Here is a 144179-nt window from a genome sequence, read left to right as displayed (position 1 = left end):
TGTCCCAGATGGCTACAGCATCCAACACAGAGACCAGCCGAACAAGACAGGCGGCGGTCTCACAGTCATGCAACAAGATCTCATGGACCTGCACCAGACTTGGTCTCAACAGCATTGTCTCCTTTGAAGTCCTCTCCTGCCACTTCCCGCTCTTCCCGATGAACACAGTCACCTTCCATCTCCTCTACAGACCACCCAAACCCAACACCACCTTCATCAGAGACTTAACTGACCTGGTCACCACCATGTCCCTCAGGCACACCAATATCTTCCTAGGCGACTTCAACCTCCCAGGCAACAAGGCCACCAACCTGATGAAGGAAGCTCTGCTCAGCCTTCTCAACACCCTCAGCCTTACACACCACATGAAAGACCCAACGCATGAGAGAGAAAGGTAACATCCTTGACCTAATCATCACTGCAATGCCTTCCCTAGGCTACAACACTCCTCTACCGTTTGACTGGTCTGACCACCTGGCTGTGCCTTTCAACATCCTGCACACCACCCCAGTCAAGCACTCCCAGTCGAAACCCATCAGACAATCATCAGGTCCTTCAAGAACTTCCCGATGGAAGGCTTTGCCAACCTCCACCTCACATGGACCGAACACCCCCCAACTGAACTGCGGCTCTCTACTGGAAGCACTGAACACCACCCTCTCAGCCTCCATTGCCCGACGCCCGACTCTGAAACAACACACCTGCAAAAGAAAACCATCATCACCCTGGTACACGCAAGAACTCAAACTGAGCAAAAGAGTCATCCGGAAACAAGAGAAAACCTGGCACCACTCCAGGACTGCATCTGACCTGGTGCACTTCAAGGAACTCCGAGCAACCTGCTGACAACTAATGAACACAGCCAAGGCATCCTACTATCAGAACACCATAGCAGAAACCGACAACAAAAGAAGAGCCCATAGAGGTCAAGCACTGCATCAACCCTCTACCCGATCCTGCCATACCACACTCCATCGAAAATAAACACTGCCATCAACTCCTTTTTCATCAACAAAATTAGCAATATTCACTAGCATGTAGACACCAGCTCTGCATCCACAGACACACCTCTCGTCCCTCCTCGCAAAATCTTCTCACCCTGGACAACATTCAAGACACTGTCTACAGAGGACCTGATAGAAGTCCTGGTCGCCGTGAAAGCCATATCGTATACAGCATCCATCCTCAAGACCCTCCCTGCAGAAGCTCTCCTTTCCTACCTGGAGATCAACAGCTCCCTAACTCAAGGCACCTGCCCATTGAGCCTAAAGACATGACAAATCCTCCCTCTACTAAAGAAACCCACTCTGAATACGACAACCTATGTAACTAACAGCCCATCACCCATCTTCCCTTCCTAGGTAAGAACATCGAGAAAGTGGGAGCCACGCAACTGCAGCAACACATCGACACCAACAATCTCCTCCAAACCTACCAATCCGGGTTCAGACCCAGATGCAGCATGGAGACGGCAACCATACAGGCTGTCGATGCCCTCACATCCTTGATGACGGCCAACCCTGCCTCCTGGTTTTACTTGACCTTTCGGCCGCTTTCGACACAGTAAACCACCAGGTTCCCACAGACACCCTACATCAGCAGATGAGGATCAGCAACCTTTTCCCACGCTGGTTCAAGTCCTACCTCAACAACCACCAGCAGTTTGTTCAAATGGACTCCTCTATATCGCCAAGGCTACCTGTCACCTGTCGAGTCCCACAGTGTTCCACCCTCTCCCCAGTGATCTTCAATGTATACATGGAGCCACTGGGAGCCCCCCTAAACACACACAATATCCACATCCACCAATACGCCAAAGACACACAGCTGTACCCCAAGAACAACTTCGTCAAGGACATCCACAGGCTCAAAACCTGCCTTTCTATGCTCCAGTCTTGATTGTCCAGTGCATACTTGCAGCTCAATCCTTCTAAGACCAAATTCCTACTCCTCATCAAACAGTGAACACCCAGACAGACAGACAGACCTGGCTATCAGCCATCAACCCTGAGGGCTTCCCACCTGAGTCATCTTCTGTGTCAAGTCCTTCGGGTTCCACATCGACAAACACCTCTCTTTCAAACTCAGACAGCTTGCTATCAGCTCTCACTCCTGCAGAAAATCAAGCCCTTCCTCCTTCGGGACAGTTTTAGATCCACCGTTCAAGCACTGGCCTATCCCACCTGGATGGGGGCAATGCCCTCCTCTAAGGCCTCCTGTCATCCTCCCTTGTGCCCCTGAGCAGTGTCCTACATGCAGCCACCCACCTCATCAAGGGTCTATGTAGATACGACCACATCACCCCGGCCCTCATCGACCTTCACTGGCTTCCACTGCATGCAAGAATCACCTTCAAGTCCTGCTGCATCATCTATAAAGCAGTCGCTCTTAAGTCACCCAGCTACCTCGCGGAGAAACTCAGCATCTCCAGCGCACCAACAGAAGCCAGAACACGTGCAGGCTAGAAATCCACTACTTTCAAAAGGTACGAACCCGAAAACAAGCCTTCTCTGCCTACACCCCAAGACTATGGAACCTCCTCCCATCAGCACCAGACTCACCCCGACGATCCTACAATTCAAAGTAGAACTCAAGACCCACCTCTTCCAGGAGTCTGTCCTCGACAGCTAGGCCATCACTTCACCCCCTGCCCCCCGTGCCCTCTGACTCACTAGACGCCCTCGGCCCGTCTCCACCCTGCATAGATTTATCCCTTTGTATCCTACCCCCCGCCCTCACTGTATAGCTGTACTGTTACCTCTGAATAGCATTCTGTTATGCATCTGTACTGTTGTATACCTCTGTTAAGTACTCTGTTGTGCATCTGTATTTTTGTATACCTCTGTAAAATGCCCCGTTGATTCGCAAAACGAGGTCCACACACAATGAATACCATAATAATACAAACCGCTTTGTTTTCCACATGAAAGCAGCATTTTGCAATGGAACAATTGCATTTTGTCATGGTCTGCTGGCAGAAGAAAAGCTGACAGGTCTTCCACTGAAACCTCATTAGGTTTGGCTATCAGGTGGTGTTAAAGTACCATCTTTAGTTGAAACTAATGCATTGGAGAGCAGATAGGGAGATGGTGCAGGTGGTGTTTATTTACTCACCCATTGACAGCCTCTGACAACACTAATCCCTGTGACCAATCCCACACACTTCTTGACCATCCATGCACAAAATACACTCTCCTTGGATCTCTTTGAGCTTGCTTTATTAAGCCTTACAATCAAACTTGGCACTCAAAGTGCCTGGCAGGATTTTTTCAAAGCCGTCTTCTGAAAGCGAATGGTTTATTTGGTGCTGTAAACACACCAGTGCTGTAATAAAAATTTCTCAACCAGGCCTGCATTCAGCCACTATATTTATAAGTACTATGTGTGTCCTTCACTGAAGTCCCGTTAAAAGAAGCATTGGTAAAGCCAACTGTTTTGGCAAGTGGATAGGTTTTAGAAAGGCATTTGACAGGCAGTGCTATCAAATGTTCTGGTGCATCCACCATTTCCCAACTGCTACCATTAATAGCCAGTTAGTACCATTAATGCAATGCCCATGTCTGCACATGTAGCCAGAGAAGGCCTGTCTTCTGGTTCTTTCCTTCATGCACCAGCGGATTTCAAGTCTACACATGTCTTTACTTCTGGTGTATGGCAGGCCTCCAGGGATGTTGAGTTTCTAGATAATGCAACAGGATTTGAAGATGATACGGGCTTGCATTGGGAGCAAGTTCATTTCAATAAGGGTCGGTGTCATGAGTCGTGCTGCTGCATGCAGAACACATCCCCGGGGTGCCAGAGTACTCACTGACAGGCCTCCCAAAAGGGCATTGCCACCATCCAGGTGAGGGAGGACCAAGGCTTAGACAGTGAATCTGAAGTTGTTTTCTGGGATGAAGGGCTTGATTTTCCACAGGAGAGAAAGTTGGTACCAAGCAGTTTGTATCTTCCTTGCTATCTGCTGTTTGAAGGTGAGATGTCTGTTGAACCCAAGGGACTTGGCGCAGGTTGCCAGCTGGGGTGTGAAGCCCTTGAGGTTCATAGCAGAGAGCCAAAGCTGGATATAGGGGTGTTCAGTGTTGTTGGTCAGCAGTAGGAATTCAGTCCTGGAGGGTATAGCTTCAGGTAAGCTGGACTAGACATCCAGGACTGTATCAATATGAGGCTCATGTAGCAACACTACAGACTAAGCTATGATTTAGACTTTCTTGAATAGCATTAGGACTCCCAAATTCGTAATGTAAGGCACAGCGAGATTAAAAATAAAGTGTCCATTATTTCACACAATTCAGTTTGCCATTGCTGGTAGCGCAGGGAACTGAAACAGCGAGACCCTCCGGAATCAGTGCCGGAAATAAGACAGCATTATAAGAGCGGTTTCCCCGGAAACACTGGCAAAACATTCTGGTGACACCGGGCAAACCGCGCTGGAACCACTGGCACAGCGGACCAGACCGTAATCAGGCCCAGGTCACAGGTGCACCCAATTGACCCAGCTGCACACAATGAGCACAGGGACTGCTGAAAAGGACCACAACCACACCACACACACCTTCCACACAGCCATGCTGCCTCTCATAGCAGTATCCATGCACCTGGAGGTGCTGCATGCAGGAGTGCAGCTCTATGAGCAGGAGGTGCAACAGGCCACCCGGCAGGGGAACAAGATAATGCAGATGAAACTGTCTCCCAGAGAAGTACACCTATACCCTGTACAAGGGCCACACCCTAGTCCCTGACTGACAGGCAGATCCACACACTATACTGCCTGAACAGGGCGACCATCCTGGAAGTTGTGGAGCTCATCCAGGATGACATCCAGAGCATCATTGGCAGGCCTCCAGATAAGGTGCGTACAAGGCCTTTTTACGCCTGATAATCTTGTAAATACGACATCTTTATTATTTTCCTGTGTACATTTAAACACAAGTTTAGAGCAGACGGCAGTGCAAAGGTCAGGTTACTTGACAGAAACCAGAACGCTTCTTTTGATTTATATCTACATGAATATAATTGCATTGCATGGACAAAAGACTGAAGCAGAATGTACTTCTCTGAAGCCTTTCAAAAAAGAAACTGCACACTGTGATAAAGGGAATGGTTTCTTTCCATTCAGCTTTGCTCTGTTGGTCGTAGATGCTCATGGAGCAAACAGAAGCACTGTGCACATTTATTTTCCTAACATTTTAGGATTGTATAATTAATAAGATGGTAAACTAAGTTGCAACTGAGAATTAATCTTTTGTAACAAATTATGCTTTTTTTCCCCAGTGAAAGCAAACCAGTATTGCACAATTGTATTTTTCAGAGTTCCCCCGCTGTGCGCAAAATCATGCAGAGGCAGATCCTTTTTACACCGATAATGTGATTTACACTTTAATTATAAAAACAGTGTGTAAAATGATGAGTATGCACGGTCTAGTTTACATCCATTCAACCTGAGTCTGACAGCATTCAGTCGTTTACGTCAAATGACAAATTACTAAATCTATCCACTTACTCGATCAATGACGACGATTGGTCTAGTCCGGAAGTACATCATTCTAACGATGTCGATTCAAGAATTACTCCTGACGTAAAAGCTTCAAGGCAATCAGAAAGGCCACAAGGGGTCTGCTCTACATTGCCCTAAATGGCAGCACCTACTGTGAAACAAATATTCAGCACCAAAAATTCTCCATCTAAATGAAGGAAAGTAGTGGATGAAGGTGTAGAAAAACCTACTTCCTTGAAACCAGCTGTGATGATGCCCAGTGCAAAAACACTTAACAAAGTGCCGTCCTCTCCAACATTGAAAAGGAAGGTTAATATACCATGCTCTAGTCATATTTCAGCCATCAGACGGGACATATATTGGCTACCAGTGCATGACAGAATCACACTACGTACCCTGGTCATCACACATAAATGCCTCTCAAACACGAACCCAACCTACCTTTCAGACAAATTCTCAAGGTACCATTTGGACAGACCTACCAGATCATTCTATCTCAATCACTTCAATATTCTGAAATACAAACTGAAAACCGCAGGTGGCTCCAGCTTCCCGGTGTTAGCTGCCAAATGCTGGAACGCACTCCCCCAATCCATCAGAACAGAACCCTCCTTCTGGTCGTTTAGATCCAGAGTGAAAGCCTGGCTATTCGCTCAACATCCACTTTAACATGAGGAGAAAAATGAGGTCCTGGTGTTTGGCTCAGAGACAGGGAAAGCCGACTGGAGCACTGAGTACTGGCCAGACTCCTTGGGTCCCTGTTCATGTTAGGCAGAATTATATGCAGTACCCTTTGGGAACAGCACACACAATTAAGACTACAAGTGACAGTACAAATTCACCTTTGGTACAAGCCTGTACTACACAGTAAAGTGGTAGTGATGGCTGAGCAGCCAGACTTATCTCAAGAGTAAAGTGAGCAGTATCAGAAGTTACACAAAGGACAGCAATTACTATGGTTCAAACAAACACTGACTCAAGGTTTCTGAGTAAAAGAATATACATTTATTTACACCATCATTTGTAAAACAGTTCACTAAGTAAAGCAGCAGAACATCACAATCTTAATACATTGCACAACACCCAATCAATACTGGACAAGTTAAGCTCAAAATGAAGTGTGAGCAAAATGGCACTCCAGCAATTTAAAAAGGGAGGGTAAGACAAGGTTATACAAAAATAAGCAGCACCAACAAGTAAGTAGACAGGGAAATCTAGAAAAGGCTTACTACAATGAGGATTCAAATCAATAGGCGTGGGCCAATGTTAATGTTCAGAGTCTTTTCAGAGGATCACACAGTTCAGAGTAGTTCGCGGATAAGTCTTTGCCAAGAGTTCAAAACAAAGTTGGTCGGAAGAAAAGTTACTTAAAAGAGTAGAGAAGGACAAGCCCTCGGATTTTCGAAAGATTTAAAACACTTTCACCGCGGACGGAACGAACAACCGGGTTTGAACAGTACCTTAGAAGAAGAAGAATGTTGTAGCTGAGGCAAAAGTTCCTGGCAGATCCTGCAGGCTCATGGTTCCTCAAGTGACTGTCGGACTGACACGAAGTAGGAAGACTGGAAGGACCTGCACTGCCCAGGGAAGAAACCAGCAGCAGAGCAAAGCAACGAATTAAAGGTGCGCTCCTTAAAACCCAAACAGGGTCTGGTCCTCCTGTTTATCCGATTCACTGCAGCGATGCACAGCAAATTCGACAGGGAAGGGAGGCCTTACTTGGTGTTTGGCGAGCTGGTTGGTCCCACCAGCTCAAGGGAAGAAGATTCCTTGCAGATCTTCTCTGTCGTCGAAGTGTAGAAGATTCGGACCCGCAGCAGGGCTTCACCAGGAGGTTCAGTCGTGGTAGTAGTCCTCTTCCTTCAGCTTCTGTTCGGTTCTCTCAATCCAGTGGCAACTCTGCCTTCTAAGTCCCAGAGACCTGCTTTTTATGCAGTTTTCCCCCATTCACACAGCCTGGTTGTCAATCACACAGCAGGGTGGCTGTCCTGGCAGGACAGTCACCTAGCCAATCAAACAAGAGTGCAAACTGGGTCTCCAAGGAGACCCTGTGCAGGGGGCCTAAAACCCCTCCCTCACATTCTGTCTACCTAGACTCTCAGGTGCCTAAGGAGAGCTTCTGTGCAGAAGCCCGTCAAAGGATGGTGAACAAAGGAACCAAACCTGGTTTGGTGCGCAGATTAAAACACAAGAAAGACCTTTACAAAAAGAAAAGGCGAATAAACCCAGCCGGAACCAAATAAAAGTAAATGGGGTCCAGCGGATTTAAGTTTGAGGCTACTAACTTAGCCTAAAACAGTACCAAGGCTATTTTCATAGACCGCAGTAGGAAAAATATGGTAGATACCACTGCCACCAGCCAAATCTTAAAGAAAGTGAACAAAATAATGTTCCATGAGAGACAGACAAAAAGGGATAACTATTAACCCTTTCCAGTACTCTATGGAAGATAGTTTGTACTGGGTCTGTGAATTTAAAAAGACTAATAAAGTCAATGTCAACTTTACATGTTCTGGAAGACAGTAGTCAGTCCCAGAAAATGGAGTTTAAAGTGGGAAGTCTGAAAAAGACAACCCTGTGTCACTGCACTAAAGGTGCTGTGTGACACACAGTAAAAAGATGATGCCTATGGAGTAGGTGAGGCTCCACAGTCTATGAACACAAACATGTTAAAAACACAGAAAAACACATGTAAGAGTGGGAAAAAAAGGCTCACACTCTTACCAGGTGAACAAAATAAATCCTAGAAATCCAGAAAAGTTGCTGAGGGACTCAGTAGGTAAGGGAAATTAGCCATTTTGGAGAATTCTCCCTAACAGTCCATCCTCTGGTGTTTCAGTAAAAAGCTTGGTTGTGAGGCCTCTGCCTTCTAGCTCGAGAGAGGCTCAGATCACAGCTGTTTGTAACACTGGCTTTGCAAAACTAAAGTTCGTAGGAAGATTCCCCCTCTTCTGCCTGTGGACTGCCAGGCTTTTTGCTGGAGGTAAAGATTTCCCCTTACCTCCCGTTTTCGGGGTAGGGGGAAGGGATAATGCTAGGGTGGGAGAGAGGTGATGGGCAAGAGGCGCTATACAATGCAGGGGGGGTGAAGAGGGGGAGAAAGATGGCCGCTGGGGATAGGCAAGTGCTAAAGGGGGGCCAGGTGACCAAGGTCCAGGTGAAGCAGGGAAGGCAGGTAGGGGATAACCCCATGCTACGTGCAAGGATGGGGTTAGACCAGGCTTGGTAGGATTGCACACCCCGCCAGGCTAGTTAATGGAAAGGGGCCCAGATTGTCAAGTGCATGTTGGGGGGGGGGACAGGAGGAAGGGTGCTTGGGTAGAATGGGCGAGGAGGGTCTGGTGCCATGAGGAGCTCAGAAGGAGCCAGGCAGCCAGTCAATGTGGCAGAGGGGGGCATTAGTAGGGAAGTGGGAGAGGGAAGGAAGAAGACAAAAGGAGGGTCCTGAGAAGTTTCCGGAACTTAAGGAGATCTGGCTCAAGCCTGAGAGGGGCAGGGAGGCCATTTCAAAAGGAGGCTCCTGCCAAGGAGAGAGATCTACCCCCCACTCTCTGCTTGGAAAACCATCTGATCTCCAGAGAGCTGGAGCTAGAAGACCATAGGGCTCTAGCAGGGAGGTATTTAGGGAGAGAGATTTGAATGCAGTGGGGTCCCTGGTCCCATAAAGCCTTATGGATGATGCAGAGGGTCTTGAACTTGATCCTCGCAGTCACCGGGAGCCAGTGGAGAGATTTTAGGGCTGGAGAGATGTGCTCCCTGGGCTTGAGGCCAAGGATAAGTCTGGCAGCCTTGTTCTGGATTAGTTGAAGGGGGCGAAGGAAGGATAAAGACAGATTGAGGAAGAGGCTGTTGCAGTAGTCCTGCCTCGAGAGGACCGGATCTCTGGAGACATTGGGCCTCATTATGGGTTCAGCGGTAACCCTGCCGAAGCTACCGGCGGGTTTCCGCTGTACCCCTAATAATTTACCTGTGCCTCACTTCCCATTGCCTCTGGGCTATTACAAGTCCGGCGGCCGGGAAGTCAGGCACGGGTACATTTGTTAATCCCCATTCCCATAGAGTCCAGTAGGACTCTATGGGAGCGGGGACACGGGAGCACCGTCCCTGTTAACAATGGTGCCGGTGCTCTTGTGACAAGTGTGCCTACCATGGTCGCTGCACCCGGCAGGGTCAGACCTGTCAGGTACAGCGGCCTCTGTCAGACAGACTTGTAGTTTGCCGGTCCGGAAACAAAGGTGTCGGTGAGCTTACCGGCACCTTTGTTTCCAGACCGGAAAACTTGTCATGAGGCCCAGTGAGTTTCTTGGGGAAGGTGAGGAATGGGAGAATGCCTCTGAGGAGATGCAACTGAAAGTGGGCCTTATCGGCAAGGTCTGCGATGTGAAGAGAGAAGGAGAGAGAGGAGCCGAAGATGACGCCAAGATATTTAGCCTCACAAGAGAGTGAGGGGGCAGACACATGGAGGGGAGCCAGAGAGTAGGAGGGAAGGAGGGAGCAGGGGGTCCCAATTAGAAGGATCTCAGTCTTACTGGCAATAAGGCAGAGATCGTTATCAGCGCAACATGCCTGAATAGCAGTCAGACAGTCAGGAATGAGAGAGGAGGAAGAGGAGGCAGTGGAGGAAAGCTTAAAGGAGAGCTGAGTGCCGTCTGCACAACACTGGAAGTGAAGAGAAGGTGGAGATCAAGTGGGCTAGAGGGGCAAGGAAGATGTTGAAGAGCCACAGCGAGTGGATAGATCCCTTAGGGACATTGCAGGCGGAGAGTGTGGTGGAGGAGAGAAAAGGGCCCAGTTGAACGTGGGAAGGTCGGTCAGAAAGCAAGGATGTCAGCCAGTTCAGTTCCAGGTATGTAATGCCAAGGGTATCATAGAGTCGATTTATAAGGGTGACATGATTGACCATATCAAGACAGAGAGCAAGTCTTCACCAGTGTTCAGGAGTGCAGTTTATGTGCCTCTGGCTGCTCTGACGCCAGACTGGTGGTTGGGGAGACAACCAACAGATTCAATGTGGTAGATAAGTTGGGAGATGGATAGTGGTAGGGAGATTTCTCACACAAGTGCTAAATTCCCTCTACCTTAGAGCCCTCGAGCTCTTTTTCTATATTTTGGGGCTTTGATCTTTTCATTTTCAATGTGTTTTACTTTTGTGTTCTTTGGTTATGGAGTTTTAAAACAACTTCATATGCATCATCTTTTTCTGTGTGTCACACAGCACCTTCAGTGGCACAGGGATGTCTTTCAAACTTCCCAAGGTTTAAATACCTTCTCTGGGACTGACTACCATCTCCCAGACTATGTAAAGTTACATTGACTTTACTAGTCTCTTTAAATTTACTGACCCAGCACACCGTATCTTCCTATAGAGTGCTGGAGGGGTTGCTTAGCATCCCCTGAGTCAAAACACTCATGTAACAGTAAAATGTTACCCTTTCCTACTTTAAATGGCTGGTGGCAGTGGTTTAGATCAAACGACCATGATTATTCCCGACCGCTAACAACGGTAGCTAAAAATTGGGAAAGCCATGTTTTTCAATATGGCACCCAAGACCTATCTGTAAAAACAGACTCCGGTCATCTTTTTTCACCATTTCTTTTAGAAAAGGTCCTTCTTGTGTTTGTCTCTGCGCGCCAAACCAGGTTTCGTCCCCTTGTTTGTTGGCCTTTGGCGGGCTTCAGTGCTGAAGCCCTCCTCTGGCGCCTGAGTGTCTGGGGTGGACAGGATGTGAGGGGGGTGCCAAAAACTCCCTGTGCTTAGTCTCCTAGGAGACCTGAATGCACTCTGGCGTGGTTGGCCGGCTGGCTGGCCGGCAAGGACAGCCACCCTGCTGTGTGAGTGACAGCCAGGCTGGAATGAATGGGGGAAAACGGTTTAAATGCAGGTCTATGGAACTTGGAAAGCAGAGTCGACCACTGGAACGAAAGAACCGAAGACGAGCTGAAGGAAGAGGACTGCTGCAACTCCTGGACGACCGGTGAAGCCCTGCTGCAGGCCTGAATTGCCTGAAATTCCATCGACAGAGAAGCCCTTCAAGGTTAACTTCTTCCCTTGAGTTTGGTGGGAACAACCAAATCACAAGCCACTTGGACACCATCCCCATCTAGTTGAATTTTCATCAGAGTGCTGTTGAAAACTGGATAGCCAGAGGGAAGGAAAACAGATTGTGGACTTTAAGGCACACACACCTTAAACCAAAGTCTTGCTAAAGCTTTTGGCCCCATCCCTGGGCAGTGCTGGAACCTCCCGATGTCCTCCTTCTTGTCCCCACGACTGAAGCTCAGGAACAGCGAGATCTGCTCGAACTGCCAGGAACAACTACCTCAGCTACAGCTCTTCTTCATTCACAAGGTACTGTTCAAACGCGGTCCAGAAATCTTTTCTGCCATCGAGAAAGTACGTGACTACAAAGGCTTGTCCTTCCCTTAACATTCGTCAAACTGTTCACCTAGCCAAATTCTTCTAATTTCCGTGACAAAGACTTAACCGTTACTTACCAGAACTGTGCTATCCTATACAAAAGACTCAGAACCATTGACTTTGGCCCAGGCCTATTGAGAAGAATTGCTGGTTGTATTTAACTGAAAACCTTTGCCCTGCCTACGAATGTATTTGGGCTGTCTATTCTTATAACCTTGTCTTTTTAACCCTTTCTTAAGTATCCGAAGAAACATTTTGCTCCCACTTCATTTGGAGCTAAACTTGTTCATTTACTTACTGGTTTTATTTTTGTGATTATTAGTGTGTGATATTGAATAATTGGTAATAGAGATAGGGCAGTAGTTAGCAGGGCAGGAAGGGTGGGCAGAAGGCTTTTGAAGGAGCAGGTGCACAAGGCAGTGGTAATGGGATAATGGGAAGGAGCCAGTGGAAAAGGAGTGATTGCAGAAATCAGCCAAGGCCGGAGCAAGGGAGGCCATGTTGTCCTTGATAATTCTGGAGGAGCAGGGGAGCACCTGTTTGGGGGAGACCTTCACAGAGAGGACTTGTTTACTGACCTCTTGAGATGCAGTGGGCGAGAAGGAGGTGAGAAGGAGGGAAGGGGAGAGTGGAGCCATGGAAGGCCACAAGGCGGGTGAGGGAGGAGGAAGGGGAGTAGAAGAGAGTGAGGACAGGATGTCCTGAGTTTGGGATGTGAAGTCGGAGGCCAGTGTAGTCGAGAAGCCCTGGGAAGGCAGAGGAGGAGTAGAGACTGCAGTAGGATTGGCACGTTCCTTGCAGATTCTGAACAGTTCAGCTGTCTTTCTGGTGGCACCAGAGATGCAGGCTTGGATATGGGCCATCTTCCCAGAGCGGATGGAGAGTCTGTATTGCCTTTAGAGCAGGAACAGGCCAGTCGATCAGTGGAAGTGCTTGAAGCCCGCCACTTCCGTTCAGCAACTCTGCACTTGCATTTCAGAGAGGCAAGTCGGAGTCATACCAGGTCTCGTGCTTGGAGGCAGGCTTCATACAGATCCTCAAGGGTTGTGTCCGCATGAGAGTCAGTGGCTGGAGTGAGAGCGGAAATGAAAGTGGTGGCGAAAGCAGCAACTGACACTCACTTCATCGGTTGAATGATGGAGAATGAGGCTGGTAATGCAGGCAGAGGCTTTTCCGGGGGACCCAAGAGATCCAGATGAGAGGACAGGAGAGCATGGTCAGACCAGGAGAGGGGTGTAGTGAGAGGGTTGGAAATGGGGTTCTGCTGAGATGAGAGCATCCAAGGTGTGTCCGGCTGAGTAGATCAGACCGGTGGAAAGAATGGTGAGGGAAAGAGAGTCACAGAGGCTGCAGAAGAATCCAGTGAATGCATCAGGAGAGTACAGGTGAATATTGAAGTCTCCGAAGAGGAGTAGCCTAGAGGTAGAGGCAAGGGAAGAGGAGGAAAGGTCAGACCACTCCGAAAGGAGGAGGGAGACCGTACCAGGGGTCCTGTAAATGGTGGTGAGAGTCAGCAAGAGGATAGGAGAGTCACCAAGCCTGCAGACGAGGCATTTGAAGGAAGAATAGGACTGAGTGTGTATGATAGTAGCAGGGGCCCATTCAGGGAATATCAGGGCCCCTCCGACTCCAGACCGGTTAGGCCTGTGCTTAGAGAGGATTTTGTAGCCCTCAGGGAGGAATGTGTCAAAAGCAGTGACAGAGTTGGCAGTGAAACACATCTCAGTAAGAGTGAGGACGTCAAGGTCAAAGTCTTCAAGACTGATGTCAGAGGAGTGTTTAACGGCAGAGCGTAAGTTGAGGGTAGATGAACGAAGCTAGTTGCCACCTTTGAAGATCTTCCGAGGAGGGGTACATGGATGTGGTACACCATAAGTGGTGGTGAAGGGGCGGCAGATGGAGGAGTGGCAGGAGAAGAGAGGAAGTTGATGAGAGGAGGTAGACGCCTACCAAGAAGAAGGAGATTGGGCTGAGAGCCCTGAGTCATGACAATGCCATTATGGTAGACATTAATGAGGCATCTACCAGATGTGAAGTGTGGCAAGAGCACCTCCCATCTGGTTCCACCATTAAAGGCCAAAACAGAGAAAGGGGAGAGGACTGAGACCATATGCGGAAGACATAGGTCAGGAGAGGGAGCGACCAAGAGGGTGTTGGTGACACTCTGCCTGGAAAAAGCGGTGACATGTGTCAGCGATGGGCAGGCCTGGGTTGGAGACCAGGAGATACTTCTTGAACTTTTTTCTTCCAGGCTTCGAAAGAGAGGTAGGATAAGTAATAGAGTAGCAGTTGGAGAAAATAGGGGGGGTGGAGAGCATCATGGAGGGAGAGGGCAGAGAGATGGATGGGGAGAAACGGAGAGATTGCACAATGCATGATGAATTCACCATGCAGCCTAACAGCAAGACAGCTGCAGACGGATCAGGTGCACAACGTCACAAAGGTCGCTGAATGTGGTGTTGTGGTGCTCCAACAGCAGAGGAAGAGGAAGGAAGGCAAATCAGGTGGGATGAGCCCATCTCCAGAATACGTGGAAAGTGCAGGAGTACTTAGAAACAGTGAGCCTAGCAGCAAGACAGGCGCAAACAGATCAAGTCACGAGAGAGGAAGTCCAGACCAGTGAAGAGTGACCTGAGGCAGACGGAGGGTTGGTGCATACGCTTGGAGGAGTCAGACACTATACATCATAATGTGATCTGTGTATTCTTAAAAGAAGCAGAGCATATTATTGCACAGAGAAGGCAAAAGATGAAGGATGAACACAAGCATTGTGGTCAGGAGGCACCCGCGAACAGGCTCTTGCCAGAGAAAGTGGCAGTATCGTTGTAACTCCTTTGGGCTCAGAGCAGACATCGCCCCATGCACATGGTGGAGTAGTGCACTGAGTCCTCCTCAAGATGCACATTGGCTCCTGAGCACCCGGCTCCCTCCATCCCAGACTTTCTGCTCTGTGTAGCGGTATCCCTCAACCAAGAATATTTCTCAGTGTGCTGGCACTAAGTCTATGTGCCACTATTGTCCCAGGGCTGGGTGGTGCCTCTGAGAAAACTGGCACAAGTGAAAAGGAGGCATATTGGCCAAAAAAGGAACTTAAGTCCACTAGATGCTCGGTCCTCACGGTACAGGCTTGGATCAGAAACGCAGGGCTGACAGTTCTTCTGTGGCTGGTGGTTGAAGTGTAGTGATCGTGGATAGGACCGTGGCCAGGTCGCCCTGTGGCACGCTATCCCATTGTAGCTGTACATCTTGTACTGTGAGACGGGTGCTGAAGAAGACTTTTCCCTATTATAGTGTAGGCCTAGTTCTGGGCCATGACTCCTGGCTCTGAATCTTTGATGAGGAGGAAAACCAGCAAGGAGGCTGTGAATGCTTCTTCAGGTACGTTCTGTGATGAGGAACGCTTGTTTCCTCCAATCACCATTTCCTTAGCGCCTGCAGCACTGTAAGCCCCTACTTCTTCCAATTGATCACAATATATATCGGACACCCTTCCAAGATGGCCACCAGGATCAGGTATGAAGAGGGGCATAAACATAGATTATGACTTGGGTACTCAGATGAAACGTATAAGTGGAGGAACACAAATCAGGGGTAAATAGTTAAAGTACGTGACCCCTGTTCTAGAGCAGACCGTCATAGATATTGGGTATATATATCTTCACAATCCACAGCCAATGCAGGACCGGCTCTGCGGAGGAACAAAAAGAAGGATGTACCACTCTGATAGTGAGGGGCAGATTACAGACCCCAAACTCAGCTAAGGCCTTCCGGGCTGTGTGCACCCCCTGCTCACTCACCAATGCTCATAGGGAATAGTTTCCACTCACTCAATCACAGAGCAGTGCTGATATCATAGAACCAATGTCGCAGGTCTCACCAACTTCCAGGGTCCACACTCGCACAATGGGCACCCCGCTCAGCCCTCCTAAGTCCTTACTGGATGGAGGATCAGTTCTACAGAAGATACAGGAACAAATTGCATCAATTCCAAGGCCGGCACCAAGTAAAACACTGTAGCTCCTTTGATAATGAGGGACAGTACGTATCCCGGGTTGTGTGCACCTCCTGCTCCCTTACTGGAACTCACAGAACACTACCCCTTCACACCTTATCATCATAAATTGCTTGTGTCTTAGGACCGCTGTTGCAGGGCTCTCTGCTCCAGGGCCCTCACACGTCTGTAGTGAGCTGCCCTCCGCTCATCCGAGCCCCACCGTGTTATGAAGGTGAGCAGTGCTTCTCAATCTGTCTTCAGCTTGCCCGAGGCAGTGAATCCACTCAAAACTTCACACAGTCGGGTGCTTCAAAATCAGATGCCTATTGCTGCACTTGCGGGCAGGTCAGGCTAGTACACCCACAATAGGGCCTCCTCCTTCATCAGTTTGGTTTCAGAGCTCAGACAGCCGCAGCCATCTTTTTTTTTTTACAACTTTATTTATTTCGGTTACAGCATATAAAATCAGTTAGGCACACAAGACATACCTGCCTCTCATATGATATAACGAAGATACATTTTACTACCCCCCCCTTATCCCAATTATGATCGCTCCCAGGAGCTCATGGTACATGGCTCATTGACGTCAGTGGGCGAGGCAAGGGCCACCAAGGTCTCAGAAATGTTGTCACCAACTGCACCTGGAAAGTTAGCGCTGGGAATCGGCTATGGTATTCCAGTCAGTGAAGCGTTATAGAGCTCCTTCCTTTGCCGCCGTGACTTTCTCAGCCACCAGGATTTCCCAAACTTTTATCAACCAGAGGGGCACGAGGGGGGCCCTCCTGTGCTTTTAATTTGTGGGCCACCATTATCTGAGCCGCCAGTAGCAGTTGTGTGAGCAGTTTGGCGGTGCGCCCTGTTTTGGGGTAGCCCTCTGGACTTGCTACTTTCAGAAGGATCACCTCTGGGTCTATGGCAGCTTACGCTGGGCTATGTCCTCAATAACGTGTGTGATCTCTATCCAGAAGGCCTGCACCGTCGGGCATTCCCACCACATATGAAAGAAGGTCCCATGTGCGCCACAGCACCTCCAACAGCTCGGGCCTATGGACGTGTGGCAGTGGTGCAGGCGTTCCAGGGAATAATACCAATGGTGGAGGAGCTTCAATGCGCATTCCTTAGCTGTAATGCATCTGAGGGGCTGAGTTGATCCTTGTCCATATCTCCACCCATGTCTGGTCCTCGATGGGGTGCCCTAGGTCCGCCTCTCACCTGGCCATTTACAGAGATCTGGTCATCAGCATGTCCTCCTGAAGGAGTCGGTACAGCCTGGTGATCTGCCCCTGGCATGAGCCCTCCTAGAGCGCGTGCTTGAGAGGATGTAGGTCCCTTGTTGCCCCCTGTCGGGACACCAGCTGTGAGATCCAGTGCCTAATCTGGGCATATGTAAATCTTTCCTTCTCTGCCAAATGAAAGCAGTACTTTCATTCCTCGAAGCAGAGTGGGGTGCCACCATCATTGAGCTGTGAGAGGGTCTGAAGGCCTCCTTTGGACCATCCACTAAAGTTTGCTGTATCCATTCCAGGGGAAAAAAATCCAGATTCCGGAGGACCGGGGAGAGCGGGCCTGGGCACTTAGGTAGCTTCTTCCTGTGCTGGACACATGACCATGCGTCCAGGGTTGCTTTGGTAGATGATAGAATCATTGGCCAGCAACTGTGAGTGATGCCTGCGATGTGTAATAGGGAGTTTATCTGAAGCAGGCTTTTAGCTTGTTCAATGCATGTCCATTTCCCAGGGTTTGTCTGTTCCGCCCACGCCGAGGCGCTTGAGAGCTGAGCTGCTATAAAATAGTTAATGAGGTTGGGAAGACCCATGCCTGCCACTTGATCTTCAGTGGGATTCTGGCCCTACGCCCCTTCCCAACGAATTTCAAGAGTTTCTTTTGTAGCTGCGCCAGGGTTTGTTTTGGGAAGGGAACCAGCAGGGTAGAGCACAAATATAGAAGTCTAGGGAGGAGGTTCATCTTAAATGCCGTGATCTTGCCCAGCAGAGAGATTTCCTGTCCGTCCCATCGCTTTAAGTTGGCTTCCAGCTCCTTAAATAGGGGGGAAAGTTTGCTGCATACAACTGTTTCGGATCGGCTGTGATACGTATCCCCAGGTAAGGTGAAGATGTAGAGTTCCATGACAGCGAGCAGTGCGTCTGGAGGTTTGCCATGTAGGCCGCATCCAGATTTATCCCCAGTGCCTCCGATTTAGAGTAGTTTACCATAAAATCCAACCACTCGTTCAAAGGCTTTCAGTTTGTCCAGGATGACGGGGAGAGACGACTGACAGTCGGTGATAGAGATGATTACATCATCGGCATACAGGGAGATCTTAAATTGCTTGCTGTTTATGTCCATCCCAGCTATCTTGTCATTCAACCCGATTCCTTAGGGCAAACAGCTCCATCACCAGGGCGAAGATCAGCGGGGAGAGTGGGCAGCCCTATCTCGTCCCGCACAAGAGCGAGATCGAGGTCGAGATCCTTTGGTTTACTCTCAGTGCTGTCTTTGGGGCTTGGTAATTGGCTAGCAGCATCCTGCGGAATGAGGGGCCAAAATTGAATGCCTCCAGTGTGAGTCGCATAAAGTTCCACTCCACCCTGTCAAAAGCTTTAGTGGCGTCCAGGGTTAGGACTGCTAGGCCCTGCCGGTTTTGGGTGGCCACCTCAATGAGATTGAGGGCTCTGCGAATGTTGTCCCCTGTGCTTATTCCTCTGATAGATCCTGTTTGGTCCGGGTCTATGATGGTCGGTAGGACCAGTGCCAGCCTATTTGCCAGCACTTTCGAGTATGTGTTTGCAGCTACATTAAGGAGAGATATGGCCTATATGAAGAGCAGTCCTTCGGGTCTTTGCCGGGTTTCAAGAGCATGATTGTGGTGGACTCCTGCATAGAGGGGGTTATGGTGCCTGTGTCTCGGAATGAGTTGAAGTGCTCTGCCATCGGGCCCAGGAGAAGGGGGCAAAAGAGTTTGTAAAACTTAGGTGGGAAGCCATCTGGGCCTGGAGCCCTAGGTTTCAGAGTTTTAATCACTTCCTCAATCTCTTCAGAAGTCCGGCACATGCTATAAATTGTTCCTGTTGTGCTTGTGGGCGAGGGGAGGCTTTCAGTGTGTCGGCCAGATGCGTTGCCGCTACCCGTAGTTTTGCCTCCTCTCCATACAGTATCGTGCCATCTGGGCTCTTCAAAGCGGTGACATGGTTTTGCCAGCAGGTTCAAGCTAGCTTGCTCTCCAGGAATCTGTTGGCCTTGTTGCTGTTTACATAATAGCTCTGCTTCGTCCTAATCAGGGTCTGGGCGGTGTCCTCTGGGTCGTCAGCCTCTAGTTTTGTGCGGGCCAGCCTCACCGGTTTGGCAGCTTTAGGCGACCATTTCTTCTTCTGAATTGCCTCTGCCATCTCTTTCTCCAGCTGGTCCTTTCTTGTGGTTCGTCTTTTCCTATATGCAGATGCCTGGGCTATTAGTTCCCCTCTGATTACCGCTTTCATGACTTCCCATCTTGTTGCTCTAGAGGTGAGATCTGGTGGGTTCTCCTTGAAATAGTTATGGATTGCCCTAGTTATGGCGTCCCGCACGGTCATGTCATGTAACATTGGTTCGTAGAGAGCCCATCAAGGCTTCTCTGCTGGGTCCGGGTCAAAGATCCTGGCGGTTAATAGTGTTGGAGCATGGTCGGACAGGACCCTCATGCCGATTTCTACCTCATCCATGAACATTAAGAGTTGAGGGCTTGCTAGTATCAAATCTATTCGGGATGAGGAGCGGTGGACGTGCGAAAAGAATGAGAAGTCTGCTGTGTCCGGATGGAGGACCCTCCAGGTGTCCACGACACCCAGGGTCCTGAATAGATGACATAGGCCTAAGGCGATTTTTAAGTCTCTGGGTGTTGGGGCGCTTGATTTGTCCAACAAGGGGTTTGTGACCCTATTGAAATCGCCCCCTATGACTACTTGGCCTTCAATGAATGGGAGGAGGGATGACTCCAGGTCGGTGAGGAAGGCCTCCTGGCCATCATTCGGTGCGTAAAAGGAAATCACTGTATGGAGTTGGCCATATAGATCGCCCTTTATTGTCACGTATCTGCTGTCCTGGCTTCGCAAGGTCATCCTTTCCCTAAATGGTGTGCCCTTCGCCAATAGAATCGCTGTGCCCCCTCGCTTACTGATCCCTGATGCCAGATATTGCACTGGAAAAGCATGTCTTCTGAGCCATGAAAAGTTTTCTGCAAGTAAATGTGTCTCCTGGAGGAACACCACTGAGGTCTGGAGATCTTGCAGGTGCCTAAGGGTAGATTTGCGCTTTTCAGGGGAGTTCAAGACTCTAATGTTCAGTGAAATGTAGCGCAGCTTGTTATGTGGCAGAGGGGAATCTTGCTGTCCTCGTTCAGTGGTCAGGTGGGGGCAAGCTACCCGGTGGGGGGGTTGTCTTCCAGTGTTAGGCTGTGAACATTGGTCTGCTGCAACCGGGTTTTAGTCTTGTCTAAAGGGGCCCAACCAAAAAAAACAAAAAACAAAATGTAACCAAACTAGGCCCAAAGGGTCTCAGGCTGGAGTGACTGTCCATGCACTCGGCTGGGGCATTTCGTGGGACGCCCGGGTGCCGAGAGCGTACATTCTGTCACAGAGATCTGGCAGATTCTCATTAGTTGTGTGCAGCGGGTGACTTCCCTCCACGAGGGACTTTCATCCAGCTGTTCCGCTGTGACCTTGGTATCGAGCTTTGCATCTTATCTGGGGACGGATTTGTCAAGTCCTCATCAGCGCACGATGGTTCCCCACCCATGATGCCTTCGGCTTCCTCGAGAGAATGGATCACCCTTGTCTGTCCTTCGAATGAGAATTGGAGCGAGGCCAGAAAAAGCCACCAGTATTTGATCTTTTGATCTTGAAGGAAGACAGTCAGCAGCCGTAGAGCTCTCCAGCATTGGACTGTGGAGGAGGCCAGGTCCTGTAAGAGTTGTATAGTGGTTTCTTGAAATGTCAGGTCACCCTGCATGCGACTGCCAGACATGATCTCTTGCTTTGTGTCAAAAAAGTGAACCCTTGTGATCAGCTCCGGGGCTTCCGTTGTGGGGGCGCCCCTGCGGCCCGCAGTCTGTGGGTACAGTCTAACATGAGTAGCAACTTATCGCAATCCGGGAGGAGAGTTTGGAAGAGGTCCCCGATATAGGCAGGCAAGGCTTGGTCTGATATGGAGGCGGGGGCCCCTCTAATGCGAATGTTATTCCTACGGTCCCTGTTTTACAAGTCTTCCTGCCTGTGATGCATATTTACGCTGTTGTCTTCAAACGATTGGATTTTCTGCTGCAGCTCAGCAATCTGGCCCGAATGTTCGAGGACTTGGTCCTCTGTTTCGCCTACCCTGTGTTCCACCTCTTCCATTCCATTCGGTTATCTAACCCCTCTATTTTAGTCGTGACCTCTGACATACAATTGCGGAACTCCATCTTTATGTCTGCTAGGAGGCCTTGAATATCATCCTTTGTGGCTGATTGGCCCTGGTATCTTTCAGGTGATGAGGCCCAGACTTGGGTGGGTCCGCCTTCTTGGGTTTCTCTTGCAGATGCAACATGTTGGCTATGTCTGCTGATCTCGGGCCATTGTGCTTGATCATCCTGATGCAATAGTCGGTGCCTGCCGGGGAGTGACCTGTTGCTGGACCAATGTCTATAGCTCACTAGCGAGGACTTGGGCTAAATAGGGGCTCTGTATAGGACCAGGGTTAGATGCCCTGCACCAGTGGCGGCTTATTCTTTCCCAGAGTCGGGGCAGTTTGAGTCGCGGGAGGAGGGCCTCTGCAGCCAGGAGGGGTTATTTGCATCTCTCTGCGTAGCCGTGCCAGGAGCGATGAGATGGGCCCTCTCTGTTAGGTTGATGGGTGGGGGGATATCCGCTTCACCTTTGGGGAACCTGCTAGCAGTGTGCAGGGCCGTCCCTTGACTATGGGGCTCGTGTTAGCTCTTTCCGATGGTTGGGCTCCAGGTCTGTCAAGGGGGCGATGCCCATACTAGGGGTCTGTCTAACTGACGCCTGGAGGGGGCGGGGCCTGAGCCCCTTGCAGCTGCTTCTTGGCCTCTTGCCGGAATTTCTGCGTCGACTGGGCCTCCTGCACGCTCTCCCGGACCCGAGCCGGGTGTGTCTGGAATTCGCTGGGGTCTCCACCATCCTCCTGGCCTGCGCGCTATGGGGGAAGGTGCTGGGGGCTCCTCTGTGCTTTGTTTTGCTGGCCTGCCCCTGCTGCAGTGGGGTGTTATGGCCTGTAGTCGTGGGCTGAAGTCCTCCATAGCTGGATGGCCGGATTCCTTCTCCAGTGGGGTTGATGTTGGTGTTTATTCCTGCGAGGGATACGGGCCTGCGTAGCTGGGGCCGGGTACTTATGGGCGTCCCTGCTTGTCTGCCTTTGCTGCGGCGGCCTGCTCTGGTGTTTGCTTGTGGGATGATGCTCTCTGCAACTGTGCAGCTTCGGCTCCCTCCCAAGTGGCGTCCGGGATGGTGCGCGCCCTTGCGAGATAATCAGGGCGTTGTAGAGGGACTGGGTACGTGGTAGTCTGTTTTAGAGGCCCCGCAGCAGTGGGCATCCGCAGATGAGGTGGTGTGTGGGTGGGGAGGGGGGTGTACTCCCTGCATCTCCCTTAGGCTCCGGGCTCTCAGGGGGAGAGGAGCTGAGGTTGGGCTGATGCGGCAGGGGCCCCTTACCCTCAGAGGCTTCCATCTGTCCTCCAATGCTTCCCCTTGCCACGGAGCTCCCACCACTGTACGTCTCTGCCCACGTAATGCCGGGCAGGCCCGAGATCGTCAGCAGGCCCCTCCGCAGCTGTCAAGTGAGTGCGGGCGCCGAGGCTTATGTTGCTGGGGACTTGGGTCCAATGGGCACCAGGTGTGAGCTGCTGCGTTGCGAAGGCCAACTCTTCCTCCCTGGCCCAGCGCTCTGAAGTGGACACCATCTTGGGATCCGGACCTCGGCCCAGGCGCTGCTTCTAATGACCAACTTTACCCAAGCTTTTCCGGTCCAATTTTAGTCTGCATTCAAGAGGCAGCATCAGGAAGAGTTCCGCCACCTGCTAGCAAACCTCTGTGCCTGGAACACTGGTATAGAATGGGCATATTGTAGCCGAAGCCCGGGTGTCCCACGGAGCTCTTAGTGAGGCGCCTGCATCGCCGGCGCCTCAATCCATGCCCCAGCCATCTTGTTTTTTGATCTATAATATTCAAAGTTGTGGTGGGGACTAAATGAGGCAGTCACCGGGTCAATATGTGGGTGGAGTTAAATAGATTAAGGACAATCAACATTAGACAATTTTAAGTGCAGGTAGGTGGTACAGCCAGCTATGTTAGGGCTGTGACTATGATGGAAGATGTGTTAGAGTGGAGGCAGAGAATGTGAGGGACAGAGGCAGGTTAGAGGTGAGGGGAAAATGTTAGCTCAAAGGGAAATGAGAGGTAGGTTAAGAGGATAATTCGGAGTCAAGGAGATAGCGTTTCAATTTATTTTCAAACAAATTGGAGTGGACTGTTCCTTGGATGTCTCTAGGAAGAGAATTCTATGCAAGTGGAGCAAGAAGACAGAAACAGTGGAAGCAAGAGGAAGCATCTATGAATCAGTCTTAGAACACACAGGGGATCGTCAAGGTTCTCATTACTTTGCACTCTGGTATGTTTAGGTTTCAAGTGGAATGTGGAAAATAAAGTTGTGCGGTTGTCAATATATATGCAAATTAGGGGGGGCTTGCATGTCTTTTGCCACAAAGGGCTTAGCAAACACTGCACAATCAGCAGCCCTGAGTGGAGAGGAAGAAAGGCAGAGGCATGTAAGTGCAATTAGCACCCTGGATGGGGAGTTGGCGAATCAGGCATCTCTGAACGCGGTCTGTACTGTATGGTACAAGCCTGCATTCCGAGCTGCCTGGGAAGCAAGCGCACCGTTTCCTTTCCCTTCCCCGCTCCTCCTACACAAGTTAACACCTGTGCAGCGTCCTACATGGATGCTAATGGTGTCTTTTTAAAATAAATAAATAATCATTATTATTATTATTATTATCTTTATTGTTTTTGGTTTATACAAACCTTTACAAAATGAATTCTTTTCATAATACAATCGAATAGGAGAAAAGTTTACAAAAAGATACAACAAAAGAAAAAAATACAATACACTACACTTTTTAAAACACATTTGTCTAATACAATTCCAGACCAGCAATTCATATTAAACAGCTAAAAACAGACAATTCATATTAAAACACTTAGAGCCCAGTACTTCTCAATATACACAATTATTGTACCAGATAACTGAGACATTATTAATAATCTGGGACTTCAACTCATTGTTTCTTAAAAGCTTCTTGAGTATTCAAACACTTAAACAGTCTTTATCAAGTTCATGTTAATTCACAGATAATTCTCAAAAATTCATTAATACGTATTTTTAAAACCGTCGAGTTACCATGAAGCATTTCGAACCACAAGTTGCATCTATATACATTCGATGTGTCATGGACAAACATTGCAAAGTATTCTATTCTTTGTTTCAGTAAAGCAGGACAAACCAACAACAGATGCATTAATGATTCATTAACCCTGGTACCAGCACAGTGTCTGCAGGATTTCTTTACCACATTCCTGCATCTTGTATTCTGAATTTCATGAGTGCTTAAGACGTTAAAACGAAATCTCATGAATTGGTTTCTGTATGCTCTGGATGGATATTTTTCTAGGTATTTCTCAGGATAAGGTTTCCATTTCCAGAATGATATAGCTTGTGAATATATCGAGGAGTTTAAGATTACCACATTGTTCTCCAACCAGTCTGAGGCTTTTAATAATTCTTTCACTTTAAGAGGATTCCTTTTTAGATGTTCTAATGTAAGGCCTAAATCACTTAGAATTTTCACACAGTCTTTTTTTAACTCACAAATGAAAACTCCAAGCATGTCAACTCCCAAGAAGTAGTACAGTGTGTTATCCTCAGACATCATGCACTTACGTCATAAAGATAATTGTTTCCAGTGTACTGTACACTTTGAAGAGGACAAACCTAACTCATAACGTAGGAGTTCCATAGGCAAACATTTCGGTAGATACCTTAAGACCCTTCGCCAGACTTGTGCTTCAACTGTTTTCAAATAAGATACCAATTCTTCAGAGTGAAACTCAAGACCGTATGTCAATCGTGGAATAGCTTTCGACCGATAAAACAGAATACAAGGCATCATTGTGAACTTGCCATATCTTCTCTCCACAGCTGATATCTGATTGGCAATAGCAGAGGCTTTTATACCGAGATGACTTTTTATAAACCCTAACGAATAAGGAGATGTGTATATATAACCCAGGTATTTTAGCATTGATTTGTTTATTAATTTTAGACCACCACATATAATCGAAAAAGAATCTTCTTTTATATTTTTCAAACCTGTGTAAAATATTATTGTTTTATTGGGGTTTATCAATAGCTTTCTATTAAAATGAATTTCTCAAATGCTACAATCAACCTTTGCAAACCCACCTTAGTCCCGTCAAACAACAAAAAGTCATCCACATAAGCTATCCAATTTAATCTTATTTTGCCCAATTTAGGTGAGACTAAACCACTATCATCTAGAAAGCTGCCTGCTTTTGAGACATAAAGATTGAACAGTGTTGCTGCCAATCTGCAGCCTTGTTTTAGACCATTATGGGTAGAAATCTGATCAGATAGTAGGCCACTGTTGTTAAGTCTCACTCTAAGCACAGTGTTCGAATAAAGAGCTATTATAACATCTAGCAGGTTTTTTTCAATACCAAGATCAAGTAAGGTTATCCATAGGGTTTTCCTATCGACCATGTCAAAAGCCATGGATAAATCCATGGATGCTAAATATAATGACGGCTTGTCTTTTATTCTTTTATTGGCTAACAACCAGATATCTAATATGAAAAGACCCTTGAAATTTGTAATTTCTCCTGCCTAGAAATACTAGACTTGAAATATCCTATACTTATCTGAATGTACATATTTCAATTGTCTTAATGTTTAGTACATAGCTATACTTATCTGAATGTATATATTTCAATTGTCTTAATGTTTTGTACATATGGATTGTTCTAAAACTGTATTCCCAAACCTGTCTATTGTCTTTGGATAATGACCAAATAACTATCCAGAATAGTTACATGTTACTGTGTTTTCTCTGCATCCACTTTCTCTTGACATGTACTTTACAAAACAGTAAAATACCTCTTATGTATCGTCTGTATCTTCAATTTTGTGTTTTTGAGATTGTAATAATCCATACCCACATGCAGATTTATTCTGTGATTGCCAAAGATTAGGCAACACATTCTCTGCCTTCACAACTTAAATCAAGAAGACAGGCCCAACCTTTTGCCTGGCCTGTTTTTTGCAAATATTTAGTGGTTACTAGAACACAGTAAAGGTACACATCTTGTCTCATTGTCTTTTATTCTAGCCATACTCAACAAATTTGCTACAACTGATCCGCCCAAGTCTGTGCCCATCCCTTCTCTGAAACCTATTTGTTTTATATCTAATATGTTCTTATTTTTATCCATAGATTCAACTCATCCAAAACAATTGCTGCAAAAATCTTAGATTCTACATCTGTTAACATGATTGGTCGGTAATTCAGGGGACTTAGGCGGTTACCCTTTTTGTGTATCAATATTACGTATGACAACTTCCAAGATAAATAAACATACCTTACTTGCGCAGCCCAGCGCTGTTCTATGCTCAGAGTCATCAGCATGAAAAACAGACTTCACGAACAGCAGTACTGGAGAGCCTCGATGTGCATGAAAGGAAGATTTATTTTCTTTTTTTTAAAAGGCAACAGTAGCTGCGCTCGGCTCCTTAACTTGAGTGGTGGGCTGTTACCTACAGAGTGGGCCAGACACCTCGGGTCTTGTCGCCTCATTAAACAAATCAACTCTGCCTGAAAGGTTATCTCATCTATATAGAACTAAGGCAGAATTGTGAACAACATTTACATCTATTAAGCATGCAGAAATTATTCAGATATTGATGGTTATAATTTTACAAGTCCCTTTGAGTATAAAGTTGTGTAGTAACCCCTTAAATTGCAATTCAGAGTTTACACTGACATCACAGTAAGTGGCAATACAGAAAATGGCCTCACAAGGTGTTAAATCAGCCTGTGATACTCTAGTGCAGGCATCATGGGAAGTTACATTAAAATAATTCGCCATGAATAATTCAAGAGACCTATGCATTGTGCTATGCAAACGCATGGTCGCTATTGTTATTACATATGAATATTAAGCGACTTGCATAAAATCTCACAAAGGTAGAACCTGTTATCCTTCACCCTTTCATCCTTCTTAGTCCATAAATCAGGTATAATGAATGGGTTGCATCAATGATTTTCAAAGCATTTAGAATTAAACTGTCTGCAGGAAGCAATGGATTAATCACTACATTATTGTATTATTATTATTAATAATATATTTTGGAAACCTATTAGTGCCCTTTTTTAGGTTGTGCATTATATTGGCTCTCTCCTTGCCATGATGTTTCTAATGCAATAAACATGCCATATTGGTGGCTGGCATAGTGTTTATGCCATCCCAGGGACTGCTTCAGGTGAAACAGAATGTATGGAAGGGACAGGAAGGAAGGGGCATGACAGGGAACAGGAGTGGGAAGCAGGGATATGGATGTTATATTCTTTATCCATTCCCAGGCAGCATCCACACAATGAAAACATAACTGCCTCCCAGAAAGATAAGGATAAGAAACCTAAATTGCGGCCGCCTTGTCACCTGATTTTCAGGTTAGTTTCAGGTGTAGTGCTGGATTTTTTAAACCTAAAACTTTAAAAAAGTGTTACCTCTTTTACCGCATTCGCTGAGGGGACCGGTGGACTAGGTATTCTCGATTATATTGCAATGTAGCTCTTTTGGCCCAGCCTAAATATTATGTTAAGAGGCTTCAAATTCTCCAGAATTCTGCAGCTCACTTATTGTTGGTCTGCCTAAATATACACACATCTCTCCCATCAATAGGGATCTGGATATCAACTAGCTGGCTGAAGCTAAATGGGGAGAAAAATGAGGTCCTGGGGTTTGGCTCCGAGACAGTGAAAGCCGACTGGGGCTCTGAGTACTGGCCAGACACCCTGGGCCCCTGTCCATCCCCTGGTGCGTCAGTAAAAAGCTTAGGTGTGAGGCCTCTGCCTTCTAGCTTGAGAGAGGCTCAAATCACTGCTGCAACACTGGCTTTGCAAAACTAAACTGCTTAGGAAGATTCTCCCTCTTCTGCCTGTGGACTGCCAGGCGAAGGTAGTTGCCTCATCGATCAAGAGATCGTTAGCTTTTGTAACGCTATCTACCTAGGGCAACCGGCGTATCAGATTCAGTGCTTACAAGTCCTTCAAAACTCAGCAGCACGGCCAACTTTAGATGTACCTAGACACTCCGTCTGAAGCTATGCTATGGCAGCTCAAGTTGAGTTTAAGATTCTATGCATTTCCCATCTGATACTTCATAACACAGGGGCAGCTTATCTCCAAACTAAATTGGATCGCTATCAACCTACCAGGTGCCTTCGCTCATCTTCACAAATGTTATTTAAAATTCCATGCTACCAGAGAGACCGGATAGGGGGGCGCGCCTTTTTGGTTCTTGCCCCTACCTTGTAGAATGCTTTACCTACTTCCATGTGCGAGATTGCAGGCTACCTCCAGTTTGTTTCTAAAAACGCTGAAAACACATATTTTTTTATCTGTCTCCTACGGTGTTGCAACACACCAGGTTACTCTCCCTTAGCGCCTAGTGGCCCCTAGGCCTCAGTCCACGATCTATACATAGAGTAAATTACATTACACCCTGTCTCAGCTTCACTGGCTTCCTGTTGAAAGCAAGATTACATTCAAAGCTCTCTGTTTGACTCACCAAGCCTTGCATAAGCAGGGTGCTTTCTATCTTGCAGAGAAGGTTATCCCCCATTCACCAGCCAGAACTCTGCTCTGCAAATCTAGGCCTCCTCACTGTTCCAAGAGTCCAAAAGAAGTCAGTGGGTGCTAAAGCATTTTCAGTCGCAGCCCCCTCTCTCTGAAACAGCCTTTTACCAGCCTTGCGACTGATTGAGCACCACGCTCAATTTCCAAATTCACTGAAAACCTTTATTTTTCCCAGGTAAACTCTGCTTTTTCCTTTCAGTCCTCTCTGTTGTGGGTTTCTCCATTTTAAGCACAAGAATACCATCGGGTGCCCATGCAATATAAGAAATCATTAACATAACATAACACCTTATCACTCTGAACAGACAGATCAGGGAGAGGTTTACTTACACAACTGCAGGCAGTGCAGAAGTGTGCATAGAAATCAGGTGTCTTGTCCGATCACATCTGCAAATCTGTTTTCTAAAATGAGCATAGCAAATAGCCACCTGTGGGAAGTAATGCTTTGACACTGAGATGAAGCCTGTGTGAGAGACCCCACTCCACCCTCTGCCCTGTCACAGTGGTATCTGTGGGAAGTTCTACTCAAACACACTGCAAAACACACTGAGAGAAGCATTCCCCTAACAGACATACACATATATGTATGTATTCACAATCATTGAGATGCTAAAATCTGCTAAATCGTCATTATGGTTACACCATGTCTAGCAAAAGAGCCCCCCCCCGCACATACAGGATCCTGGATCAGTCCAATAGTAACACTTGCAGAGAACGGAAACTGTGTGACAAGACTCAAGGTGCTCGATATCACTCACATCTTGGATGGATGGTCTGAGCTTCATCCATTGCTTGAAGAGTTTTATAAACACCTGGGCCTACTGTGAGAGGAGACATTACCCAGAGAAGGGCAGGCTGTACAGCAATAATTCTGCTCAGCCTCTCTTAAGGATTGATACCTCTATTACTAGAGTTCTAAGTATGTCATGGGGACAGCCACACTCTTCTAGGGATTGAAACCTCTATCTCCAGAGTTCTACAGATGTCATGGGAGACATCCATGCTCTCATAGGGATTGATACCTCTATCTCCAGAGTTCTAGGGATGTCATAGGGGACATCCACGCTCTATTAGGGATTGACACCTCTACCTCCAGAGTTCTAGGGATGTCACAGGGACATCCACGCTCGCTCAGGGATTGATACCTCTATCACCAGAGTTCTAGGGATGTCATGGAGATCATCCATGCTCTCTTAGGGATTGATACCTCTATCACCAGAGTTCTAGCGATGTCACAGTGGACATCCATGTTCTCTTAGGGATTGATACCTCTATCTCCAGAGTGCTAGGGATGTCACGCTCTCTTTGGAATTGAAATAGCAAACGTTATTGCATCTTTTAAGCATATCTACAAAATCAATTTGGAGATATCGAAAAGGCCCTGAGGGATGTGGCAATGTTGCCTTGATCATTTTCAGCGTGTGACCTGCAGTATAACATTGGCATGTCACACGGTTTGTAGTGCACCCTGCCAAGTGTTACAGCAAATTGGGAATTAACCACTGTTCATGGAGGTCTGCTGCAAAATACTCTTTGGATGTGTGTGCTGGGTAATGAAATTGATCCAGGGCAATTTTAAGCAGCCCTTAGGGCATCATAGGTTTCCCTGTAATGTTTTCTCTCCATTTTAATCTGTTGGTGATAAGGAACACCCTATTTGTCCATAGTTCCTCATCTTGCTGTGAGACATGTCCATGTAGCTCTATGATTTGTACTTGCTGTCATGGAATGTTTGTCAACACAGAAGCTTATTCTGTAAGGTGTGGTAAAATGCTGCTTCTTTTGCTGCTGCATCTGCTATATCATTTTCCTGAGATAATAAGTCTGTACCGTTGGTGTGGGCTGCACAAATCACAACTGCTAGTGCTGAGGGAAGGGGCAGCGCTTCTATTAATCTGGAAAGTAAATCTCCATGTTGCACAGGTGTGTCATCTGATTACCAAAACCCTCTGCCATCTCGACAATCCTGAGTGAACTGTTGATGTGACAAATGCTGAATTTGAATAAATGGTGATGCAGCATCCTTTTGACATTTCTATTGCTGTTATTAATGCCACAAGTTCTGCGGCTTTTGCAAAATAGTGTAGCTGAAGTTTTACTTTTGACATTAGCTGAAATGCCCCCTCCTTATAGCGTACCTCTGCTGCCTCTGTGTGTCAATAACCTGAGTTCTGATCAATCATTGATGACCCTTCAATGAAATGCATCCCTCCTTCCTTAACATGGGGTAGATTTTCTAAAGTCGGCTTCGTGCACAGGTTTAGCAAAACATGTTAATGGATTAAAAATGTGCCACCTCACAAAGTTAATTGAATGATTTGCCAATATTACTGTATGCCCCTGCTCGTTGGATGGTAAAGGTAGACTTGGTTTTGTCCAGGATATCACATATTGCCTGCTCCACATAGAGCCTAACTGGTCAGCCATAGTAGCTGTGGATGAATTATGTACTGCAAATGCCTGCTGCAATGAAAAATGTCCCTGCATTACTGCGTATAAATGACAGCTATAATAAACCAGAGGCCTGTGTCCTTGTGAAGTCTTCTGGGTGAGGACAGCCATCATCCTTCAACCATTAAAATACAGAAAACCCCACATTTTCTTATAATCTGGGATTGTTAAAGCAGGTGCATAATCTCCGATCATTAAAACAGGTACATTCTTTAATTCTTCTAATGAGTCAATCATTTCCGGTGTCCAAATTATGGGACACCTCACTTTATGTGCTTCCTTGCCTGTTGTACGGGTGCGCCATCTGATTTCCTAAACCCTCTCCTCTGCCATCTCGATAATCCTGAGTGCACTGTTGATGTGACATATGCTGAATTTGAATAAATGGTGACACAGCATCCTTTTGATATTCCTATTGCTGTTATTAATGCTGCACATTCTGCTGCTTGTGCAAAATAGTGCACCGGCAGTCTTACATTTGACAGTGAGCATCATCATGAGTTGGGCCTTAGCCCCTAAATGAGGTGGTAATGCTACTACAGCCGCTCTTAAAGGTTGGCCCAATCATGATTTGGGTGGTAAGTGGGGATTTTTCCTCCAGCTTTTTGTTGGAGGTAAAAATGTCCCCTTACCGCCCGTTTTCGGCCATTGTTGGCACTATTACTCTTGGCACAATTACCACTGGTGGTAATAGCACCCGCAACCCCATTGGGTCCAATAGACCCAATGGTGCTGGGAACTTACTGCTGTACCGCTACTCATAATTCAGAACCAGTGGCACTGGGCTGAGTAGCGGTAATGCTATTTGCACTGGTATTACCACCGGCATACTGCCAGACACCTGAAGAGACCCATTACCTGAAACTCCCCCACCTCATAGCATACTGCTGCCACCCCGTGTGCCAACAACCTGAGTTCTGATCGATCGTTGATGACCCGTCACCAAAAGTATCTCTTCTTCCTAAGCATCGGTTCGATTTTCTAATGTGTCCTGATAGGTAATACAGTGGTGTAACTAGTCTCCTATCTGCACTGGTTCAGTGAGAAATGTTGATGGATTAACAAAGGCATCAGGGAGCGTTCTTACATGATGAGGCAGTTACATTAGTTACAAGAGCAGGTAAAAAAGACAGACATAGAGCACGAAAATGACAGTACAGATCGGTAACATGAGCTGAGCAGGGTTACATACAACAAATGCAGATACATGGAGGGAAGGATTGCAGAAGGGTTGGTCAGGTGTGAGTACTTAGTTATATGGGCTTAGAGTAAAGAGATAGGTTTTGAGTTGTTTCAGAATGATTCCTGGGCTCTAAGTTGGAGCGGCAGAGAGTTCCACAGTTTGCTGGCCATAGTGGGGAAGCTCCTGCCTCCTGCATTTTGGAGCTTGAACCTGGGAATGGCGAGGCAGTGTTGATAAGCTGCTCAAGTAGGTCTAGATCTTTGAGTCAATGTGATATTGTCGGACAGGTAGGAGGGGGCCATCTGTTGAAGGCATCAATGGTTAAGGTGAGTGATTTGAACATGATCCGTTCATGTACTGAGAGCCAGTGTTTCTGGTGTCTGATGGCTGATATGTGAGTCGATCCAGGGACTCTGAGAGCAGCTCTAAGGGTGTTGTTTTGGAGGACCTGTAGTTTTCGATGTTCTGTAGTTTCGTACCGGCATACAGGACGTTACAGTCATCAAGGCGCGTAAGGATTAGGGTTCTGGCTAGGGTGAGACAGCTGTCAATTGAGAGGAATTGTCTGCAAGCAGTAATGAGCTTGCATGTGTATGAGGTGGCTGATGTGGTGGCATTAACTTGTTTATTGAGATTGAGTGAGGAGTCAAAGTAGAAACCCAGCATTATTACCTCTTTAGTGACTGTAATGGTGTGTCCATCTATAGTGAAGGACTGGAAGAGGTTATTGAGTTTGACAATTCTGTGTTGACAGCCATTGATAAGCAGCTCAGCCTTCTCGTCATTTAAGCATAACCCATGCTGAGAGAGGTAGATGGTGTTGATGGTGGCTGTGTCGGTATCGTGGTCGCCTGTTATAGGGATGAGAACCAGGGTGTCGTCTGTGTAGTTAGTGTAGGTGACACCCAGGCCGTCTAGGCGGTCAAAGAGAGGCTTTGTGAAAATATTGTGCAGGGTGGGGGCCACACAGGAGCCTTGTGGCACTCCGCAGGTGACTGGGGTAGGGGGTCATTCGGCTGTAGGGGAGAAGACTTTCATAGTTCTGTCGCTGAGGGAGGATTTTATGCAAAGTATGGCGTTTGATGAGAAGTTTGATGCTATTATTAGGTGTTTACAGAGAATATTATGGTCCACCAAGTAGAAAGCGGCTGAGAGGTCTAGGCGAAGAAGCACTGCTAATTTCCCATTATACCTCAGGTTGTCCATTTGGATTTTTAAATCCAGAAGTGCTGTTTCCATCCCGTGACGGAAACTGGAATCACATAGCCCCAGAATATTATTGACTTCCGGATATTTCGGAATCTGCAGGTAAGCCACCCTATTGAGAATTTTTAGAAGAAAAGGTACCATTGTTATGGGGCGGTGGTTTGTAGGTGTGTTGTGGTCCAGGGTGTTTTTTTTAGTAGGGGTAGTACCCATGCTTTTTTTAGGTCCTTTGGGATGCAGTTGCTTTTGAAGGAGGTGTTGATCAAGTTGGTGATGAATGGCGTGAGTTGTGAAGCACAGTCTTTGATGACTGTCGGTGGGCAGGGGTCACCTTCAGGGTTGTAGGCCAAGGATGATTTTCAGGACTGTTGGGATGGTGATCTCTGTGAATTCGAATTGGTGGCGCTCCTTGAGGTTGGTGGAGGAAGGAGGTGGTGGTCTTAGAGGTTTGGTTAGGCGTTTCTTTTTTACTTCAATTGCTGCTCGGAGGCGACTGATTTTCTTTTGGAGAGCATCTTGGATATTCTCACACCAGTTAGCGTCTTTATTACAGCTTTCGGGGGTGGGATAGGGGTTTCTAACTCTCTGAGGATTTGAAATAGTTCCTTGGTATTGTTGTTTATAATTCATAGTGGCAGCGGCAAATATAATTTTGTTAGATAAAGTGGGAAGTTTTTTTCAGGATGATTCTGCTTTTCTTTTGGTAGTTCTTAAAACCTTTAATTCGGGGTGAACCAATCATTGAGATGGGCTGGTTGTTTGGCTTTGCGCAGCGCAAGCGGAGTTATTTGGTTTATAGCTACCAGAATTGTGTCATTGTAAAGTTTGGTCATTAAGGTGGGGTTGGCAGCTACGTCCGTAGGTGAGGCCAAGACAGGTTGCAGGAGTGGGAGCAAGTTGTTAGCTATAATATTCTTTTTGTTTCTCGAGGGTGCCTCAAGGGCTCTATTCGGATGGTTTGTTGGGCTCGATCTAGTAGTGATGTTGAAAGTGATAAGGTGGTGGTCAGGACAGGGAGAGTTAGATAAAATGGTGAAGGTGCAGTTGATATCTGCAAGCCAGTCAAGTATGCAACCTTTCACATAAGTGGGGTTCTGGATCTTGTGTGAAAAGCCAAGTGCTGACATGGTGTTAGCCAAGTAGAGAGCATTGTTGTCGAGTGGGTCGTTCAAGCGGAGGTTGAAATCACCCAGCAGGATGGATTGTGATTTGGGCTTGGTATTGGAGGAGATGATTTGTGTGACCTCATTCTCAAATGAGAGTGTGGGCCCAGGAGATCGGTATATGAGGTGGATATTTACCGTAGCTGTAGCTGAGAGGGACAATTTCACTGAAAGGAGTTTGCAGGATGAGATGGGAGTTGGGGGTACCTCTCTCATGTTTAAGGATGATTTGGCTATGATAGCCACCCTTCCCACTTTGGTATTAGGTCTGTCCCTCCTGCATATGGAATCATAGTTGGGTACAGCCAGAGATAGAGCTGGGCCACAGGCGTTGTTGAGCCATGAATCTGTTATAGCCATGAAGTCCAGGCTGTGTAGTTTGATAATGTCTGCAATGTCAAGTGCATGGGCCGGCAGAGATCTGCCGTTGATGAGTGCTCCCAGAATGGTAAGGTTATGTGCGTTGGGGGTGGGAGGTGGTGGGGTTGAAAGTCGAAGGTCGTGAGAGGGTGCACCTGTGAACAGTTGGAGGAATGAATTTCTGGTTCGGATTGTGGGGCAAAGGTGCCCGCAATGTCTCTAGAAAAGTAGGTCCTAAGTGCAAGGCTGGAACTTCTGAATGCAATGGGGCGTGGAAAGCTGCGGGTAGAAGTGAGCCCAGGAGTGGACGCCTTGGGTTCCATGATGTGTTTGTCCTGAGTCATGGGAAGATTGCAGGGCAGCCGATTCATCGAGTGTTGGTCGTTGGAGATGGCAAGACAGGATAGGTGGACCAGGAGGGGACTGTGGAATGCTAACGTCAGAGGGTGCCTGAGGTAGGATAATGTAAGACAGTGGCATAGGTAGGATAGTATATAGAACAAGGCAGCGGTCATGGTGGTAGGTGGATGCATGGTAGTGGTTATCTCAGAGTTAACGGTCTGTCTGTGGTGTCGTGATCATAGGAAAAGCACAGAGTGGGAGAGGACAAGTCAGCTATAACATCTGGCAATCTGACAGTGATCAAGTAAGTAACGCTGGGAGCGGAGTTGGTGATTGCGAGGAGTGTTTGTTTGTTTGTTTGTTTGTTTATTTGTAGCGCGCACCAGACCCGGAGGTATCAGGGCGTGAGGGTAAGGGTGTTTTCAGCTTACATAGTTACAAAAGTACATTACAGAATATTGCATAGTTTACAGGATTACACAGATATTACACAGATACTATATAAATATACAGCGAGGGTTACAGTAAAGTGATGCAGAGTGTAAGATAACCAACGCAAGGTTAGGGGTTATGCAGCAGATGGAATGCTATAACTGAGCTTTAGAACTAGGTCATTTCTGGGAAGAGAAAGGTTAAGGTATTGGCCAGTCTGTGGTTAAAGATCATTAGTTTTAAGCCAGTTAATGATGTTTGATATGAACTGTGGGTAGGTTTGGTCCACCCTGAGGAAAGGTGGGAGGGAGTTCCAAAAATGGGCAGTTTTGACAGGGAAACTACTGCCGCCAATAGTCCTCAATTTGAAGGTGGGTGCTGTCAGGCAATTGGTATATGCGGCTCTGCTAGGTCGGAGCGTCAGTTTTCTATTGAACCTCTCTGTCAAGTAACGAGGTGCTGCATTATTAAGACACTTGAATGTCAGCAGCAGTTTTTAGTCTAATTTTATCTATAGTAGAGAGCTAGTTAGATTGTCTCCTTGCTGTCGATATATATGTTCTCTTTTGGTTATGCCTAATGCTGCTCTGAGGGCGTTATTTTGAAGTATTTGAATTTTCCCCATTATATGTTTATTGGAACCAAGGTAAAGGGCGTTGCAGTAGTCCAATTTGGATAGCACAAGGGCTCTTGCCAATGTGGTGCAGCTGCTTGTTGAGAGGAAGTTGAGAGGAAGGGTTTAGCCGATCTGATCAGTTTACATGTGTAAGCTGTAGATGATGCCATAGCATTCACCTGTTTCACTAGAGCATGGGTGCACTTTTTTTCCGGCCCGCGAGGCACAAAGACTTTCCTAATGGAGGGCGGCCCGCAAGCAGCATCGGCCGCCCTACATTAGGAAAGTCTTTGTTGTCTTCCGGGCCGGACAAAACACTGGCCGTCATTGGCTCAGCACACACACACCACGTCACTCCTACGAGCCACGTAGTGCGTGTGTGCTGCACCAATGGAGTGCCAGCACTACGGCTGGCGTGGCCAGTAAGGCTTGATGCCGGAAGGCATTTCAGCCTTGCTGGCCACGCCAGCCGTAGTACCACTCACCTCGCCAGCGTTCCAGCTTACCTGCCTTCCAGCACGTCTCCGGTAAGTGGTCTGTGTGTTTGTGTTTGTGTGTCGGGTCTGTTCTGCTGTATGTTTGTGTTGTGTATGTTGAGATGCGGGGGTGGGGGGTGTGTCGGATGTCTATGAAAGTTTGTTTTTGAGTGTTTGTGTTGTGTATGTTGAGATGGGGGTGTGGGGGGTGTGTCGGATGTCCATGAATGTTTGTTTTTGAGTGTTTGTGTTGTGTATGTTGAGATGCATGTATGGGTGCATGCTTCAGAGTTTGTGTGCTGAGTTTGGGGGTTTGGGTCTGTATGGGTGCATGCTTGAGAGTGTGTGTGCTGAGTTGGGGGGTGGGAGTTCGGGTCTGTATGGGTTCATGGTGTATGCTTGAGAGTGTGTGCTGAGTTGGGGGGGTGGGGGGTTCGGGTCTGCATGGGTGCCTGTTTGAGAGTGTGTGTGCTGAGTTGGGTAGTGGGGGGTTCGGGTCTGTATGGGTGCATGTTTGAGAGTGTGCTGATTTGGGGGGTGGGGGTTCGGGTCTGTATGGGTGCATGTTTGAGAGTGTGTGTGCTGAGTTGGGGGGTGGGGGGTTCGGGTCTGTATGGGTGCATGGTGTATGCTTGAGAGTGTGTGCTGAGTTGGGGGGTGGGGGGTTCGGGTCTGTATGGGTGCATGTTTGAGAGTGTTTGTGCTGAGTTGGGGGGTGGGGGGTTCGGGTCTGTATGGGTGCATGGTGTATGCTTGAGAGTGTGCTGAGTTGGGGGTGGGGGGTTCGGGTCTGTATGGGTGCATGTTTGAGAGTGTGTGTGCTGAGTTGGGAGGGTGGGGGGTTCGGGTCTGTATGGGTGCATGGTGTATGCCTGAGAGTGTATGCTGAGTTGGGGGATAGGGGGTTCGGGTCTGTATGGGTGCATGTTTGAGAGTGTGTGTGCTGAGTTGGGGTGTGGGGGGTCTGGGTATGTATGGGTGCATGTTTGAGAGTGTGCTGATTTGGGGGGTGGGGGATTCGGGTCTGCATGGGTGCATGTTTGAGAGTGTGTGTGCTGAGTTGGGGGGTGGGGGGTTCGGGTCTGTATGGTTGCATGTTTGAGAGTGTGCTGATTTGGGGGTGGGGGTTCTGGTCTGTATGGGTGCATGTTTGAGAGTGTGTGTGCTAAGTTGGGGGGTGGGGGGTTCGGGTCTGTATGGGTGCATGGTGTATGCGTGAGAGTGTGTGTGCTGAGTTGGGAGGCCTGGGGGGTTCGGGTGTGCCTGAATGTTTGTTTTTGTATGTTTGTGTTGTGTATGTTGAGATGCATGTATGGGTGCATGCTTCAGAGTTTGTGTGCTGAGTTGGGGGGGTTTGAGTCTGTATGGGTGCATGTTTGAGAGTGTGCTGAGTTGGGGGGTTTGGGTCTGTATGGGTGCATGTTTGAGAGTGTGTGCATTGAGTTGGGGGGTGGGGGGTTCGGGTCTGTATGGGTGCATGTTTGAGAGTGTGCTGATTTGGGGGGTTTGGGTCTGTATGGGTGCATGCTTGAGTGTGTTTGGGGCTTAGTGTTTGGTTGGGGGTGAGGGGGCCATGGGTCATAGTGTTTGAGTGTTTGGTTGGGGGTGAGGGGGCCATGGGTCATAGTGTTTGGTTGGGGGTGAGGGCCATGGGGCATAGTGTTTGGCTGGGGGTGAGGGTCAGGGGGCATAGTGTTTGGTTGGGGGTGGGAGCCATGGGGCATAGTGTTTGGTTGGGGGTTGGAGCCATGGGGCATAGTGTTTGGATGGGGGTGAGGGGGCCATGGGGCATAGTGTTTGTTTGGGGGTGAGGGGGCCATGGGGCATAGTGTTTGGTTGGGGGTGGGAGCCATTGGGCATAGTGTTTGGTTGGGGTGATGGGGCCATGGGGCATGGTGTTTGGTTGGGGTGGGGGGCCATGGGGCATAGTGTTTGGTTGGGGTGAGGGACAGGGGGCATAGTGTTTGCTTGGGGGGTGAGGGACAGGGGGAATAGTGTTTGGTTGGGGGAGGGAGCCATGGGGCATAGTGTTTGGTTGGGGGTGAGGGACAGGGGGCATAGTGTTTGCTTGGGGGGTGAGGGACAGGTGGCATAGTGTTTGGTTGGGGGTGAGGGGGCCATGGGGCATAGTGTTTAGTTGGCGGTGGGAGCCATGGGGCTTAGTGTTTGGTTGGGGGTGAGGGACAGGGGGCATAGTGTTTGCTTGGGGGGTGGGAGCCATGGGGCATAGTGTTTGGTTAGGGGTGAGGGGGCCATGGGGCATAGTGTTTGGGTGGGGGTGGGAGCCATGGGGCATAGTGTTTGGTTGGGGGTAATGGGGACATGGGGCATAGTGTTTGGTTGGGGGTGGGAGCCATTGGGCATATTGTTTGGTTGGGGTGATGGGGCCATGCGGCATAGTGTTTAGTTGGGGGTGGGAGCCATGGGGCATAGTGTTTCGTTAGTGGTAATGGGGCCATGGGGCATAGTGTTTGGTTGGGGGTTGAGGGAGCCATGGGGCATAGTGTTTGGTTTGGGGTGGTGAGGGGGCCATGGGGCATAGTGTTTGGTTGAGGGTGAGGGGGCCATGGGGCATAGTGTTTGGTTGGGGGTGGGAGCCATGGGGCATAGTGTTTGGTTGGGGTGATGGGGCCATGGGGCATAGTGTTTGGTTGGGGTTTGAGGGAGGCATGGGGCATAGTGTTTGGTTGGAGGTGGTGAGGGGGCCATGGGGCATAGTGTTTGGTTGGGGGTGGGAGCCATGGGGCATAGTGTTTGGTTGGGGGTAAGGAGGCCATGGGGCATAGTGTTTGATTGGGGGTGAGTTGGCCATGGGGCATAGTGTTTGGTTGGGGGTGGGAGCCATGGGGCATAGTGTTCCACTCCAAGAGTGAACTCAATAATAAAGCTAAAACAGGCACAGTTAGGAGATGTACATCCTTTGCTTTTTTGAGGAAACCTGACTCAACGAAGGCCATACTCTTCTTGGGCAACCCAAACAGCAAACTATAGCAGTCCAAAATAACGGAATGTCCAATCACGGGTCAATAAAATATATATCATTTAATTAAACAGACAATATACAATAACTAAATCGAAATAAATGATAACAATGGAAAATGTGTAGTACAAAATGTAAGTTTGAAATGCAATAAAAATTGTTACCCCTCAAAAACATATTCTTTTTCCATGTGTTTAATACAAATTGGGGGTTGAAAAAGCCTCCTGAAATGTTCCGCCTACCGCCCCACCCACTTTTACTTTCTAGTCCACTATAGCCCTCATGTAAGGTCCTTTCGGCCCTCTGTCAAAATCAGTTGTGCACCCCTGCACTAGAGTAAGGTTAGAGTCGAGTTAAAACCTACGGTTTTTACCTTCTTGGCGACCTTAATCGTATTGCCATCTATGTCGAAGGAGGTATAGATGTGGCCAAGTTTGTTAATGTTAGGTGTGGTCCCCAAGATGATGAGTTCTGTTTTATCATCATTCAGGCATAGACCATGGAGTGCCATCCATGCCTGGATGATGAAGTACACCCTATTCACCAAGGCCAAATCCCGATTGTAATCCCCCGAAATTGGAATGACAATCTGGGTGTCATCTCCATAGTTAGTGTAGGTGACACCAAGACAGTCCAGATCATCAAATAGGGGCTTGGTGAATATGTTATACATGGTAGTGGAGACGCAGGACCCCTGGGGAACACCGCACGTGATGGGAATGGGATCAGCTGCTTCTGATGTGGAGAAGACTCTCATAGTTCTTTAGCTTAAGAAAGATTGATTCCAAGCTATAGCTTGTTGTGAGAAATGCGCAGCTGATTCTAGGTGGTTGCAGACTACCTTATGGTCCACCAGGTCAAATGATGCTGATAGATCCAGTAGAAGTAGTAAGGCACATTTTCCCTGGTCTCTCAGCTCATCAACCCGGGTCTTAAGATCAATAAGTGCCAATGCTGTGGTTCTGAAGCCTGATTGCCGGGTGCCAAGGAGTTGATTCTGTTCCAAGAAATGTTGAATCTGTAGGTAAAAAAAAATTGGAGGAGAGGTGGGCACTACTAATAGTTATATTTAATTTCTCAGTCAGTTCATGTACTGCATATTTCTTTGGGCCTCATTGCGACCCTGGCGGAAGACCATGGTGCTATTAGCACCATGGTCCATGCCGGTAAGTGACTCCGCCATGGAGAAAGGGGGAATTACCACCCCATTACAAGGTTGCTGGGGCGGTAAATCCCCCTTCCTCCATGGCCCTTCCCCATTCCCATTTTTGCCCCATAGGGCTCAATGGGAATGGGGAAGGCGCTAAGTACGGTGCCGCAAATTGCGGCACCGTACTTAGCACCAAGGTCCCTTTGCGGGTCCCTACTTTAACGGCTGGTAAAAACAGCCGTTAAGGTCAGGTCCCGCAAAGGGACCTCGTTATTAGGCGCTAATAGGTTAACGGCGCCGCAGCCTTTCACAGCGCCGTTAACCCATTAGCGCCTGGGTCGTAATGAGGCCCTTTGGGCCTCATTACGACCCAGGCGGTAAGTTACCGCCTGGGTCGTACCTTTACCACCATGGCGTAAACTACGTTTACGCCATGGTGGTTGGCGGACTTACCGCCCCATTCCGAGGTTGGCGGGGCGGTAAGTCCCCAATCCCCATTTACCCTTCCCCATTCCCATTTTTGCCCCATAGGGCATAATGGGAGTGGGGAAGGCGTTAATTACGCCACCGTAAATTACGGTGGCGTAATTAACAACAAGGTCCCTTAGCGCCATGGATTTTATCACCTGCTAAAAGCAGGTGTTAAAACCTCCATGGCGCTAAGGGACCTCGTAATCAGGCGGTAAGGGTCAGCGCTGTTTACGCTGCCGTAAACCCCTTACCGCCTGGGTCGTAATGAGGCCCTTTGTCTTTTACTTATTGTATGTGGAGCAACCAGGTTAACAATAGCCCAATGACACTCAGGCTACACAAAATCACTGACAAAAAGAAAAACAGAGTGAAGTCCACCCTGTAAAACCAAGTGCTCCTCCTTGCCCCTCGTTAGGAGCTCAATTTATTCCTAAAATAGTATTCATACTTCAATTAAGCGTTGTTTCTCAATGCTGAAGAGTTCCAGTCTAATTGGTTTAAATTAACAATGAAATTCCTGTCAATTTCTTTAAGTGTATTTTAAGTAGTTTGTGTTTTAATCACACAGGATTTTAGGAGAATAAGCAAATCCCAGTCTTAAAGGGCCTCATTACGACCCAGGCGGAGGTCCATGGTGCTATGAGCACCATGGTCCATGCCGGAGTCCGCCATGGCGGAATGGGGAATTACCACCCCATTCCGAGGTTGGTGGGGCGGTAATTCCCCATGCCGTCATGGCCCGTCCCCATTCCCATTTTTGCCCCATAGGGCTCAATGGGAATGGGGTAGGCGCTAATAACGGTACCGCAAATTGCGGTACTGTTATTAGCACTAAAGTCCCTTTGCAGGTCCCTACTTTAACGGCTGGAAAAACCAGCCGTTAAGGTCGGGTCCTGCAAAGGGACCTCGTAATCAGGTGTTAAGGGTTTAACGGCACCGACACCTTTTACGGCACCGTTAAACCCTTAACGCAAGGGTCGTAATGAGGCCCTTAGAGTATAAGCTGTTTGCAAATGCATTTTGGTGCATAGCACCATCTTCAGGGCTACATTCATCAAAAACAGATACAAGTACAAATGTAATCACATTTCAATAATTTTAAATGAATTTCAAATATACATACCACCATGTGAACAAATCATACGTGACGCATCAATTCGTACAGGCGGATGGTAAAAAGGGAAAACAAAATGAGCTCATTAGTATCCTAAATCGGATTATTGAAGAAACTATTATGAGAGGTCTACAGCAGTTTCAAATGCACACCCCCAGTGCGTGCTACAAGATTACCTTAGCTTAGATAGGAAAGTTGGTTTCGCCTTGTCATCAATCAAGTGCAAATGGGAAGTTTACCTATTCAAAAAAAGGAATAATGAGTTCTCTTGTTGGGCATTCAAAAGATTTCTCCCATTGTAACTGTCAAGCCAGGTCTGTTAGGCACAATCCTGTGCAGTGCCCTTAGGGACCAGTACACACTATTAAGACTACAGGTGGCAATACAAGTTTTACCTTTGGTACAAGCCTGTACTACTATGTCAGAGTGGTAGCAGTGGCGGAGCAGCCAGGCTTTTCTCAGGAGTATATGAGCAGTAGCAGAGATTACACAAAGGGACCACAATTACTGTGACTCAAGCAAACACTGACTCAAGGTTTCAGGTAGAAAAATATAAGTACATTTATTTTTAAACCATTTGTTATAAACACAACACTTCTATGAAACTTAAACACAAACCACACGTCAAATATACTACAACTAACCAATTCACTTTGTAAAGTATGTCTCAAGATAAGTACCATGTGTTTGGATGAACCGGTGTTACGAACAAAACAAGTTACAGCAAATACAATTGCGATCACTTTTTGACAGTTCGGTCTCCTATTTAAACGCGTATCCGTGACATGAAATGCTATCGGGGCAAAAACACACTTAGCACCTGAGATACCCAGAGAGAGTTGGAGGCAAAAATCACAGGCAATATTTTGGTTAGGCAGACAGAATCGAGAAACACTCAGAGACAGGAGTTCAAGAGACAAAGGGCCGGAGCCAGGGTCAACTGACACCGGGGGCCTGTTGCCGAAGATTCCACGTAGCCAAGAGTACTTCGATTTTGTCAATGTTCGGAAGCAAAAGTTATAAGAAGGTGGGAAGACAAGGGAAAGCCTTGGAGATGAAGAAAAAGGGGCTCACCCAGTTTCCTCAAGCAGAACACAGTACCTTATTCCAATGGTGCAGCAGGTGCCCTGGCAGTTGTTCCTGTTGGTTTCCTGCAGACCCACGATTCCTGAAGCTTTGTTGTGAAGGAGGACGTCTGAAGGGGGTCTGCACCACACAGGGATGAAGCCGGCACCAGCGACAATGAATAAAAGGTGCGCTCATTAAAAACAGGAGAGGGTCTTCAAACGGCTATCCGGATAACTACAGCAGTGTGCAGCGATTACGACCAAGGAAGAGGATCCTCTGGCTGTGGAAGATGAGCTGGTTATCCCCACCAGGCTCAAGGGAAGAAGACTCCGGACTGGATCTTCTCATAGTCGTTGAAGGGTAGATAGCTCAGGACTGCAGCAGGGCTTCACCGGGACGGGGTAGTTGCAGCAGTCATCGTTCTCTCTGCTTCTCTTCGGTTCCTTGTAGTTCCAGTGGCGACTCTCTGACTTCTAGCCCAAGAGACCTGCCTTTTATTGTGCAAAACCCCGATTCACACAGCCTGGCTGTCAATCACCCAGCAGGGGGGTTGTCCAGCCTGGGAAACCACCTCAGCCAAACATGACAAAGTGCGACTTGGGTTTCCTAGGATACCCTGTGCAGGGGGTGACTACACCCCTCCCTTACATGCAGCCCACCTAGACACCCAGGCACCTGGTGGAGGGCTTCTGAGCAGAAGCCCGCCAAAAGACAGTGAACAAAGAAGGCGAACCTAGTTTGCCACGCAAAGTAAAACACAAGAAGGACTTTAACAAAAAGAAATGGCGACTAAACCCAACCGGAGCCGAAAGAAAGACAATTTGGTCAAGCGGGTTTATGTTCGAGGCTAATATAATAGCCAAATACAACACCACGTTTATCTAATATAATTGCGGTAGAAAAGTTAGGGTAGATACCACTGCCACCAGCCAAGTCTAAATGTTAAAAGAGCGAAACAATGCTCTAGGAGGTACAGATAAAAAGGGATATGAATTAACCCTTTTCCAGTACTCCATGGAAGATGGGGTGTACTGGATCTGTGGTAGATTGACTAAGTAAAGTTAATGGCAACTTTACCTTTTTCTGTGGGACTGTAGTCAGCCTCAGAAATGGAGTTGGGGGAAGTCTCAAAGACAACCCTGTGCCACGGCACTGAAGGTGCTGTGTGACACACAAAAGAAGGGGGCTACTGAAGTGGTGTACTTCAGAGTCCCCAATCACCAAAACAGAAAAATACACATGGAAAAACACAGGTAAGAGTGGGGAGAAGCTCACACTCTTACCAAGTGGAATAAAATAAACTCCAGAAGTCCAGCAAAGCTGCTGGGGGACTCAGTAGGTGAGGGAAATTAGCCATAAATGAGAATTCTCCCTAACACTCGCCCCCCCCAGACTAAGGGACAGGAGGATTTAATCCACTCCTGGATGGACCTCATACCGCTAGTCGGTTACACACATCCTAGAGAGTCCATCAGCATTTTGATGGTGACTTCCTGCTCTGTGCTCAATGGAAAAAATAAAAAATCATTGCAGGCAGATTGACCATCTGAGTAACTTTGGGTTTTCTCCTTTCATTTGCATCAGCCATCTCAAGGGTTAGTGGTCAGTCTGAATAGTGAAGGTAGATCCACACAAGTGTGGTCTAAACCTCTTCAATGCCCACACAATAGCAAAGCATTCTCTTTCTATTGTTGCCCACCTTGTTTCAGGATCCTTTAACTTCACTGCTGATGAAACAAATGGGGTGTTCCCTACCTTTCTCATCCAGTTGACTAAGGACTGCACTTATACCTACATTAGAAGCATCAGTCTGTAAAATGAAGGGTTGGTGATAGTCAGGAGCTCTTAGGACTGGAGCTTGACAAAGGGCTTTCTTTAGACCTTCAAAGGCTTGATTGCACTCCTCATTCCACCTGACCTTTTTAGGAAATTTGGGAGAGGAGATGACATTCAAGGGAGAAGCTATGGTCCCATAGTTCTCTATAAAGTTCCTATAATACCCAGTGAGACCTAGGAAGGCTCTCACATGGGTTTGAGTAGTAGGGGTGTCCCAGTTTTGTACAGCCTGTACTTTGCTAGGCAATGGCCTTATTTCACCTCCTCCTACCTCATGCCCTAGGTAGACCACTGAACTCTGACCAATTTGACATTTGCGTGCCTCTATGGTCAGATGGGCCTGTAAGAGCCTGCAATACATAACCTAGGTGTTCAACATGTTCTTTCCATGTAGGGCTGAACACTGCAATGTCATCCAAGTATGCCATGCAGAAGTCCTCCATCCCATTCAGAACTTGATTGACTATCCTCTGAAATATAGCAGGTGCATTCTTTAATGCAAAAGGCATTACCTTGAATTGGTAGAGGCCAGCTGGGGTGGAGAATGCAGTTTTCTCCTTGGCATGGTCTGTCAGGGCTATTTGCCAATAGCCTGACGTTAGGTCAAATGTGTTGCACCAAGTTTGTCCACCAGCTCATCTGTCCTGGGCAAAGGATGGGCATCAGTTGTTGTGAGTGCATTTAGAGCTCTATAGTCCACGCAGAATCCCAACTCTTTGGATCCTGCCTTTGGTACAAGCACAACTGGGCTAGACCATGGGCTAGTGGGGGGCTCTATAACCCCGAGTTCAAGCATCTTGTTGACCTCATTCCTTATGTGGGATCTGACATTGTCTGACATTCTGTACCCCCTGCTTTTGACAGGCAAACAGTCACCAGTGTGTATGTCATGCTGGCCCCAAGGGGTCAAGCCTGGTGAAAGTGAGAACAGGGAGGCAAACTGATTTAACAGTAACTTGCACTAATCCTGCTGGTCAGATGTGAGACTGGAAGAGAGATTAACTATTTCCACTTGCTCATCTAAAGGTAAGCCTCTCAGGAGGTCTGGCAGAAGTTCATTCTCCTCCTGAGCTGAAGCTAGAAGCAGAGCTCCTATGTCAGGTCTAGAGATATAAGCCTTTAAACGGTTGGTGTTAAAGACCCTGGGAGCCTCCTTAGGATTGCCTAAGTCCACCAGATAGTTCACCTCTCCAAGTTTACCCACAACCTTGAAGGGTCCTATCCATTTGTCCTGCAAGGCCCTCTACCTTGTTGGGCCCATAACAAGAACAAGCTGGTCTTGAGTAAACTCAACCATGTTAGCCTTCTGGTCATGCCAATGTTTGACCAGAGCTTGACCAGCCCTCAAGTTATCACTTGCCTCTGCCATCATGTGTGACATTCTCCTCCGGAGACCTATCACATAGACAGTCACTCTGACTGGCTTGGGGGAAGGAGCACTCTCTAACCCATCCTTAATCAGGGCCAATGGACCTCTGAATGGATGGCCATAGAGAAGTTTGAAGGGACTGAATCTTACTCCCTCCTGAGGGACTTCTCTATATGCAAAGAGAAGGCATGGCAGTAGAAGGTCCCACTTTCTTCTAAGGGGTTCTTCTAAAGCACCTATCATGCTCTTCATAGTTCTGTTAAACAACTCTACCAGTCAATTGGTTTGGGGGTGGTAGACAGTTGATAACTTGTAGGTGACTCCACAGGTTTTCCACATGGTTTGCATGTAGTGGGACATAACATTTGATCCTCTGTCAGATATCACCTCCTTAGGAAAACCTACCCTGGTAAAAATACCAAGTAGGGCCTTAGCCACAGCCGGAGCCGTAACAGTCCTCATAGGTATGGCTTCAGGAGATCTAGTGGCATGGACCACTATAACCAGGATGAACCTGTTGCCTGAAGATGTGGGATGGTCAAGAGGACCAACAATGTCAATCCCAACCCTCTCAAAAGGAACTCCCACCACTGGGATGTGCAACATTATTGGATCCACTATTGCCAGAGGTTTGGCAAGTGTGGCAGCTTCTGCAGAATTTGTCTACTTCTGTACCCATCATAGGCCAGTAGAAGTGCAGAGAGAGCCTTTCTTCTTAAAACGTAAGTGACCAGCCAAAGGTACCTCATGGGCTAACTGCAGAAACTGAAGTCAGTTCACTAGAGGTATTACAAGTCTTTTGTAGTCTCCAGGGGTTGACTCAGTTGGTTCACTGTACAAGAGGCCATCCTCCCAGTGTAACCTATACTTCCCAGGCTCAGTCCCATTGAGCTGAGACGTGGCCTGTTGGCAAAGACCTTCAAAGGTAGGACACTCTCTTTGTCCCTTACTGAAATCTTCCCTGTTGGGTCCACCTTCTGCCAGTGAAGACTGCAGTTCAGGATGGTCAAAAGGGTCAAGATCTCCTACCATGGTAAGATCCTCTTCTAAATCTGATTCCTCAGTATCTAGTTTGACCATACAGGGTTGAACCTCACACTCAGCCTCAGCTGGTGTGGGAGTCACAGGTGTGACTTTGGACATTCTCTGAGATGTCCTTCTGGGCACAGGAGTGTTTGCTCGTTTCTTGCTGGCGGATATAGGTTTCCCCTTTGTCTTTTTTGTCCTGCAATGGCAGTAAGTCCTGTGGACTTGGGGTGATAGTTTCCTCTATCATGTCTCCAGGAGAGCCTCTTGAGGTTCTCTCCCTTGCAGACCTTGTGAGCTCCTGCTTCCTTCTGCTGGAGGGCCTGGGGGACCTGGACACAACTCCAAGAGTTTTAAGGTCATTACCAAACAGGACCCTCCCAGGTATGTTATTTTGCACACTTACAGGTATTCTGACAGTCATGTCATTACACTGGATGAGAGCTGGTAACTGGGGAACCATTTGCGCAGGGCCTCCAGCTAACTTGGTTAAGTGTTTGGGTGGCTTAGCAACATCCTCCACCTTGAAAAAACATTCATCAACCACAGTTATGCTGGCTCCAGTGTCTCTGATGGCAGGAGTCTCCTGGCCATTCACAAGAACACTATCTTTGTAATACACTTTAGTATTATCTGGGATTGAGTTATAGACATCTAAGTTCTGTTTTTTTTAAAGCAATTTTTATTATCTTAAACAAACAACACACCAACATTACAACCCTTTAGGACGTTCAGAAGTCAGTATCAAAACATCACATTATATAATCTTATCTTCCGTCCTCCCCCTCCCTCCCCACAAACTCAAGTTGCTTCAACCATGCCATCTGCATGAGCGTTCTCAGGTATCTCAGTGCTTGTCAATTCGTCCGAGTCTTCCATTGTGTGAGTGACCTTAATTCTCTTTTGCATAGGCTTCGTCAACTAACTTATACTTGTGCTGGCCTGGTGAATAAAAATGACCCAGATTTAGTTCTTAACACTGAAATGTTAAGCATATACTGTATAAAAAACAATAGCTTGTTAAATGAGCCATCACTTATAAATTGCCCCACTTGAAAGGCTGTCAACACAAATAATGAGGGGCGCAGGTTGTGTGACTCCAGAGCATCTCACACGCTGTGTTTGGAAAATGCATTCCTTGGTTTGTATATTCTGAACGCATGACAGTTGGCAGAGAGCAGCAACCACACATGACAGATTGTCCGGCAGCTTTTCAGGCTGTGAATGCGCGCCCCTCTGGGCATGAGGCTGTGGCCCACCAGAGGGGCCGCAACACAGTTTGAATACAGCTGCTGTAAGCGGAATCAGTTCCTCAAAGCAGATTCCAGCATTGGACATTCAAGGCAGCAGTCATAGGGCCTCATTACGACCCAGGCGGTAAGGGGTTTACGGCGCCGTAAACAGCGCCGACCCTTACCGCCTGATTACGAGGTCCCTTAGCGCCATGGCGGATTTAACACCTGCTTTTAGCAGGTGTTAAAATCCATGGCGCTAAGGGACCATGGAATTAATTACGCCACCGTAATTTACGGTGGCGTAATTAACGCCTTCCCCACTCCCATTATGCCCTATGGGGCAAAAATGGGAATGGGGAAGGGTAAATGGGACATGGGGATTTACCGCCCTGCCAAGGTCGGAATGGGGCGATAAATCCCCATTCCGCCATGGCGTAAACATAGTTTACGCCATGGCGGTAAAGTCACGGCCCAGGCGGTAACTTACCGCCTGGGTCGTAATGAGGCCCATAGAGTCTGCTGTTAGAGGCCCCTCGAAGCGGACTCCGTTATTCCCATTTCAATGGTGCAGTTACAGATTCTGCTGCTAGAGGTCCCTGTAAGCGGCACTGGAAATTCAAGGCTGCAGTCCCAGAGTCTGCTACTAGAGGTTCATGTAAGTGGACTCCAACATTGGAAATTCAAGGGTGCAGTCCCAGAGTCTGCTGCTAGAGGTCCCTGTAAGCCGACTCCGGCATTGGCAATTCAAGGGTGCAGTCCCAGAGTCTGCCGCTAGAGGTTCCTGTTAGCGGCATTGGAAATTAAAGGCTGCAGTCCCAGAGTCTGCTGCTAGAGGTCCATGTAAGTGGACTCCAGCATTGGAAATTCAAGTGTGCAGTGCCGGAGTCTGCTGCTAGAGGTCTGCGTAGGAGGACTCCGGCATTGGCAATTCAAGGGTGCAGTACCAGTGAGTGCTACTAGAGGTCCCTGGAAGCGGATTCCGTAATTGGCAATTGAAGGGTGCAGTACTAGAGTCTGCTGCTAGAGGTCCATGTAAGCGGACTCCGGCATTGGCAATTCAAGGGTGCAGTCCCAGAGTCTCCTGCTAGAGGACCCTCGAAGCGGACTCCGTTATTCGCAATTCAATGCTGCAGTCACAGATTCTGATACTAGAGGTCCATGCAAGCGGACTCCGGCATTGGCAATTTAAGGGTGCAGTCCCAGAAACTGCTGCCAGGGGTCGCTGGAAGCAGACTCCAGCATTGGAAATTCAATGGTGCAGTCACAGATTCTGCTGCTAGAGGTCCCTGTAAGCGGCATTGGAAATCCAAGGATGCAGTCCCAGAGTCTGTTACTAGAGGTCCCTGTAAGCGGACTGCGGCATTGGAAATTCAAGGGTTCAGTCCCAGAGTATGTTGCTAGAGATCCCTGTAAGCGGCATTGGAAGCATTCCCTGAGTCTGCTGGTAGAGGTCCATGTAAGTGGACTCCAGCATTGGAAATTCAAGGGTGCAGTCCCAGAGTCTGCTGCTAGAGGTCCGCGTAAGAGGACTCTGGTATTGGCAATTCAAGGGTGCAGTACCAGAGTCTGCTGCTAGAGGTCCGTGGAAGCGGATTCCGTAATTGGTAATTGAAGGGTGCAGTACCAGAGACTGCTACTAGAGGTCCCTGTAAGCTGACTGCGGCATTACAATTTCAAGGGAGCAGTGTCAGAGTCTACTCCTAGAGGTCCCTGTAAGTGGACTCCAGCATTCGCAATTCTAGGCTGCAGTGCCAGAGTCTGCTGCTAGAGGTCCCTGGTAGTGGATTCCATCATTGGAAATTCAAGGGTGCAGTCCCAGAGTCTGCTGTTAGAGGTCCTTAAAAGCGGACTCCAGCATTGGCAATTCAAGGGTGCAGTCCCAGAGTCTGCTGCTAGAGGTCCCTATAAGCGGACTCCAGCATTGGAAATTCAAGGGTGCAGTCCCAGAGTCTGCTGCTAGAGGTCCCTATAAGCGGACTCCAGCATTGGCAATTCAAGGGTGCAGTACTAGAGTCTACTGCTAGAGGTCGCTGTAAGGGGACTAGCATTGGAAATTCTAGGCTGCAGTACCAGAGTCTGCTACTAGAGGTTCATGTAAGTGGACTCCAGCATTGGAAATTCAAGGGTCCAGTCCCAGAGTCTGCTGCTAGAGGTCCCTGTAAGCCGACTCCGGCATTGGCAATTCAAGGGTGCAGTCCCAGAGTCTGCCGCTAGAGGTTCCTGTTAGCGGCATTGGAAATTAAAGGCTGCAGTCCCAGAGTCTGCTGCTAGAGGTCCATGTAAGTGGACTCCAGCATTGGAAATTCAAGTGTGCAGTGCCGGAGTCTGCTGCTAGAAGTCTGCGTAAGAGGACTCCGGCATTGGCAATTCAAGGGTGCAGTACCAGTGAGTGCTACTAGAGGTCCCTGGAAGCGGATTCCGTAATTGGCAATTGAAGGGTGCAGTACTAGAGTCTGCTGCTAGAGATCCATGTAAGCGGACTCCGGCATTGGCAATTCAAGGGTGCAGTCCCAGAGTCTCCTGCTAGAGGACCCTCGAAGCGGACTCCGTTATTCGCAATTCAATGCTGCAGTCACAGATTCTGATACTAGAGGTCCATGTAAGCGGACTCCAGCATTGGCAATTCAAGGGTGCAGTCCCAGAGTCTGCTGCTAGAGGTCCCTATAAGCGGACTCCAGCATTGGCAATTCAAGGGTGCAGTCCCAGAGTCTGCTGCTAGAGGTCCCTATAAGCGGACTCCAGCATTGGAAATTCAAGGGTGCAGTCCCAGAGTCTGCTGCTAGAGGTCCCTATAAGCGGACTCCAGCATTGGAAATTCAAGGGTGCAGTCCCAGAGTCTGCTGCTAGAGGTCCCTATAAGCGGACTCCAGCATTGGAAATTCAAGGGTGCAGTCCCAGAGTCTGCTGCTAGAGGTCCCTATAAGCGGACTCCAGCATTGGAAATTCAAGGGTGCAGTCCCAGAGTGTGCTGCTAGAGGTCCCTATAAGTGGACTCCGGCATTGGAAATTCAAGGGTGCAGTCCCAGAGTCTGCTGCTAGAGGTCCATGTAAGCGGCCTCCGGCATTGACAATTCAAGGGTGCATGTAAGCGGCCTCCGGCATTGGCAATTCAAGGGTGCAGTCCCAGAGTCTCCTGCTAGAGGACCCTCGAAGCGGACTCCGTTATTCGCAATTCAATGCTGCAGTCACAGATTCTGATACTAGAGGTCCATGTAAGCGGACTCCAGCATTGGCAATTCAAGGGTGCAGTCCCAGAGTCTGCTGCTAGAGGTCCCTATAAGCGGACTCCAGCATTGGCAATTCAAGGGTGCAGTCCCAGAGTCTGCTGCTAGAGGTCCCTATAAGCGGACTCCAGCATTGGAAATTCAAGGGTGCAGTCCCAGAGTCTGCTGCTAGAGGTCCCTATAAGCGGACTCCAGCATTGGAAATTCAAGGGTGCAGTCCCAGAGTCTGCTGCTAGAGGTCCCTATAAGCGGACTCCAGCATTGGAAATTCAAGGGTGCAGTACCAGAGTCTGCTGCTAGAGGTCCCTATAAGCGGACTCCAGCATTGGAAATTCAAGGGTGCAGTCCCAGAGTCTGCTGCTAGAGGTCCCTATAAGCGGACTCCAGCATTGGGGTGACCGGAAGCCCCTCCTAGGGATCGTGGAGGGTCACGTGGTAGGTCTGTACGCACTGGGGTGACCTGAAGCCCCTCCCAGCGTTCGTGGAGAGTCATGTGGTAAGCCTGCCAATTTCCCGTGCGCGGGTAAACACGTGTATAATTAAACAGAATCTTTCCTTTTACCGAATGTGTCGGAACCTTCAAAAATTGAGTTTTCAGCTAGCTATCACAACCACACGAAGTGTTATAAACTGCCGGCAATCGTCCGAGGACGAATGGACAACGTGTACAACACTGCAAAGTTTAGCGTCAGCAACTCTAACCTCTCACTAATAGGACGACTTTCATACTTTATGATTTAATCGGAAAAACGACTTAGAACGTCTTGGTGTGTTCATTCCTTTACTATTTTGAAAAACTAAAACTTTTATCTTTGAGAATCCTATTGTAATTATGCAGATTATTGCTATGGATTATGGGTTTTAGGATATCCTGATCGGTTAGCCTCCTGGCATCCTCTCAGAGGAACCCGACTCTCTTGCTCTGTATTTCCGGGATCTCACAATAGGGAACAGAGAACAGGGCTCCAGACTTAATTATTAATATATCTGAGTAAATCCTTTGTGCTCAGATCGTAGCCAGGGTTTGGTAAGATGCTTTATTTAAGACTAGTAATACCACCATCTCCAGGGATCTAGAATCACAAACTTTGCCTCAAGTAGTTGAATTTCAAGATCTACAGTAATAATGTCTTATAGAGTTTTTACTTACAAAAATAAAATGGAATATTAAATCCACATGACAGCATGCAAATATGTTAAGCAAACAGAATACAAATGTGGCTTTAATTTTCAAATCCTGAATGGTAAACTATAAGTCCTAGAATGCAAGATAATGCCAACCAGAAAAATCTAATTAATCCCACTGTACTTTCAGTGACTGAAGATATGTAATAAAAGAAGTTGTGTAATAAACAAAGATATGCAGATTCTTTGACCAAACGTGCAGCTTGTTGTTATTCATGATGACTTTATTTTTTGCAGGTAAAGATACTAGTCATCATTGTTGTGGGGGAATCCCTGACCCCCCCCCCCAGCGATATTCCATGAGCCCCCGGCCCCCACAGCATCAAAGACTCACAACGGAGACGTGCATCAGGCTCAGGCTCCCCAGTCGCACTGTCGTGACCGGGAACGCCCCTTTTATTTATAGGGTATGCGGCGGAGTGCAACGTCACTCCGCCGCGTGCTGATCCCTTAAAGGGGCAGCACCACTCTCCTCCTTTTTCATGAGGACAACAAATAACAGAGTCAAACTTGGCATAACTACGGTTAACCCCAAAACACACTAACACCCTTAACCCAAACACTTAAATCCCCAATGAGCCCCTTTATTTACAGCCGCCCTCCCCCCCCTAGGGCGGTCCAGTCCGGGTCAGACACCATCATGGCTCCAAGACATTGGGCCTCATTACGACTGAGGTGGAACGGGTTAATGGGCTCCGCTAAAGGAGTCGGACCCGTTAAACCCGTTCCGCCTCATTACAAGCTCCCCTCGCAGGACCCGGTAAGTAACGCCTGGTCAAACCAGGCGTCCTTACCGGGTCCCGCGAGGGGAAGAGGGAGCAAACAACGGGCCGCTTTTATTCGGCCCGTTGTTTGCACCCTCTTACATTCCCATTGAGCCCTATGGGGGCTCAGATGGGAATGGGGAAGGTCCGGGCCGGGTTCCTGGAGGGAGGAATTACCGGGCCCTCCGAACTCGGAATGGCCGGTAATTCCCCATTCTGGGAACCTGGACCCGATTTCAGCGGCAGCCATGCCGCCAATAGCGGCATGGCTACTGCCGAAGTCGTAATGAGGCCCATAGTCACTGAGACAAACAGGTTTCCCTCGCCCTGTCCTCAGGGGGTACCTCCTGCTCGCCTCGGGGATGGGAGTCCCGCTGTCGGCCGGTGTTCTCACAAGAGACCGTGGGACGGGCTCTGAACCCCCACCCTCATTGAGTATGTCCACAACGTCCTGATCCAGGGATGCCTCAGTCCTGGGCTCCCCCAGTTTCTTAAAGAAACTGACGTTCCTTGTGACCGAAGCCCGGCCGTCAGATGCAGTCACCATTGAACCCTTGACTTCTATCACGTCCAGCGGCTCCGGTTCATAGGTTAGCGAAAGCTTCCCGCGGGGGTGCCTGTTTCTTATTAGCACCTCATACCCGGGCACAAGTTGTTGAGGTCGGAGACCTCTCCTTACATTCTCCTGCTCAGTCCGTAGTTGCCGCTCCAGCTCCACCCGTTGATCATCGATGACTCCCGGCTCCTTTTCACCCACCTTCGGCAGCAACCCTCTCGGGAACCGCTTGAACAGGGCTTCAGCTGGGGCCACCCCTGTCGAGGTGTGCAGGGTTCTTCGATAGACCCGCAAGAACTGATAGAGGGCCCTCTCCAAACATCGTCCTTGACCATGCGCAATACGGAAGACTTTGTTCAACGTGTGCATCAACCTTTCGGCCTCTTCATTGGCCCTTGGCCGCAGCGGGGTGACCTTCCTATGATGCACCCCATAGCCTTCCATCAGGGCCACAAATCGTTCACCTTGGAAGGGAGCCCCATTGTCAGAGCAGAGTAGTGTGGGCAGGCCATGATCAGCAAACACCTTCTCCATCGCCAACCCCAAATGTTTGAATGCCACTGATTGGATGAACTCTACCTCCGGGTATCTGGAGTACTCATCCACCACCACCAGGAAATGTGATCCTTGCAATGTGGACCCAAAGTCAGCGTGGACAACCTCCCAGGGGCGCGTGCCGCGCGCATGGCTTCAATGGCAGTTTCCCTATGGGGCGGGCGAGGCTGCCTGGCACCACACACATGATGCTACATAGTCGTCCACCCGTCGCTCGAGTTACGGGAACCACACCTTGAGTCGTAGCCGGGCTTTGGTCTTTGCAGCTCCTTGATGACCTTGATGGGCTAGGCCAATCACCTCTTGGACTTTGGCCTGTGGGACCACAACCCGATCTCCTCTCAACAACAGTCCCTTCTTTGAGAACGACAGTTCCTCCCGCACTCTCCACAGCTGCTCGAGCACCACCTTCGCTTCCTGCGTACGCCCTGCAAGCAACTCCAGCACACTCTTCCACGATCCTTGATGTAGTGCCGCTCTGAGGATGCAGAAGCACTCGTCATTCGCAGCAGCCACCTCCAGTTCTTCAAATGGTAGGGCATTCGGGGTGGCCGCTTCAACCACCAGCTGTATGTGATCATTAGTCTCTTCCGCGGAGGCGTCCGCCTCGCCGTTATGGCGACCCCCCCGGATGGCGAGAGAGGTAGTTGGCTGCATTGTTGGCACCAGGCCGATAAACCAACGAGACATCATATTCGAGGAGAGCCAGCATCCACCTCTCGATCCTCGCTTGTGGTTTCGAGGATGAGCCGGCGAGGATTGGCAGCAGGGGCTTGTGGTCCGTCACAATGGTCACCGGCCTTCCCAGGATGTACAGCCAGAAGTGCCTGCACCCCCAGAGAACAGCCAGCGCCTCTCACTCTATTTGAGAGTACCGCTACTCCGTCTCGGATAGAGCCTTGCTGGCATAGTCCACGGGGCGAACGTTGGAGTCTGGCCTCACCTGTGTTAATACTGCTCCCAGGCCAAACGGGCTGGTGTGCACAATGACTTCAGACTGCAGAGTAGGGTCGAAGAAGGCCATTGTGTCCTCCTCTATGAGGGCGCTTTTTATGTCCTCGAAAGAAGCCTGTTCCAACTGTCCCCACTGCCACACTGTCTCTTTCTTCGTGTGGGCCCGTAAAGGCTCGGACCTGGATGCCAGATTTTTGATAAAGCGGCCGCAATAGGTGACCATCCCCAGGAAGCTGCGAACTTCGGACACATTCTCTGGAGGTCTCACCTCCCTGATGTCTTTTACTTTCCTTGGGTCTGGAGACACCCCTCCCTCGTTGAACATAAATCCGAAGAACTCGATGTTCGTCCTCAGTAACTCACATTTTTCACGGTGGAGTGTCAGGCCCAATGATTGAAGTCTCTCAAATGTTTTGGCAAGTCTCTGCAGGTGGTCCATTTCCGACTTGGCGAACACCAGGATGTCATCACTGATGTTCAGCATGGCCTCTATGTCCGCCGGTGTCCCTCTGATAATGTTTTGAAATACCTCAGCTGCGGAGGATACCCTGAAGCTGAGTCGCTTGTACTGGTACAGACCCCGGTGAGTCGTGAAAGTCATAATGTACCTCGACTCTGGATGCAGGAGGACTTGGTGATATTCAGCCCTGAGATCAACCTTCGAGAAGAAGCGAGCCCCTTGCAGCTCTGCAATAATGTCATCAATAGTTGGTGTGAGATGGCATTCCCTCCTGATCGCCTTGTTGGGGAGCCTCATGTCCACACAGATTCTTACCAAATCGGCTGCTTGGGTTTCTTGGCAACCACAATTGGGGACAACCAGGGCGTTGGACCTTCCAACCAAGTTGTCCAACTCTTTGTCCACCAACTCCCTCAGATGGAAGGGTACCCTGCAGTGCTTGAGGGCAATGGGCTGCACTGACTAATCAATGTGCAGTCTCACCGGGTCACCAGTCATGCGTCCAATCCCATGGAACAGGCCTGCATATTTCTCCAGCAGAGTTTGTATGTCCTCCACATATACAGAATACGCGAAGCTCTCTAGTCCGAGGGCTTCAGCCACCGCACAGCTTAGTAAAGTGTTGGTGCTGACGGGCGTCACATAGAAACATGCTTTGATCTTCGAACTTCCATGCCCCACTCTAGCCACAAATGCACCGTCCAGGGGAATGGGATGTGTGCCCCCAAACATGAAAATGCGAGCCTTCAGGGTTGACAGTTTGGGGGGCAGGGCATGGCATCAAAATGTTCACAGGTCATGACATTGACCGATGCCCCTGTGTCCACCAGGACCGACACAGGAGAGTCATTGACTGCCACGATTCACCTCGGCTGTCTTCGGCCCTTGGACTGGAGGGCGTCAATACTTGACGTGAAAAAGATGTTCTCCTCTTCCTCCTCCTCCTCGTCAGGTTCGGTTCCTTCCTCCCCTTGGTCTACCTGGCAACATTGGGAGGGCGAGACTGTCTGAAAAACCCATACCGCACTGAGCCCCTCGGCACCATCACCGGCAGGGACGCTCTGCACAACATTGAGAAGTGATCTGGCATGCCACACCGCCCGCACGGCTTCCCTGCAGCTGGGCATTCACCGGGGTGGAGCAGGTCATACCCACACTTCTGGCATGCCTCTCCCGGCTTTCTGCCCCTGTCGCGGAAGTTGCCAGGCGGTCTCCGTGCACCCCTGCCACCACAGCCCACAGCGCAGACCTCCTCTGACTTGGCCGTGCGGGACCCCGCTTCCATCCTTGATGCATGTACCTCGGATATCTCCTGGCAGCGGCCCAGCTCCAAGATACGAGGAAGGGTGATCCCTGGTTCTCTCAGCACCTGTCTCCTCAACTTGCCTGAGGAGCACCCTTTTATAAGCTGATTTCTGACCATGTCATTGGCGTTGTCCCATGCGCATGCCACTGAGAGCCTCCTGAGATGACCGTGGAAGGTGTCAAGAGTTTCATCTTCTTTCTGTCGAGTGGATAGCATGACAAACCGCTCGTAGTCCGCATTGGCCAGTCTAATGAAATAGTTATGCAGGGCTGTCTTTGCGGAGGCATAGGTACCATTTGCGGGCTGGATGGAGTACAACATCTCATATACAGCTGGTCCTGCGGCATACAATAATGTGGCCAGCTTGCTGTCATCACTGGTTTCCATCGTTGCCCGAAAGTACATGTCAAGGCGATCAACCCACCGCCTCCACCTAGGCCCCAGTCCGGATGGGGGCCAGACACGTCAAACTCGGGTATGGGTGGAAGGGCCACCGGGGCCCTCATCTGGGCCTTTGCTGGAGGTGGAGGTGGGAGCACTCCTTGCTGTTGCGCATCTGCCTGCGCCCCGTCCTGATTCGCTGGATCACTCATGGATCAAGCGCACAAGCACCCCTTCAGTATTGCATAGGGACCGCAACTCACCCTGCTTGATTCTTCTCCTCACAGCCACCTTGATCTTCCACCTTCCACACCAGGACCACAGCCTTACAGGCCTCCGTGATCTTCAAAACTCCCCACCAGTTCTGCACCTGTGCTCACAGCACCCAACCAGAGATCCCAGTGAGAATAGTTGTCCAGTGGCAAGTCACCAAATTGTCCAGCACTCAGGAGTGTACAAAAATTGAGCAAGGGAGGCCTAGGGTAGATGTCTCAGAATAGCCAGTCTCCCCCCAGTGCCTCACCTTCACTTGGTGATTTACACCTCAAAAATTGCATTAATTTGTCATCCCAGGTATGTCCATGTAGAAATAGCAGTCCGCTACTCATGTGTCCAAAAATTGTGCCTGGATGGCACTCACAGGCCCCTCCGGAGCGCCGTGAATCATCCGTAATGTGAGGGACAAAATGGCCGCCGCCACGTGGGCAGCGCTCTCCCCCAAGCAGGGAACGAGAGGAATCCTTGCCTCGTTCATGTGAAAAATTATTAAATAATGTCACCGCCGGGGCCGGGCACGTCCTTGGCTTCGTCACCACTGTTGTGGTGGAATCCCGGACTCCCAGTGATATTCCGTGAGCCTCCGGCCCCCACAGCATCAAAGACTCACAACGGAGACGTGCATTAAGCTCGGGCTCCCCGCGGTCGCACTGTTGCGGCCAGGAAGTCCCTTTAATTTATAGGGAACGTGGCAGAGTGCAACGTCACTCCGCCGCATGCGGATCCCTTAAAGGGGCAGCACCACAATCATGGATATGAATAAATCTTTAAATGGGTGCTTTGTGTTGATCACAGATTTGCAGGGTAGCTGGGGCTTTGTGGTGTCTTTGAGTTGGACAGGTTCAAACATGCATATGAAAGGCTCTGCCACTGATAAAACAAATGTGCACCTATACGACCTGCAGAGCTCCGGATGCTGTGTGTGTGTCTGCATAGCTGATACTTGGGAAACTGACAGTGCTTCAATGTCCGGCCTGAGCCGTTTGTATATTTAGCTCGGGAGCATCCAGGACATGTTTCTTGAGCCTTTGGAATAAAGGTTCTCTCTGTAAAAATTAAAAGAACTAGTGGTACGGCGTACCCATGATTTGTATTGCACTTCCATCTCAGGCAGCCCTTTGTAGAGATCAACACCCTCTCCCCCATGGGGGAGAGAATGCTGATCTCTGCATCTATTACCTAAAAGGATGCCTTGCGAGTGCCAGCAGCCACATGCTTTCAGCCTTAATGGTGAGGCTGCCCCTCATCAAGCATTCCTTTTGATCGCTGCATCGCTTAGCTAAGGGGATGCCTGACAAGGGGCAGCAGCACCATTAAGACTGAACAGATGAGGCCACTGGAAGCTGAGGCTATTTTTCCTAAAGCTTGAAGCTCCCACAAACGAGCAGGAGCTTCAGGCTTTAGGAAAAAACGTCCTTGGCTACCAACAGCCGCACCTGTTGTTCTACAATGGTGGAACCAGCCCATGGGCATCTCTTGAATAAAGGGATGCCTCGCAGGTGCTAGCGCCATCATCGAGAAAGAGCATTTTTTTCTTAAGCCTCTAGCTTCCGCACATGAGCTAGCCCTGGCCCACTGAAAGCCCACTTAAAGCCCTGGCCTCGAGCCTCTGGGGGACTCCCAGCAACTGCCACCATGTTGCCTGTCAGTAGACATATATCAAAGCAATATACTCTTTATTTTCACTTTATCTACGGCTCCTCATCACCCTGCACTTCTTTGGATTCCTTTTTTTTTATAACTGCAGAGAAGAAGGCATAAGCCCTCTTCTGTGCTGAGCTGTAGTATATATGCAGTGGCTACACAGTTAAAAAGCCTTCTCCCGATCCTACCTGCCCAGCAAACTATTGCCCGATCTCTAACACTCCTTTCCTAGGCAAACTCCTGGAAAATCTGGATCTATGTGATCACTGCGCCACCCATAATGTCGACTTTCATTTTACCGACTCCCATCATGGCGTGGCGCAGTGATCACATAGATGACTGTGGCCGGCATTACCCTACCCGCCCCCCCTTCCCACTTAGTGTGTCTATCCCGTATCCCTGCAGCGTCAGTTCTCACCCACTAACGTGGGTCAAAACCGGCGCTACAGAGTCTGTTTTGGTTTTAAATGTTCTTTTTTTAATTGTCCCCCACTTCCATCTAATGGAAACGGGGGACACCCTCACAACCCCTGACCCCATTACACCGACTAAGGGGAGTGGGGGACACCCCCGGATGCCCTAATTGCAGTAATGGGGGCTCAGGATTAGCGCAGTTCTAGTACTGGGTGACATTTTTTAGTTGCCATAATTGTACTATCCTGAAAATCTGGTGATCTCCCAGCTTAATCTCCACACCATCAGGCCGATTCATGGAAATACAGTCAAAAGTATCGCACGCGGCTGGCGCAGAGTGTTCCCGTGCGAATGTCCGCGCCAGCCGCGTGCGATAAAATCCATTTCAGCGCACATCGTATTCATGGATTAATCCTCCAAAACAAGCCGTGGCGCAGAGTATCGCAGCGACCCTGCAGCAGCGCCAGTTACGCCCCCAAGAATGCCCTCGCGCAAGGAAAAGCCATCAAGATCGCAAAACCATCGCAAAGGGCTGCGCCAACCGTGTACCAGTGCGAGAAGTAACACACGCGACCTGGGGGAGCGTGTGCGTTTATTACAGGGGTGCCCGAGAAGTTCCACACGCGATTGGCCTGGGCGCGTGTATTTCAGGACCACACATGACAGATTGTCCGGCAGCTTCTCAGGCTGTGAATGCGCGCCCCCTCTGGGCGTGAGGCTGGGGCCGCCACACAGTTTGAATACAGCTGCTGTAAGCGGAATCAGTTCCTCAAAGCAGATTCCAGCATTGGACATTCAAGGCAGCAGTCATAGAGTCTGCTGTTAGAGGCCCCTCGAAGCGGACTCCGTTATTCCCATTTCAATGGTGCAGTTACAGATTCTGCTGCTAGAGGTCCCTGTAAGCGGCACTGGAAATTCAAGGCTGCAGTCCCAGAGTCTGCTATTAGAGGTTCATGTAAGTGGACTCCAGCATTGGAAATTCAAGGGTGCAGTCCCAGAGTCTGCTGCTAGAGGTCCCTGTAAGCCGACTCCGGCATTGGCAATTCAAGGGTGCAGTCCCAGAGTCTGCCGCTAGAGGTTCCTGTTAGCGGCATTGGAAATTAAAGGCTGCAGTCCCAGAGTCTGCTGCTAGAGGTCCATGTAAGTGGACTCCAGCATTGGAAATTCAAGTGTGCAGTGCCGGAGTCTGCTGCTAGAAGTCTGCGTAAGAGGACTCCGGCATTGGCAATTCAAGGGTGCAGTCCCAGAATCTGCTGCTAGAGGTCCCTATAAGCGGACTCCAGCATTGGAAATTCAAGGGTGCAGTCCCAGAGTCTGCTGCTAGAGGTCCCTATAAGCGGACTCCAGCATTGGAAATTCAAGGGTGCAGTCCCAGAGTCTGCTGCTAGAGGTCCCTATAAGCGGACTCCAGCATTGGCAATTCAAGGGTGCAGTCCCAGAGTCTGCTGCTAGAGGTCCCTATAAGCGGACTCCAGCATTGGAAATTCAAGGGTGCAGTCCCAGAGTCTGCTGCTAGAGGTCCCTATAAGCGGACTCCAGCATTGGGGTGACCTGAAGCCCCTCCTAGGGATCGTGGAGGGTCACGTGGTAGGTCTGTACGCACTGGGGTGACCTGAAGCCCCTCCCAGCGCTCGTGGAGAGTCATGTGGTAAGCCTGCCAATTTCCCGTGCGCGGGTAAACACGTGTATAATTCAGATTTTCCACACATTCGTTACAGAAAGTCATAATTCTATTAAAGACACGGAGGCGAAGGATTATGCTTACTCTTCAACTTTACTGATCAGCAGCAAAGAAAATATTTCCAAAGAACATGAATACAAATTTGTAAAAACTACAATAACCATGTTTTTTGAACATTTGTAGTTCATTTCTATTGGTCTCTAACTGACCACGTGACAAACTTTAAACCAATAAGACAGTCCTCAATGAACTAAATCTCTTGTCCTCTTTCCCTTCTTCCTCTTTCTTTGATTCTGCGAGGATGAGTTCTGTACATCTTTGATATTCTCTTCTCTCAATTTCCTATTTGTTTGCCATCTGACATCGTCCCTAGAGAAAACATAATTTATAACAGTGACTATAAATCGAGTACAGGGTGGGTCAATCGTATAATACCACATCTAGTAATAACTTGTATAAACATCGAACATTAGCAACATCATCATATTCATTATACTTCTTAAACGATTTTGCATAATAGTTACAGAAAACATGTTATGTAAACATTACATTCTTACGATTGATCGGGTGGGATAATCCTTCGCCTCCGTGTCTTTAATAGAATTATGACTTTCTGTAACGAATGTGTGGAAAATCTGAATTCTATGTCAAGACCGGAGGCTCTGATTATGCTTGTTCAAAGCTTACTTACCACTAACGATGTTGCACTTTCTAAAGGTTTAAAATAGAAAGTCTTAAAAATCGATTCATTCGACCAATCCGCCGATTTCATGATGTCTTCTACTCTAGCTCCTATGTTATATGCCTTAGTAGCTATCGCTCCTCTGACTGAATGAGCGCCATATTTCTCAATATTTATGCCTGCTTCTGCCATCACCCACCTAAGCCATCTGGCTATGGTCGCCGGTCTAACCGCTTTAAAAGGTTTACAAATCGCTATTAATAGTTGAGTTACCCCCTGGGGTCTTATTTCCCTCGTCATATCTTCGTATGCCTTTATGCATCTAACTGGACATAATTTTGGTTGATTTGGAAAAGCTTCATATGAAACAGATTTCAAACCTGTCTTAGTCCTCTTCGAAATGAGGAAAGTCACTCCATTGGGGGACATACTCTGCCTATTAATCTCCAGTGCTCTGATATCAGACGATCTTTTACATGCTAGCAGACATAAAATCATAGCTAATTTACCTGAAATTGCTTTACGTGTCAAATCTTGATTATCTGGCCATGTCAAAAATAGTCTCAGGACCTTATCAACATCCCATAATTCACTATATTTCTCGTTAGGAGGTTTAATCATTTTTACTCCTCTTAATAGTCTACAAACTAATGGGTGTTCCCCAATCGCTAGACCATCAACTCTAGGATGTCCAGCCGATATCGCAGACCTGGCCGTGTTAATGGTTCTATAAGCTTTACCTTGTGCTGCCATCTGAGCTAAAAAATTTGCTACATGTACTACATCCGTTCCATCGGGATGTATGTTCCTCTCCAAACACCAGCTACACCATCTAGCCCATGCTGATCTATAAGCCTTGTGTGTTCCGGGGGCCCAGGATTCGTTGATAATGTTCTCAGCCTCATTCGATAGTCCTGGCCTAATCCAAGATCCCCTGAAATCGCCCACGCTACCAGGTTGATTCCTCCTGACCTCACCAAAGGGTGACTGAGACCTCTGGGATCTCGTATTATTAGTTCTCCCTTGGGTAAAGTCAGTGGATTTTGATAAGACATCTCCAGAAGACTGGGAAACCATACTTGACCTCTCCAATCTGGCGTTACTAGGATTAGTGATGCCCTCTGACGTCTCACCTGAGCAAGGGTCCTCATTATCATGGAGAACGGGGGAAATGCATAATTCCTCTGATGGCCCCAGACTTGCAGGAAAGCATCTATCGCCTCTGCCTCCGGGTCTGGTCTCCAGCTGAAAAATCGGGGTAATTGTCTGTTCAACCTCGATGCAAAAAGATCGATCTGGCATGGACCCCACCGGGACATTAGTTCCTGGAACACCCTCTCGTCCAGTTTCCAATCGCTGGAGTCTCTGAGGTATCTGGAATTCCAGTCGGCCACTACATTCTGTTGTCCCGGCAGATATTCTGCTCTTACTGAAACTCTTCTTTCCAGACAAAGTTCCCAAAATTCCTTCGCTAGTTCCGCAAGAATTCTGGATTTTGTCCCTCCCAGCCTGTTGATGTATCTGACTGCTGAGATATTGTCCATCTTTAGAAGGACACAATATTGTACTCTCTCTTGTGTCCAGCATTTGACTGCAAACGATCCTGCCAGTAATTCTAGACAGTTTATATGGAGCTTCGTCTCCTGATCCGACCATCTGCCCCCTGTCGATAGATTCCCGCAACGGGCTCCCCAGCCCCATCTGCTGGCGTCTGATTCTATGATCAGGTCCGGGGATGAGCCAAATATGGCTCTCCCGTTCCATGCATCCATATGAATGAGCCACCATTCCAACTCTTCCCTCACTTCTGTTGAGATGTTCACTTTTAATTCGTATGAAGCGCCCTTTCTGAGGTGATATATCTTCAATCTCTGGAGTGCCCTGTAATGTAATGGCCCCGGGAAGATTGCTTGAATCGAAGCCGCAAGGCGTCCCACCAATCTCGCTATGTCCCTCAGTGATATTTCGCCCTTTGCTAGTGTGTGTCTCAATTGTTTCTTGATCTCGTTCACTTTGTGAATGGGTAGACTGAGAGTTCCCTGATCCGAGTCCACTATGAACCCTAGGAATTCTATCTTCTGTGTTGGGATTAAGCTGGATTTCTCCCAATTTATAATGAAGCCCAGGGACTCTAATAATTCTATTGTTAATTGCACTTGTCCTACCAGTGTTTCTTTCTCTTGGCTCATCAGACATATATCGTCTAGATAAATTATAAGTCGTATTCCTAGAGCTCTGAGGTGCGATACTACTGGTTTCATCATCTTGGTGAAACACCATGGGGCTGATGCCAGTCCGAAAGGGAGACATCGAAACTCCCATGTCGTTCCTCCCCAGATGAATCTCAGAAATCTGCAGTGTTCCTCTGCTATGGGAATAGTCAGGTATGCATCCTTCAAGTCTATCCTGGCTAGCCAGTCTCCCTGAATTAGAATATCCCTTAGTAGGTGTATCCCTTCCATTTTGAAGTGTCTGTATACCACGTAACTGTTTAGACCTCTCAGGTTTATTATAGGTCTTGTCTTGTGTTTCCCTTTTACTAGAAACATATTGCTTATGTAACCTATTGACTGATCTAAGACTGGGCGTATGGCTTTTTTGTTTACCAAACCTCTCAACTCTCTTTCTAACGATATTTTGTCCTCTCTGTTCAAAACTATTCCCTTTGGTGGTTTCTCCTGCTGGGGTGTGTCTAGAAAATCTATATAAAAACCCTGCGCAGTTTGAATCACCCAGGTATCTCCTGATATGTTCAACCAATTCTGTAAAAATTGGGCGGTTCTCCCACCCACTTCTATGGTATTCACGCCTGGCATTGGTGGTCTCACCTGGATTGTTCTGCTGACGTTCACCTCGCCAGTTTCTGCCTCTTCCTCTACCTCTCGAAGGGAAGAACGGTGTTTGTTTGCGTTCCTCATAATCTCTCCATTGAGATCTGTCGTGATAGGATCGATTGTATTGGAACCGGCCAGCCGAACGACCCCTCCCTCTGCTGGCCCGTCCAAAAATCTGTCTCCCAAATACTCTTTTAAGGGAAGCTTGAGCTTTGTCTAAAGCTGCGTATGAATTTACGAATTTTGTGAGCTCCTTGATGAAGGAATCTCCAAACAATTTCCCTTTTGCCGAAGTGGCAGATTCTGAGGAGGCCAATTCACTCAATTTTGGATCGATCTTCACTAGTAACGATCTCCTCCTTTCTGTCGTAATAGCATGATTAGCGTTTCCTAACATGCATATCGCCCTCTGTGTCCATCCGATAAGGATTGCCGGGTCAATTGGCTCTCCTTTCGTTTTCGCTTCTTCTCCCATCTGGAGAATTTTTGTGAGGGGCCCCGTCATATCTAACATCTTGTCCTGACACGAACGCCAGGATCTATCAAGGCCCTTCCTCACATCTTTTGTAAACTTGCTCATAAAGGTTATCATTTTATCATCTATTACCGGCGTGTCTGCCGCCCCCTCAGGGAGTAGTGGTCTGGGGCATTCCGCCCTCATCTTGCTTCTCGCCTCTTTGGCTAATGGCGCTCTCAGGCGCTTCTTCAGATATGCTGAAATCCTCTTGGGAGGTTCCCATTCTGAGGATCTGGGATGTATCAGGGTTTCTGGATCGAAATCCCCTTCCTCTGCTATCTCCTCCTCCTCTTTCTTCTTTTTCTTTAACGCTTCCTGATCATCGTCTGAGGAGGATATAGATAACACTTCCTCTTCATCGGGGTATTCCTCCTCCCAATCATTCTCGCCCTCTTCTGAGGAATCTGAGGATGATACTCGTCCCCTGCGAGTCACCGTCTTACCCTTTCTCTTTCTTTTGCCACCTTTCTTTTTGGGTGGTGTGCTCGGGGGGGTATGGGCTTCATCTGCCCTGCGAGCTGATTTACTGCCCCCTTTTGTCTTCATTCGAGCCTTAATGCTCTTATCCGCCTCCAGGCCCTGGGATAGTCTGAGCCAATCCTCCATCAGCGCTATCTGCTGCGGATTATGTCCCAGAGAAGCCCCCAGGGCTTTCTGGAAGACAACATTCATTTCTGAATGATTCCTCTTTTGGCTGACCCCAGCCTTTCCCTCATCACTAGAGGAACTCATGATTCCCAGGCCCTGGGGCAAAAATATGGTATGATATCTAAATATAATATATATATATATATAATCAATATATATAAGTATATATACCCTTGGGTATATCTTATCCAAATATATATGAGTAAGATCTCAAATTTACAGGTTTTACCTGGGACTGTGCCCGATTTTGGTGCGGTGAAGGCGTATTGCCTGCAGGGGCGCTGTAGAGCTGTTAACAGGACGCTACGCTCGAGCGATGCGTGTTGTTGCTGCTCTTACAGATAGTGTATATATATCCGAGAGTCTCCGCGATCACACAATGGTCGGTTTGAATTGACTCCACTCACACGAATTATAACGAAGGAAAGAGCGCCGGAACTGCGCGGTCCCGTCGCGCTCTCTCTTCCGTTATAATAGTGCCCTCTATGACGGATCGCCGGCGTTGCGGCCGCCGGAGCACCAGCCCCGTCGCGGTCGCTGCTCCCTAGAGCCGCCTTTCCGTCGCGGAAATGTTCCGCCTGTTAAAGTAAACACCACGCGTTACCCAGATTACACAAACATACATATAATAGCTTTCGAAATGAATATAGAAGAAAGTACTTAACTCGCTGCCGAGCAGCAAAGAAAGAGGGAGAAGGGAAAGAGGACAAGAGATTTAGTTCATTGAGGACTGTCTTATTGGTTTAAAGTTTGTCACGTGGTCAGTTAGAGACCAATAGAAATGAACTACAAATGTTCAAAAAACATGGTTATTGTAGTTTTTACAAATTTGTATTCATGTTCTTTGGAAATATTTTCTTTGCTGCTGATCAGTAAAGTTGAAGAGTAAGCATAATCCTTCGCCTCCGGTCTTGACATAGAATTAAACAGGATCTTTCCTTTTACCGAATGTGTTGGCCTCAGACATGTCATCATGTGTCGGGACCTTCAAAAATTGAGTTTTCAGCCAGCTATCACAACCACACGAAGTGTTGTAAACTGCCGGCAATCGTCCGAGGACGAATGGACAACGTGTACAACACTGCAAAGTTAAGCGTCAGCAACTCTAACCTCTCACTAATAGGACGACTTTCATACTTTATGATTTAATCGGAAAAACGACTTAGAACGTCTTGGTGTGTTCATTCCTTTACTATTTTGAAAAATAAAACTTTTATCTTTGAGAATCCTATTGTAATTATGCAGATTATTGCTATGGATTATGGGTTTTAGGATATCCTGATCGGTTAGCCTCCTGGCATCCTCTCAGAGGAACCCGACTCTCTTGCTCTGTATTTCCGGGATCTCACAATAGGGAACAGAGAACAGGGCTCCAGACTTAATTATTAATATATCTGAGTAAATCCTTTGTGCTCAGATCGTAGCCAGGGTTTGGTAAGATGCTTTATTTAAGACTAGTAATACCACCATCTCCAGGGATCTAGAATCACAAACTTTGCCTCAAGTAGTTGAATTTCAAGATCTACAGTAATAATGTCTTATAGAGTTTTTACTTACAAAAATAAAATGGAATATTAAATCCACATGACAGCATGCAAATATGTTAAGCAAACAGAATACAAATGTGGCTTTAATTTTCAAATCCTGAATGGTAAACTATAAGTCCTAGAATGCAAGATAATGCCAACCAGAAAAATCTAATTAATCCCACTGTACTTTCAGTGACTGAAGATATGTAATAAAAGAAGTTGTGTAATAAACAAAGATATGCAGATTCTTTGACCAAACGTGCAGCTTGTTGTTATTCATGATGACTTTATTTTTTGCAGGTAAAGATACTAGTCACCATTGTTGTGGGGGAATCCCTGACCCCCGCCCCCAGCGATATTCCATGAGCCCCCGGCCCCCACAGCATCAAAGACTCACAACGGAGACGTGCATCAGGCTCAGGCTCCCCAGTCGCACTGTCGTGACCGGGAACGCCCCTTTTATTTATAGGGTATGCGGCGGAGTGCAACGTCACTCCGCCGCGTGCTGATCCCTTAAAGGGGCAGCACCACTCTCCTCCTTTTTCATGAGGACAACAAATAACAGAGTCAAACTTGGCATAACTACGGTTAACCCCAAAACACACTAACACCCTTAACCCAAACACTTAAATCCCCAATGAGCCCCTTTATTCACAGCTGCCCTCCCCCCCCTAGGGCGGTCCAGTCCGGGTCAGACACCATCATGGCTCCAAGACATTGGGCCTCATTACGACTGAGGTGGAACGGGTTAATGGGCTCCGCTAAAGGAGGCGGACCCGTTAAACCCGTTTCGCCTCATTACAAGCTCCCCTTGCAGGACCCGGTAAGTAACGCTTGGTCAAACCAGGCGTCCTTACCGGGTCCCGCGAGGGGAAGAGGGAGCAAACAACGGGCCGCTTTTATTCGGCCCGTTGTTTGCACCCTCTTACATTCCCATTGAGCCCTATGGGGGCTCAGATGGGAATGGGGAAGGTCCGGGCCGGGTTCCTGGAGGGAGGAATTACCGGGCCCTCCGAACTCGGAATGACCGGTAATTCCCCATTCTGGGAACCTGGACCCGATTTCAGCCGCAGTCATGCCGCCAATAGCGGCATGGCTACTGCCGAAGTCGTAATGAGGCCCATAGTCACTGAGACAAACAGGTTTCCCTCGCCCTGTCCTCAGGGGGTACCTCCTGCTCGCCTCGGGGATGGGAGTCCCGCTGTCGGCCGGTGTTCTCACAAGAGACCGTGGGACGGGCTCTGAACCCCCACCCTCATTGGGTATGTCCACAACGTCCTGATCCAGGGATGCCTCAGTCCTGGGCTCCCCCAGTTTCTTAAAGAAACTGACGTTCCTTGTGACCGAAGCCCGGCCGTCAGATGCAGTCACCATTGAACCCTTGACTTCTATCACGTCCAGCGGCTCCGGTTCATAGGTTAGCGAAAGCTTCCCGCGGGGGTGCCTGTTTCTTATTAGCACCTCATACCCGGGCACAAGTTGTTGAGGTCGGAGACCTCTCCTTACATTCTCCTGCTCAGTCCGTAGTTGCCGCTCCAGCTCCACCCGTTGATCATCGATGACTCCCGGCTCCTTTTCACCCACCTTCGGCAGCAACCCTCTCGGGAACCGCTTGAACAGGGCTTCAGCTGGGGCCACCCCTGTCGAGGTGTGCAGGGTTGTTCGATAGACCCGCAAGAACTGATTGAGGGCCCTCTCCAAACATCGTCCTTGACCATGCGCAATACGGAAGACTTTGTTCAACGTGTGCATCAACCTTTCGGCCTCTTCATTGGCCCTTGGCCGCAGCGGGGTGACCTTCCTATGATGCACCCCATAGCCTTCCATCAGGGCCACAAATCGTTCACCTTGGAAGGGAGCCCCATTGTCAGAGCAGAGTAGTGTGGGCAGGCCATGAGCAGCAAACACCTTCTCCATCGCCAACCCCAAATGTTTGAATGCCACTGATTGGATGAACTCTACCTCCGGGTATATGGAGTACTCATCCACCACCACCAGGAAATGTGATCCTTGCAATGTGGACCCAAATTCAGCGTGGACAACATCCCAGGGGCGCGTGCCGCGCGCATGGCTTCAATGGCAGTTTCCCTATGGGGCGGGCGAGGCTGCCTGGCACCACACACATGATGCTACATAGTCGTCCACCCGTCGCTCGAGTTACGGGAACCACACCTTGAGTCGTAGCCGGGCTTTGGTCTTTGCAGCTCCTTGATGACCTTGATGGGCTAGGCCAATCACCTCTTGGACTTTGGCCTGTGGGACCACAACCCGATCTCCTCTCAACAACAGTCCCTTCTTTGAGAACGACAGTTCCTCCCGCACTCTCCACAGATGCTCGAGCACCACCTTCGCTTCCTGCGTACGCCCTGCAAGCAACTCCAGCACACTCTTCCACGATCCTTGATGTAGTGCCGCTCTGAGGATGCAGAAGCACTCGTCATTCGCAGCAGCCACCTCCAGTTCTTCAAATGGTAGGGCATTCGGGGTGGCCGCTTCAACCACCAGCTGTATGTGATCATTAGTCTCTTCCGCGGAGGCGTCCGCCTCCCCGTTATGGCGACCCCCCCCCGGATGGCGAGAGAGGTAGTTGGCTGCATTGTTGGCACCAGGCCGATAAACCAACGAGACATCATATTCGAGGAGAGCCAGCATCCACCTCTCGATCCTCGCTTGTGGTTTCGAGGATGAGCCGGCGAGGATTGGCAGCAGGGGCTTGTGGTCCGTCACAATGGTCACCGGCCTTCCCAGGATGTACAGCCAGAAGTGCCTGCACCCCCAGAGAACAGCCAGCGCCTCTCACTCTATTTGAGAGTACCGCTACTCCGTCTCGGATAGAGCCTTGCTGGCATAGTCCACGGGGCGAACGTTGGAGTCTGGCCTCACCTGTGTTAATACTGCTCCCAGGCCAAACGGGCTGGTGTGCACAATGACTTCAGACTGCAGAGTAGGGTCGAAGAAGGCCATTGTGTCCTCCTCTATGAGGGCGCTTTTTATGTCCTCGAAAGAAGCCTGTTCCAACTGTCCCCACTGCCACACTGTCTCTTTCTTCGTGTGGGCCCGTAAAGGCTCGGACCTGGATGCTAGATTTTTGATAAAGCGGCCGCAATAGGTGACCATCCCCAGGAAGCTGCGAACTTCGGACACATTCTCTGGAGGTCTCACCTCCCTGATGTCTTTTACTTTCCTTGGGTCTGGAGACACCCCTCCCTCGTTGAACATAAATCCGAAGAACTCGATGTTCGTCCTCAGTAACTCACATTTTTCACGGTGGAGTGTCAGGCCCAATGATTGAAGTCTCTCAAATGTTTTGGCAAGTCTCTGCAGGTGGTCCATTTCCGACTCGGCGAACACCAGGATGTCATCACTGATGTTCAGCACGGCCTCTATGTCCGCTGGTATCCCTCTGATAATGTTTTGAAATACCTCAGCTGCGGAGGATACCCTGAAGCTGAGTCGCTTGTACTGGTACAGACCCCGGTGAGTCGTGAAAGTCATAATGTACCTCGACTCTGGATGCAGGAGGACTTGGTGATATTCAGCCCTGAGATCAACCTTCGAGAAGAAGCGAGCCCCTTGCAGCTCCGCAATAATGTCATCAATAGTTGGTGTGAGATGGCATTCCCTCCTGATCGCCTTGTTGGGGAGCCTCATGTCCACACAGATTCTTACCGAATCGGCTGCTTGGGTTTCTTGGCAACCACAATTGGGGACAACCAGGGCGTTGGACCTTCCAACCAAGTTGTCCAACTCTTTGTCCACCAACTCCCTCAGATGGAAGGGTACCCTGCAGTGCTTGAGGGCAATGGGCTGCACTGACTAATCAATGTGCAGTCTCACCGGGTCACCAGTCATGTGTCCAATCCCATGGAACAGGCCTGCATATTTCTCCAGCAGAGTTTGTATGTCCTCCACATATACAGAATACGCGAAGCTCTCTAGTCCGAGGGCTTCAGCCACCGCACAGCTTAGTAAAGTGTTGGTGCTGACGGGCGTCACATAGAAACATGCTTTGATCTTCGAACTTCCATGCCCCACTCTAGCCACAAATGCACCGTCCAGGGGAATGGGATGTGTGCCCCCAAACATGAAAATGCGAGCCTTCAGGGTTGACAGTTTGGGGGGCAGGGCATGGCATCAAAATGTTCACAGGCCATGACATTGACCGATGCCCCTGTGTCCACCAGGACCGACACAGGAGAGTCATTGACTGCCACGATTCACCTCGGCTGTCTTCGGCCCTTGGACTGGAGGGCGTCAATACTTGACGTGAAAAAGATGTTCTCCTCTTCCTCCTCCTCCTCGTCAGGTTCGGTTCCTTCCTCCCCTTGGTCTACCTGGCAACATTGGGAGGGCGAGACTGTCTGAAAAACCCATACCGCACTGAGCCCCTCGGCACCATCACCGGCAGGGACGCTCTGCACAACATTGAGAAGTGATCTGGCATGCCATACCGCCCGCACGGCGTCCCTGCAGCTGGGCATTCACCGGGGTGGAGCAGGTCATACCCACACTTCTGGCTTGCCTCTCCCGGCTTTCTGCCCCTGTCGCGGAAGTTGCCAGCCGGTCTCCGTGCACCCCTGCCACCACAGCCCACAGCGCAGACCTCCTCTGACTTGGCCGTGCGGGACCCCGCTTCCATCCTTGATGCATGTACCTCGGATATCTCCTGGCAGCGGCCCAGCTCCAAGATACGAGGAAGGGTGATCCCTGGTTCTCTCAGCACCTGTCTCCTCAACTTGCCTGAGGAGCACCCTTTTATAAGCTGATTTCTGACCATGTCATAGGCGTTGTCCCATGCGCATGCCACTGAGAGCCTCCTGAGATGACCGTGGAAGGTGTCAAGAGTTTCATCTTCTTTCTGTCGAGTGGATAGCATGACAAACCGCTCGTAGTCCGCATTGGCCAGTCTAATGAAATAGTTATGCAGGGCTGTCTTTGCGGAGGCATAGGTACCATTTGCGGGCTGGATGGAGTACAAAATCTCATATACAGCTGGTCCTGCGGCATACAATAATGTGGCCAGCTTGCTGTCATCACTGGTTTCCATCGTTGCCCGAAAGTACATGTCAAGGCGATCAACCCACCGCCTCCACCTAGGCCCCAGTCCGGATGTTGGCCAGACACGTCAAACTCGGGTATGGGTGGAAGGGCCACCGGGGCCCTCATCTGGGCCTTTGCTGGAGGTGGAGGTGGGAGCACTCCTTGCTGTTGCGCATCTGCCTGCGCCCCGTCCTGATTCGCTGGATCACTCATGGATCAAGCGCACAAGCACCCCTTCAGTATTGCATAGGGACCGCAACTCACCCTGCTTGATTCTTCTCCTCACAGCCACCTTGATCTTCCACCTTCCACACCAGGACCACAGCCTTACAGTCCTCCGTGATCTTCAAAACTCCCCACCAGTTCTGCACCTGTGCTCACAGCACCCAACCAGAGATCCCAGTGAGAATAGTTGTCCAGTGGCAAGTCACCAAATTGTCCAGCACTCAGGAGTGCACAAAAATTGAGCAAGGGAGGCCTAGGGTAGATGTCTCAGAATAGCCAGTCTCCCCCCAGTGCCTCACCTTCACTTGGTGATTTACACCTCAAAAATTGCATTAATTTGTCATCCCAGGTATGTCCATGTAGAAATAGCAGTCCGCTACTCATGTGTCCAAAAATTGTGCCTGGATGGCACTCACAGGCCCCTCCGGAGCGCCGTGAATCATCCGTAATGTGAGGGACAAAATGGCCGCCGCCACGTGGGCAGCGCTCTCCCCCAAGCATGGAACGAGAGGAATCCTTGCCTCGTTCATGTGAAAAATTATTAAATAATGTCACCGCCGGGGCCGGGCACGTCCTTGGCTTCGTCACCACTGTTGTGGTGGAATCCCGGACTCCCAGTGATATTCCGTGAGCCTCCGGCCCCCACAGCATCAAAGACTCACAACGGAGACGTGCATTAAGCTCGGGCTCCCCGCGGTCGCACTGTTGCGGCCAGGAAGTCCCTTTAATTTATAGGGAACGTGGCAGAGTGCAACGTCACTCCGCCGCATGCGGATCCCTTAAAGGGGCAGCACCACAATCATGGATATAAATAAATCTTTAAATGGGTGCTTTGTGTTGATCACAGATTTGCAGGGTAGCTGGGGCTTTGTGGTGTCTTTGAGTTGGACAGGTTCAAACATGCATATGAAAGGCTCTGCCACTGATAAAACAAATGTGCACCTATACGACCTGCAGAGCTCCGGATGCTGTGTGTGTGTCTGCATAGCTGATACTTGGGAAACTGACAGTGCTTCAATGTCCGGCCTGAGCCGATTGTATATTTAGCTCGGGAGCATCCAGGACATGTTTCTTGAGCCTTTGAAATAAAGGTTCTCTCTGTAAAAATTAAAAGAACTAGTGGTACGGCGTACCCATGATTTGTATTGCACTTCCATCTCAGGCAGCCCTTTGTAGAGATCAACACCCTCTCCCCCATGGGGAAGAGAATGCTGATCTCTGCATCTATTACCTAAAAGGATGCCTTGCGAGTGCCAGCAGCCACATGCTTTCAGCCTTAATGGTGAGGCTGCCCCTCATCAAGCATTCCTTTTGATCGCTGCATCGCTTAGCTAAGGGGATGCCTGACAAGGGGCAGCAGCACCATTAAGACTGAACAGATGAGGCCACTGGAAGCTGAGGCTATTTTTCCTAAAGCTTGAAGCTCCCACAAACGAGCAGGAGCTTCAGGCTTTAGGAAAAAACGTCCTTGGCTACCAACAGCCGCACCTGTTGTTCTACAATGGTGGAACCGGCCCATGGGCATCTCTTGAATAAAGGGATGCCTCGCAGGTGCTAGCGCCATCATCGAGAAAAAGCATTTTTTTCTTAAGCCTCTAGCTTCCGCACATGAGCTAGCCCTGGCCCACTGAAAGCCCACTTAAAGCCCTGGCCTCGAGCCTCTGGGGGACTCCCAGCAACTGCCACCATGTTGCCTGTCAGTAGACATATATCAAAGCAATATACTCTTTATTTTCACTTTATCTACGGCTCCTCATCACCCTGCACTTCTTTGGATTCCTTTTTTTTTATAACTGCAGAGAAGAAGGCATAAGCCCTCTTCTGTGCTGAGCTGTAGTATATATGCAGTGGCTACACAGTTAAAAAGCCTTCTCCCGATCCTACCTGCCCAGCAAACTATTGCCCGATCTCTAACACTCCTTTCCTAGGCAAACTCCTGGAAAATCTGGATCTATGTGATCACTGCGCCACCCATAATGTCGACTTTCATTTTACCGACTCCCATCATGGCGTGGCGCAGTGATCACATAGATGACTGTGGCCGGCATTACCCTACCCGCCCCCCCTTCCCACTTAGTGTGTCTATCCCGTATCCCTGCAGCGTCAGTTCTCACCCACTAACGTGGGTCAAAACCGGCGCTACAGAGTCTGTTTTGGTTTTAAATGTTCTTTTTTAATTGTCCCCCACTTCCATCTAATGGAAACGGGGGACACCCTCACAATCCCTGACCCCATTACACCGACTAAGGGGAGTGGGGGACACCCCCGGATGCCCTAATTGCAGTAATGGGGGCTCAGGATTAGCGCAGTTCTAGTACTGGGTGACATTTTTTAGTTGCCGTAATTGTACTATCCTGAAAATCTGGCGATCTCCCAGCTTAATCTCCACACCATCAGGCCGATTCATGGAAATACAGTCAAAAGTATCGCACGCGGCTGGCGCAGAGTGTTCCCGTGCGAATGTCCGCGCCAGCCGCGTGCGATAAAATCCATTTCAGCGCACATCGTATTCATGGATTAATCCTCCAAAACAAGCCGTGGCGCAGAGTATCGCAGCGACCCTGCAGCAGCGCCAGTTACGCCCCCAAGAACGCCCTCGCGCAAGGAAAAGCCATCAAGATCGCAAAACCATCGCAAAGGGCTGCGCCAACCGTGTACCAGTGCGAGAAGTAACACACGCGACCTGGGGGAGCGTGTGCGTTTATTACAGGGGTGCCCGAGAAGTTCCACACGCGATTGGCCTGGGCGCGTGTATTTCAGGACCACACATGACAGATTGTCCGGCAGCTTCTCAGGCTGTGAATGCGCGCCCCTCTGGGCGTGAGGCTGTGGCCCACCAGAGGGGCCGCCACACAGTTTGAATACAGCTGCTGTAAGCGGAATCAGTTCCTCAAAGCAGATTCCAGCATTGGACATTCAAGGCAGCAGTCATAGAGTCTGCTGTTAGAGGCCCCTCGAAGCGGACTCCGTTATTCCCATTTCAATGGTGCAGTTACAGATTCTGCTGCTAGAGGTCCCTGTAAGCGGCACTGGAAATTCAAGGCTGCAGTCCCAGAGTCTGCTACTAGAGGTTCATGTAAGTGGACTCCAGCATTGGAAATTCAAGGGTGCAGTCCCAGAGTCTGCTGCTAGAGGTCCCTGTAAGCCGACTCCGGCATTGGCAATTCAAGGGTGCAGTCCCAGAGTCTGCCGCTAGAGGTTCCTGTTAGCGGCATTGGAAATTAAAGGCTGCAGTCCCAGAGTCTGCTGCTAGAGGTCCATGTAAGTGGACTCCAGCATTGGAAATTCAAGTGTGCAGTGCCGGAGTCTGCTGCTAGAAGTCTGCGTAAGAGGACTCCGGCATTGGCAATTCAAGGGTGCAGTCCCAGAGTCTGCTGCTAGAGGTCCCTATAAGCGGACTCCAGCATTGGAAATTCAAGGGTGCAGTCCCAGAGTCTGCTGCTAGAGGTCCCTATAAGCGGACTCCAGCATTGGAAATTCAAGGGTGCAGTCCCAGAGTCTGCTGCTAGAGGTCCCTATAAGCGGACTCCAGCATTGGCAATTCAAGGGTGCAGTCCCAGAGTCTGCTGCTAGAGGTCCCTATAAGCGGACTCCAGCATTGGAAATTCAAGGGTGCAGTCCCAGAGTCTGCTGCTAGAGGTCCCTATAAGCGGACTCCAACATTGGCAATTCAAGGGTGCAGTCCCAGAGTCTGCTGCTAGAGGTCCCTATAAGCGGACTCCAGCATTGGAAATTCAAGGGTGCAGTCCCAGAGTCTGCTGCTAGAGGTCCCTATAAGCGGACTCCAGCATTGGGGTGACCGGAAGCCCCTCCTAGGGATCGTGGAGGGTCACGTGGTAGGTCTGTACGCACTGGGGTGACCTGAAGCCCCTCCCAGCGCTCGTGGAGAGTCATGTGGTAAGCCTGCCAATTTCCCGTGCGCGGGTAAACACGTGTATAATAAAACAGAATCTTTCCTTTTACCGAATGTGTTGGCCTCAGACATGTCATCATGTGTCGGGACCTTCTAAAATTGAGTTTTCAGCCAGCTATCACAACCACACGAAGTGTTGTAAACTGCCGGCAATCGTCCGAGGACGAATGGACAACGTGTACAACACTGCAAAGTTAAGCGTCAGCAACTCTAACCTCTCACTAATAGGACGACTTTCATACTTTATGATTTAATCGGAAAAACGACTTAGAACGTCTTGGTGTGTTCATTCCTTTACTATTTTGAAAAACTAAAACTTTTATCTTTGAGAATCCTATTGTAATTATGCAGATTATTGCTATGGATTATGGGTTTTAGGATATCCTGATCGGTTAGCCTCCTGGCATCCTCTCAGAGGAACCCGACTCTCTTGCTCTGTATTTCCGGGATCTCACAATAGGGAACAGAGAACAGGGCTCCAGACTTAATTATTAATATATCTGAGTAAATCCTTTGTGCTCAGATCGTAGCCAGGGTTTGGTAAGATGCTTTATTTAAGACTAGTAATACCACCATCTCCAGGGATCTAGAATCACAAACTTTGCCTCAAGTAGTTGAATTTCAAGATCTACAGTAATAATGTCTTATAGAGTTTTTACTTACAAAAATAAAATGGAATATTAAATCCACATGACAGCATGCAAATATGTTAAGCAAACAGAATACAAATGTGGCTTTAATTTTCAAATCCTGAATGGTAAACTATAAGTCCTAGAATGCAAGATAATGCCAACCAGAAAAATCTAATTAATCCCACTGTACTTTCAGTGACTGAAGATATGTAATAAAAGAAGTTGTGTAATAAACAAAGATATGCAGATTCTTTGACCAAACGTGCAGCTTGTTGTTATTCATGATGACTTTATTTTTTGCAGGTAAAGATACTAGTCATCATTGTTGTGGGGGAATCCCTGACCCCCCCCCCCAGCGATATTCCATGAGCCCCCGGCCCCCACAGCATCAAAGACTCACAACGGAGACGTGCATCAGGCTCAGGCTCCCCAGTCGCACTGTCGTGACCGGGAACGCCCCTTTTATTTATAGGGTATGCGGCGGAGTGCAACGTCACTCCGCCGCGTGCTGATCCCTTAAAGGGGCAGCACCACTCTCCTCCTTTTTCATGAGGACAACAAATAACAGAGTCAAACTTGGCATAACTACGGTTAACCCCAAAACACACTAACACCCTTAACCCAAACACTTAAATCCCCAATGAGCCCCTTTATTTACAGCCGCCCTCCCCCCCCTAGGGCGGTCCAGTCCGGGTCAGACACCATCATGGCTCCAAGACATTGGGCCTCATTACGACTGAGGTGGAACGGGTTAATGGGCTCCGCTAAAGGAGTCGGACCCGTTAAACCCGTTCCGCCTCATTACAAGCTCCCCTCGCAGGACCCGGTAAGTAACGCCTGGTCAAACCAGGCGTCCTTACCGGGTCCCGCGAGGGGAAGAGGGAGCAAACAACGGGCCGCTTTTATTCGGCCCGTTGTTTGCACCCTCTTACATTCCCATTGAGCCCTATGGGGGCTCAGATGGGAATGGGGAAGGTCCGGGCCGGGTTCCTGGAGGGAGGAATTACCGTGCCCTCCGAACTCGGAATGGCCGGTAATTCCCCATTCTGGGAACCTGGACCCGATTTCAGCGGCAGCCATGCCGCCAATAGCGGCATGGCTACTGCCGAAGTCGTAATGAGGCCCATAGTCACTGAGACAAACAGGTTTCCCTCGCCCTGTCCTCAGGGGGTACCTCCTGCTTGCCTCGGGGATGGGAGTCCCGCTGTCGGCCGGTGTTCTCACAAGAGACCGTGGGACGGGCTCTGAACCCCCACCCTCATTGAGTATGTCCACAACGTCCTGATCCAGGGATGCCTCAGTCCTGGGCTCCCCCAGTTTCTTAAAGAAACTGACGTTCCTTGTGACCGAAGCCCGGCCGTCAGATGCAGTCACCATTGAACCCTTGACTTCTATCACGTCCAGCGGCTCCGGTTCATAGGTTAGCGAAAGCTTCCCGCGGGGGTGCCTGTTTCTTATTAGCACCTCATACCCGGGCACAAGTTGTTGAGGTCGGAGACCTCTCCTTACATTCTCCTGCTCAGTCCGTAGTTGCCGCTCCAGCTCCACCCGTTGATCATCGATGACTCCCGGCTCCTTTTCACCCACCTTCGGCAGCAACCCTCTCGGGAACCGCTTGATCAGGGCTTCAGCTGGGGCCACCCCTGTCGAGGTGTGCAGGGTTCTTCGATAGACCCGCAAGAACTGATAGAGGGCCCTCTCCAAACATCGTCCTTGACCATGCGCAATACGGAAGACTTTGTTCAACGTGTGCATCAACCTTTCGGCCTCTTCATTGGCCCTTGGCCGCAGCGGGGTGACCTTCCTATGATGCACCCCATAGCCTTCCATCAGGGCCACAAATCGTTCACCTTGGAAGGGAGCCCCATTGTCAGAGCAGAGTAGTGTGGGCAGGCCATGATCAGCAAACACCTTCTCCATCGCCAACCCCAAATGTTTGAATGCCACTGATTGGATGAACTCTACCTCCGGGTATCTGGAGTACTCATCCACCACCACCAGGAAATGTGATCCTTGCAATGTGGACCCAAAGTCAGCGTGGACAACCTCCCAGGGGCGCGTGCCGCGCGCATGGCTTCAATGGCAGTTTCCCTATGGGGCGGGCGAGGCTGCCTGGCACCACACACATGATGCTACATAGTCGTCCACCCGTCGCTCGAGTTACGGGAACCACACCTTGAGTCGTAGCCGGGCTTTGGTCTTTGCAGCTCCTTGATGACCTTGATGGGCTAGGCCAATCACCTCTTGGACTTTGGCCTGTGGGACCACAACCCGATCTCCTCTCAACAACAGTCCCTTCTTTGAGAACGACAGTTCCTCCCGCACTCTCCACAGCTGCTCGAGCACCACCTTCGCTTCCTGCATACGCCCTGCAAGCAACTCCAGCACACTCTTCCACGATCCTTGATGTAGTGCCGCTCTGAGGATGCAGAAGCACTCGTCATTCGCAGCAGCCACCTCCAGTTCTTCAAATGGTAGGGTATTCGGGGTGGCCGCTTCAACCACCAGCTGTATGTGATCATTAGTCTCTTCCGCGGAGGCGTCCGCCTCGCCGTTATGGCGACCCCCCCGGATGGCGAGAGAGGTAGTTGGCTGCATTGTTGGCACCAGGCCGATAAACCAACGAGACATCATATTCGAGGAGAGCCAGCATCCACCTCTCGATCCTCGCTTGTGGTTTCGAGGATGAGCCAGCGAGGATTGGCAGCAGGGGCTTGTGGTCCATCACAATGGTCACCGGCCTTCCCAGGATGTACAGCCAGAAGTGCCTGCACCCCCAGAGAACAGCCAGCGCCTCTCACTCTATTTGAGAGTACCGCTACTCCGTCTCGGATAGAGCCTTGCTGGCATAGTCCACGGGGCGAACGTTGGAGTCTGGCCTCACCTGTGTTAATACTGCTCCCAGGCCAAACGGGCTGGTGTGCACAATGACTTCAGACTGCAGAGTAGGGTCGAAGAAGGCCATTGTGTCCTCCTCTATGAGGGCGCTTTTTATGTCCTCGAAAGAAGCCTGTTCCAACTGTCCCCACTGCCACACTGTCTCTTTCTTCGTGTGGGCCCGTAAAGGCTCGGACCTGGATGCCAGATTTTTGATAAAGCGGCCGCAATAGGTGACCATCCCCAGGAAGCTGCGAACTTCGGACACATTCTCTGGAGGTCTCACCTCCCTGATGTCTTTTACTTTCCTTGGGTCTGGAGACACCCCTCCCTCGTTGAACATAAATCCGAAGAACTCGATGTTCGTCCTCAGTAACTCACATTTTTCACGGTGGAGTGTCAGGCCCAATGATTGAAGTCTCTCAAATGTTTTGGCAAGTCTCTGCAGGTGGTCCATTTCCGACTTGGTGAACACCAGGATGTCATCACTGATGTTCAGCACGGCCTCTATGTCCGCCGGTGTCCCTCTGATAATGTTTTGAAATACCTCAGCTGCGGAGGATACCCTGAAGCTGAGTCGCTTGTACTGGTACAGACCCCGGTGAGTCGTGAAAGTCATAATGTACCTCGACTCTGGATGCAGGAGGACTTGGTGATATTCAGCCCTGAGATCAACCTTCGAGAAGAAGCGAGCCCCTTGCAGCTCTGCAATAATGTCATCAATAGTTGGTGTGAGATGGCATTCCCTCCTGATCGCCTTGTTGGGGAGCCTCATGTCCACACAGATTCTTACCAAATCGGCTGCTTGGGTTTCTTGGCAACCACAATTGGGGACAACCAGGGCGTTGGACCTTCCAACCAAGTTGTCCAACTCTTTGTCCACCAACTCCCTCAGATGGAAGGGTACCCTGCAGTGCTTGAGGGCAATGGGCTGCACTGACTAATCAATGTGCAGTCTCACCGGGTCACCAGTCATGCGTCCAATCCCATGGAACAGGCCTGCATATTTCTCCAGCAGAGTTTGTATGTCCTCCACATATACAGAATACGCGAAGCTCTCTAGTCCGAGGGCTTCAGCCACCGCACAGCTTAGTAAAGTGTTGGTGCTGACGGGCGTCACATAGAAACATGCTTTGATCTTCGAACTTCCATGCCCCACTCTAGCCACAAATGCACCGTCCAGGGGAATGGGATGTGTGCCCCCAAACATGAAAATGCGAGCCTTCAGGGTTGACAGTTTGGGGGGCAGGGCATGGCATCAAAATGTTCACAGGTCATGACATTGACCGATGCCCCTGTGTCCACCAGGACCGACACAGGAGAGTCATTGACTGCCACGATTCACCTCGGCTGTCTTCGGCCCTTGGACTGGAGGGCGTCAATACTTGACGTGAAAAAGATGTTCTCCTCTTCCTCCTCCTCCTCGTCAGGTTCGGTTCCTTCCTCCCCTTGGTCTACCTGGCAACATTGGGAGGGCGAGACTGTCTGAAAAACCCATACCGCACTGAGCCCCTCGGCACCATCACCGGCAGGGACGCTCTGCACAACATTGAGAAGTGATCTGGCATGCCACACCGCCCGCACGGCTTCCCTGCAGCTGGGCATTCACCGGGGTGGAGCAGGTCATACCCACACTTCTGGCATGCCTCTCCCGGCTTTCTGCCCCTGTCGCGGAAGTTGCCAGGCGGTCTCCGTGCACCCCTGCCACCACAGCCCACAGCGCAGACCTCCTCTGACTTGGCCGTGCGGGACCCCGCTTCCATCCTTGATGCATGTACCTCGGATATCTCCTGGCAGCGGCCCAGCTCCAAGATATGAGGAAGGGTGATCCCTGGTTCTCTCAGCACCTGTCTCCTCAACTTGCCTGAGGAGCACCCTTTTATAAGCTGATTTCTGACCATGTCATCGGCGTTGTCCCATGCGCATGCCACTGAGAGCCTCCTGAGATGACCGTGGAAGGTGTCAAGAGTTTCATCTTCTTTCTGTCGAGTGGATAGCATGACAAACCGCTCGTAGTCCGCATTGGCCAGTCTAATGAAATAGTTATGCAGGGCTGTCTTTGCGGAGGCATAGGTACCATTTGCGGGCTGGATGGAGTACAACATCTCATATACAGCTGGTCCTGCGGCATACAATAATGTGGCCAGCTTGCTGTCATCACTGGTTTCATTCGTTGCCCGAAAGTACATGTCAAGGCGATCAACCCACCGCCTCCACCTAGGCCCCAGTCCGGATGGGGGCCAGACACGTCAAACTCGGGTATGGGTGGAAGGGCCACCGGGGCCCTCATCTGGGCCTTTGCTGGAGGTGGAGGTGGGAGCACTCCTTGCTGTTGCGCATCTGCCTGCGCCCCGTCCTGATTCGCTGGATCACTCATGGATCAAGCGCACAAGCACCCCTTCAGTATTGCATAGGGACCGCAACTCACCCTGCTTGATTCTTCTCCTCACAGCCACCTTGATCTTCCACCTTCCACACCAGGACCACAGCCTTACAGGCCTCTGTGATCTTCAAAACTCCCCACCAGTTCTGCACCTGTGCTCACAGCACCCAACCAGAGATCCCAGTGAGAATAGTTGTCCAGTGGCAAGTCACCAAATTGTCCAGCACTCAGGAGTGTACAAAAATTGAGCAAGGGAGGCCTAGGGTAGATGTCTCAGAATAGCCAGTCTCCCCCCAGTGCCTCACCTTCACTTGGTGATTTACACCTCAAAAATTGCATTAATTTGTCATCCCAGGTATGTCCATGTAGAAATAGCAGTCCGCTACTCATGTGTCCAAAAATTGTGCCTGGATGGCACTCACAGGCCCCTCCGGAGCGCCGTGAATCATCCGTAATGTGAGGGACAAAATGGCCACCGCCACGTGGGCAGCGCTCTCCCCCAAGCATGGAACGAGAGGAATCCTTGCCTCGTTCATGTGAAAAATTATTAAATAATGTCACCGCCGGGGCCGGGCACGTCCTTGGCTTCATCACCACTGTTGTGGTGGAATCCCGGACTCCCAGTGATATTCCGTGAGCCTCCGGCCCCCACAGCATCAAAGACTCACAACGGAGACGTGCATTAAGCTCGGGCTCCCCGCGGTCGCACTGTTGCGGCCAGGAAGTCCCTTTAATTTATAGGGAACGTGGCAGAGTGCAACGTCACTCCGCCGCATGCGGATCCCTTAAAGGGGCAGCACCACAATCATGGATATGAATAAATCTTTAAATGGGTGCTTTGTGTTGATCACAGATTTGCAGGGTAGCTGGGGCTTTGTGGTGTCTTTGAGTTGGACAGGTTCAAACATGCATATGAAAGGCTCTGCCACTGATAAAACAAATGTGCACCTATACGACCTGCAGAGCTCCGGATGCTGTGTGTGTGTCTGCATAGCTGATACTTGGGAAACTGACAGTGCTTCAATGTCCGGCCTGAGCCGATTGTATATTTAGCTCGGGAGCATCCAGGACATGTTTCTTGAGCCTTTGAAATAAAGGTTCTCTCTGTAAAAATTAAAAGAACTAGTGGTACGGCGTACCCATGATTTGTATTGCACTTCCATCTCAGGCAGCCCTTTGTAGAGATCAACACCCTCTCCCCCATGGGGGAGAGAATGCTGATCTCTGCATCTATTACCTAAAAGGATGCCTTGCGAGTGCCAGCAGCCACATGCTTTCAGCCTTAATGGTGAGGCTGCCCCTCATCAAGCATTCCTTTTGATCGCTGCATCTCTTAGCTAAGGGGATGCCTGACAAGGGGCAGCAGCACCATTAAGACTGAACAGATGAGGCCACTGGAAGCTGAGGCTATTTTTCCTAAAGCTTGAAGCTCCCACAAACGAGCAGGAGCTTCAGGCTTTAGGAAAAAATGTCCTTGGCTTCCAACAGCCGCACCTGTTGTTCTACAATGGTGGAACCGGCCCATGGGCATCTCTTGAATAAAGGGATGCCTCGCAGGTGCTAGCGCCATCATCGAGAAAAAGCATTTTTTTCTTAAGCCTCTAGCTTCCGCACATGAGCTAGCCCTGGCCCACTGAAAGCCCACTTAAAGCCCTGGCCTCGAGCCTCTGGGGGACTCCCAGCAACTGCCACCATGTTGCCTGTCAGTAGACATATATCAAAGCAATATACTCTTTATTTTCACTTTATCTACGGCTCCTCATCACCCTGCACTTCTTTGGATTCCTTTTTTTTTATAACTGCAGAGAAGAAGGCATAAGCCCTCTTCTGTGCTGAGCTGTAGTATATATGCAGTGGCTACACAGTTAAAAAGCCTTCTCCCGATCCTACCTGCCCAGCAAACTATTGCCCGATCTCTAACACTCCTTTCCTAGGCAAACTCCTGGAAAATCTGGATCTATGTGATCACTGCGCCACCCATAATGTCGACTTTCATTTTACCGACTCCCATCATGGCGTGGCGCAGTGATCACATAGATGACTGTGGCCGGCATTACCCTACCCGCCCCCCCCTTCCCACTTAGTGTGTCTATCCCGTATCCCTGCAGCGTCAGTTCTCACCCACTAACGTGGGTCAAAACCGGCGCTACAGAGTCTGTTTTGGTTTTAAATGTTCTTTTTTTAATTGTCCCCCACTTCCATCTAATGGAAACGGGGAACACCCTCACAACTCCTGACCCCATTACACCGACTAAGGGGAGTGGGGGACACCCCCGGACGCCCTAATTGCAGTAATGGGGGCTCAGGATTAGCGCAGTTCTAGTACTGGGTGACATTTTTTAGTTGCCGTAATTGTACTATCCTGAAAATCTGGCGATCTCCCAGCTTAATCTCCACACCATCAGGCCGATTCATGGAAATACAGTCAAAAGTATCGCACGGGGCTGGCGCAGAGTGTTCCCGTGCGAATGTCCGCGCCAGCCGCGTGCGATAAAATACATTTCAGCGCACATCGTATTCATGGATTAATCCTCCAAAACAAGCCGTGGCGCAGAGTATCGCAGCGACCCTGCAGCAGCGCCAGTTACGCCCCCAAGAACGCCCTCGCGCAAGGAAAAGCCATCAAGATCGCAAAACCATCGCAAAGGGCTGCGCCAACCGTGTACCAGTGCGAGAAGTAACACACGCGACCTGGGGGAGCGTGTGCGTTTATTACAGGGGTGCCCGAGAAGTTCCACACGCGATTGGCCTGGGCGCGTGTATTTCAGGACCACACATGACAGATTGTCCGGCAGCTTTTCAGGCTGTGAATGCGCGCCCCTCTGGGCGTGAGGCTGTGGCCCACCAGAGGGGCCGCCACACAGTTTGAATACAGCTGCTGTAAGCGGAATCAGTTCCTCAAAGCAGATTCCAGCATTGGACATTCAAGGCAGCAGTCATAGAGTCTGCTGTTAGAGGCCCCTCGAAGCGGACTCCGTTATTCCCATTTCAATGGTGCAGTTACAGATTCTGCTGCTAGAGGTCCCTGTAAGCGGCACTGGAAATTCAAGGCTGCAGTCCCAGAGTCTGCTACTAGAGGTTCATGTAAGTGGACTCCAGCATTGGAAATTCAAGGGTGCAGTCCCAGAGTCTGCTGCTAGAGGTCCCTATAAGCGGACTCCAGCATTGGCAATTCAAGGGTGCAGTCCCAGAGTCTGCTGCTAGAGGTCCCTATAAGCGGACTCCAGCATTGGAAATTCAAGGGTGCAGTCCCAGAGTCTGCTGCTAGAGGTCCCTATAAGCGGACTCCAGCATTGGGGTGACCTGAAGCCCCTCCTAGGGATCGTGGAGGGTCACGTGGTAGGTCTGTACGCACTGGGGTGACCTGAAGCCCCTCCCAGCGCTCGTGGAGAGTCATGTGGTAAGCCTGCCAATTTCCCGTGCGCGGGTAAACACGTGTATAATAAAACAGAATCTTTCCTTTTACCGAATGTGTTGGCCTCAGACATGTCATCATGTGTCGGGACCTTCAAAAATTGAGTTTTCAGCCAGCTATCACAACCACACGAAGTGTTGTAAACTGCCGGCAATCGTCCGAGGACGAATGGACAACGTGTACAACACTGCAAAGTTAAGCGTCAGCAACTCTAACCTCTCACTAATAGGACTACTTTCATACTTTATGATTTAATCGGAAAAACGACTTAGAACGTCTTGGTGTGTTCATTCCTTTACTATTTTGAAAAATAAAACTTTTATCTTTGAGAATCCTATTGTAATTATGCAGATTATTGCTATGGATTATGGGTTTTAGGATATCCTGATCGGTTAGCCTCCTGGCATCCTCTCAGAGGAACCCGACTCTCTTGCTCTGTATTTCCGGGATCTCACAATAGGGAACAGAGAACAGGGCTCCAGACTTAATTATTAATATATCTGAGTAAATCCTTTGTGCTCAGATCGTAGCCAGGGTTTGGTAAGATGCTTTATTTAAGACTAGTAATCCCACCATCTCCAGGGATCTAGAATCACAAACTTTGCCTCAAATAGTTGAATTTCAAGATCTACAGTAATAATGTCTTATAGAGTTTTTACTTACAAAAATAAAATGGAATATTAAATCCACATGACAGCATGCAAATATGTTAAGCAAACAGAATACAAATGTGGCTTTAATTTTCAAATCCTGAATGGTAAACTATAAGTCCTAGAATGCAAGATAATGCCAACCAGAAAAATCTAATTAATCCCACTGTACTTTCAGTGACTGAAGATATGTAATAAAAGAAGTTGTGTAATAAACAAAGATATGCAGATTCTTTGACCAAACGTGCAGCTTGTTGTTATTCATGATGACTTTATTTTTTGCAGGTAAAGATACTAGTCATCATTGTTGTGGGGGAATCCCTGACCCCCGCCCCCAGCGATATTCCATGAGCCCCCGGCCCCCACAGCATCAAAGACTCACAACGGAGACGTGCATCAGGCTCAGGCTCCCCAGTCGCACTGTCGTGACCGGGAACGCCCCTTTTATTTATAGGGTATGCGGCGGAGTGCAACGTCACTCCGCCGCGTGCTGATCCCTTAAAGGGGCAGCACCACTCTCCTCCTTTTTCATGAGGACAACAAATAACAGAGTCAAACTTGGCATAACTACGGTTAACCCCAAAACACACTAACACCCTTAACCCAAACACTTAAATCCCCAATGAGCCCCTTTATTCACAGCTGCCCTCCCCCCCCCTAGGGCGGTCCAGTCCGGGTCAGACACCATCATGGCTCCAAGACATTGGGCCTCATTACGACTGAGGTGGAACAGGTTAATGGGCTCCGCTAAAGGAGGCGGACCCGTTAAACCCGTTCCGCCTCATTACAAGCTCCCCTTGCAGGACCCGGTATGTAACGCTTGGTCAAACCAGGCGTCCTTACCGGGTCCCGCGAGGGGAAGAGGGAGCAAACAACGGGCCGCTTTTATTCGGCCCGTTGTTTGCACCCTCTTACATTCCCATTGAGCCCTATGGGGGCTCAGATGGGAATGGGGAAGGTCCGGGCCGGGTTCCTGGAGGGAGGAATTACCGGGCCCTCCGAACTCGGAATGACCGGTAATTCCCCATTCTGGGAACCTGGACCCGATTTCAGCGGCAGCAATGCCGCCAATAGCGGCATGGCTACTGCCGAAGTCGTAATGAGGCCCATAGTCACTGAGACAAACAGGTTTCCCTCGCCCTGTCCTCAGGGGGTACCTCCTGCTCGCCTCGGGGATGGGAGTCCCGCTGTCGGCCGGTGTTCTCACAAGAGACCGTGGGACGGGCTCTGAACCCCCACCCTCATTGGGTATGTCCACAACGTCCTGATCCAGGGATGCCTCAGTCCTGGGCTCCCCCAGTTTCTTAAAGAAACTGACGTTCCTTGTGACCGAAGCCCGGCCGTCAGATGCAGTCACCATTGAACCCTTGACTTCTATCACGTCCAGCGGCTCCGGTTCATAGGTTAGCGAAAACTTCCCGCGGGGGTGCCTGTTTCTTATTAGCACCTCATACCCGGGCACAAGTTGTTGAGGTCGGAGACCTCTCCTTACATTCTCCTGCTCAGTCCGTAGTTGCCGCTCCAGCTCCACCCGTTGATCATCGATGACTCCCGGCTCCTTTTCACCCACCTTCGGCAGCAACCCTCTCGGGAACCGCTTGAACAGGGCTTCAGCTGGGGCCACCCCTGTCGAGGTGTGCAGGGTTGTTCGATAGACCCGCAAGAACTGATAGAGGGCCCTCTCCAAACATCGTCCTTGACCATGCGCAATACGGAAGACTTTGTTCAACGTGTGCATCAACCTTTCGGCCTCTTCATTGGCCCTTGGCCGCAGCGGGGTGACCTTCCTATGATGCACCCCATAGCCTTCCATCAGGGCCACAAATCGTTCACCTTGGAAGGGAGCCCCATTGTCAGAGCAGAGTAGTGTGGGCAGGCCATGAGCAGCAAACACCTTCTCCATCGCCAACCCCAAATGTTTGAATGCCACTGATTGGATGAACTCTACCTCCGGGTATATGGAGTACTCATCCACCACCACCAGGAAATGTGATCCTTGCAATGTGGACCCAAAGTCAGCGTGGACAACCTCCCAGGGGCGCGTGCCGCGCGCATGGCTTCAATGGCAGTTTCCCTATGGGGCGGGCGAGGCTGCCTGGCACCACACACATGATGCTACATAGTCGTCCACCCGTCGCTCGAGTTACGGGAACCACACCTTGAGTCGTAGCCGGGCTTTGGTCTTTGCAGCTCCTTGATGACCTTGATGGGCTAGGCCAATCACCTCTTGGACTTTGGCCTGTGGGACCACAACCCGATCTCCTCTCAACAACAGTCCCTTCTTTGAGAACGACAGTTCCGCCCGCACTCTCCACAGCTGCTCGAGCACCACCTTCGCTTCCTGCGTACGCCCTGCAAGCAACTCCAGCACACTCTTCCACGATCCTTGATGTAGTGCCGCTCTGAGGATGCAGAAGCACTCGTCATTCGCAGCAGCCACCTCCAGTTCTTCAAATGGTAGGGCATTCGGGGTGGCCGCTTCAACCACCAGCTGTATGTGATCATTAGTCTCTTCCGCGGAGGCGTCCGCCTCCCCGTTATGGCGACCCCCCCCGGATGGCGAGAGAGGTAGTTGGCTGCATTGTTGGCACCAGGCCGATAAACCAACGAGACATCATATTCGAGGAGAGCCAGCATCCACCTCTCGATCCTCGCTTGTGGTTTCGAGGATGAGCCGGCGAGGATTGGCAGCAGGGGCTTGTGGTCCGTCACAATGGTCACCGGCCTTCCCAGGATGTACAGCCAGAAGTGCCTGCACCCCCAGAGAACAGCCAGCGCCTCTCACTCTATTTGAGAGTACCGCTACTCCGTCTCGGATAGAGCCTTGCTGGCATAGTCCACGGGGCGAACGTTGGAGTCTGGCCTCACCTGTGTTAATACTGCTCCCAGGCCAAACGGGCTGGTGTGCACAATGACTTCAGACTGCAGAGTAGGGTCGAAGAAGGCCATTGTGTCCTCCTCTATGAGGGCGCTTTTTATGTCCTCGAAAGAAGCCTGTTCCAACTGTCCCCACTGCCACACTGTCTCTTTCTTCGTGTGGGCCCGTAAAGGCTCAGACCTGGATGCCAGATTTTTGATAAAGCGGCCGCAATAGGTGACCATCCCCAGGAAGCTGCGAACTTCGGACACATTCTCTGGAGGTCTCACCTCCCTGATGTCTTTTACTTTCCTTGGGTCTGGAGACACCCCTCCCTCGTTGAACATAAATCCGAAGAACTCGATGTTCGTCCTCAGTAACTCACATTTTTCACGGTGGAGTGTCAGGCCCAATGATTGAAGTCTCTCAAATGTTTTGGCAAGTCTCTGCAGGTGGTCCATTTCCGACTTGGCGAACACCAGGATGTCATCACTGATGTTCAGCACGGCCTCTATGTCCGCCGGTATCCCTCTGATAATGTTTTGAAATACCTCAGCTGCGGAGGATACCCTGAAGCTGAGTCGCTTGTACTGGTACAGACCCCGGTGAGTCGTGAAAGTCATAATGTACCTCGACTCTGGATGCAGGAGGACTTGGTGATATTCAGCCCTGAGATCAACCTTCGAGAAGAAGCGAGCCCCTTGCAGCTCCGCAATAATGTCATCAATAGTTGGTGTGAGATGGCATTCCCTCCTGATCGCCTTGTTGGGGAGCCTCATGTCCACACAAATTCTTACCGAATCGGCTGCTTGGGTTTCTTGGCAACCACAATTGGGGACAACCAGGGCGTTGGACCTTCCAACCAAGTTGTCCAACTCTTTGTCCACCAACTCCCTCAGATGGAAGGGTACCCTGCAGTGCTTGAGGGCAATGGGCTGCACTGACTAATCAATGTGCAGTCTCACCGGGTCACCAGTCATGTGTCCAATCCCATGGAACAGGCCTGCATATTTCTCCAGCAGAGTTTGTATGTCCTCCACATATACAGAATACGCGAAGCTCTCTAGTCCGAGGGCTTCAGCCACCGCACAGCTTAGTAAAGTGTTGGTGCTGACGGGCGTCACATAGAAACATGCTTTGATCTTCGAACTTCCATGCCCCACTCTAGCCACAAATGCACCGTCCAGGGGAATGGGATGTGTGCCCCCAAACATGAAAATGCGAGCCTTCAGGGTTGACAGTTTGGGGGGCAGGGCATGGCATCAAAATGTTCACAGGCCATGACATTGACCGATGCCCCTGTGTCCACCAGGACCGACACAGGAGAGTCATTGACTGCCACGATTCACCTCGGCTGTCTTCGGCCCTTGGACTGGAGGGCGTCAATACTTGACGTGAAAAAGATGTTCTCCTCTTCCTCCTCCTCCTCGTCAGGTTCGGTTCCTTCCTCCCCTTGGTCTACCTGGCAACATTGGGAGGGCGAGACTGTCTGAAAAACCCATACCGCACTGAGCCCCTCGGCACCATCACCGGCAGGGACGCTCTGCACAACATTGAGAAGTGATCTGGCATGCCATACCGCCCGCACGGCGTCCCTGCAGCTGGGCATTCACCGGGGTGGAGCAGGTCATACCCACACTTCTGGCATGCCTCTCCCGGCTTTCTGCCCCTGTCGCGGAAGTTGCCAGCCGGTCTCCGTGCACCCCTGCCACCACAGCCCACAGCGCAGACCTCCTCTGACTTGGCCGTGCGGGACCCCGCTTCCATCCTTGATGCATGTACCTCGGATATCTCCTGGCAGCGGCCCAGCTCCAAGATACGAGGAAGGGTGATCCCTGGTTCTCTCAGCACCTGTCTCCTCAACTTGCCTGAGGAGCACCCTTTTATAAGCTGATTTCTGACCATGTCATCGGCGTTGTCCCATGCGCATGCCACTGAGAGCCTCCTGAGATGACCGTGGAAGGTGTCAAGAGTTTCATCTTCTTTCTGTCGAGTGGATAGCATGACAAACCGCTCGTAGTCCGCATTGGCCAGTCTAATGAAATAGTTATGCAGGGCTGTCTTTGCGGAGGCATAGGTACCATTTGCGGGCTGGATGGAGTACAAAATCTCATATACAGCTGGTCCTGCGGCATACAATAATGTGGCCAGCTTGCTGTCATCACTGGTTTCCATCGTTGCCCGAAAGTACATGTCAAGGCGATCAACCCACCGCCTCCACCTAGGCCCCAGTCCGGATGTTGGCCAGACACGTCAAACTCGGGTATGGGTGGAAGGGCCACCGGGGCCCTCATCTGGGCCTTTGCTGGAGGTGGAGGTGGGAGCACTCCTTGCTGTTGCGCATCTGCCTGCGCCCCGTCCTGATTCGCTGGATCACTCATGGATCAAGCGCACAAGCACCCCTTCAGTATTGCATAGGGACCGCAACTCACCCTGCTTGATTCTTCTCCTCACAGCCACCTTGATCTTCCACCTTCCACACCAGGACCACAGCCTTACAGGCCTCCGTGATCTTCAAAACTCCCCACCAGTTCTGCACCTGTGCTCACAGCACCCAACCAGAGATCCCAGTGAGAATAGTTGTCCAGTGGCAAGTCACCAAATTGTCCAGCACTCAGGAGTGCACAAAAATTGAGCAAGGGAGGCCTAGGGTAGATGTCTCAGAATAGCCAGTCTCCCCCCAGTGCCTCACCTTCACTTGGTGATTTACACCTCAAAAATTGCATTAATTTGTCATCCCAGGTATGTCCATGTAGAAATAGCAGTCCGCTACTCATGTGTCCAAAAATTGTGCCTGGATGGCACTCACAGGCCCCTCCGGAGCGCCGTGAATCATCCGTAATGTGAGGGACAAAATGGCCGCCGCCACGTGGGCAGCGCTCTCCCCCAAGCATGGAACGAGAGGAATCCTTGCCTCGTTCATGTGAAAAATTATTAAATAATGTCACCGCCGGGGCCGGGCACGTCCTTGGCTTCGTCACCACTGTTGTGGTGGAATCCCGGACTCCCAGTGATATTCCGTGAGCCTCCGGCCCCCACAGCATCAAAGACTCACAACGGAGACGTGCATTAAGCTCGGGCTCCCCGCGGTCGCACTGTTGCGGCCAGGAAGTCCCTTTAATTTATAGGGAACGTGGCAGAGTGCAACGTCACTCCGCCGCATGCGGATCCCTTAAAGGGGCAGCACCACAATCATGGATATAAATAAATCTTTAAATGGGTGCTTTGTGTTGATCACAGATTTGCAGGGTAGCTGGGGCTTTGTGGTGTCTTTGAGTTGGACAGGTTCAAACATGCATATGAAAGGCTCTGCCACTGATAAAACAAATGTGCACCTATACGACCTGCAGAGCTCCGGATGCTGTGTGTGTGTCTGCATAGCTGATACTTGGGAAACTGACAGTGCTTCAATGTCCGGCCTGAGCCGATTGTATATTTAGCTCGGGAGCATCCAGGACATGTTTCTTGAGCCTTTGAAATAAAGGTTCTCTCTGTAAAAATTAAAAGAACTAGTGGTACGGCGTACCCATGATTTGTATTGCACTTCCATCTCAGGCAGCCCTTTGTAGAGATCAACACCCTCTCCCCCATGGGGAAGAGAATGCTGATCTCTGCATCTATTACCTAAAAGGATGCCTTGCGAGTGCCAGCAGCTACATGCTTTCAGCCTTAATGGTGAGGCTGCCCCTCATCAAGCATTCCTTTTGATCGCTGCATCGCTTAGCTAAGGGGATGCCTGACAAGGGGCAGCAGCACCATTAAGACTGAACAGATGAGGCCACTGGAAGCTGAGGCTATTTTTCCTAAAGCTTGAAGCTCCCACAAACGAGCAGGAGCTTCAGGCTTTAGGAAAAAACGTCCTTGGCTACCAACAGCCGCACCTGTTGTTCTACAATGGTGGAACCGGCCCATGGGCATCTCTTGAATAAAGGGATGCCTCGCAGGTGCTAGCGCCATCATCGAGAAAAAGCATTTTTTTCTTAAGCCTCTAGCTTCCGCACATGAGCTAGCCCTGGCCCACTGAAAGCCCACTTAAAGCCCTGGCCTCGAGCCTCTGGGGGACTCCCAGCAACTGCCACCATGTTGCCTGTCAGTAGACATATATCAAAGCAATATACTCTTTATTTTCACTTTATCTACGGCTCCTCATCACCCTGCACTTCTTTGGATTCCTTTTTTTTTATAACTGCAGAGAAGAAGGCATAAGCCCTCTTCTGTGCTGAGCTGTAGTATATATGCAGTGGCTACACAGTTAAAAAGCCTTCTCCCGATCCTACCTGCCCAGCAAACTATTGCCCGATCTCTAACACTCCTTTCCTAGGCAAACTCCTGGAAAATCTGGATCTATGTGATCACTGCGCCACCCATAATGTCGACTTTCATTTTACCGACTCCCATCATGGCGTGGCGCAGTGATCACATAGATGACTGTGGCCGGCATTACCCTACCCGCCCCCCCCCTTCCCACTTAGTGTGTCTATCCCGTATCCCTGCAGCGTCAGTTCTCACCCACTAACGTGGGTCAAAACCGGCGCTACAGAGTCTGTTTTGGTTTTAAATGTTCTTTTTTTAATTGTCCCCCACTTCCATCTAATGGAAACGGGGGACACCCTCACAACCCCTGACCCCATTACACCGACTAAGGGGAGTGGGGGACACCCCCGGATGCCCTAATTGCAGTAATGGGGGCTCAGGATTAGCGCAGTTCTAGTACTGGGTGACATTTTTTAGTTGCCGTAATTGTACTATCCTGAAAATCTGGCGATCTCCCAGCTTAATCTCCACACCATCAGGCCGATTCATGGAAATACAGTCAAAAGTATCGCACGCGGCTGGCGCAGAGTGTTCCCGTGCGAATGTCCGCGCCAGCCGCGTGCGATAAAATCCATTTCAGCGCACATCGTATTCATGGATTAATCCTCCAAAACAAGCCGTGGCGCAGAGTATCGCAGCGACCCTGCAGCAGCGCCAGTTACGCCCCCAAGAACGCCCTCGCGCAAGGAAAAGCCATCAAGATCGCAAAACCATCGCAAAGGGCTGCGCCAACCGTGTACCAGTGCGAGAAGTAACACACGCGACCTGGGGGAGCGTGTGCGTTTATTACAGGGGTGCCCGAGAAGTTCCACACGCGATTGGCCTGGGCGCGTGTATTTCAGGACCACACATGACAGATTGTCCGGCAGCTTCTCAGGCTGTGAATGCGCGCCCCTCTGGGCGTGAGGCTGTGGCCCACCAGAGGGGCCGCCACACAGTTTGAATACAGCTGCTGTAAGCGGAATCAGTTCCTCAAAGCAGATTCCAGCATTGGACATTCAAGGCAGCAGTCATAGAGTCTGCTGTTAGAGGCCCCTCGAAGCGGACTCCGTTATTCCCATTTCAATGGTGCAGTTACAGATTCTGCTGCTAGAGGTCCCTGTAAGCGGCACTGGAAATTCAAGGCTGCAGTCCCAGAGTCTGCTACTAGAGGTTCATGTAAGTGGACTCCAGCATTGGAAATTCAAGGGTGCAGTCCCAGAGTCTGCTGCTAGAGGTCCCTGTAAGCCGACTCCGGCATTGGCAATTCAAGGGTGCAGTCCCAGAGTCTGCCGCTAGAGGTTCCTGTTAGCGGCATTGGAAATTAAAGGGTGCAGTCCCAGAGTCTGCTGCTAGAGGTCCCTATAAGCGGACTCCAGCATTGGAAATTCAAGGGTGCAGTCCCAGAGTCTGCTGCTAGAGGACCCTATAAGCGGACTCCAACATTGGCAATTCAAGGGTGCAGTCCCAGAGTCTGCTGCTAGAGGTCCCTATAAGCGGACTCCAGCATTGGAAATTCAAGGGTGCAGTCCCAGAGTCTGCTGCTAGAGGTCCCTATAAGCGGACTCCAGCATTGGGGTGACCTGAAGCCCCTCCTAGGGATCGTGGAGGGTCACGTGGTAGGTCTGTACGCACTGGGGTGACCTGAAGCCCCTCCCAGCGCTCGTGGAGAGTCATGTGGTAAGCCTGCCAATTTCCCGTGCGCGGGTAGACACGTGTATAATAAAACAGAATCTTTCCTTTTACCGAATGTGTTGGCCTCAGACATGTCATCATGTGTCGGGACCTTCAAAAATTGAGTTTTCAGCCAGCTATCACAACCACACGAAGTGTTGTAAACTGCCGGCAATCGTCCGAGGACGAATGGACAACGTGTACAACACTGCAAAGTTAAGCGTCAGCAACTCTAACCTCTCACTAATAGGACTACTTTCATACTTTATGATTTAATCGGAAAAACGACTTAGAACGTCTTGGTGTGTTCATTCCTTTACTATTTTGAAAATAAAACTTTTATCTTTGAGAATCCTATTGTAATTATGCAGATTATCGCTATGGATTATGGGTTTTAGGATATCCTGATCGGTTAGCCTCCTGGCATCCTCTCAGAGGAACCCGACTCTCTTGCTCTGTATTTCCGGGATCTCACAATAGGGAACAGAGAACAGGGCTCCAGACTTAATTATTAATATATCTGAGTAAATCCTTTGTGCTCAGATCGTAGCCAGGGTTTGGTAAGATGCTTTATTTAAGACTAGTAATACCACCATCTCCAGGGATCTAGAATCACAAACTTTGCCTCAAGTAGTTGAATTTCAAGATCTACAGTAATAATGTCTTATAGAGTTTTTACTTACAAAAATAAAATGGAATATTAAATCCACATGACAGCATGCAAATATGTTAAGCAAACAGAATACAAATGTGGCTTTAATTTTCAAATCCTGAATGGTAAACTATAAGTCCTAGAATGCAAGATAATGCCAACCAGAAAAATATAATTAATCCCACTGTACTTTCAGTGACTGAAGATATGTAATAAAAGAAGTTGTGTAATAAACAAAGATATGCAGATTCTTTGACCAAACGTGCAGCTTGTTGTTATTCATGATGACTTTATTTTTTGCAGGTAAAGATACTAGTCATCATTGTTGTGGGGGAATCCCTGACCCCCCCCCCCAGCGATATTCCATGAGCCCCCGGCCCCCACAGCATCAAAGACTCACAACAGAGACGTGCATCAGGCTCAGGCTCCCCAGTCGCACTGTCGTGACCGGGAACGCCCCTTTTATTTATAGGGTATGCGGCGGAGTGCAACGTCACTCCGCCGCGTGCTGATCCCTTAAAGGGGCAGCACGACTCTCCTCCTTTTTCATGAGGACAACAAATAACAGAGTCAAACTTGGCATAACTACGGTTAACCCCAAAACACACTAACACCCTTAACCCAAACACTTAAATCCCCAATGAGCCCCTTTATTCACAGCCGCCCTCCCCCCCCTAGGGCGGTCCAGTCCGGGTCAGACACCATCATGGCTCCAAGACATTGGGCCTCATTACGACTGAGGTGGAACGGGTTAATGGGCTCCGCTAAAGGAGGCGGACCCGTTAAACCCGTTCCGCCTCATTACAAGCTCCCCTCGCAGGACCCGGTAAGTAACGCCTGGTCAAACCAGGCGTCCTTACCGGGTCCCGCGAAGGGAAGATGGAGCAAACAACGGGCCGCTTTTATTCGGCCCGTTGTTTGCACCCTCTTACATTCCCATTGAGCCCTATGGGGGCTCAGATGGGAATGGGGAAGGTCCGGGCCGGGTTCCTGGAGGGAGGAATTACCGGGCCCTCCGAACTCGGAATGGCCGGTAATTCCCCATTCTGGGAACCTGGACCCGATTTCAGCGGCAGCCATGCCGCCAATAGCGGCATGGCTACTGCCGAAGTCGTAATGAGGCCCATAGTCACTGAGACAAACAGGTTTCCCTCGCCCTGTCCTCAGGGGGTACCTCCTGCTCGCCTCGGGGATGGGAGTCCCGCTGTCGGCCGGTGTTCTCACAAGAGACCGTGGGACGGGCTCTGAACCCCCACCCTCATTGGGTATGTCCACAACGTCCTGATCCAGGGATGCCTCAGTCCTGGGCTCCCCCAGTTTCTTAAAGAAACTGACGTTCCTTGTGACCGAAGCCCGGCCGTCAGATGCAGTCACCATTGAACCCTTGACTTCTATCACGTCCAGCGGCTCCGGTTCATAGGTTAGCGAAAGCTTCCCGCGGGGGTGCCTGTTTCTTATTAGCACCTCATACCCGGGCACAAGTTGTTGAGGTCGGAGACCTCTCCTTACATTCTCCTGCTCAGTTCGTAGTTGCCGCTCCAGCTCCACCCGTTGATCATCGATGACTCCCGGCTCCTTTTCACCCACCTTCGGCAGCAACCCTCTCGGGAACCGCTTGAACAGGGCTTCAGCTGGGGCCACCCCTGTCGAGGTGTGCAGGGTTGTTCGATAGACCCGCAAGAACTGATAGAGGGCCCTCTCCAAACATCGTCCTTGACCATGCGCAATACGGAAGACTTTGTTCAACGTGTGCATCAACCTTTCGGCCTCTTCATTGGCCCTTGGCCGCAGCGGGGTGACCTTCCTATGATGCACCCCATAGCCTTCCATCAGGGCCACAAATCGTTCACCTTGGAAGGGAGCCCCATTGTCAGAGCAGAGTAGTGTGGGCAGGCCATGAGCAGCAAACACCTTCTCCATCGCCAACCCCAAATGTTTGAATGCCACTGATTGGATGAACTCTACCTCCGGGTATCTGGAGTACTCATCCACCACCACCAGGAAATGTGATCCTTGCAATGTGGACCCAAAGTCAGCGTGGACAACCTCCCAGGGGCGCGTGCCGCGCGCATGGCTTCAATGGCAGTTTCCCTATGGGGCGGGCGAGGCTGCCTGGCACCACACACATGATGCTACATAGTCGTCCACCCGTCGCTCGAGTTACGGGAACCACACCTTGAGTCGTAGCCGGGCTTTGGTCTTTGCAGCTCCTTGATGACCTTGATGGGTTAGGCCAATCACCTCTTGGACTTTGGCCTGTGGGACCACAACCCGATCTCCTCTCAACAACAGTCCCTTCTTTGAGAACGACAGTTCCTCCCGCACTCTCCACAGCTGCTCGAGCACCACCTTCGTTTCCTGCGTACGCCCTGCAAGCAACTCCAGCACACTCTTCCACGATCCTTGATGTAGTGCCGCTCTGAGGATGCAGAAGCACTCGTCATTCGCAGCAGCCACCTCCAGTTCTTCAAATGGTAGGGCATTCGGGGTGGCCGCTTCAACCACCAGCTGTATGTGATCATTAGTCTCTTCCGCGGAGGCGTCCACCTCGCCGTTATGGCGACCCCCCCGGATGGCGAGAGAGGTAGTTGGCTGCATTGTTGGCACCAGGCCGATAAACCAACGAGACATCATATTCGAGGAGAGCCAGCATCCACCTCTCGATCCTCGCTTGTGGTTTCGAGGATGAGCCGGCGAGGATTGGCAGCAGGGGCTTGTGGTCCGTCACAATGGTCACCGGCCTTCCCAGGATGTACAGCCAGAAGTGCCTGCACCCCCAGAGAACAGCCAGCGCCTCTCACTCTATTTGAGAGTAGCGCTACTCCGTCTCGGATAGAGCCTTGCTGGCATAGTCCACGGGGCGAACGTTGGAGTCTGGCCTCACCTGTGTTAATACTGCTCCCAGGCCAAACGGGCTGGTGTGCACAATGACTTCAGACTGCAGAGTAGGGTCGAAGAAGGCCATTGTGTCCTCCTCTATGAGGGCGCTTTTTATGTCCTCGAAAGAAGCCTGTTCCAACTGCCCCCACTGCCACACTGTCTCTTTCTTCGTGTGGGCCCGTAAAGGCTCGGACCTGGATGCCAGATTTTTGATAAAGCGGCCGCAATAGGTGACCATCCCCAGGAAGCTGCGAACTTCGGACACATTCTCTGGAGGTCTCACCTCCCTGATGTCTTTTACTTTCCTTGGGTCTGGAGACACCCCTCCCTCGTTGAACATAAATCCGAAGAACTCGATGTTCGTCCTCAGTAACTCACATTTTTCACGGTGGAGTGTCAGGCCCAATGATTGAAGTCTCTCAAATGTTTTGGCAAGTCTCTGCAGGTGGTCCATTTCCGACTTGGCGAACACCAGGATGTCATCACTGATGTTCAGCACGGCCTCTATGTCCGCCGGTGTCCCTCTGATAATGTTTTGAAATACCTCAGCTGCGGAGGATACCCTGAAGCTGAGTCGCTTGTACTGGTACAGACCCCGGTGAGTCGTGAAAGTCATAATGTACCTCGACTCTGGATGCAGGAGGACTTGGTGATATTCAGCCCTGAGATCAACCTTCGAGAAGAAGCGAGCCCCTTGCAGCTCCGCAATAATGTCATCAATAGTTGGTGTGAGATGGCATTCCCTCCTGATCGCCTTGTTGGGGAGCCTCATGTCCACACAGATTCTTACCGAATCGGCTGCTTGGGTTTCTTGGCAACCACAATTGGGGACAACCAGGGCGTTGGACCTTCCAACCAAGTTGTCCAACTCTTTGTCCACCAACTCCCTCAGATGGAAGGGTACCCTGCAGTGCTTGAGGGCAATGGGCTGCACTGACTAATCAATGTGCAGTCTCACCGGGTCACCAGTCATGTGTCCAATCCCATGGAACAGGCCTGCATATTTCTCCAGCAGAGTTTGTATGTCCTCCACATATACAGAATACGCGAAGCTCTCTAGTCCGAGGGCTTCAGCCACCGCACAGCTTAGTAAAGTGTTGGTGCTGACGGGCGTCACATAGAAACATGCTTTGATCTTCGAACTTCCATGCCCCACTCTAGCCACAAATGCACCGTCCAGGGGAATGGGATGTGTGCCCCCAAACATGAAAATGCGAGCCTTCAGGGTTGACAGTTTGGGGGGCAGGGCATGGCATCAAAATGTTCACAGGCCATGACATTGACCGATGCCCCTGTGTCCACCAGGACCGACACAGGAGAGTCATTGACTGCCACGATTCACCTCGGCTGTCTTCGGCCCTTGGACTGGAGGGCGTCAATACTTGACGTGAAAAAGATGTTCTCCTCTTCCTCCTCCTCCTCGTCAGGTTCGGTTCCTTCCTCCCCTTGGTCTACCTGGCAACATTGGGAGGGCGAGACTGTCTGAAAAACCCATACCGCACTGAGCCCCTCGGCACCATCACCGGCAGGGACGCTCTGCACAACATTGAGAAGTGATCTGGCATGCCACACCGCCCGCACGGCGTCCCTGCAGCTGGGCATTCACCGGGGTGGAGCAGGTCATACCCACACTTCTGGCATGCCTCTCCCGGCTTTCTGCCCCTGTCGCGGAAGTTGCCAGCCGGTCTCCGTGCACCCCTGCCACCACAGCCCACAGCGCAGACCTCCTCTGACTTGGCCGTGCGGGACCCCGCTTCCATCCTTGATGCATGTACCTCGGATATCTCCTGGCAGCGGCCCAGCTCCAAGATATGAGGAAGGGTGATCCCTGGTTCTCTCAGCACCTGTCTCCTCAACTTGCCTGAGGAGCACCCTTTTATAAGCTGATTTCTGACCATGTCATCGGCGTTGTCCCATGCGCATGCCACTGAGAGCCTCCTGAGATGACCGTGGAAGGTGTCAAGAGTTTCATCTTCTTTCTGTTGAGTGGATAGCATGACAAACCGCTCGTAGTCCGCATTGGCCAGTCTAATGAAATAGTTATGCAGGGCTGTCTTTGCGGAGGCATAGGTACCATTTGCGGGCTGGATGGAGTACAACATCTCATATACAGCTGGTCCTGCGGCATACAATAATGTGGCCAGCTTGCTGTCATCACTGGTTTCCATCGTTGCCCGAAAGTACATGTCAAGGCGATCAACCCACCGCCTCCACCTAGGCCCCAGTCCGGATGGGGGCCAGACACGTCAAACTCGGGTATGGGTGGAAGGGCCACCGGGGCCCTCATCTGGGCCTTTGCTGGAGGTGGAGGTGGGAGCACTCCTTGCTGTTGCGCATCTGCCTGCGCCCCGTCCTGATTCGCTGGATCACTCATGGATCAAGCGCACAAGCACCCCTTCAGTATTGCATAGGGACCGCAACTCACCCTGCTTGATTCTTCTCCTCACAGCCACCTTGATCTTCCACCTTCCACACCAGGACCACAGCCTTACAGGCCTCCGTGATCTTCAAAACTCCCCACCAGTTCTGCACCTGTGCTCACAGCACCCAACCAGAGATCCCAGTGAGAATAGTGTAGGGGAGGACAGGCCTTAGGGCCCCCCTCTCTTACATTATTCTCCCCTCGGTGAGGACCATGGCTCGCCGGGCGTTCCCTCATGCCACCCGGGCCCAGGTGGAGGAGGGCCTGCCCGCCGATGACATTGCCCCACGTATCCATCATACACACACACTAACGTTTAGACAGGCCTAGAAGCCTTTTTGCCCAGCAAAGATGGCGTGAGTTCAGCGCGCTGCAGTGCGGCCCCCACCTTTGGAGGGCTTTCCAAGTATCCCTGCCGCAGTAGCCCTGGTAGATCCGCTGCGAGCGCGTTCCCATGAGAAAGTCGGGTATGAGCTAAACCCGAGATGCCAACACTGTAACATTTCATCGTTCACAATGTAATATTGCACCCCGCATGACCTGGTCCGCGAGGCCGGGGTGACGGGGAAAAAGCTGAAGCATCACTATCTGAAGAAAGTAGAAAATAATTCAAGTATTGGTATTAACGAACTACCTCTGTTTAAACAGATCCTGTAAACTGTGAATAAACCATAAAGATGTAACGTTATATGATATCACCCCAGGTCTGGACTAGTGCTGCTATAACCACAGAGAAAGATGTCGACCAAACGTATAGCCTTTATCTGTATAAGTGTTCTTTCAATTTTATGTAGAAACCTGAACTCATATATGTTTTCTTAATCACCCAAAGCGGCGAGCATCAATCTCTGTAGGCCATAACCTAGAACTACCTCGTGTAACGTCTAATGTACATAAAATAATCACACAATGTAGTGAATATAATGTTAGGTAACGAAAAGGTACTCAGACTGAATATATTAACGAACTGTTAAATGTACTCGAAGTATATATGTATGGTATAGTAGTCAAAATAAGACAAATGGTATAAAAGTTTTGTATTCAAAATCAGGCAACACACGAGGAAAATACCTTTTGTGAATACATGCAAGGCCATTCTCCCTCCTATCCTACGAAGCCTGCCAAGTAGAAAAAAGCTAAGGCCTGTGCCGTGCTCCCCCACCTCCCCCGACCAAGCTGGAACCGCTTCAGAGAGTCAGAGGCCCCAACGCAGCATCCAAGGCCACCGGCCGCCACCTGCGTTATTTACAGCACAGTAATAAACTTACGTTTGAATCCACTGATCTACCAGCCCCCTCTCGTAAATCCCACAATCCCCCAGACCACCCCAAGAAGCCTGACCCCGCACAAAGGCTACCCCCGACAATGAGACAAGACACAGAACCCCCCTTTTTAGTAGAAAACATGTACCACCCGCCACAAGCCCCCAGAGCCCAGCCCCTCGACCTGAAATACCAGACGTCAGAACACCGGTAAATCCAACCGACGACCACCAGACCCCTCACAAGGTGCATTCCTCCTGTGTTGTATTGATTGAAAGATTTACTGTAGAAGTTAGATATGGGGTTTTAAGTAACTGCAATGTGCATGATCTAGGGCACCTAAGTCAGAGAAGGCATTCATCTTGGTCACAGGCTGCCCCAGCGTACCAACACCGCCCGGATGACCTCAAGCCGGCCTGCTAGGCCCAACCCAACCCACGAGGCTGACCAGTGACGTCCTTTCACCCGGACCAACCACGCTGCAGCAACACCTATAGTTAGTCGACGCCACCCAATCCCAAATAACTTGTGCCCCCTATAGTGTGTAGGTTTTGATGACGTTTTTTGTATTAGAAATACGCCTGCCTTTGCGATTGTGAGGCAGAGCGCTCTCGGAGGTTGCAGAGTTCTTTGCATGCCATATTCTTTTGATAAACTCCCACTTACGCTCACCCGCACTCTGTCTTGGCTTTATTCCCATTGCGGGAGTGTCCATTATTGTCTCCCATTGCGGGGAGGATCGTGCTAACTTGGGGGCGCTTCCACTCAATAGTTGTCCAGTGGCAAGTCACCAAATTGTCCAGCACTCAGGAGTGTACAAAAATTGAGCAAGGGAGGCCTAGGGTAGATGTCTCAGAATAGCCAGTCTCCCCCCAGTGCCTCACCTTCACTTGGTGATTTACACCTCAAAAATTGCATTAATTTGTCATCCCAGGTATGTCCATGTAGAAATAGCAGTCCGCTACTCATGTGTCCAAAAATTGTGCCTGGATGGCACTCACAGGCCCCTCCGGAGCGCCGTGAATCAGCCGTAATGTGAGGGACAAAATGGCCACCGCCACGTGGGCAGCGCTCTCCCCCAAGCATGGAACGAGAGGAATCCTTGCCTCGTTCATGTGAAAAATTATTAAATAATGTCACCGCCGGGGCCGGGCACGTCCTTGGCTTCGTCACCACTGTTGTGGTGGAATCCCGGACTCCCAGTGATATTCCGTGAGCCTCCGGCCCCCACAGCATCAAAGACTCACAACGGAGACGTGCATTAAGCTCGGGCTCCCCGCGGTCGCACTGTTGCGGCCAGGAAGTCCCTTTAATTTATAGGGAACGTGGCAGAGTGCAACGTCACTCCGCCGCATGCGGATCCCTTAAAGGGGCAGCACCACAATCATGGATATAAATAAATCTTTAAATGGGTGCTTTGTGTTGATCACAGATTTGCAGGGTAGCTGGGGCTTTGTGGTGTCTTTGAGTTGGACAGGTTCAAACATGCATATGAAAGGCTCTGCCACTGATAAAACAAATGTGCACCTATACGACCTGCAGAGCTCCGGATGCTGTGTGTGTGTCTGCATAGCTGATACTTGGGAGACTGACAGTGCTTCAATGTCCGGCCTGAGCCGATTGTATATTTAGCTCGGGAGCATCCAGGACATGTTTCTTGAGCCTTTGAAATAAAGGTTCTCTCTGTAAAAATTAAAAGAACTAGTGGTACGGCGTACCCATGATTTGTATTGCACTTCCATCTCAGGCAGCCCTTTGTAGAGATCAACACCCTCTCCCCCATGGGGAAGAGAATGCTGATCTCTGCATCTATTACCTAAAAGGATGCCTTGCGAGTGCCAGCAGCCACATGCTTTCAGCCTTAATGGTGAGGTTGCCCCTCATCAAGCATTCCTTTTGATCGCTGCATCGCTTAGCTAAGGGGATGCCTGACAAGGGGCAGCAGCACCATTAAGACTGAACAGATGAGGCCACTGGAAGCTGAGGCTATTTTTCCTAAAGCTTGAAGCTCCCACAAACGAGCAGGAGCTTCAGGCTTTAGGAAAAAACGTCATTGGCTACCAACAGCCGCACCTGTTGTTCTACAATGGTGGAACCGGCCCATGGGCATCTCTTGAATAAAGGGATGCCTCGCAGGTGCTAGCGCCATCATCGAGAAAAAGCATTTTTTTCTTAAGCCTCTAGCTTCCGCACATGAGCTAGCCCTGGCCCACTGAAAGCCCACTTAAAGCCCTGGCCTCGAGCCTCTGGGGGACTCCCAGCAACTGCCACCATGTTGCCTGTCAGTAGACATATATCAAAGCAATATACTCTTTATTTTCACTTTATCTACGGCTCCTCATCACCCTGCACTTCTTTGGATTCCTTTTTTTTATAACTGCAGAGAAGAAGGCATAAGCCCTCTTCTGTGCTGAGCTGTAGTATATATGCAGTGGCTACACAGTTAAAAAGCCTTCTCCCGATCCTACCTGCCCAGCAAACTATTGCCCGATCTCTAACACTCCTTTCCTAGGCAAACTCCTGGAAAATCTGGATCTATGTGATCACTGCGCCACCCATAATGTCGACTTTCATTTTACCGACTCCCATCATGGCGTGGCGCAGTGATCACATAGATGACTGTGGCCGGCATTACCCTACCCGCCCCCCCTTCCCACTTAGTGTGTCTATCCCGTATCCCTGCAGCGTCAGTTCTCACCCACTAACGTGGGTCAAAACCGGCGCTACAGAGTCTGTTTTGGTTTTAAATGTTCTTTTTTTAATTGTCCCCCACTTCCATCTAATGGAAACGGGGGACACCCTCACAACCCCTGACCCCATTACACCGACTAAGGGGAGTGGGGGACACCCCCGGATGCCCTAATTGCAGTAATGGGGGCTCAGGATTAGCGCAGTTCTAGTACTGGGTGACATTTTTTAGTTGCCGTAATTGTACTATCCTGAAAATCTGGCGATCTCCCAGCTTAATCTCCACACCATCAGGCCGATTCATGGAAATACAGTCAAAAGTATCGCACGCGGCTGGCGCAGAGTGTTCCCGTGCGAATGTCCGCGCCAGCCGCGTGCGATAAAATCCATTTCAGCGCACATCGTATTCATGGATTAATCCTCCAAAACAAGCCGTGGCGCAGAGTATTGCAGCGGCCCTGCAGCAGCGCCAGTTACGCCCCCAAGAACGCCCTCGCGCAAGGAAAAGCCATCAAGATCGCAAAACCATCGCAAAGGGCTGCGCCAACCGTGTACCAGTGCGAGAAGTAACACACGCGACCTGGGGGAGCGTGTGCGTTTATTACAGGGGTGCCCGAGAAGTTCCACACGCGATTGGCCTGGGCGCGTGTATTTCAGGACCACACATGACAGATTGTCCGGCAGCTTCTCAGGCTGTGAATGCGCGCCCCTCTGGGCGTGAGGCTGTGGCCCACCAGAGGGGCCGCCACACAGTTTGAATACAGCTGCTGTAAGCGGAATCAGTTCCTCAAAGCAGATTCCAGCATTGGACATTCAAGGCAGCAGTCATAGAGTCTGCTGTTAGAGGCCCCTCGAAGCGGACTCCGTTATTCCCATTTCAATGGTGCAGTTACAGATTCTGCTGCTAGAGGTCCCTGTAAGCGGCACTGGAAATTCAAGGCTGCAGTCCCAGAGTCTGCTACTAGAGGTTCATGTAAGTGGACTCCAGCATTGGAAATTCAAGGGTGCAGTCCCAGAGTCTGCTGCTAGAGGTCCCTGTAAGCCGACTCCGGCATTGGCAATTCAAGGGTGCAGTCCCAGAGTCTGCCGCTAGAGGTTCCTGTTAGCGGCATTGGAAATTAAAGGCTGCAGTCCCAGAGTCTGCTGCTAGAGGTCCATGTAAGTGGACTCCAGCATTGGAAATTCAAGTGTGCAGTGCCGGAGTCTGCTGCTAGAAGTCTGCATAAGAGGACTCCGGCATTGGCAATTCAAGGGTGCAGTCCCAGAGTCTGCTGCTAGAGGTCCCTATAAGCGGACTCCAGCATTGGAAATTCAAGGGTGCAGTCCCAGAGTCTGCTGCTAGAGGTCCCTATAAGCGGACTCCAGCATTGGAAATTCAAGGGTGCAGTCCCAGAGTCTGCTGCTAGAGGTCCCTATAAGCGGACTCCAGCATTGGCAATTCAAGGGTGCAGTCCCAGAGTCTGCTGCTAGAGGTCCCTATAAGCGGACTCCAGCATTGGAAATTCAAGGGTGCAGTCCCAGAGTCTGCTGCTAGAGGTCCCTATAAGCGGACTCCAGCATTGGAAATTCAAGGGTGCAGTCCCAGAGTCTGCTGCTAGAGGTCCCTATATAAGCGGACTCCAGCATTGGAAATTCAAGGGTGCAGTCCCAGAGTCTGCTGCTAGAGGTCCCTATAAGCGGACTCCAGCATTGGGGTGACCGGAAGCCCCTCCTAGGGATCGTGGAGGGTCACGTGGTAGGTCTGTACGCACTGGGGTGACCTGAAGCCCCTCCCAGCGCTCGTGGAGAGTCATGTGGTAAGCCTGCCAATTTCACGTGCGCGGGTAAACACGTGTATAATTAAACAGAATCTTTCCTTTTACCGAATGTGTTGGCCTCAGACATGTCATCATGTGTCGGGACCTTCAAAAATTGAGTTTTCAGCCAGCTATCACAACCACACGAAGTGTTGTAAACTGCCGGCAATCGTCCGAGGACGAATGGACAACGTGTACGACACTGCAAAGTTAAGCGTCAGCAACTCTAACCTCTCACTAATAGGACGACTTTCATACTTTATGATTTAATCGGAAAAACGACTTAGAACGTCTTGGTGTGTTCATTCCTTTACTATTTTGAAAAACTACAACTTTTATCTTTGAGAATCCTATTGTAATTATGCAGATTATTGCTATGGATTATGGGTTTTAGGATATCCTGATCGGTTAGCCTCCTGGCATCCTCTCAGAGGAACCCGACTCTCTTGCTCTCTATTTCCGGGATCTCACAATAGGGAACAGAGAACAGGGCTCCAGACTTAATTATTAATATATCTGAGTAAATCCTTTGTGCTCAGATCGTAGCCAGGGTTTGGTAAAATGCTTTATTTAAGACTAGTAATACCACCATCTCCAGGGATCTAGAATCACAAACTTTGCCTCAAGTAGTTGAATTTCAAGATCTACAGTAATAATGTCTTATAGAGTTTTTACTTACAAAAATAAAATGGAATATTAAATCCACATGACAGCATGCAAATATGTTAAGCAAACAGAATACAAATGTGGCTTTAATTTTCAAATCCTGAATGGTAAACTATAAGTCCTAGAATGCAAGATAATGCCAACCAGAAAAATCTAATTAATCCCACTGTACTTTCAGTGACTGAAGATATGTAATAAAAGAAGTTGTGTAATAAACAAAGATATGCAGATTCTTTGACCAAACGTGCAGCTTGTTGTTATTCATGATGACTTTATTTTTTGCAGGTAAAGATACTAGTCATCATTGTTGTGGGGGAATCCCTGACCCCCCCCCCAGCGATATTCCATGAGCCCCCGGCCCCCACAGCATCAAAGACTCACAACGGAGACGTGCATCAGGCTCAGGCTCCCCAGTCGCACTGTCGTGACTGGGAACGCCCCTTTTATTTATAGGGTATGCGGCGGAGTGCAACGTCACTCCGCCGCGTGCTGATCCCTTAAAGGGGCAGCACCACTCTCCTCCTTTTTCATGAGGACAACAAATAACAGAGTCAAACTTGGCATAACTACGGTTAACCCCAAAACACACTAACACCCTTAACCCAAACACTTAAATCCCCAATGAGCCCCTTTATTTACAGCCGCCCTCCCCCCCCTAGGGCGGTCCAGTCCGTGTCAGACACCATCATGGCTCCAAGACATTGGGCCTCATTACGACTGAGGTGGAACGGGTTAATGGGCTCCGCTAAAGGAGTCGGACCCGTTAAACCCGTTCCGCCTCATTACAAGCTCCCCTCGCAGGACCCGGTAAGTAACGCCTGGTCAAACCAGGCGTCCTTACCGGGTCCCGCGAGGGGAAGAGGGAGCAAACAACGGGCCGCTTTTATTCGGCCCGTTGTTTGCACCCTCTTACATTCCCATTGAGCCCTATGGGGGCTCAGATGGGAATGGGGAAGGTCCGGGCCGGGTTCCTGGAGGGAGGAATTACCGGGCCCTCCGAACTCGGAATGGCCGGTAATTCCCCATTCTGGGAACCTGGACCCGATTTCAGCGGCAGCCATGCCGCCAATAGCGGCATGGCTACTGCCGAAGTCGTAATGAGGCCCATAGTCACTGAGACAAACAGGTTTCCCTCGCCCTGTCCTCAGGGGGTACCTCCTGCTCGCCTCGGGGATGGGAGTCCCGCTGTCGGCCGGTGTTCTCACAAGAGACCGTGGGACGGGCTCTGAACCCCCACCCTCATTGAGTATGTCCACAACGTCCTGATCCAGGGATGCCTCAGTCCTGGGCTCCCCCAGTTTCTTAAAGAAACTGACGTTCCTTGTGACCGAAGCCCGGCCGTCAGATGCAGTCACCATTGAACCCTTGACTTCTATCACGTCCAGCGGCTCCGGTTCATAGGTTAGCGAAAGCTTCCCGCGGGGGTGCCTGTTTCTTATTAGCACCTCATACCCGGGCACAAGTTGTTGAGGTCGGAGACCTCTCCTTACATTCTCCTGCTCAGTCCGTAGTTGCCGCTCCAGCTCCACCCGTTGATCATCGATGACTCCCGGCTCCTTTTCACCCACCTTCGGCAGCAACCCTCTCGGGAACCGCTTGAACAGGGCTTCAGCTGGGGCCACCCCTGTCGAGGTGTGCAGGGTTCTTCGATAGACCCGCAAGAACTGATAGAGGGCCCTCTCCAAACATCGTCCTTGACCATGCGCAATACGGAAGACTTTGTTCAACGTGTGCATCAACCTTTCGGCCTCTTCATTGGCCCTTGGCCGCAGCGGGGTGACCTTCCTATGATGCACCCCATAGCCTTCCATCAGGGCCACAAATCGTTCACCTTGGAAGGGAGCCCCATTGTCAGAGCAGAGTAGTGTGGGCAGGCCATGATCAGCAAACACCTTCTCCATCGCCAACCCCAAATATTTGAATGCCACTGATTGGATGAACTCTACCTCCGGGTATCTGGAGTACTCATCCACCACCACCAGGAAATGTGATCCTTGCAATGTGGACCCAAAGTCAGCGTGGACAACCTCCCAGGGGCGCGTGCCGCGCGCATGGCTTCAATGGCAGTTTCCCTATGGGGCGGGCGAGGCTGCCTGGCACCACACACATGATGCTACATAGTCGTCCACCCGTCGCTCGAGTTACGGGAACCACACCTTGATTCGTAGCCGGGCTTTGGTCTTTGCAGCTCCTTGATGACCTTGATGGGCTAGGCCAATCACCTCTTGGACTTTGGCCTGTGGGACCACAACTCGATCTCCTCTCAACAACAGTCCCTTCTTTGAGAACGACAGTTCCTCCCGCACTCTCCACAGCTGCTCGAGCACCGCCTTCGCTTCCTGCGTACGCCCTGCAAGCAACTCCAGCACACTCTTCCACGATCCTTGATGTAGTGCCGCTCTGAGGATGCAGAAGCACTCGTCATTCGCAGCAGCCACCTCCAGTTCTTCAAATGGTAGGGCATTCGGGGTGGCCGCTTCAACCACCAGCTGTATGTGATCATTAGTCTCTTCCGCGGAGGCGTCCGCCTCGCCGTTATGGCGACCCCCCCGGATGGCGAGAGAGGTAGTTGGCTGCATTGTTGGCACCAGGCCGATAAACCAACGAGACATCATATTCGAGGAGAGCCAGCATCCACCTCTCGATCCTCGCTTGTGGTTTCGAGGATGAGCCGGCGAGGATTGGCAGCAGGGGCTTGTGGTCCGTCACAATGGTCACCGGCCTTCCCAGGATGTACAGCCAGAAGTGCCTGCACCCCCAGAGAACAGCCAGCGCCTCTCACTCTATTTGAGAGTACCGCTACTCCGTCTCGGATAGAGCCTTGCTGGCATAGTCCACGGGGCGAACGTTGGAGTCTGGCCTCACCTGTGTTAATACTGCTCCCAGGCCAAACGGGCTGGTGTGCACAATGACTTCAGACTGCAGAGTAGGGTCGAAGAAGGCCATTGTGTCCTCCTCTATGAGGGTGCTTTTTATGTCCTCGAAAGAAGCCTGTTCCAACTGTCCCCACTGCCACACTGTCTCTTTCTTCGTGTGGGCCCGTAAAGGCTCGGACCTGGATGCCAGATTTTTGATAAAGCGGCCGCAATAGGTGACCATCCCCAGGAAGCTGCGAACTTCGGACACATTCTCTGGAGGTCTCACCTCCCTGATGTCTTTTACTTTCCTTGGGTCTGGAGACACCCCTCCCTCGTTGAACATAAATCCGAAGAACTCGATGTTCGTCCTCAGTAACTCACATTTTTCACGGTGGAGTGTCAGGCCCAATGATTGAAGTCTCTCAAATGTTTTGGCAAGTCTCTGCAGGTGGTCCATTTCCGACTTGGCGAACACCAGGATGTCATCACTGATGTTCAGCATGGCCTCTATGTCCGCCGGTGTCCCTCTGATAATGTTTTGAAATACCTCAGCTGCGGAGGATACCCTGAAGCTGAGTCGCTTGTACTGGTACAGACCCCGGTGAGCCGTGAAAGTCATAATGTACCTCGACTCTGGATGCAGGAGGACTTGGTGATATTCAGCCCTGAGATCAACCTTCGAGAAGAAGCGAGCCCCTTGCAGCTCTGCAATAATGTCATCAATAGTTGGTGTGAGATGGCATTCCCTCCTGATCGCCTTGTTGGGGAGCCTCATGTCCACACAGATTCTTACCAAATCGGCTGCTTGGGTTTCTTGGCAACCACAATTGGGGACAACCAGGGCGTTGGACCTTCCAACCAAGTTGTCCAACTCTTTGTCCACCAACTCCCTCAGATGGAAGGGTACCCTGCAGTGCTTGAGGGCAATGGGCTGCACTGACTAATCAATGTGCAGTCTCACCGTGTCACCAGTCATGCGTCCAATCCCATGGAACAGGCCTGCATATTTCTCCAGCAGAGTTTGTATGTCCTCCACATATACAGAATACGCGAAGCTCTCTAGTCCGAGGGCTTCAGCCACCGCACAGCTTAGTAAAGTGTTAGTGCTGACGGGCGTCACATAGAAACATGCTTTGATCTTCGAACTTCCATGCCCCACTCTAGCCACAAATGCACCGTCCAGGGGAATGGGATGTGTGCCCCCAAACATGAAAATGCGAGCCTTCAGGGTTGACAGTTTGGGGGGCAGGGCATGGCATCAAAATGTTCACAGGTCATGACATTGACCGATGCCCCTGTGTCCACCAGGACCGACACAGGAGAGTCATTGACTGCCACGATTCACCTCGGCTGTCTTCGGCCCTTGGACTGGAGGGCGTCAATACTTGACGTGAAAAAGATGTTCTCCTCTTCCTCCTCCTCCTCGTCAGGTTCGGTTCCTTCCTCCCCTTGGTCTACCTGGCAACATTGGGAGGGCGAGACTGTCTGAAAAACCCATACCGCACTGAGCCCCTCGGCACCATCACCGGCAGGGACGCTCTGCACAACATTGAGAAGTGATCTGGCATGCCACACCGCCCGCACGGCTTCCCTGCAGCTGGGCATTCACCGGGGTGGAGCAGGTCATACCCACACTTCTGGCATGCCTCTCCCGGCTTTCTGCCCCTGTCGCGGAAGTTGCCAGGGGGTCTCCGTGCACCCCTGCCACCACAGCCCACAGCGCAGACCTCCTCTGACTTGGCCGTGCGGGACCCCGCTTCCATCCTTGATGCATGTACCTCGGATATCTCCTGGCAGCGGCCCAGCTCCAAGATACGAGGAAGGGTGATCCCTGGTTCTCTCAGCACCTGTCTCCTCAACTTGCCTGAGGAGCACCCTTTTATAAGCTGATTTCTGACCATGTCATCGGCGTTGTCCCATGCGCATGCCACTGAGAGCCTCCTGAGATGACCGTGGAAGGTGTCAAGAGTTTCATCTTCTTTCTGTCGAGTGGATAGCATGACAAACCGCTCGTAGTCCGCATTGGCCAGTCTAATGAAATAGTTATGCAGGGCTGTCTTTGCGGAGGCATAGGTACCATTTGCGGGCTGGATGGAGTACAACATCTCATATACAGCTGGTCCTGCGGCATACAATAATGTGGCCAGCTTGCTGTCATCACTGGTTTCCATCGTTGCCCGAAAGTACATGTCAAGGCGATCAACCCACCGCCTCCACCTAGGCCCCAGTCCGGATGGGGGCCAGACACGTCAAACTCGGGTATGGGTGGAAGGGCCACCGGGGCCCTCATCTGGGCCTTTGCTGGAGGTGGAGGTGGGAGCACTCCTTGCTGTTGCGCATCTGCCTGCGCCCCGTCCTGATTCGCTGGATCACTCATGGATCAAGCGCACAAGCACCCCTTCAGTATTGCATAGGGACCGCAACTCACCCTGCTTGATTCTTCTCCTCACAGCCACCTTGATCTTCCACCTTCCACACCAGGACCACAGCCTTACAGGCCTCTGTGATCTTCAAAACTCCCCACCAGTTCTGCACCTGTGCTCACAGCACCCAACCAGAGATCCCAGTGAGAATAGTTGTCCAGTGGCAAGTCACCAAATTGTCCAGCACTCAGGAGTGTACAAAAATTGAGCAAGGGAGGCCTAGGGTAGATGTCTCAGAATAGCCAGTCTCCCCCCAGTGCCTCACCTTCACTTGGTGATTTACACCTCAAAAATTGCATTAATTTGTCATCCCAGGTATGTCCATGTAGAAATAGCAGTCCGCTACTCATGTGTCCAAAAATTGTGCCTGGATGGCACTCACAGGCCCCTCCGGAGCGCCGTGAATCATCCGTAATGTGAGGGACAAAATGGCCGCCGCCACGTGGGCAGCGCTCTCCCCCAAGCATGGAACGAGAGGAATCCTTGCCTCGTTCATGTGAAAAATTATTAAATAATGTCACCGCCGGGGCCGGGCACGTCCTTGGCTTCGTCACCACTGTTGTGGTGGAATCCCGGACTCCCAGTGATATTCCGTGAGCCTCCGGCCCCCACAGCATCAAAGACTCACAACGGAGACGTGCATTAAGCTCGGGCTCCCCGCGGTCGCACTGTTGCGGCCAGGAAGTCCCTTTAATTTATAGGGAACGTGGCAGAGTGCAACGTCACTCCGCCGCATGCGGATCCCTTAAAGGGGCAGCACCACAATCATGGATATGAATAAATCTTTAAATGGGTGCTTTGTGTTGATCACAGATTTGCAGGGTAGCTGGGGCTTTGTGGTGTCTTTGAGTTGGACAGGTTCAAACATGCATATGAAAGGCTCTGCCACTGATAAAACAAATGTGCACCTATACGACCTGCAGAGCTCCGGATGCTGTGTGTGTGTCTGCATAGCTGATACTTGGGAAACTGACAGTGCTTCAATGTCCGGCCTGAGCCGATTGTATATTTAGCTCGGGAGCATCCAGGACATGTTTCTTGAGCCTTTGAAATAAAGGTTCTCTCTGTAAAAATTAAAAGAACTAGTGGTACGGCGTACCCATGATTTGTATTGCACTTCCATCTCAGGCAGCCCTTTGTAGAGATCAACACCCTCTCCCCCATGGGGGAGAGAATGCTGATCTCTGCATCTATTACCTAAAAGGATGCCTTGCGAGTGCCAGCAGCCACATGCTTTCAGCCTTAATGGTGAGGCTGCCCCTCATCAAGCATTCCTTTTGATCGCTGCATCTCTTAGCTAAGGGGATGCCTGACAAGGGGCAGCAGCACCATTAAGACTGAACAGATGAGGCCACTGGAAGCTGAGGCTATTTTTCCTAAAGCTTGAAGCTCCCACAAACGAGCAGGAGCTTCAGGCTTTAGGAAAAAACGTCCTTGGCTTCCAACAGCCGCACCTGTTGTTCTACAATGGTGGAACCGGCCCATGGGCATCTCTTGAATAAAGGGATGCCTCGCAGGTGCTAGCGCCATCATCGAGAAAAAGCATTTTTTTCTTAAGCCTCTAGCTTCCGCACATGAGCTAGCCCTGGCCCACTGAAAGCCCACTTAAAGCCCTGGCCTCGAGCCTCTGGGGGACTCCCAGCAACTGCCACCATGTTGCCTGTCAGTAGACATATATCAAAGCAATATACTCTTTATTTTCACTTTATCTACGGCTCCTCATCACCCTGCACTTCTTTGGATTCCTTTTTTTTTATAACTGCAGAGAAGAAGGCATAAGCCCTCTTCTGTGCTGAGCTGTAGTATATATGCAGTGGCTACACAGTTAAAAAGCCTTCTCCCGATCCTACCTGCCCAGCAAACTATTGCCCGATCTCTAACACTCCTTTCCTAGGCAAACTCCTGGAAAATCTGGATCTATGTGATCACTGCGCCACCCATAATGTCGACTTTCATTTTACCGACTCCCATCATGGCGTGGCGCAGTGATCACATAGATGACTGTGGCCGGCATTACCCTACCCGCCCCCCCTTCCCACTTAGTGTGTCTATCCCGTATCCCTGCAGCGTCAGTTCTCACCCACTAACGTGGGTCAAAACCGGCGCTACAGAGTCTGTTTTGGTTTTAAATGTTCTTTTTTTAATTGTCCCCCACTTCCATCTAATGGAAACGGGGAACACCCTCACAACTCCTGACCCCATTACACCGACTAAGGGGAGTGGGGGACACCCCCGGACGCCCTAATTGCAGTAATGGGGGCTCAGGATTAGCGCAGTTCTAGTACTGGGTGACATTTTTTAGTTGCCGTAATTGTACTATCCTGAAAATCTGGCGATCTCCCAGCTTAATCTCCACACCATCAGGCAGATTCATGGAAATACAGTCAAAAGTATCGCACGCGGCTGGCGCAGAGTGTTCCCGTGCGAATGTCCGCGCCAGCCGCGTGCGATAAAATCCATTTCAGCGCACATCGTATTCATGGATTAATCCTCCAAAACAAGCCGTGGCGCAGAGTATCGCAGCGACCCTGCAGCAGCGCCAGTTACGCCCCCAAGAACGCCCTCGCGCAAGGAAAAGCCATCAAGATCGCAAAACCATCGCAAAGGGCTGCGCCAACCGTGTACCAGTGCGAGAAGTAACACACGCGACCTGGGGGAGCGTGTGCGTTTATTACAGGGGTGCCCGAGAAGTTCCACACGCGATTGGCCTGGGCGCGTGTATTTCAGGACCACACATGACAGATTGTCCGGCAGCTTTTCAGGCTGTGAATGCGCGCCCCTCTGGGCGTGAGGCTGTGGCCCACCAGAGGGGCCGCCACACAGTTTGAATACAGCTGCTGTAAGCGGAATCAGTTCCTCAAAGCAGATTCCAGCATTGGACATTCAAGGCAGCAGTCATAGAGTCTGCTGTTAGAGGCCCCTCGAAGCGGACTCCGTTATTCCCATTTCAATGGTGCAGTTACAGATTCTGCTGCTAGAGGTCCCTGTAAGCGGCACTGGAAATTCAAGGCTGCAGTCCCAGAGTCTGCTACTAGAGGTTCATGTAAGTGGACTCCAGCATTGGAAATTCAAGGGTGCAGTCCCAGAGTCTGCTGCTAGAGGTCCCTATAAGCGGACTCCAGCATTGGCAATTCAAGGGTGCAGTCCCAGAGTCTGCTGCTAGAGGTCCCTATAAGCGGACTCCAGCATTGGAAATTCAAGGGTGCAGTCCCAGAGTCTGCTGCTAGAGGTCCCTATAAGCGGACTCCAGCATTCGCAATTCAAGGGTGCAGTCCCAGAGTCTGCTGCTAGAGGTCCCTATAAGCGGAATCCAGCATTGGAAATTCAAGGGTGCAGTCCCAGAGTCTGCTGCTAGAGGTCCCTATAAGCGGACTCCAGCATTGGAAATTCAAGGGTGCAGTCCCAGAGTCTGCTGCTAGAGGTCCCTATAAGCGGAGTCCAGCATTGGGGTGACCGGAAGCCCCTCCTAGGGATCGTGGAGGGTCACGTGGTAGGTCTGTACGCACTGGGGTGACCTGAAGCCCCTCCCAGCGCTCGTGGAGAGTCATGTGGTAAGCCTGCCAATTTCCCGTGCGCGGGTAAACACGTGTATAATTAAACATGATCTTTCCTTTTACCGAATGTGTTGGCCTCAGACATGTCACCATGTGTCGGGACCTTGAAAAATTGAGTTTTCAGCCAGCTATCACAACCACACGAAGTGTTGTAAACTACCGGCAATCGTCCGAGGACGAATGGACAACGTGTACAACACTGCAAAGTTAAGCGTCAGCAACTCTAACCTCTCACTGATAGGACGACTTTCATACTTTATGATTTAATCGGAAAAACGACTTAGAACGTCTTGGTGTGTTCATTCCTTTACTATTTTGAAAAACAAAACTTTTATCTTTGAGAATCCTATTGTAATTATGCAGATTATTGCTATGGATTATGGGTTTTAGGATATCCTGATCGGTTAGCCTCCTGGCATCCTCTCAGAGGAACCCGACTCTCTTGCTCTGTATTTCCGGGATCTCACAATAGGGAACAGAGAACAGGGCTCCAGACTTAATTATTAATATATCTGAGTAAATCCTTTGTGCTCAGATCGTAGCCAGGGTTTGGTAAGATGCTTTATTTAAGACTAGTAATACCACCATCTCCAGGGATCTAGAATCACAAACTTTGCCTCAAGTAGTTGAATTTCAAGATCTACAGTAATAATGTCTTATAGAGTTTTTACTTACAAAAATAAAATGGAATATTAAATCCACATGACAGCATGCAAATATGTTAAGCAAACAGAATACAAATGTGGCTTTAATTTTCAAATCCTGAATGGTAAACTATAAGTCCTAGAATGCAAGATAATGCCAACCAGAAAAATCTAATTAATCCCACTGTACTTTCAGTGACTGAAGATATGTAATAAAAGAAGTTGTGTAATAAACAAAGATATGCAGATTCTTTGACCAAACGTGCAGCTTGTTGTTATTCATGATGACTTTATTTTTTGCAGGTAAAGATACTAGTCATCATTGTTGTGGGGGAATCCCTGACCCCCGCCCCCAGCGATATTCCATGAGCCCCCGGCCCCCACAGCATCAAAGACTCACAACGGAGACGTGCATCAGGCTCAGGCTCCCCAGTCGCACTGTCGTGACCGGGAACGCCCCTTTTATTTATAGGGTATGCGGCGGAGTGCAACGTCACTCCGCCGCGTGCTGATCCCTTAAAGGGGCAGCACCACTCTCCTCCTTTTTCATGAGGACAACAAATAACAGAGTCAAACTTGGCATAACTACGGTTAACCCCAAAACACACTAACACCCTTAACCCAAACACTTAAATCCCCAATGAGCCCCTTTATTCACAGCTGCCCTCCCCCCCCCTAGGGCGGTCCAGTCCGGGTCAGACACCATCATGGCTCCAAGACATTGGGCCTCATTACGACTGAGGTGGAACGGGTTAATGGGCTCCGCTAAAGGAGGCGGACCCGTTAAACCCGTTCCGCCTCATTACAAGCTCCCCTTGCAGGACCCGGTAAGTAACGCTTGGTCAAACCAGGCGTCCTTACCGGGTCCCGCGAGGGGAAGAGGGAGCAAACAACAGGCCGCTTTTATTCGGCCCGTTGTTTGCACCCTCTTACATTCCCATTGAGCCTTATGGGGGCTCAGATGGGAATGGGGAAGGTCCGGGCCGGGTTCCTGGAGGGAGGAATTACCGGGCCCTCCGAACTCGGAATGACCGGTAATTCCCCATTCTGGGAACCTGGACCCGATTTCAGCGGCAGCCATGCCGCCAATAGCGGCATGGCTACTGCCGAAGTCGTAATGAGGCCCATAGTCACTGAGACAAACAGGTTTCCCTCGCCCTGTCCTCAGGGAGTACCTCCTGCTCGCCTCGGGGATGGGAGTCCCGCTGTCGGCCGGTGTTCTCACAAGAGACCGTGGGACGGGCTCTGAACCCCCACCCTCATTGGGTATGTCCACAACGTCCTGATCCAGGGATGCCTCAGTCCTGGGCTCCCCCAGTTTCTTAAAGAAACTGACGTTCCTTGTGACCGAAGCCCGGCCGTCAGATGCAGTCACCATTGAACCCTTGACTTCTATCACGTCCAGCGGCTCCGGTTCATAGGTTAGCGAAAGCTTCCCGCGGGGGTGCCTGTTTCTTATTAGCACCTCATACCCGGGCACAAGTTGTTGAGGTCGGAGACCTCTCCTTACATTCTCCTGCTCAGTCCGTAGTTGCCGCTCCAGCTCCACCCGTTGATCATCGATGACTCCCGGCTCCTTTTCACCCACCTTCGGCAGCAACCCTCTCGGGAACCGCTTGAACAGGGCTTCAGCTGGGGCCACCCCTGTCGAGGTGTGCAGGGTTGTTCGATAGACCCGCAAGAACTGATAGAGGGCCCTCTCCAAACATCGTCCTTGACCATGCGCAATACGGAAGACTTTGTTCAACGTGTGCATCAACCTTTCGGCCTCTTCATTGGCCCTTGGCCGCAGCGGGGTGACCTTCCTATGATGCACCCCATAGCCTTCCATCAGGGCCACAAATCGTTCACCTTGGAAGGGAGCCCCATTGTCAGAGCAGAGTAGTGTGGGCAGGCCATGAGCAGCAAACACCTTCTCCATCGCCAACCCCAAATGTTTGAATGCCACTGATTGGATGAACTCTACCTCCGGGTATATGGAGTACTCATCCACCACCACCAGGAAATGTGATCCTTGCAATGTGGACCCAAAGTCAGCGTGGACAACCTCCCAGGGGCGCGTGCCGCGCGCATGGCTTCAATGGCAGTTTCCCTATGGGGCGGGCGAGGCTGCCTGGCACCACACACATGATGCTACATAGTCGTCCACCCGTCGCTCGAGTTACGGGAACCACACCTTGAGTCGTAGCCGGGCTTTGGTCTTTGCAGCTCCTTGATGACCTTGATGGGCTAGGCCAATCACCTCTTGGACTTTGGCCTGTGGGACCACAACCCGATCTCCTCTCAACAACAGTCCCTTCTTTGAGAACGACAGTTCCTCCCGCACTCTCCACAGCTGCTCGAGCACCACCTTCGCTTCCTGCGTACGCCCTGCAAGCAACTCCAGCACACTCTTCCACGATCCTTGATGTAGTGCCGCTCTGAGGATGCAGAAGCACTCGTCATTCGCAGCAGCCACCTCCAGTTCTTCAAATGGTAGGGCATTCGGGGTGGCCGCTTCAACCACCAGCTGTATGTGATCATTAGTCTCTTCCGCGGAGGCGTCCGCCTCCCCGTTATGGCGACCCCCCCCGGATGGCGAGAGAGGTAGTTGGCTGCATTGTTGGCACCAGGCCGATAAACCAACGAGACATCATATTCGAGGAGAGCCAGCATCCACCTCTCGATCCTCGCTTGTGGTTTCGAGGATGAGCCGGCGAGGATTGGCAGCAGGGGCTTGTGGTCCGTCACAATGGTCACCGGCCTTCCCAGGATGTACAGCCAGAAGTGCCTGCACCCCCAGAGAACAGCCAGCGCCTCTCACTCTATTTGAGAGTACCGCTACTCCGTCTCGGATAGAGCCTTGCTGGCATAGTCCACGGGGCGAACGTTGGAGTCTGGCCTCACCTGTGTTAATACTGCTCCCAGGCCAAACGGGCTGGTGTGCACAATGACTTCAGACTGCAGAGTAGGGTCGAAGAAGGCCATTGTGTCCTCCTCTATGAGGGCGCTTTTTATGTCCTCGAAAGAAGCCTGTTCCAACTGTCCCCACTGCCACACTGTCTCTTTCTTCGTGTGGGCCCGTAAAGGCTCGGACCTGGATGCCAGATTTTTGATAAAGCGGCCGCAATAGGTGACCATCCCCAGGAAGCTGCGAAATTCGGACACATTCTCTGGAGGTCTCACCTCCCTGATGTCTTTTACTTTCCTTGGGTCTGGAGACACCCCTCCCTCGTTGAACATAAATCCGAAGAACTCGATGTTCGTCCTCAGTAACTCACATTTTTCACGGTGGAGTGTCGGGCCCAATGATTGAAGTCTCTCAAATGTTTTGGCAAGTCTCTGCAGGTGGTCCATTTCCGACTTGGCGAACACCAGGATGTCATCACTGATGTTCAGCACGGCCTCTATGTCCGCCGGTATCCCTCTGATAATGTTTTGAAATACCTCAGCTGCGGAGGATACCCTGAAGCTGAGTCGCTTGTACTGGTACAGACCCCGGTGAGTCGTGAAAGTCATAATGTACCTCGACTCTGGATGCAGGAGGACTTGGTGATATTCAGCCCTGAGATCAACCTTCGAGAAGAAGCGAGCCCCTTGCAGCTCCGCAATAATGTCATCAATAGTTGGTGTGAGATGGCATTCCCTCCTGATCGCCTTGTTGGGGAGCCTCATGTCCACACAGATTCTTACCGAATCGGCTGCTTGGGTTTCTTGGCAACCACAATTGGGGACAACCAGGGCGTTGGACCTTCCAACCAAGTTGTCCAACTCTTTGTCCACCAACTCCCTCAGATGGAAGGGTACCCTGCAGTGCTTGAGGGCAATGGGCTGCACTGACTAATCAATGTGCAGTCTCACCGGGTCACCAGTCATGTGTCCAATCCCATGGAACAGGCCTGCATATTTCTCCAGCAGAGTTTGTATGTCCTCCACATATACAGAATACGCGAAGCTCTCTAGTCCGAGGGCTTCAGCCACCGCACAGCTTAGTAAAGTGTTGGTGCTGACGGGCGTCACATAGAAACATGCTTTGATCTTCGAACTTCCATGCCCCACTCTAGCCACAAATGCACCGTCCAGGGGAATGGGATGTGTGCCCCCAAACATGAAAATGCGAGCCTTCAGGGTTGACAGTTTGGGGGGCAGGGCATGGCATCAAAATGTTCACAGGCCATGACATTGACCGATGCCCCTGTGTCCACCAGGACCGACACAGGAGAGTCATTGACTGCCACGATTCACCTCGGCTGTCTTCGGCCCTTGGACTGGAGGGCGTCAATACTTGACGTGAAAAAGATGTTCTCCTCTTCCTCCTCCTCCTCGTCAGGTTCGGTTCCTTCCTCCCCTTGGTCTACCTGGCAACATTGGGAGGGCGAGACTGTCTGAAAAACCCATACCGCACTGAGCCCCTCGGCACCATCACCGGCAGGGACGCTCTGCACAACATTGAGAAGTGATCTGGCATGCCATACCGCCCGCACGGCGTCCCTGCAGCTGGGCATTCACCGGGGTGGAGCAGGTCATACCCACACTTCTGGCATGCCTCTCCCGGCTTTCTGCCCCTGTCGCGGAAGTTGCCAGCCGGTCTCCGTGCACCCCTGCCACCACAGCCCACAGCGCAGACCTCCTCTGACTTGGCCGTGCGGGACCCCGCTTCCATCCTTAATGCATGTACCTCGGATATCTCCTGGCAGCGGCCCAGCTCCAAGATACGAGGAAGGGTGATCCCTGGTTCTCTCAGCACCTGTCTCCTCAACTTGCCTGAGGAGCACCCTTTTATAAGCTGATTTCTGACCATGTCATCGGCGTTGTCCCATGCGCATGCCACTGAGAGCCTCCTGAGATGACCGTGGAAGGTGTCAAGAGTTTCATCTTCTTTCTGTCGAGTGGATAGCATGACAAACCGCTCGTAGTCCGCATTGGCCAGTCTAATGAAATAGGTATGCAGGGCTGTCTTTGCGGAGGCATAGGTACCATTTGCGGGCTGGATGGAGTACAAAATCTCATATACAGCTGGTCCTGCGGCATACAATAATGTGGCCAGCTTGCTGTCATCACTGGTTTCCATCGTTGCCCGAAAGTACATGTCAAGGCGATCAACCCACCGCCTCCACCTAGGCCCCAGTCCGGATGTTGGCCAGACACGTCAAACTCGGGTATGGGTGGAAGGGCCACCGGGGCCCTCATCTGGGCCTTTGCTGGAGGTGGAGGTGGGAGCACTCCTTGCTGTTGCGCATCTGCCTGCGCCCCGTCCTGATTCGCTGGATCACTCATGGATCAAGCGCACAAGCACCCCTTCAGTATTGCATAGGGACCGCAACTCACCCTGCTTGATTCTTCTCCTCACAGCCACCTTGATCTTCCACCTTCCACACCAGGACCACAGCCTTACAGGCCTCCGTGATCTTCAAAACTCCCCACCAGTTCTGCACCTGTGCTCACAGCACCCAACCAGAGATCCCAGTGAGAATAGATCCCAGTGAGAATAGTTGTCCAGTGGCAAGTCACCAAATTGTCCAGCACTCAGGAGTGCACAAAAATTGAGCAAGGGAGGCCTAGGGTAGATGTCTCAGAATAGCCAGTCTCCCCCCAGTGCCTCACCTTCACTTGGTGATTTACACCTCAAAAATTGCATTAATTTGTCATCCCAGGTATGTCCATGTAGAAATAGCAGTCCGCTACTCATGTGTCCAAAAATTGTGCCTGGATGGCACTCACAGGCCCCTCCGGAGCGCCGTGAATCATCCGTAATGTGAGGGACAAAATGGCCGCCGCCACGTGGGCAGCGCTCTCCCCCAAGCATGGAACGAGAGGAATCCTTGCCTCGTTCATGTGAAAAATTATTAAATAATGTCACCGCCGGGGCCGGGCACGTCCTTGGCTTCGTCACCACTGTTGTGGTGGAATCCCGGACTCCCAGTGATATTCCGTGAGCCTCCGGCCCCCACAGCATCAAAGACTCACAACGGAGACGTGCATTAAGCTCGGGCTCCCCGCGGTCGCACTGTTGCGGCCAGGAAGTCCCTTTAATTTATAGGGAACGTGGCAGAGTGCAACGTCACTCCGCCGCATGCGGATCCCTTAAAGGGGCAGCACCACAATCATGGATATAAATAAATCTTTAAATGGGTGCTTTGTGTTGATCACAGATTTGCAGGGTAGCTGGGGCTTTGTGGTGTCTTTGAGTTGGACAGGTTCAAACATGCATATGAAAGGCTCTGCCACTGATAAAACAAATGTGCACCTATACGACCTGCAGAGCTCCGGATGCTGTGTGTGTGTCTGCATAGCTGATACTTGGGAAACTGACAGTGCTTCAATGTCCGGCCTGAGCCGATTGTATATTTAGCTCGGGAGCATCCAGGACATGTTTCTTGAGCCTTTGAAATAAAGGTTCTCTCTGTAAAAATTAAAAGAACTAGTGGTACGGCGTACCCATGATTTGTATTGCACTTCCATCTCAGGCAGCCCTTTGTAGAGATCAACACCCTCTCCCCCATGGGGGAGAGAATGCTGATCTCTGCATCTATTACCTAAAAGGATGCCTTGCGAGTGCCAGCAGCCACATGCTTTCAGCCTTAATGGTGAGGCTGCCCCTCATCAAGCATTCCTTTTGATCGCTGCATCTCTTAGCTAAGGGGATGCCTGACAAGGGGCAGCAGCACCATTAAGACTGAACAGATGAGGCCACTGGAAGCTGAGGCTATTTTTCCTAAAGCTTGAAGCTCCCACAAACGAGCAGGAGCTTCAAGCTTTAGGAAAAAACGTCCTTGGCTTCCAACAGCCGCACCTGTTGTTCTACAATGGTGGAACTGGCCCATGGGCATCTCTTGAATAAAGGGATGCCTCGCAGGTGCTAGCGCCATCATCGGGAAAAAGCATTTATTTCTTAAGCCTCTAGCTTCCGCACATGAGCTAGCCCTGGGCCACTGAAAGCCCACTTAAAGCCCTGGCCTCGAGCCTCTGGGGGACTCCCAGCAACTGCCACCATGTTGCCTGTCAGTAGACATATATCAAAGCAATATACTCTTTATTTTCACTTTATCTACGGCTCCTCATCACCCTGCACTTCTTTGGATTCCTTTTTTTTTATAACTGCAGAGAAGAAGGCATAAGCCCTCTTCTGTGCTGAGCTGTAGTATATATGCAGTGGCTACACAGTTAAAAAGCCTTCTCCCGATCCTACCTGCCCAGCAAACTATTGCCCGATCTCTAACACTCCTTTCCTAGGCAAACTCCTGGAAAATCTGGATCTATGTGATCACTGCGCCACCCATAATGTCGACTTTCATTTTACCGACTCCCATCATGGCGTGGCGCAGTGATCACATAGATGACTGTGGCCGGCATTACCCTACCCGCCCCCCCCCTTCCCACTTAGTGTGTCTATCCCGTATCCCTGCAGCGTCAGTTCTCACCCACTAACGTGGGTCAAAACCGGCGCTACAGAGTCTGTTTTGGTTTTAAATGTTCTTTTTTTAATTGTCCCCCACTTCCATCTAATGGAAATGGGGGACACCCTCACAACCCCTGACCCCATTACACCGACTAAGGGGAGTGGGGGACACCCCCGGACGCCCTAATTGCAGTAATGGGGGCTCAGGATTAGCGCAGTTCTAGTACTGGGTGACATTTTTTAGTTGCCGTAATTGTACTATCCTGAAAATCTGGCGATCTCCCAGCTTAATCTCCACACCATCAGGCCGATTCATGGAAATACAGTCAAAAGTATCGCACGCGGCTGGCGCAGAGTGTTCCCGTGCGAATGTCTGCGCCAGCCGCGTGCGATAAAATCCATTTCAGCGCACATCGTATTCATGGATTAATCCTCCAAAACAAGCCGTGGCGCAGAGTATCGCAGCAACCCTGCAGCAGCGCCAGTTACGCCCCCAAGAACGCCCTTGCGCAAGGAAAAGCCATCAAGATCGCAAAACCATCGCAAAGGGCTGCGCCAACCCTGTACCAGTGCGAGAAGTACCACACGCGACCTGGGGGAGCGTGTGCGTGTATTACAGGGGTGCGCGAGAAGTTCCACACGCGATTGGCCTGGGCGCGTGTATTTCAGGGGCTCGCGGGTGGTTTCACACGCGATCGGGCCTGGGGGAGCGTGTGCGTGTAATTCAGGGGTGCGCGAGAAGTTCCACACGCGATTGGCCTGGGCGCGTGTACTACAGGGGCTCGCGGGTGGTTTCACACGCGATCGGGCCTGGGGGAGCGTGTGCGTGTAATTCAGGGGTGCGCGAGAAGTTCCACACGCGATTTGCCTGGGTGCGTGTATTACAGGGGCTCGTGGGTGGTTTCACACGCGATTGGCCTGGGCGCGTGTACTACAGGGGCTCGCGGGTGGTTTCACACGCGATCGGGCCTGGGGGAGCGTGTGCGTGTAATTCAGGGGTGCGCGAGAAGTACCACACGCGATTGGCCTGGGCGCGTGTATTTCAGGGGCTCGCGGGTGGTTTCACACGCGATTGGGCTGCGTGCGTGTATTTCAGGGGTGCGCGAGAAGTTCCACACCCGATTGGCCTGGGCGCGTGTATTTCAGGGGCTCGCGGGTGGTATCACACGCGATCGGGCCTGGGGGAGCGTGTGCGTGTATTTCAGGTGTGCGCGAGAAGTTCCACACGCGATTGGGCTGCGTGCGTGTATTTCACAGGTGCGCGGGAAGTCCCACACGCGATTGGGCTGCGTGCGTGTATTTCAGGGGCTCGTGGGTGGTTTCACACGCGATTGGCCTGGGCGCGTGTATTTCAGGGGTGCGCGGGAAGATCCACACGCGATTGGGCTGTGTGCGTGTATTTCAGGGGTGTGCGGGTGGTTTCACACGCGATCGGGCCTGGGGGAGCGTGTGCGTGTATTTCAAGTGTGCGCGAGAAGTTCCACACGCGATTGGGCTGCGTGCGTGTATTTCAGGGGTGCGCGGGAAGATCCACACGCGATTGGGCTGCGTGCGTGTATTTCAGGGGTGCGCGGGAAGTCCCACACGCGATTGGGCTGCGTGCGTGTATTTCAGGGGTACGCGGGTGGTTTCACACGCGATTGGGCTGCGTGCGTGTATTTCAGGGTTGCGCGAGAAGTTCCACACGCGATTGGCCTGGGCGCGTGTATTTCAGGGGCTCGCGGGTGGTATCACATGCGATCGGGCCTGGGGGAGCGTGTGCGTGTATTTCCGGTGTGCGCGAGAAGTTCCACACGCGATTGGGCTGCGTGCGTGTATTTCAGGGGTACGCGGGTGGTTTCACACGCGATTGGGCTGCGTGCGTGTATTTCAGGGGTGCGCGAGAAGTTCCACACGCGATTGGCCTGGGCGCGTGTATTTCAGGGGCTCGCGGGTGGTATCACACGCGATCGGGCCTGGGGGAGCGTGTGCGTGTATTTCAGGTGTGCGCGAGAAGTTCCACACGCGATTGGGCTGCGTGCGTGTATTTCACAGGTGCGCGGGAAGTCCCACACGCGATTGGGCTGCGTGCGTGTATTTCAGGGGCTCGTGGGTGGTTTCACACGCGATTGGCCTGGGCGCGTGTATTTCAGGGGTGCGCGGGAAGATCCACACGCGATTGGGCTGTGTGCGTGTATTTCAGGGGTGTGCGGGTGGTTTCACACGCGATCGGGCCTGGGGGAGCGTGTGCGTGTATTTCAGGTGTGCGCGAGAAGTTCCACACGCGATTGGGCTGCGTGCGTGTATTTCAGGGGTGCGCGGGAAGATCCACACGCGATTGGCCTGGGCGCGTGTATTTCAGGGGCTCGCGGGTGGTTTTACACGCGATCTGGCCTGGGGGACCGTGTGCGTGTATACCAGGGGTGCGCAGAAAGTTTTAGACGCGATTACAGCAGGGTACGTGTATTGCAGGGGTGCCGGGGAGTCCTACATGTGATTTGCCAGTGTGGGTCCTCCCAGGTGTTCCCTGTACACCCTCCACGGCCCCTGCAGGCAGCCCACACCACAGGGGACTACCCTGCATCCCTGGTCATGTCCCGCAGGCAGCCCACCCAACATGGGCATGCCCCCCAGCAAAGGCACATGTCTCTTTGCACAAATAATCACCAACTCATGTTCCCCACCACCCCCACCCCCAGCACTGTGGGGCACCTGCCAGCAGGCCCCCACCCTTGTCCAACTCATGTTCCCCACCACCCCCACCCCCAGCACTGTGGGGCACCTGCCAGCAGGCCCCCACCCATGTCCAACTCATGTTCCCCACCACCCCCACCCCCAGCACTGTGGGGCACCTGCCAGCAGGCCCCCACCCATGTCCAACTCATGTTCCCCACCACCCCCACCCCCAGCACTGTGGGGCACCTGCCAGCAGGCCCCCACCCATGTCCAACTCATGTTCCCCACCACCCCCACCCCCAGCACTGTGGGGCACCTGCCAGCAGGCCCCCACCCATGTCCAACTCATGTTCCCCACCACCCCCACCCCCCAGCAGTGCAGGGGCACCCTCCACCAGGCCCTCTCCCATGTCCCATCCATGCCCCCCTGTACCTGGGTCCCAACAATCCCCAACCATGTCCGTAATGGCCATCCTCCCCTGCCAAAAGGGCCAACCAACTATCACATCCACCCACATATCAAAGGCAATTACATGTTACACACCCAATGTAAATCATGCAAATGAACACATGTCTGTCACACACAATGGCTGCAAGGGAATGTTAAAACACCCAACATGACATGCATGAAAGCAATGAGATGATACGACACATTGAAGGATGAAAATAAAAATGTAATGAAAATCAACTTGAATGGAAATGAAATGAGAAAAACCACAAAGCAAAACAACCAAAAGAAGATGAATGTCCATGAAAAAATCAAAAATAATAATAAAATCCATTGAAGAACTATTTACAAGATGATCCCGGGTCCATGAGCCCAACCAAATGAAACCTAACTATGACAACTAACTAAAAACTGAACTATATACAAAAATGTGGCGCATTGTCCAATCGCAACCAAAAAAAAATCAAAAAATCAAAGGAAACCTAACACTAACTATACAACTATATACAAAGGCAGCGGGCTATTCGGACGGCTCACTGGTTGTTGTCATGGGCCAGGGCATCATCGAACTCCTGGTCAATGGCTTGGAGGTGGGCATGTTCCCTGGCCCCGAGGTCCCGCAGGGATAACGCAGTGTCAAGCTCCAACTCCCTGCGAAGATCCTCAAGGCACTCAGCCCGCCTCAGCGCCCTCCGCATGGAGTCCTCCGCCCTGACCATTGTGAGCCGTTCCTCCTCTGCCCGCTGCCGCTCCGCACCTATCCGCTGGCACAACCGCTCCCACACGGAAGCCACTCCCATTCCAGGGTTCTCCTGCCCTCCGGCCAATGCCTGCACCCCTGATGTTGATGGCCCCGAACCATGATGCCTCCCACGTTGAGCCTGCTGCTGCCTCCGACGCAACTGCCTGTGCCAGCACGACGGCATCCAGGCTGATGGAAACCACTGACGCCGTCGTGCACGTGCCCTGCCCGATGATGCCGTCACATCCTCCATCTGCTGGGGTCCAGTTGCTGTGTTGTCCACCCCTGCTGGACCTCTGACTCCCGAGTGTGGCAGGGATGGGATCCCCACCGAGCTGGCTGCATTGGTCAGGGCAGGTCCACAGGGGTCCTGGTGGCATCTGGGCCGGAAGACGGCAAGGAGAACGACTGGCGTATAGTCTCCACAGAGGAGGAGAGGGCCGCCAGATTGACCGACACATGCAGGAAACCCCCGAACGTGCCGATCCCAATTGGGCCACGTCGGCACGGTGCTCTTTGTGATGACGTGCGTGCTCCTCCTGGGAAGCACGCACGGCATCACGAATCACAGCCGTGCGCATCGCGACCCCAATCAGGACCTTCTCCATACGGCCAGGGGTCCCCTCGTCCGCAGGTGGAGGGGAGTCAGATGACATGGACATCCCCTCTACCTGCGGACGGGCCTGGGACGGGGCATCCCCACTGGTGCATGGTGGTGCACCCACAGGGTCAGGGTCAGGGTCAGCGACATGCACAGGCCCCTCCACGGTGACCTGTGCTGCCTCCTGCCCCTGCCCCTGGACTGCGCCACTTGCACCAGCAGGGATGCCCCCACCAGGCCCCATGTGCGCCTCAGTGGCGGCCTCCTCCTCCTCTGTGGAAACCACCAACCTGGATGGCTCCTCGCCGTCTACCGCCATGGCAGGCCCCTGTGGGGGCTCACCCACCCCTTCCGCTGCAGCCATGGGGGCATCCCCGCCGCCTTGCTCCACAGCGCCATCTCCGCCCTCTTCTTCACTAGCCGCTGCGTAGAGGGAGACATGAAACACAAGCATCAGGGTACTGTACAATGGTCCCCTAGACAGGAAGCAATAGCAGATGAGTACCACTGTCAAAGTACACTTCCATCATGTCCCTCCACAACACGTGTCAGTCCAGGCAAAACACACACAGTGACAGGCATGGTGCATGCCATGGACATTTCCATACATGTCCAATGGACTCTCGAATCAGACAATGTAATGGTACTCACATGCATCATGGGTCATGCCTATCACATGCACACACTTCACCTCAGTCACATCCATCTGGCCCCGTACACCCCAATCACAGTGCATACAAGGACGACTAGGCTGCATCAGTGAATCTGTAAATTGTCACGGACATGTGTCATGCATCCATGGCATTCACAAGTCATAGATACGCAGGTCAGGCACACAGACATGGATACCATATATGTACCTGGCATCAGCACCCATCCCTCACCCCCACCCATGTCCAGGAACAGAGACTGCCATGCTCTCATGTGTGCAATCTGCACAGGGCTCCCCATGTCGCATTTGGACACATGCAACAACCGTGCGGTTCACACATTACTGGTCGCACATGCATTACCATGATGTCCCTGCACACATACATGCGTACATGGCCTATGTCACACATGCAGGCAAGTATCAGGCAACCAGCACACTGCAACATGCCCTGTCTCACACAGCAATGCTTGGCCACTTACCGCTCAACTCCAGACGGGTCTCCCTCTCAAGGACCTGGGCGTGGAGCGCTGGGTGTACGTGTTCCAGGACCCCCATCTGGATGGTACTCATGCGGCCCCGGCCCCCCTCCACGAGGCGCCGGGCCTTTATGAGGGTCCTGGACCTCAAGTCCTCCCAGCGCTTCTTGACCTTCTGGATGGTGCGGGTTGCCACCCCCTCCGCGTTGATGGCAACCACACAGTCGGCCCAGATCCTCTCCCATCCTTCCCTGTTGGCGCGGGACGATCCAAAGAGGGCATCATACTGCCCCAGGACTTGCTCCACCAGGACACCAACTTCGGTGGCAGTGAAGCTGGTGCCCCTCTGGCCGGGGGTTGCCATTGGTGTCAGATGTTGATGTGCCCGACATGGCAACCCCAGGGGCAGGAGTGGGTGGGCAACTGGGTCCTGGGGCTGGGCTGTGGAGCGATGTTGTCTGAGTCGGGAGTCTTCTGTTCCAGCAGGGGTGGACACAGCAACTGGACCCCTGCAGATGGCTGATGTGCAGGCACCAAATGGCAGGGCACGGTGGCAGCAGGCAGGCAGGCAGCAGCAGATGGCACGTGGGAGGCGGCTCAGGGCACTGGGGGGCAGTGATTCGGCCTTCTGGGCAGGAGCGTGGTCTTCCGTGTGTTTTCGCGTGGCCAGCTTGATACGGAGTGATTTGGCACGTGAAAATCCTGCACGTCAGCGTGAAATTCGAGGAAAGGGCCTTAGCGCGTAAGTGCGTCAGCATGCGTACGCGATTTCATTGGACCAAAGGCCCTTACAGCGTAAGCGCGTCTGTGCAGTTTCGCGCACGGGCGTTGCCCTGGCAGGGCTTCTCTGTACGTGCTTTTCGTGCTGTGCGTGTGTTTTCCATCCGTTGGGGTTCACTCGCTATTACTTCGCAGCGGGTGTTGGCTACGCGTTCTTCTACATGCAAGGCAGACGGTGAGTGGTACCCTGCTTCCCCCAAGGCCTGATCGCGTGTGAAACCACCCGCGAGCCCCTGGAATACACGTACCCCGCTCCCCCAGGCCCCATCGCGTGTGAAACCACCCGCAGGCCCCTGGAATACACGCACCCCGCTCCCCCAGACCCCATCACGTGTGAGACCACCCGCAGGCCCCTGAAATACACGCACCCGCTCCCCCAGGCTCCATCGCGTGTGAAACCACCCGCAGGCCCCTGAAATACACGCACCCCGCTCCCCCAGGCCCCATCGCGTGTGAAACCACCCGCAGGCCCCTGGAATACACGCACCCCGCTCCCCCAGGCCCCATCGCGTGTGAAACCACCCGCAGGCCCCTGAAATACACGCACCCCGCTCCCCCAGGCCCCATCGCGTGTGAAACCACCCGCAGGCCCCTGAAATACACGCACCCCGCTCCCCCAGGCCCCATCGCGTGTGAGACCACCCGCAGGCCCCTGAAATACACGCACCCGCTCCCCCAGACCCCCATCGCGTGTGAAACCACCCGCAGGCCCCTGAAATACACGCACCCCGCTCCCCCAGGCCCCATCGCATGTGAAACCACCCGCAGGCCCCTGGAATACACGCACCCCGCTCCCCCAGGCCCCATCGCGTGTGAAACCACCCGCAGGCCCCTGAAATACACGCACCCCGCTCCCCCAGGCCCCATCGCGTGTGAAACCACCCACAGGCCCCTGGAATACACGCACCCCGCTCCCCCAGGCCCCATCGCATGTGAAACCACCCGCAGGCCCCTGAAATACACTCACCCCGCTCCCCCAGGCCCCATCGCGTGTGAAACCACCCGCAGGCCCCTGGAATACACGCACCCCGCTCCCCCAGGCCCCATCGCGTGTGAAATTTCTCGCGCACCCCTGATATACACGCACCCAGCCAAAACGCGTGTGAAACTTCTTGCGCACCCCTGATGTACACGCACCCAGCCAAAACGCGTGTGAAACTTCTTGCGCACCCCTGATGTACACGCACCCAGCCAAAACGCGTGTGAAATTTCTTGCGCACCCCTGATGTACACGCACCCAGCCAAAACGCGTGTGAAACTTCCCGCGCACCCCTGATATACACGCACCCAGCCAAAATGCGTGTGAAACGTCTTGCGCACCCCTGATGTACATGCACCCAGCCAAAACGCGTGTGAAACTTCTCGCGCACCCCTGATATACACGCACCCAGCCAAAACGCGTGTGAAACTTCTTGCGCACCCCTGATGTACACGCACCCAGCCAAAACGTGTGTGATACTTCCCGCGCACCCCTGATATACACGCACCCAGCCAAAACGCGTGTGAAACTTCTTGCGCACCCCTGATGTACACGCACCCAGCCAAAACGCGTGTGAAACTTCTTGCGCACCCCTGATATACACGCACCCAGCCATAACGCGTGTGAAACTTCTTGCGCACCCCTGATATACACGCACCCAGCCAAAACGCGTGTATGACTTCGCGCGCACCCCTGAAATGCACGCACACGCTCCCCCAGGCACAGTCGCTGAGCTGGGTATACGGTATTTTTTAAGCGCACATTTTGGCGCACATGTATTGGGACGCTACTGCCTGCTTTCTGTGGCGTACGGGTATGGGCCTGTGCGCGTCTTTGGCCGCGCGCGGTTTTACCCGATTCGATTCCATGAATGCCTGTTGTAGGCGAGCGTCTGGGCGTTCCGCGCACTTGCCTCCTGGACCTCCCCTGTGACGCCCACATTTTCACGAGTTGTTCCCCATTCCGCGTGTCACGCCCAGTTTTCCGCCTACTTTTGGGATGTGCGCCGCGCTATGTGCGAATTCGCTGTGGCTTTATCGCACAGCGTTAGATGACCTGTGCGCTAGCATGCGGCGCGCACTTTTTCAGCGCACATCCCACATTTTGCTCGTGCTTCCATGAATGGATGTGCGCTGTTTTCTGTGCGATTTTCTGCGATTTTTTCTGTGGCACTGCGAATCGCACGTTTTCGCACGCGAGCGTCGGTTTTTCCGCGCACATTATTTCCATGAATCGGCCTGCATATCTGTTGGATGTCTTCATTACCATCAGTCTGGCTTCAGAGCAGCCAGAGGCATGCAAACTGCTCTCCTGAATACCCGTGATGATCTACTTGGGTCTGCTAAAGTCCATATCGTTTGCCCATGTAAGGTCCCTGAACCAGACTTGCACCGAGGGGGCACCAGGCTGCTTCCAGCTGAACAAAATCCACCTCTTAGCCAATAAGAGCTAAAGATTAAGAAACCTGCGCCTCTCCTCTGCCGGCTCTGTGATTCCCAACAATATAGACACTTGAGAAAGTGGCTGAGGATGGCCTGTCACTACCAACCGTGTATTGAAAACCCTGTCCCAGTAGGTTCACAGACAGGGGCAGGCATAGAACATATGAAATTGATTGACCACCTCGTCTGTACACCTGGGGTACCTGGCAGAGCTGTTGCCCCCAAACTGCTCAATCCTAGCAGGGGAGTAATGTGGGCTATTCAGGACCATGAATTGAATCAGGAGGAATATAGAGTTATATGGCATTTTCCTAGTTAACCCACATATCGCAGCCTACTGTTCGTCTGTAAATTCAGTACATAAATCCTGCTCCCATTTCTTTCTCATACCTGGGCCCCTATGTGACAGTGTACTCACAGTCGGTCATACAACACTTGCACCCGCTATGCGGAATCCCCAACCATAGTGCTGTATATGTACAATTCCCCCTGGTTTATCTCAGGTTCACATGGATACTCCGGCCACCTCAATTTAAACACAGTTCTGATCCACAAGTAGGGTAGCCTCTGTATGTGGGAATCATCTACGTAGTTTATGAATTCTTCCAAATCTATACAATTACCATGCACATACATGCATCCCATAGTGACAATGCCAGCGGCCATCCAGCTGGTACATATGGAACATTCGAATGTTGGAGTCATCCATGTATGACTCCATAAAGGAGCCCCTCTATCATAAGGATATTCCCAGCCTAACATACGCCGCAGTTTCCTCCATGCCAGACATGCAGCAGCCAGTGAATCTAGAGGTCCCTGAGATACATATGCAGAACCGGACATTAAAGTGCGCAGCTCGACTGCACCTGCCGCTGCCCTTTCCACTGCTACGTGTGGCAGGGGTAATGGTGATCTTCCCAGTAGGAGGCAAAGAGTGCTTGCGCTGCCAAATAATAAAGTTAAAAATTGTGAGAACTGAGGCCTCCTTCCTCCCAGGGCCTGGTCATGGCCTTCAAACACATGCTGACCCCTCTGTTCCCCCACACAAAAGATGTGCACATTGAATACAGCTCTCGAAAAAAAGCCTGGTCAGTCAAATCAGAATATTATTAAACAAGTAAAAAAGCTTTGTAAGCATCAGCATTTTAACTATCATGCGGCACTCCAACAAGGACATTGGCACCTTGCTCCAGCGTTCCATCTTAGGCCCCAGTTGTTGCATGTACACCGTATAATTGAAGGCTATTGTCTCCTTCGCTGATGTATGAAACATAATGCCTAGGTATCTAAAGGAATCTGTCACCACACGCAGCCCATGTCCTTCTCACTGCCTCTGTCCAAACCTAGCCAATGGAAAAATCTCATATTTATCCCTGTTAAGACATAGTCCCGAGTATCTACCAAAATCCTCCACCGTGTGGAGGATCGCACCTGTTTCTTTCACCGGGTTTTGATGTAGAGGAGGATTGTAGCCCACTCTTAGCATGCCGAGTCCAGACTAAGTCAGCAAGGGGTTCTATAACAAGTGCCTACAAAAGAGGTGATAACGGACAGCATTTGCGGGTGCCGCGCACAATTCTATGGGCAGAGATACCGTCCCATTATTGGGTCCCTATACAACAGGCGCACCAATGATATCAAACAGGCCCCAAATCCGGCATTCCCCAGAACTGCAAATAGATAAGGCCAATGCACTGTATCAAATGCCTTCTGCATATCTAAGGAAATGGCTACCGCATCAAAGTCTGGGGGCACCCGTGCCATCACGTTGCAGAATCAACAAAGATTTAATGCCATGGCCGTGCTGGGGATAAACTCTGACTGATTGTTAGGAATGAGGTAAGGCCTCAGAGGTTGCAGGTGATTGGCTATCATTTTAGCGAATATCTTGGCCTCAACGTTGATTAGCGACAGGGGACTATATGACATACACGTGCCAGCGTCTTTGCCTGGCTTCAACATAACCGTGATCTTGGCTTCACACACTGTTTCTGGGAGTATTCCTCCATCCAAGGCCTCTGCTCACATCCGAAGTAAATACGGGACCAGGATATCCTGGAACTCCTTGTAGAACTCTGCAAACAGTCCATTGGGGCCAGGTACTTTGCCCGAGGGGAGTTCCTTGATTGCTTGTTCTACTTCCTCAGCAGTCAGGGGAACTTCAAGGGCCACTGAAGCCTCTGCAGATAACAAAGAAGTGGGAATCATGCTAAGGTAGTCCCTAATTTCGGTGTCAGATGCCTCGCCTTTGGGGCAGTACAGAGTTTCATAGAAGGAACAAAATGCCTTGTTTATAACCCTTTCCAAGCATACCCTGGTTCCATCATCAGTGTGTATGTAAGTAATCAGGCCTCTTGCCGCCTCCCTTTGGAACAATTGAGTCAGGAAACGTCCCGGTCTACCCACTTCCCTGTATCGACGCGCCATCCCGGGCCTATCCAAGAATCTTCGCTCCCTTTGAGTAAGGTCTCAAAATGTATCTAACTCAGCCTTAGACTCAGAGAAAACAGCTGATGTGCGATTGTCCGTGTAATTATCTTGGAGGTCATTCAATCCCTTCTCGACCACATCCATATCGTGCCTGAGCTGCCTCAGGACCCCAAGTTCGTTCGACATTACCACCTTCACAAATATTATATGATATGATATATTATTTGTATCGCGCTCATACACACCTTTTTCAGACCGTGACGAGGCAAGAGAGGGAAATAAGGGAGGACAAAACAACGATCTTACTAGGTCCAGTGATATTGAGAATGCGCAAGTGCAGGGGAGAAGGAAGGGGGAAAGTGAAAGGGAGAGGGGAGAGGTGGAAAGTGCCGAGCAAGGGATAAGGACAACAACTGGTAGTGCCGCCAGCAGGATGGTAAGTGCAAAGTCTAAAGCGCAGACAAGGGGTGTCTGATAAGTGCAGGTAAGGGCACTGTGGGGTTTCAGATACAGACCCCAGTGCAAGGGTTGCCAGGAGGCAGTGCAGGTGTGTGGCTGGGTGGACAGGGACCAGGGTCCAAAGTCAGAGGGCTGCCAGGTGCACGGAGCCGAAGCAGACAGATCAGCAGGGAAGAGGAAGAGCAAAAAAGCATAGAGGAGGTGCTTCCAGAACTGGAGATGGTTCTCCTCAAGTAACAGAGTGGCAGGGAGGCTGTTCCAGAGGGAGGCCCCAGCTGAAGAAAGAGATCTACCCCCAATCTACCCCCAGAAGCAAGCCGAGCATATGTCTGGTCAATTCCGTAGGTCAAAAGATCTGCTGAAGATCCCAGGGGAGGATTTGAAGCAGGCTTTGGCTCAAATCAATAATGACCTGGCATGTGAAGAATTTTTCAATAAAGGCACAGAGATCATGGGTAGAATTTGTAATCAATATGCTCCTCCCCAGCAAAATAGAGCCAGGAAGATTACCAACCTGTGGTTCTCGCAGGATCCTGCGGAAAAAAGGAGACATCTAAGAGCCTCCGAAGAAAAATGGGAGAAAAAAGCATACAGAGAGCAATCTAGAAATAGTAAAGAATATCTATAGTGAATATAGAAAGGCCATCTTTGAGGCCAAATTTAAATTCACGATGGAAACAATTGATAAAGCTATTAACAGACCACGAGAACTATATGCTGTGGTCTCTCAGTTAGCAGACCCTAGATGCGCATCAATAGCCTCAGAGATCTCTCAATCACAGGCTGAGGATTTCAACAACTATTTTATAGATAAAATAGATTTAATACGAGCTAAAATTGCTGCACTTACCCCGGTAGATCCCCAGGACCACCTAGAGACAACAGAAGGCACTGGACCAGAAAAATTGGGGATCCAGAAACCAGATTTGGCTAGGAAGATAGTGTCATAGTGTCGGAGAGACTGGAGGCCTCCAGCCATGCTACTGAGGTGGGATTTAACTTGTTTGTATTTATGGAAGTTTCGGAGGGTAGGGTTTGTTCAATTCTCTCCGAGTTGAAGGCCACCAATGATGTGTTCTATGCCATTCCATCTGCAGTAGCTAAACGAGTAGCTTTAGATATTGCCCCATTTGTTACAAAGTTTGTAAATAAATCCTTAACATCAGGAATAGTACCCCAAATTTTGAAGAAATCTGTAGTAACCCCACTATTAAAGAAATTTAATTTAGATCCTAAGAATCTTCAAAACTGTAGGCCAGTGGCAGGATTGCCGTGGATGGAAAAGATTCAGGAAAAAATTGTGACATCCCAGCTGCAAGAACACGTGGACCGTGAAAACCTCCTGAAACCGCTCCAATCTGGCTTACGACCAGGGTTCGGGACAGAAACCGCGTTGTTGACAGTATGGGATGACCTACTGAAGACGGCAGATCAGGGGGACATGTCCTTGCTGGTCATGTTGGACCTATCTGCTGCATTTCATACGGTAGACCATGGGATCCTGTTGAAACGATTGAGGGAAGTTGGAAAGTCTCAGAACAAGCCCTTCAGTGATTGGAGTCTTTCCTGTTTAAAAGAGAACAAAGGGTCCAGCTTGGAGATTTCCTGTCAGATTCCGTCCTACAAAAGTGCAGGGTTCCTCAGGGATCTTCACTCTCACCTTTGCTTTTTAACTTATACATTAAACTGCTTATGGACATACTGAGGAAACATAAAATCAACATCCATTCGTACGCTGTGGGATGTTTTTACCCATGCATCCAAGCCCTACCATAAAACTGTGCAGTACTGGCATGGAAAACATCATGATGGCCAGAACACCCCAGAGAGTGCACAGGGAAAACATGAAGAATAGGCTGCCACCCATTTTTGCCTATGTTGTGAGCACAGGAGGGCACTGCCTAAAACCACCATTGGGCTACACACACAGTAGCCTGAAACCATTGGGAATGGCAATGCTGATTGCCAAAAAGCAACTCAGAACTGTGGGGAATTCATTTTCTTAATCCCAAAAATGGTTGCATTACCAGTACTCACCACTATCAGAAAGCCGGCGTTTTAAAACCAGCAGACGTTTGTGTAAAACTGAACAAATGAAACAAAACCAGACCAAGGAAAGACTTGCTAAGAGGTGGATACAATGTAAACCTATATTCTGAAATGACTTGAAGGAAGTAATTATTTAATGTATAGGTCAAAATTGTCAGTTTGATTTGAATGTAGAAAACTGGGAACAAAAAGTGACATTTAGCTGAAACCTGGCTTAATGAAACTGAATTCTGCCTGACAACTACCCCCGACAGGAGTTGAAACTGGATCAACAGCCACTCTTCCCAGGCCTAGCTGCATCCTGCTGCCCCTTGCCAAAAGGAGTTCACCTCTCTGATTAGATTAGGGGTGGAGCACCTGGGAACTGGAAGGGACAGAACAATGCAACTTCCTTGACTCAGGCAAATGTTTTATGGGGGGCGTCGTAAAATAGCTTCCTCTTGGGAGAAACTGGGGGGCAGCTGTGCCTCTGTGAACAAGCTGGCTTGGGGGAAGTGGATAAACCAGTTATTCCACCCTGTGATGTGGGAAGCCACACCCCTTTTTGACCAGAGCATAATTTTAAAAAGATAGATAACTCATAGTGCGGACTTGTCAGAATTATATAAGTAATATAATTATTTTTGTGATTTTTCTGTGAACATTTTAAGAGGCGTTAGGACCCTGTGGTGTATTCTGGGGGGTTGCTAGCGGAAAATAGGGTCTCACTCCAAATTTATGCATGTTAAAAATCTGACACTTTATCATCTGTAACCCATATCCCTGGTGCACATTTGTGTAAAATCTGGAAAGGTTTAGAGGTCGTTATCTGGATGGAAAGGGGAGAATTCTGTCATCAGTGGACAAGACATCGTACAAAGACAGGGATCGGATGGTTTGGTGCTACAGAAAATATGTTAACTGGACCTATAATATGAGAAAAATGGTACATAGATAAATATGTATTTAGGTCAGAAATAGATGTGTGTGCAATCTGACAAGGGGAGGTTCCTCTGACCATAAAACCTACAGCATCACTCTGACTCACATTTCCTTCCCCCAATCAAGGGAGAGAGGAGGAATTGGCCAATGATAAGTGAGAGGGGCAGGCATAGCTAGGCCCAGGCACACACCCACTTTCAAAACACATAAAAAGAGACTGCTGGGACAGGTAGAGACATTCAATTCCATTTTCTGCGGGACGCTCTGCCGGGAGACTCCAGACTTCACATCCATCAATCTTCATAGACCAGAAATTTACTTCAGACTTTAAAGCAAGGGCCTAAACCCACAAACTGAGGAGTATTCTCAGCAGGCCTTCAGAATCCAGCAAACCTAACCAAACTATTCAACAGCCGGGCGAGCTGTCTGAATTCTTTTGCCAAGAGCAATTGCCAGAGAGAGAACCAGAGACCCAGACCGCTGTGAGCAGAGAACCGGTGCCTGAATGACCCGCCGTATCCAGAGAGGCTAGACCAGCAGAGCAGAGCTGACCCAGACCGCTGTGAGCAGAACCAGTGACCCAGATCACTGTGAAGTGACGAGACCAGAACCGGAGTCCAGTCCAAAACCTGACCAGATCCGTGGCGAGGCCCATTCCTGCACAAAATATATTGTGAGTACCGCCAGAACTGGGCAGAACCCAATCTCTTAGTTAAAATAATCTAATCCAAACTACTTTAACCTAAGTAGAACTGCCTCCTAGAAATCGTGTCATCTGTCATTTTTAAAGCTGCACAACTGTCACCTGTCAATTCTGCAGCTGCAAGCTGTCACCTGTCATTTTGAGTTTTACTTTAAATCCGAAAATCTACCTTTATTAAATTGTCCGTATCTCTTGAACCGTTTGGGCTAGGAACGAGATTTAACTTTCCTCTGAAAGCTTAGAATCGACTTCCTACTCCTTATACTGTTACCGCAATCGCGATTCACGCACTCGCCACATTTACCGCGATTTGCGATTTTGGCTCAATTTCGCCACTTGTCAAAATAGCAGCTCCATTCTTTCTTTTGTTAAAATCCGTTTGCAACTTGGTAATAACTCATAGAGCATTGTTAAAGTGAGCCTGAACTAATATAAAGTGGCCATCACCTACCCTGAACCTCTAGAGGGAATTAAAAGCAATTTTAGCACCTTTTCACTTCCTTGCAAACCACATTTAAGTAATTTGCCTGTGTTTAAAACTCATCCCTGTTTTCTCTAAGCTTGCTGGGGGAACTGGAACTGTGTATTGCATTATAAAGTGTGATTTGTGGGATTCTTGAAGACTGTGTGCTCTCCTTCCATTTTTTGTATTGCATAGGGGGGGAGTGAATTGTCAAAAGAAAAAGTTATCATATTGCCTTTTGCTAAAATCATAACAAGTTATTTCTGTACTGCATTTTATTCCACCTTGCGTTTCCTTGAACCATATAAAGCATTCTTTCCCACCTTGTTCTTCTGTTCCTATTCATAGTTACATCTTGCTGATTACTGCTCATATTCACAAGTGTAATATCCATTATCAATTTATTTATAGGAGTGTGATATATATATTGTTTACATTTTCAAATAAACCTTTCAATTTGCAAAACAAACCTACTTCTTGGCTCAGTGGGGTCAGGGGGATTCTAAGAGGGGGGTGTTTTACAAGGGTTGTCATCCAGAGTACTGAACTGGATATAAAAATACATCAATAAGGGTTTTCCTCAGCATCCCAGACTAGGCATTGACTTAGCTGTAGTGTTGATTGAATATCGCTTACAAAAGTGGGGGCTCGGAGCCGGGATATTCTGGGTTAGATTTAACACTTGTGCAGATTAATACAGTGTGCCAACTGACCAGATACACATATCCGGTTAGATCACCATGCTGTTTTACACTGTGAAAGCATCCCTCAAAGGAACGCTCTAAGGAAACTGTCTGTTTTGCAAAATAAAATACAAACTTCTGTAAGTCAGGAAGGAACTCAAATTCCAGAATGACGACCTTGGTAGATATGAAGATAGCCAGAGAGCACTTCTTACATAAGCTATTTGTGAGAGGTGAGTGGACTCATCAGGACCAAACGGTCTGGTTGCAGGCAATCGCGCAACAGGTCACTGAAACAGGGTCAGATACATGGGGAGATCAGGGTCCCCTACATGTGGGCCTGAGTGAACTATATATGGCCCCTAAAGCCAAAGATGAACATAATAAGATTGCCAGGATAGCGGCATTTTTGTATCTATATATGGGAGCCATGCAGGACAAATGTGCTGAAGGCCAAGATCTGGCAAATAGGCAACAGATGGCGTTAGAGAAGGCCCAATCTAATCTGGACTCTTCTGAGCAGAGGCTGCTCAGGAGCCAGGAGTCAGAAAAGGACCGTAGCAGTACATCACTAAAATAAAGGAGGATATGGATGTGCTGCAACAGGAAAAGGCGGACTAGGATACCAGATTTCTGGCCTTGCAGAAGGAGTACCAAGAAGGTTTGGACTCCCTAATGCAGAGCCAGAAAAAGCTGGAGCAACAATTAGATTTCAATAGGGCATGTGCCGAGCAGGTAGTCACCCTGCAAAGCCACCTAGATAGGGAGAAGGCAGAGAGCAATAAACTGATTTTGAAAGACCTGGATACCCAGGCAGAGTTTGACCAGGAGCGCCAGAAAGCTGGTGCCTTCCAAAGGCAAAGGGACGAGATGGTGGGACAGATGCAGGCTCTTAGTCAGGAAAGGGATACCTTAGGCCAGGAAGTCTGCCACTTAAAAAGGAAAATGAAAGAAAATCACCTGGATCTCCAGGGACTGGGTGACCTCCAAAAAGAACACCAGAACTTGTTAGAGCACACCAGGAGGGTGGAGGATGCTCTGGCAAGAAAGGAGCAGGCCAATAGGGCCACAGCTCAGGAGGTAACCCTCCTGCAGCAGAGACTGGCCCAGTACTCCAGGACCAATCAGGAGGCACAGAGAGAAAATGAGGCTCTCTGTCAGCACAATGATAGGCTCCAGCAACAGGTAGCGATGCAGGAGAGACTGATAGAGTCTAGTAAGGCCTTAACTGAGGAACTGAAAGCGCAGGCTCTTGCATTACAACAGGGAGCAGGGGGTGATAGAGACGAGGTGCGCTGGGAAAGGGAAACGCCTGAGCAAAACCTCAGGAGCCCTGGTACCAGAGGCCTTCATCTCTCCCAGTCCCTGGACTCTGCCACCCCCATGTCCCCTCGCGCACATGAGCCCATGGCCACGGAGATGGCAGATTACTATCCAGCTAGAAGTATGGGGCTCATAGGCCAGTACCTCCCAGGAATGGATGGGCGGGCATCCGGGTATGGGCACCCAAGCACAGTGCAATTTAGTGGGGAACCTCAGGAGAGTATGCCCATTAAGGG

This window comes from Ambystoma mexicanum, chromosome 6p (assembly GCF_040938575.1).
Source record: "Ambystoma mexicanum isolate Mex_15411 chromosome 6p, UKY_AmexF1_1, whole genome shotgun sequence".
Classification (NCBI taxonomy): domain Eukaryota; kingdom Metazoa; phylum Chordata; class Amphibia; order Caudata; family Ambystomatidae; genus Ambystoma; species Ambystoma mexicanum.
Note: the sequence above shows the minus strand (reverse complement) of the source record.